Source organism: Oncorhynchus tshawytscha, linkage group LG07 (assembly GCF_018296145.1).
Source record: "Oncorhynchus tshawytscha isolate Ot180627B linkage group LG07, Otsh_v2.0, whole genome shotgun sequence".
In the NCBI taxonomy this organism is placed as follows: domain Eukaryota; kingdom Metazoa; phylum Chordata; class Actinopteri; order Salmoniformes; family Salmonidae; genus Oncorhynchus; species Oncorhynchus tshawytscha.
In genome coordinates this window covers 49,775,251-49,917,158 of record NC_056435.1, presented here as the reverse complement: position 1 = coordinate 49,917,158, position 141,908 = coordinate 49,775,251, and the positions used below count along the sequence as shown (strand labels likewise).

General features: G+C 42.6%; 9 protein-coding genes and 2 pseudogenes across 18 annotated transcripts in view; 8 read left to right on the top strand and 3 right to left on the bottom strand.

Annotated features, from left to right (window-relative positions):
- Positions 1–7,520, top strand: part of LOC112254742 (innate immunity activator protein) — a 10,110-nt gene extending 2,590 nt beyond the window's left edge. Inside the window, exons 3-9 of the mRNA XM_024427541.2 lie at positions 1,564–1,686; positions 1,969–2,197; positions 2,326–2,379; positions 2,491–2,770; positions 3,758–3,910; positions 4,165–4,891; positions 7,041–7,520. Coding sequence (XP_024283309.2) covers positions 1,564–1,686; positions 1,969–2,197; positions 2,326–2,379; positions 2,491–2,770; positions 3,758–3,910; positions 4,165–4,891; positions 7,041–7,133 — 1,659 coding nt within the window. The 3' untranslated portion in view covers positions 7,134–7,520. The remainder of the gene's footprint in view (positions 1–1,563; positions 1,687–1,968; positions 2,198–2,325; positions 2,380–2,490; positions 2,771–3,757; positions 3,911–4,164; positions 4,892–7,040) is intronic.
- Positions 7,521–16,887: 9,367 nt separating this feature from the next.
- On the top strand, positions 16,888–23,444 carry LOC112255293 (annotated as a pseudogene).
- Positions 23,445–24,857: 1,413 nt separating this feature from the next.
- On the top strand, positions 24,858–32,436 carry LOC112254741 (NADH-cytochrome b5 reductase 3). 2 transcript variants are annotated; one of them, XM_024427540.2, is made up of 9 exons: positions 24,858–25,017; positions 27,627–27,773; positions 27,979–28,051; positions 28,490–28,596; positions 28,834–28,963; positions 30,304–30,387; positions 30,516–30,601; positions 30,784–30,883; positions 31,368–32,436. In XM_024427540.2, exons 1-9 carry the CDS (start codon positions 25,003–25,005, stop codon positions 31,538–31,540), a joined length of 915 nt encoding a protein of 304 aa, XP_024283308.1. In that variant the 5' UTR covers positions 24,858–25,002; the 3' UTR covers positions 31,541–32,436. The 2 variants fall into 2 exon arrangements, with proteins under 2 accessions (XP_024283308.1, XP_024283307.2); XM_024427539.2 differs by lacking the exon at positions 24,858–25,017 and adding an exon at positions 26,128–26,276.
- Positions 32,437–33,033: 597 nt separating this feature from the next.
- On the top strand, positions 33,034–40,156 carry LOC112254739 (adiponectin receptor protein 1). Of its 2 annotated transcripts, XM_024427536.2 has the most exons (9): positions 33,036–33,166; positions 33,791–33,864; positions 33,959–34,181; positions 34,739–34,846; positions 35,194–35,365; positions 37,329–37,515; positions 37,671–37,858; positions 38,107–38,300; positions 38,854–40,156. In XM_024427536.2, exons 3-9 carry the CDS (start codon positions 34,038–34,040, stop codon positions 38,980–38,982), a joined length of 1,122 nt encoding a protein of 373 aa, XP_024283304.1. In that variant the 5' UTR covers positions 33,036–33,166; positions 33,791–33,864; positions 33,959–34,037; the 3' UTR covers positions 38,983–40,156. The 2 variants fall into 2 exon arrangements, with proteins under 2 accessions (XP_024283305.1, XP_024283304.1); XM_024427537.2 differs by lacking the exon at positions 33,791–33,864 and having other exon boundaries at positions 33,034–33,166.
- Positions 40,157–43,297: 3,141 nt separating this feature from the next.
- On the top strand, positions 43,298–45,197 carry LOC112254738 (guanine nucleotide exchange factor MSS4). Its single transcript, XM_024427535.2, has 2 exons — positions 43,298–43,764; positions 44,077–45,197. The coding sequence occupies exons 1-2, from the start codon at positions 43,612–43,614 to the stop codon at positions 44,323–44,325; spliced, it is 402 nt and encodes a 133-aa protein (XP_024283303.1). The 5' UTR covers positions 43,298–43,611; the 3' UTR covers positions 44,326–45,197.
- A 323-nt stretch (positions 45,198–45,520) lies between these two features.
- On the top strand, positions 45,521–71,454 carry LOC112254736 (lysine-specific demethylase 5B-B). 2 transcript variants are annotated; one of them, XM_024427534.2, is made up of 27 exons: positions 45,521–45,685; positions 46,100–46,267; positions 52,581–52,658; positions 54,363–54,485; positions 54,678–54,848; positions 56,917–57,042; positions 57,369–57,468; positions 57,659–57,759; positions 57,991–58,149; positions 58,412–58,531; positions 58,768–58,926; positions 59,233–59,414; positions 61,763–61,925; positions 62,009–62,128; positions 62,447–62,641; positions 62,951–63,132; positions 63,529–63,653; positions 63,981–64,131; positions 64,896–65,016; positions 65,254–65,609; positions 67,116–67,254; positions 67,532–67,711; positions 68,146–68,304; positions 68,711–69,233; positions 69,400–69,596; positions 69,979–70,236; positions 70,575–71,454. In XM_024427534.2, exons 2-27 carry the CDS (start codon positions 46,115–46,117, stop codon positions 70,707–70,709), a joined length of 4,476 nt encoding a protein of 1,491 aa, XP_024283302.1. In that variant the 5' UTR covers positions 45,521–45,685; positions 46,100–46,114; the 3' UTR covers positions 70,710–71,454. The 2 variants fall into 2 exon arrangements, with proteins under 2 accessions (XP_024283302.1, XP_024283301.1); XM_024427533.2 differs by lacking the exon at positions 45,521–45,685 and having other exon boundaries at positions 45,952–46,267.
- A 1,999-nt stretch (positions 71,455–73,453) lies between these two features.
- LOC112254735 lies at positions 73,454–78,786 on the top strand (annotated as a pseudogene).
- Positions 78,787–78,978: 192 nt separating this feature from the next.
- On the bottom strand, positions 78,979–93,062 carry LOC112254734 (cathepsin Z). Of its 2 annotated transcripts, none has more exons than XM_024427531.2 (6): positions 92,872–93,062; positions 88,331–88,494; positions 87,215–87,394; positions 86,904–87,054; positions 81,066–81,231; positions 78,979–80,566 (listed from the first exon to the last, which is right to left on the bottom strand). In XM_024427531.2, the coding sequence occupies exons 1-6, from the start codon at positions 92,985–92,987 to the stop codon at positions 80,441–80,443; spliced, it is 903 nt and encodes a 300-aa protein (XP_024283299.1). In that variant the 5' UTR covers positions 92,988–93,062; the 3' UTR covers positions 78,979–80,440. The 2 variants fall into 2 exon arrangements, with proteins under 2 accessions (XP_024283299.1, XP_024283300.1); XM_024427532.2 differs by lacking the exon at positions 92,872–93,062 and adding an exon at positions 89,107–89,153.
- Positions 93,063–96,061: 2,999 nt separating this feature from the next.
- Positions 96,062–105,685, bottom strand: npepl1 (aminopeptidase like 1). Its single transcript, XM_024427524.2, has 12 exons — positions 105,499–105,685; positions 104,372–104,557; positions 103,703–103,873; positions 101,310–101,399; positions 101,023–101,104; positions 99,323–99,465; positions 98,979–99,056; positions 98,729–98,829; positions 98,388–98,511; positions 97,564–97,740; positions 97,233–97,343; positions 96,062–96,791 (listed from the first exon to the last, which is right to left on the bottom strand). Exons 1-12 carry the CDS (start codon positions 105,646–105,648, stop codon positions 96,627–96,629), a joined length of 1,578 nt encoding a protein of 525 aa, XP_024283292.1. The 5' UTR covers positions 105,649–105,685; the 3' UTR covers positions 96,062–96,626.
- Positions 105,686–106,269: 584 nt separating this feature from the next.
- Positions 106,270–121,260, bottom strand: LOC112254733 (syntaxin-16). Of its 5 annotated transcripts, XM_024427525.2 has the most exons (10): positions 120,833–121,260; positions 120,039–120,068; positions 119,155–119,166; positions 118,906–119,013; positions 114,668–114,808; positions 110,191–110,353; positions 109,913–110,001; positions 107,952–108,095; positions 107,714–107,794; positions 106,270–107,563 (listed from the first exon to the last, which is right to left on the bottom strand). In XM_024427525.2, exons 1-10 carry the CDS (start codon positions 120,962–120,964, stop codon positions 107,462–107,464), a joined length of 1,002 nt encoding a protein of 333 aa, XP_024283293.1. In that variant the 5' UTR covers positions 120,965–121,260; the 3' UTR covers positions 106,270–107,461. The 5 variants fall into 5 exon arrangements, with proteins under 5 accessions (XP_024283293.1, XP_024283295.1, XP_024283297.1 ...); XM_024427527.2 differs by lacking the exon at positions 120,039–120,068; XM_024427529.2 differs by lacking the exon at positions 120,039–120,068 and having other exon boundaries at positions 120,884–121,260.
- Positions 121,261–121,441: 181 nt separating this feature from the next.
- LOC112255507 (EEF1A lysine methyltransferase 3) lies at positions 121,442–123,224 on the top strand. 2 transcript variants are annotated; one of them, XM_024428490.2, is made up of 4 exons: positions 121,442–121,496; positions 121,737–121,894; positions 122,062–122,173; positions 122,451–123,224. In XM_024428490.2, exons 2-4 carry the CDS (start codon positions 121,760–121,762, stop codon positions 122,846–122,848), a joined length of 645 nt encoding a protein of 214 aa, XP_024284258.1. In that variant the 5' UTR covers positions 121,442–121,496; positions 121,737–121,759; the 3' UTR covers positions 122,849–123,224. The 2 variants fall into 2 exon arrangements, with proteins under 2 accessions (XP_024284258.1, XP_024284257.1); XM_024428489.2 differs by lacking the exon at positions 121,442–121,496 and having other exon boundaries at positions 121,506–121,894.
- Positions 123,225–141,908: the final 18,684 nt, after the last annotated feature.

The window sequence follows — 141,908 nt, the reverse complement described above, 5'->3', positions numbered from 1 at the left end:
GGGACTTGTCCTGTCGAGGTGTGCTGCCTAGATGGAGGCTCTGAACTCCTTTTCCTGCTCTCAGGAACACGACAGCGGCTGAGATCATGAACAACACTATTGCCTGGGAGGGATATACACATTTTATGTAGATTAACTCAAAACAAACACAGTGGGTGTATTATGTCTGTTCCCAAATGAAATAAATAATATGCACTATCGCACATTCAGGTTGAATGTAGGTTTAGCTAGAGGGCAGGCCAGTTTGGTTGCATCCACTGGGCAGGTGAGGCCCTGAGAATGTGTTGTGAAAGAGTAGGATTCTATGGAAAGGCAGCATTCTGTAACTGACACTTGAGAATGATCTAAAGTGTCATTTTAGAAGCAAAGATTTTTGTACAATATTTCAAAATGAACTCAATGAGGGTTCATCAACCTGGTTGATTTGAGGGGAATGGGGACATATTACCTCTGAATTAATAGTGGTCCTCTCATAATTTTCTTATTTTCCAACTGAGTGGGCTCAAAGTATTGGGATTGTGACCATTTTTCTTGTTTTGGCTCTGTACTCCAGAACAAGGACTATGCGGTTAAATGCAGACTGTCGGCTATAATTTGAGTGTATTTTCATCCATATCTTGTGAGCCATTTAGAAATTACAGCACGGATTACATCAAGCTTGTTTGTTTTGGTTGTGTTTCAGATAATATTGTGCCCAATAGAAATGAATGGTAAATAATGTATTGTCATTTTGGAGTCACATTTATGTAAAGAAGAATAGAATATGATTCTAAACATCTACATTAATAAGGATGCTACCATGATTACGGATAGCCCTGAATAAATTGTGAATAATAATGAGTGAGAAAGTTACATACACTCTATCATACTCCCAAGACCTCTCACCATTACAATAACAGGGGAGGTTAGCATTTTCGGGTTATGATATTTGTGCGTCCAACCTTCTCACTCATCATTATTCATGATTAATTCAGGATGATCCATAATCATGGTAGCATCCACATGAATATAGAAGTCTTTAGAAACATTCTTATTTACAATAAAAGTGACTGCAAAATGACCCAATACATTATTTACCATTTAATTTATTTTGTGCACAAAATAATCTGAAACACAACCAAAACAAACATCAAATGCATCCAACAAGTTTGTGGACTCACAAGCTTGACATAATTATTTTGTGCTAGGAATATGTGACCAAATTCTAAACTTTTGACTACTTTAATAAACACAAGTGAATTTGTCCCAATACTCTTGGTCCCCTAAAATGGGGGGACTAGGTACAAAAAGTGCTGTAATTTCTAAACAGTTTACTTGATATGGATGACAATACCCTCAAATTTAAAGCTGACAATCTGCACTTTAATAACCTCACTGGATTTAAAATGATACAATGCCTAAGTGCTGGAATCCAGAGCCAAAACAACAAAACGTGTCACTGTCCCAATACCGTTGGAGTACACTGTATATTAACATACAGCACATGATTTGTTGTGTTGCATTAAAATAATATGATTCAACACATTTTACTGAAATCTGGTGCCTTCTTTCCATGTCATATAGGAGCTAACTGGTCGGCTGTCTGCAGATTACCCAGTGTTGCCTGGGGAGAAGCCGCCTCAAATTCGCCAACGCATCGGAGCTGCCTTCAAACTAGACGAGCAGAGCATCCCACAGGGAGTAGTGGTAAAGAGCCTGACAGGGGTTGGACATGGACACTATTGTCATTTACAATGACTCTCCCTTTAACAGTGGTTGTAAAGCCCCACACACAGGTGTACTTAATACTGAAGGCCAGTCCCGTGGTTCCCCTTAGGGAAAAATTACATTTCTCAATTCAACCCATCGCCCTACCTTCCTTGACACCAATCGTCATTAGTCAGGCTTCTGTCATTGTAAGAGCCAGGAAGAGATATTTGATGTTCAACCACTCACTTCTGCCCAACGTCCTTTTTTTGCTTCTTGTAGGACTCAGAGCTGATCTCTGTGGAAGCTGAGTTATCTCTTCAGCTGCAGATATACAAAGCGGCCCGAAGACTCTGCCATGAGGAACACCTCAGCAAGGCGCAGAAGACAAGCCGGTTACAGCAGTGCAAGCGTGAGGAGAAGAAAGTCAAACAACTACAGACAGCATTTCAGCTGCACCTACAGCACGGGCGGTCTTCACCACGGCCATGCTGCATCAGCACACAGAGAGGTGAGTGACGATCTACTGGCCGACTAATAAAACAACATTAACATCTCTCCTCTCTGATCTGAGAGGTATGTAATTCCAGTGCCATTCCCGTGGATTAATACGGTTGTTTGCTTTGCTTTTTTTTCCAGATCAGGGCACTTCTGATGATAGCTCTCTGTCCGATTCGGCGCTGCTCGATGAAGGTTAGAGCGTTACTAAGCAAAAATGACTCTTGTGAAAGTTGTATAGATAAACATGCTCTGACAATAGCACCAGAGTACTGTCTTAACTTCATTATTTATATTTTTCTCCAGAAAAGCTGATCAGTCAGTCATCACAACCATCCTTGGAGGCCCCTCACCCAGGAGGACCAGCAGACCCTCCCCAGCCTCCCCCAGACCCCTCACACCTCCCTGGGCCTAGCCCCCACAAGCCAACCCATACTACTCCAACTCTGGAGGAGTTACAGTCTAGCTTCAACACCAACCTGGAATTGGAGGCCCCTCCCATCGAGCACTCCCCTTGGACTGAGTCCAGTCTGGACCAGCCTTACCAGAAAACCAAGAACAAGTCACACTCTTGCAGCAAGTCAAGGTAAAGGCCAAGGGAGAACCCAGCGTGCCTCCTGTAATTTTATATCAACGCTACCCTTGAATTTATTGTACAGGAAAGCCCAAGAATAGCCATAATGGAAGCCTAATGGTGAAACCTCTTATACACAATCCATTATGTAGCCTCATGTAAGATTGCCTTGACTTTTTGAATTAATGCATTTGCAGTGCTCTAAGCTTCATAGTTGAACTCAAATACAGAGTATACCAAACATTAGGAACACCTCCCTAATATTGAGTTGCATTTCTTCGGGGCAGGGACTCTACAATGTGTCGAAAGTGTTCCACAGGGATGCTGGCCCATGTTGACGTCAATGCTTCCCATAGTTGTCGAGTTGGCTGCATGTCCTTTTGACAAACCGGTGCACCTGGCAGCTACTACCGTACCCCATTCAAATGCACTTAAATATTTTGTCTTGTCCATTCACCCTCTGAATGGCGCACATACACAATCCATGTCTAAATTGTCTTGAGGCTTAAAAATCATTCTCTAACCTGTCTCCTCCCCTTCAACTACACTGGTTGAAGTGGATTTAACCAGTGACATCAATAAGGGATCAGAGCTTTCATCTGGTCAGTCTGTCATGGAAAAGTTAGTGTTCTTAATATTTTGTATCCTCAGTGTATACAAAATATGCTTTGGCAGCACTTCTCTGCAACTTAAACTCCATTTGATATTTAAAAAATTAGTTCCTTTTGAAGTGGTTTTGCTAAAGTAGGCATTAAGGTGTACCTTGTTATTTCGGGGAGGATATTACTCTGGAACATTCTGATTCAGTCACAACTTGTCTTTGAGTGGCAGCGCAAATAGACTGAGATAAGGGCACATGGAACAGGTTTAAGCATGGAAAGCACATGCACTCATTTGGCCCCATCATGGCCTGTTTTCCATCTGAATGATAACATCTTCAGGGTTTAGTCATTAACCCACTTATCTCTCCTTCCTGTCCATGTTACCTTTCTGCAATAGTCCAGCCGTGACCCCTGTGTTGCCTCCAGTGGAAGCCTGTTATGAAGACACTGCTCTGCCCCTGCAGTTCTCCCATCTCAGACTGTGCCCAATCCAGTCAAACAGCGCCCCCTCCACCCCAGAGATGCACCTTCGCCATCAGTTTTCTCTCAGGTCAGCACATTTTTAAACATTTTTTAAAAACATTTTGGTATTTTAGCAGGCCCTCTTATAGAGCAACTTAGTCAGTTCATTCAAATAAGGTAGGTAAGACAACCCCATATCACAGTCACACAGCACCATTGTATATTTCATCCACACTGTCCCCACACTGCTTAAATCTTGAAACTGTCTCACTTTATCTTACAAATGATTTTCATTTTGTACGGTTTTGGCCTAGTTTGTAATGCTTCTTTGATATTTTACAGGCTTCCCAACAGTGAGCCTCCGTTGAACCTGGATAAGGACCGGGGTCGTACCCGTGTTCCCAGGAGGCTACTGACGGAATACGTGGTAACGTCTCCAGGCGAGTCCCCCGTCCAGAGGGGAGGCTACAGAAACCACATTTACCACTCCAGCTCTGAGACTGAGGACAGTAACTCTGAACACTCTGCCCCATCCTATACTAGCTCCCTGTGTCGTGAGATGCCCTGTGACCTGCCATGGCAGTGTCAGCCCACCTATAGGTACCAGTCCAGCCCCAACGACAATCATGGACCAATGGCCTACCCCCCAGGCCCCGGCTTCTACCAAAATCACCAGCATCAGTCCACCCCCAGCTTCCACAGGGGTTACTATGACCATGGGATGGTCTACCCTTCAGAGATGGACATGGCCAGGCTGTATCACGGCCCTCCGCCCCCCTGTCACTCCAGCCGATATGAGCACTGGTATGAGGAGGCCCCTATGCACCCCCAGCGGGCTCTCACATCCCTTTCCCCCCACGTCAGACTGTCCCGCGCCCCCTCACTCAGAGAGTACCCCCACCACCCCTCCAGAGGCTTCCCCCGGCAGGTGGTAAACGAGGAGCTCAAGTCATGGCACCAGCGCAACCAGTTCAGACCTCACTCCCTCGACCGGCAGACTGCGATCAGGGTGAGGAATGTACCTGGCCGCGAGTCACCTCTCTCCCACCACCACAAGTACCCTGAACAGGTAAACAGCCACGACAGCACTTCACTCACTACATGATTACAATGTAGTTGCCCAATCTTAAATGATTGCCTTTGTGGAGTTACTGTCAGCACCACCGTAATAATGAATATCACTGGAGTATAAAAATGTTTATTTATCCTTATTTTACCATGTAAGTAGACAGAGAACACATAATCATTTACAGCAACAACCTGGGGAATAGTAACAGGGAAGAATGAGCCAATTAGAAGCTGGGAATGATGGTCAGATTGGTAATTTAGCCAGGACACCAGGGTCCCTAATCTTTGATAAGTGCCATGGGCTCTTTACTGACAACAGAGAGTCAGGACACCCATTAAACATTCCATCCAAAAGATGGCACCCTACACAGGGCAATGTCCCCAATCATTGCCCTGGGGCATTGGGATATTTAGACCATAGGAAAGGGTGCCTCCTACTTGCCCTCCAACACCACTTCCAGCAGTATCTGGTCTCCCATCCAGGGACCAACCAGAACCAACCCTGCTTAGCTTCAGAAGCTTGTGCCATATCTAAATACAGTTACTTAAAAGCCAACTTACTTTGTGTTCTACTGAACTGTGTGAGTTTGGCAATCACACCTGACACACAAACAAGTATTACACAAACAAGTATTACCTCCATGAACTAGTAAGCACACTATGACAAAAGGAGTCATTGGACAAAACGCAACTGTTCAATGATCCTTGTTTCAGCTCGTTTTATGACTTCCAATGGTTGTTTTGAATTGTTCAGGAACCACTGTTCACACAATATCATTTTTTTCTGGTCCCATTGTCCAAGGGCAATATTCATGCTCACTAAATTGCATTGAGAGAGAGAAACCATGATAAATCAAATCAAAATCAAATTTATTTATATAGCCCTTCGTACATCAGCTGATATCTCAAAGTGCTGTACCGAAACCCAACCTAAAACCCCAAACAGCAAGCAATGCAGTTGTAGAAGCATGATACACTTTGTGTTCATCCCAAATGGCACCCTATTCCCTACAAAGTGCACTACTTTTGGCCAGAGCCCTATGGGCCCGGGTAAAAAAAAAAAAGTGCACTATATAGGGAATAGAGAGCCATTTGGGACATACACGGTTTTCCAGTCCCACCCCATGGCCTCCTTACTGCTGTTTTGTCAGCCTCACAGATAACTCGCACACTGTGCGTCATAAAACGCTGCGAATGACCCTGAGTTTCGCTTCAGGACAAAGCCTATTTCGTTACATACTTTATCAATCTAAAATTAACCTCAAAATGCCTGATAAAGAACTGCCACTTACATTAACTACAATTATTTGTCATCTTTTGAGCTGATACAGTTTAAGAAGATCTATGGAGGCAATGTGATCTTGAAACATTGAAATGGTTATAATATGAGAGGCAATTGGTAAACATCGTGGCTGGTGAGATTTTCTCTCCAGAGGGCAAGGCATGGGAAAGGTCTTGCGTAAGTGTAAAACCCAGGTGCCACATTCCTGTATCGTTTTACTGTCTTTACTCTTCAGCGACGATTTCTATCGCATGATAATACAGCTGTAGTACAGTAGTGGATCTAATATTTCTCAGTAGCTTTTGGGTTGAATATTTCTCAGTAGTAGTGGTGACTATTCTATATTCGAGGGGAGGTTCTGATCACAGAAAGTAAATCACACAATGTCACTGAGTCACAGTGTGGTTCACTGTAAAGAAAAACACCACACCCTTGTTGTGGATCAGCTGCTAAAAACATAATGGCTGAACTCAAATTAGGTTTGATTTGGTTTGAACGTTTATGCCCTTCTCATTATGGAGCTCTAAATGGTGAAGTTATACCACACCGTGCTATGTACTGTACTTCCTTTAACATCACATTTGTGTCTCCAACTTCCTTGTGTTGTGTGAACTGAGTAATATAGCAGCTGAGGGCATGGTCTCTGCTGTCACTCCTGTCCCAGAAGGGTTGTAGGGAACCACAAGCAGAAACATCATTGTGCTTGTAGGCACAGATCTACTTTGTTGCCTTCTTTCCATACTGTGACCTTCCAATAATGTTGTTGCTAGTGATATTTAAAAGTATAACTCTGTTAGTACTGACTTGGTAGACTTGACAAACAAGACATTTAAATAAATGTTCCCTGTTTTTGTTATTCTGCCTGCAGGCTCCCCAGAGACGGGTCCTCCAGAAGGCAGCGGATGGGACCCCGGAGCAGTGGTTTGTGGGTAACGAGTCAGAGCTCATCAGTCAGGTGTAGGACTAGGGAGAGGGCCCCAAGTGTGCCACACCCTCTCTGGAACACTAACCTCTGCCCCCAGTCCACAAAGCCCTATTTATTCATTAATGTATTACACTAATGGACCTGGTGCAGATATGAGATGAGGGAGACCGGGCATAATATGAAAGAGGGCCTGAGGCTTTATACCATTGACCTCAACATGTTACCTGGGCAACAACAAATGATCAACTGAAGGCAGGAAGTAACAGATCACAATGCTAAAATAGTGCCGCCCTTTTTACTGTAAAAGAGCTACTGTTTTGAACATTAATTCATAGTTAGCTTTATTACTATGAAAAATGTTTCTAAACTGTTTTTCTAAAAGAAAATGTTTCTCTGTAGAAGTTAATCAATAAAGATTTATACTGTTAATCCTGTCTGTCATGAATGTAATTTTCTTCAGAATTGGGAATTCAATTCCAACAGGAATGTGGACCAGTCTTTTGTTTCATATCAAATCAATCAAATCAAATTTATTTATATAGCCCTTCGTACATCAGCTGATATCTCAAAGTGCTGTACAGAAACCCAGCCTAAAACCCCAAACAGCAAGCAATGCAGGTGTAGAAGCACGGTGGCTAGGAAGAACTCCCTAGAAAGGCCAAAACCTAGGAAGAAACCTAGAGAGGAACCAGGCTATGTGGGGTGGCCAGTCCTCTTCTGGCTGTGCCGGGTGGAGATTATAACAGAACATGGCCAAGATGTTCAAATGTTCATAAATGACCAGCATGGTCCAATAATAATAAGGCAGAACAGTTGAAACTGGAGCAGCAGAACGGCCAGGTGGACTGGGGACAGCAAGGCGTCATCATGTCAGGTAGTCCTGAGGCATGGTCCTAGGGCTCAGGACCTCCGAGAGAGAGAATTAGAGAGAGCACACTTAAATTCACACAGGACACCGAATAGGACAGGAGAAGTACTCCAGATATAATAAACTACTGCAGCATAAATACTGGAGGCTGAGACAGGAGGGGTCAGGAGACACTGTGGCCCCATCCGAGGACACCACCGGACAGGGCCAAACAGGAAGGATATAACCCCACCCACTTTGCCAAAGCACAGCCCCCACACCACTAGAGGGATATCTTCAACTACCAACTTACCGTCCTGAGACAAGGCTGAGTATAGCCCACAAAGATCTCCGCCACGGCACAACCCAAGGGGGGGCGCCAACCCAGACAGGATGACCACATCAGTGACTCAACCCACTCAGGTGACGCACCCCTCCCAGGGACGGTATGAGAGAGCCCCAGTAAGCCAGTGACTCAGCCCCTGTAATAGGGTTAGAGGCAGAGAATCCCAGTGGAAAGAGGGGAACCAGCCAGGCAGAGACAGCAAGGGCGGTTCGTTGCTCCAGAGCCTTTCCGTTCACCTTCCCACTCCTGGGCCAGACTACACTCAATCATATGACCCACTGAAGAGATGAGTCTTCAGTAAAGACTTAAAGGTTGAGACGGAGTTTGCGTCTCTCACATGGGTAGGCAGACCATTCCATAAAAATGGAGCTCTATAGGAGAAAGCCTTGCCTCCAGCTGTTTGCTTAGAAATTCTAGGGACAATTAGGAGGCCTGCGTCTTGTGACCGTAGCGTACGTGTAGGTATGTACGGCAGGACCAAATCAGAGAGATAGGTAGGAGCAAGCCCATGTAATGCTTTGTAGGTTAGCAGTAAAACCTTGAAATCAGCCCTTGCTTTGACAGTAAGCCAGTGTAGGGAGGCTAGCACTGGAGTAATATGATCAAATTTTTTGGTTCTGGTCAGGATTCTAGCAGCCGTATTTAGCACTAACTGAAGTTTATTTAGTGCTTTATCCGGGTAGCCGGAAAGTAGAGCATTGCAGTAGTCTAACCTAGAAGTGACAAAAGCATGGATTAATTTTTCTGCATCATTTTTGGACAGAAACTTTCTGATTTTTGCAATGTTACGTAGATGGAAAAAAGCTGTCCTTGAAATGGTCTTGTTATGTTCTTCAAAAGAGAGATCAGGGTCCAGAGTAACGCCGAGGTCCTTCACAGTTTTATTTGAGATGACTGTACAACCATTAAGATTAATTGTCAGATTCAACAGAAGATCTCTTTGTTTCTTGGGACCTAGATCAAGCATCTCTGTTTTGTCCGAGTTTAAAAGTAGAAAGTTTGCAGCCATCCACTTCCTTATGTCTGAAACACATGCTTCTAGCGAGGGCAATTTTGGGGCTTCACCATGTTTCATTGAAATGTACAGCTGTGTGTCATCCGCATAGCAGGGAAACTTAACATTGTGTTTTCGAATGACATCCCCAAGAGGTAAAATATATAGTGAAAACAATAGTGGTCCTAAAACGGAACCTTGAGGAACACCGAAATTTACAGTTGATTTGTCAGAGGACAAACCATTCACAGAGACAAACTGATATCTTTCTGACAGATGAGATCTAAACCAGGCCAGAACTTGTCCGTGTAGACCAATTTGGGTTTCCAATCTCTCCAAAAGAATGTGGTGATCGATGGTATCAAAAGCAGCACTAAGGTCTAAGAGCACGAGGACAGATGCAGAGCCTCGGTCTGATGCCATTAAAAGGTCATTTACCACCTTCACAAGTACAGTCTCAGTGCTATGATGGGGTCTAAAACCAGACTGAAGCATTTCGTATACATTGTTTGTCTTCAGGAAGGCAGTGAGTTGCTGCGCAACAGCCTTTTCTAAAAATGTTGAGAGGAATGGAAGATTCGATTTAGGCCGATAGTTTTTTATATATTCTGGGTCAAGGTTTGGCTTTTTCAAGAGAGGCTTTATTACTGCCACTTTTAGTGAGTTTGGTACACATCCGGTGGATAGAGAGCCGTTTATTATGTTCAACATAGGAGGGCCAAGCACAGGAAGCAGCTCTTTCAGTAGTTTAGTTGGAAATAGGGTCCAGTATGCAGCTTGAAGGTTTAGAGGCCATGATTATTTTCATCATTGTGTCAAGAGATATAGTACTAAAACACTTGAGCGTCTCTCTTGATCCTAGGTCCTGGCAGAGTTGTGCAGACTCAGGACAACTGAGCTTTGAAGGAATACGCAGATTTGAAGAGGAGTCTGTAATTTGCTTTCTAATAATCATGAACTTTTCCTCAAAGAAGTTCATGAATTTATCACTGCTAAAGTTAAAGCCATCCTCTCTTGGGGAATGCTGCTTTTTAGTTAGCTTTGCGACAGTATCAAAAAGGAATTTCGGATTGTTCTTATTTTCCTCAATTAAGTTAGAAAAATAGGATGATCGAGCAGCAGTAAGGGCTCTTCGGTACTGCACGGTACTGTCTTTCCAAGCTAGTCGGAAGACTTCCAGTTTGGTGTGGCGCCATTTCCGTTCCAATTTTCTGGAAGCTTGCTTCAGAGCTCGGGTATTTTCTGTGTACCAGGGAGCTAGTTTATGAGAAATGTTTTTAGTTTTTAGGGGTGCAACTGCATCTAGGGTATTGCGCAAGGTTAAATTGAGTTCCTCAGTTAGGTGGTTAACTGATTTTTGTCCTTGGGTAGACAGAGGGAATCTGGAAGGACATCAATGAATCTTTGTGTTGTCTGTGAATTTATAGCACGACTTTTGATGTTCCTTGGTTGGGTTCTGAGCAGATTATTTGTTGCAATTGCAAACGGAATAAAATGGTGGTCCGATAGTCCAGGATTATAAGGAAAAACATTAAGATCCACAACATTTATTCTATGGGACAAAACTAGGTCCGGAGTATGACTGTGACAGTGAGTGGGTCCAGAGACAGGCTGAAGAAATTCGGCTTGTCACCAAAAGCACTCACAAACTTCTACAGATGCACAATCGAGAGCATCTTGGCGGGCTGTATCACCGCCTGGTACGGCAACTGCTCCGCCCACAACCGTAAGGCTCTCCAGAGGGTAGTGAGGTCTACACAACGCATCACCGGGGGCAAACTACCTGCCCTCCAGGACACCTACACCACCCGATGTTACAGGAAGGCCATAAAGATCATCAAGGACAACAACCACCCGAGCCACTGCCTGTTCACCCCGCTATCATCCAGAAGGCGAGGTCAGTACAGGTGCATCAAAGCTGGGACCGAGAGACTGAAAAACAGCTTCTATCTCAAGGCCATCAGACTGTTAAACAGCCACCACTAACATCGAGTGGCTGCTGCCAACACACTGACTCAACTCCAGCCACTTTAATAATGGGAATTGATGGGAAATTATGTAAAATATATCACTAGCCAATTTAAACAATGCTACCTAATATAATGTTTACATACCCTACATTATTCATCTCATATGTATACAGTGCCTTGCGAAAGTATTCGGCCCCCTTGAACTTTGCGACCTTTTGCCACATTTCAGGCTTCAAACATAAAGATATAAAACTGTATTTTTTTGTGAAGAATCAACAACAAGTGGGACACAATCATGAAGTGGAACGACATTTATTGGATATTTCAAACTTTTTTAACAAATGAAAAACTGAAAAATTGGGCGTGCAAAATTATTCAGCCCCTTTACTTTCAGTGCAGCAAACTCTCTCCAGAAGTTCAGTGAGGATCTCTGAATGATCCAATGTTGACCTAAATGACTAATGATGATAAATACAATCCACCTGTGTGTAATCAAGTCTGCGTAGAAAAGCACCTGCACTGTGATAGTCTCAGAGGTCCGTTAAAAGCGCAGAGAGCATCATGAAGAACAAGGAACACACCAGGCAGGTCCGAGATACTGTTGTGAAGAAGTTTAAAGCCGGATTTGGATACAAAAAGATTTCCCAAGCTTTAAACATCCCAAGGAGCACTGTGCAAGCGATAATATTGAAATGGAAGGAGTATCAGACCACTGCAAATCTACCAAGACCTGGCCCTCCCTCTAAACTTTCAGCTCATACAAGGAGAAGACTGATCAGAGATGCAGCCAAGAGGCCCATGATCACTCTGGATGAACTGCAGAGATCTACAGCTGAGGTGGGAGACTCTGTCCATAGGACAACAATCAGTCGTACATTGCACAAATCTGGCCTTTATGGAAGAGTGGCAAGAAGAAAGCCATTTCTTAAAGATATTCATAAAAAGTGCCGTTTAAAGTTTGCCACAAGCCACCTGGGAGACACACCAAACATGTGGAAGAAGGTGCTCTGGTCAGATGAAACCAAAATTGAACTTTTTGGCAACAATGCAAAACGTTATGTTTGGCGTAAAAGCAACACAGCTCATCACCCTGAACACACCATCCCCACTGTCAAACATGGTGGTGGCAGCATCATGGTTTGGGCCTGCTTTTCTTCAGCAGGGACAGGGAAGATGGTTAAAATTGATGGGAAGATGGATGGAGCCAAATACCGGACCATTCTGGAAGAAAACCTGATGGAGTCTGCAAAAGACCTGAGACTGGGACGGAGATTTGTCTTCCAACAAGACAATGATCCAAAACATAAAGCAAAATCTACAATGGAATGGTTCAAAAATAAACATATCCAGGTGTTAGAATGGCCAAGTCAAAGTCCAGACCTGAATCCAATCGAGAATCTGTGGAAAGAACTGAAAACTGCTGTTCACAAATGCTCTCCATCCAACCTCATTGAGCTCGAGCTGTTTTGCAAGGAGGAATGGGAAAAAATTTCAGTCTCTCGATGTGCAAAACTGATAGAGACATACCCCAAGCGACTTACAGCTGTAATCGGAGCAAAAGGTGGCGCTACAAAGTATTAACTTAAGGGGGCTGAATAATTTTGCACGCCCAATTTTTCAGTTTTTGATTTGTTAAAAAAGTTTGAAATATCCAATAAATGTCGTTCCACTTCATGATTGTGTCCCACTTGTTGTTGATTCTTCACAAAAAAAATACAGTTTTATATCTTTATGTTTGAAGCCTGAAATGTGGCAAAAGGTCGCAAAGTTCAAGGGGGCCGAATACTTTCGCAAGGCACTGTATGTATATACTGTACTCTTTATCATCTACTGCATCCTTATGTAATACATGTATCACTAGCCACTTTAACTATGCCACTTTGTTTACATAGTCATCTCATATGTATATACTGTACTCGATACCATCTACTGTATCTTGCCTAAGCTGCTCTGTACCATCACTCATTCATATATCTTTATGTACATATTCTTTATCCCCTTACACTGTGTATAAGACAGTAGTTTTTTAAAAATTGTTAGTTAGATTACTTGTTGGATTATTACTGCATTGTCGGAACTAGAAGCACAAGCATTTCGCTACACTCGCATTAACATCTGCTAACCATGTGTATGTGACAAATAAAATTTGATTTGAATTTGATTTGATTTGACAAAACCCACTGAATCGATGATGGCTCCGAAAGCCTTTCATAGGATCAGAATAAGTACCAGTATTCTTTTTGTCATCAATTGACCATTCAGCATTGAAGATGCACTATCCTTTATCAATTTACTATTTACCTGGCAAACATTTAGAGCAAAAAGCTAATTGTGGCACTTTTGCGCAGTAAATCCAAATCCAAAACAACCGTTTTTACAGCTGCAAGTTGTTTTTTTCACTACATCGGAAGTTAGACGCGGCGACAGCTAATAGTTTAAGAATCACATTTACCCATTCATTCAATATGGAACAATCTCTCAAGCTGCACTCTGATCTAGCAGAGGACTTGACCACGTCTTCGAGCTTTCCTCAATTCAAGATAAAATCACTTCCACTTGGATCTAACCAAGAACTTTGAAAGGAACTGAAATGCAAAAGCTGCACCTGTGCACCTGTGAAATTATCATGCTTATAATCAGCTTCTTGAAATGTCACATCTGTCAAGTGAATGGATTATTTTACCAAAGGAGAAATGCTCACTAACAGGGATGTAAGCTCATTTTTGCACAAAGCTTATTTCTCTTAAATTTTTTGTGCATCTGAAATTTCTGGGATCTTCTATTTCAGCTCATGAAACATGGGACCAACACTTTGTATATGTTGACGTTATATTTTAAGTATAGTTCTTTATGATAGCCACATTAGCAGCAAATGAGCATTTCATTTTTTTTTTGGGGTAAATACAGGTGAATATATTGATCAATATAGAGAGATTTACACGGTTATCAAAACGTCATGCCAGGTTAAGCCTACACGAAACACAGCCCTTATTTTCTGTGTTTCTGAAATTCCCTATGGGGAAAAATGAATGGTGGAAAAAACGATTGGAATCATATCCTTGTTTGACTGCTAAGTTTTATGGGTATTATGACTCATACTGTGGAACTCTATTAGAACCTTCTTATAGATCAGTGATTAGAACCTTCAACCCCTGGCATTCAACTAGGGGTACGCGGCCCTGAGGTACTGCAGGGGGTCCGCAATTATACTTATTTTTACCCCCAAAAATAAATATTATATACACTGCCTTCGGAAAGTATTCAGACCCCTTTACTTTTTCCAAATTGTGTTACTTAACAGACTTATTCTAAAATTGATTTAAAATCTTCAGCACTCTACACACAATACCCCATAATGACAAAGCGAAAACAGATCTCAATTTTTTTGCAAATGTATTAAAAATAAAAAACAGATACCTTTTATATACATACGAATTCAGACCTTTTGCTATGAAACTCGAAATTAAGCTCAGGTGCATTCTGTTTCCATTGATCATCATTGAGATGTTTCTACAACTTAATAGGAGTCCACTTGTAGTAAATTTAGTTGATTGGACATGATCTGGAAAGGCACACACCTGTCTATATAAGGTCCCACAGTTGACAGTGCATGTCAGAGCAAAACCCAAGCCATGAAGTTGAAGGAATTGTCTGTAGAGTGCCGAGAAAGGATTGTGTCGAGGCATAGATCTGGGGAAGGGTAGGTAAACATTTCTGCAGCATTGAAGGTCCCCAAAAACACAGTGGCCTCCATCAACACTCTTCCTAGAGTTTGGAACAACCAAGGCTCTTCCTAGAGCTGGCCGCACGGCCAAACTGAGCAATCGGGGAGAAGGGTCTTGGTCAGGGAGGTGACCAAGATACCCATGTTCACTCTGACAGAGCTCTAGAGTTCCCCTGTGGAGATGGGAGAAACTTTCAGAAGAACGATCATCTCTGCTGCACTACATCAATCAGGCCACTCCTCAGTAAAAGGCACATGACAGCCCGCTTGGAATTTACCAAAAGGCACCTAAAGACTCTCAGACCATGAGAAACAAGATTCTCTGATCTGATGAAACCAAGATTGAACTCTTTGTCCTGAATGCCAAGCGTCACGTCTGGAGGAAACCTGGCACCATCCCTATGGTGAAGCATGGTGGCGGCAGCATCATGCTGTGGGGATGTTTTTCAGCGGCAGGGACTGGGAGACTAGTAAAGATTGAGGCAAAGATGAACTGAGGAAAGTACAGAGAGATCCTTCATGAAAACCTGCTCCGGAGCGCTCAGAACCTCAGACTGGGGCGAAGGTTCAGCTTCCAACAGGACAACTACCCTAAGCACACAGCCAAGACAGTGCAGGAGTGCCTTCGGGACAAGTCTCTGAATGTCCTTGAATGGCCCAGCCAGAGCCCGGACTTGAATCCTGTCGAACATCTCTGGAGAGACCTGAAAATAGCTGTGCAGCATTCACTCTCCATCCTACCTTACAGAGCTTGAGAGGATCTTCAGAGAAGAATTGGAGAAACTCCCCAAATAAGGGTGTGCCAATCTTGTATCGTCATATACCCAAGAAGACTCGAGGCTGTAATCACTGCCAAAGGTGCTTCAACAAAGTACTGAATAGGGATCTGAATTCTTATGTAAATGTGAAATTTCAGTTTTTATATAATTTAGCACAAATTTCTCAACCTGTTTTTGCTTTGTCATTATGGGGTATTGTGTGTTGATTGATGAGGGAAAACAACTATTTAAGACATTTTAGAATATGGCTGTAACCGAACAAAATGTGGAAAAGGTAAAGGGGTCTGAAAACTTCTGAAGGCTGTGTATGTGTGTGTGTGTATATATATATTATTTTCAATGTTATGAATATCGCTAGCAACAACAGAATAAATTATGAATTACATACATACAGTAGAAAAGAGGAGAATATATTCTTTGAACTTTATTTCTCAACTCCTAATATTGATCAAATTACACTGAGTGGAATATCTGACATTGGCTTTGAAAAATACCCACAAAAGACTACCAGTGCAGCTAATGCCGCTGGCTGCTTTAAGCATTCTTGACTTGGACATTCATTTTTGCCAACACACGGCTAACCTTTGTTTAAACAGCTGCTCTTAGCGAAAATGTTTTTGGAGTTACCTTTTTGAAGCTAATCATTTGTGTTAGTTTACACTTCCTCCTCCAATTTATAATGTGGGAAGGTCAAAATAATGAAAACTATCTAACAAATATATTCATTGGGATGTTGATTACTTCTCCTTGCCATTATCATTCAGCTGATAAGATGTGATTTTTTTATTTTTATGGATTGGGGTCCCTGGGCCGCCAGTTTGCATGGCAGGGGGTCCCTGTGCCGCTGGTTTGCCTGGCAGGGGGTCCCTGGGGAAGAAAAGGTTTAACACCCCTGCTATAACCCATACATTTAAAAATTATTGAAAACCTTTTTCCTTTCAAATTAGATCAACTATGTTGTCTATGCATTATATATTTATAGCCAGCAGCATTACATAATTTTAGTTTCACTTCATATCTTGCAAGTATTTTTTACATATGTGCAACACTTTAGAGCCTATTCATGAATAAACAGTGATTCTCCCTTAAACCACTGCACCACCCTTATTAAACCCAGCATATATCTGTAGATGTCATGGCTGGAGCCTGTTCAGACTGGCGAGAAGAAAGAGCCCTTGATTAAGCGCCCCCTACTCGGCTGCTGTGAAGATAACGTGAGCCCCTACCATCACACTCAAGCCCTGGTCTCTCTGCTCCCCCTGACCCACTAGGTGTGCTGGCTGGAACCAGTGCAGACTGCTGAGAAAGCCAAGCCCTACATCTTCACCCAGGACCAGGCCGTGCTCAATCGCACCTTCTTCCCCTGCTTCTACACGCTGGCCATCAAGAGCACCTACTCAGCCTCCGTGAAGGTGAGCCCTTGGACTGGACTCTGACTGAGCCAAATGTCCAGGGGAGGATGACCACAGGAAAATATTGTATGCTGCTGTATGTCAATGCTGTATGTCAATCTTATTTTTCTCTTTGCTGTGTAAACAAGCTTTTTTCCCCTTTTCTGTCTATCGTCTTGTTGACTCAATTTTGTGCTGTTATTAAACCTCATACTCTGCTTGATATCCAATAGTACAGAACTCTGAATAATAGGTCTAATGCACCACTACAACTACTCCATGTCTGTATTAGTAATGGATTATACCATCATCAGTCATGTTTCTACATCTGCATTGCTTACTCATTGGGGTTTTAGGATGGGTTTCTGTATAAGCACTTTGTGACATCTGCGGATGTAAAAAGGGCTTTATAAATACATTTGATTGATAATTAATTGATCTTGGCACAAGACTGCCCTGTCTGCCTCTCACAGGTTCCTGACGACTTCAGGGCAGTTATGAGTGCCAGTAAGGGAGAACACACCGTCGTTCCCCCTCGGGAGCATGGAGAACCCCTGACACACCTTCATCACAACCTGCATCCTGGCCTGAGACTGCTCGCTTGCTGACGTCATTGTGCGCGAGATGGACAACACCGGAGAGGACCGCCCACTCAACAAACTGCGTGTGAAGATCAAACCAGGTCAGACTTGGCTTACATTTACCCTTTACTGCTAAGGCCAAGTCCAATTTAATTAGTTCAACTGACTGAGATTTTGCCTTAAGCTGCAGACTCAATAGAACTGATACACTCGATCATGACTGCTTAAGTTAAAGCAACAAATGTCATCTGTATTTTCTCCCCTCCCTCAGGTGTTGACCCTGATGATACCTATAATGATATGCCCTATGAGAAGGGCTTCTGTTTCGTCTCCTACCTGGCCCACCTGGCTGGAGATCAGAGTTGTTTCGATGCCTTCCTCAAGATTGCTGTTACTTCTCATTTTGTGTATATATTACTGTGCTACTCATCAGTAAATACCCTGAGTGTCTGCTTGATACTTTTTTTAAAGGTTAATACATAAGCACCATCCCTCTCTCGACTGTCCTACTTGACAGAAATGAAGGCTTCTTGCATGTAGTAGGCTCTTTTGCAGAGAGGGTATGAGGGTAGCAGTCTGACATGTAGGTGTTTCTTCTCACAGGCCTACATTGACAAGTTCAAGTTCTGCAGTGTTATGGCAGAGGATGCCCTGGAGTTCTTCCTGGAGTATTTCCCTGACCTGAAGAAGAAAGGAGTACACAAGATTGAGGTAAAGGGCAGTGTAGTTGACTTTAGACAGCTGTTACAAGCTCACTCTCATGCTTAAAGACACAATCTGACCTGTCACTCTCCCTGTGGTTCCTTTGCTAGGTCTGGAGTTTGATAGCTGGCTCAATGTGCCTGGTTGGCCTCTCTATCTCCCTGACTTGTCGGCTGGCCAGAGCCTGATGAAGCCTGCTGAGCAGCTGTCAGAGCTGTGGGCTGTCGAGGGCCTGGATATGGCCAGCATCATGAAGACCAACATCCAGGCTTGGAAGACTTACTTCCTGGAGAAGATCATAGAGAAGTCCCCACTTTCTAGAGGTAGGACATGATGGTAACAACACTTCTGCGCTGATACCCCTAGCACTATCATTGTACTGGATATACAGTACCAGTCAAAAGTTTGGGCAAATCTACTCATTCAAGGGTTTTTCTTTATTTTTGCTATGTTCTACATTGTAAAATAATAGTGAAGACATCAAAACTATGAAATAACACATATGGAATAAGCTACTAACCAAAAAAGAGTTAAACAAATCAAAATGTATTTTCTATTATAGATTCTTCAAAGTAGCAACCCTTTGCCTTGATTACAGCTTTGCACACTCTTGGCATTCTCTCAGCCAGCTTCATGAGGAATGCTTTTCCAACAGTCTTGAAGGAGTTCCCACATATACTGAGCACTTGTTGTGAAGTGCTTACTTACAAGTCCTTAACCAACAAAGCTTTATGGAGTTAAGAAGAAAAACGTTGTTGGTAATATGTACATGAAGGTAGAGTTAAAGTGACCATGCATAGATAATAAACGGAGAGCAGCAGCAGCGTAAAAGAGGGGTGTGGGTAGCCCTTTGATTAGCTGTTCAGGAGTCTTATGGCTTTGGGGTAGAAACTGTAAAGAAGCCTTTTGGACCTAGACTTGGTGCTCCGGTACCGCTTGCCGTGCGGTAGCAAAGAGAACAGTCTATGACTAGGGTGGCTGGGGTCTTAGACATTTTTTGAGGCCTTCCTCTGACACCGCCTAGTATAGAGGTCCTGGATGGCAGGAAGCTTGGCCCCAGTGATGTACTGGGCTGTAAGCACTACCCTCTGTAGTGCCTTGCGGTTGGAGGCCGAGCAGTTGCCATACCAGGCAGTGATGCAACCAGCCAGGATGCTCTCGATGGTGCAGCTGTTGAACTTTTTGAGGATTTGAGGACCCAAGCCAAGTCTTTTCAGCCTCCTGAGGGGGAATAGGCTTTGTCATGCCCTCTTCACAACTCTCTTGATGTGTTTGGACCATGATAGTTTGTTGGTGATGTGGACACCAAGGAACTTGAAGCTCTCAACCTGCTCCACTACAGCCCCGTCAATGAGAATGGGGGCATGCCCAGTCCTCCTTTTCCTGTAGTCCACAATCATCTCCTTTGTCTTGAGGTTGTTGTCCTGGCACCACACGGCCAGGTCTCTGACCTCCTCCCTATAGACTGTCTCGTCGTTGTCAGTGATCAGGCCTACCACTGTTGTGTCATTGGCAAACTTAATGATGGTGTTGGAGTCATGCCTGGCTATGCGGTCATGAGTGAACAGGGAGTACAAGAGGTGACTGAACATGCACCCCGTGTTGAGGATCACCTACCCTTACCACCTAGGGGCGGCCTGTCAGGAAGTCCAGGATCCTGTTGCAGAGGGAGGTGTTTAGTCCCAGAGTCCTTCGCTTAGTGATGACCTTTGAGGGTACTATGGTGTTGAACGCTGAGATGTAGTCAATGAATAGCATTCTCACATAGGTGTTCCTTTTGTCCAGATGGGAAAGGGCAGTGTTGAGTGCAATAGAGATTGCGCCATCTGTGGATCTGTTAGTACGGTATGCAAATTGGAGTGGGTCTAGGGTTTCTGGGATAATGGTTTTGATGTGAGCCATGACCAGCCTTTTAAAGCACTTCATGGCTACAGACGTGAGTGCTACGGGTCGGTTGTCATTTAGGTAGGTTATCTTAGTGTTCATGGGCACAAGGACCATGGTGGTCTGCTTGAAACATGTTGGTATTACAGACTCAGTCAGGGACAGGTTGAAAATGCCAGTTGGTCAGCGCATGCTCGGAGTACACGTCCTGGTAATCCGTCTGGCCCTGCGGCCTTGTGAATGTTGACTTGTTTAAAAGGTCTTACTCATATTGGCTATGGAGAGTGTGATCACACAGTCATCCGGAATAGCTGATGCTCTAATGCATGCTTCAGTGTTACTTGCCTCACCGCGAACATAGAAGTAATTTAGCTCATCTGGCAAGCTTGTATCACTGGACAGCTCGTGGGTAAAACGGATTTAATGAGGTAAAACAAATTTGAGTCCTTGGCCACTAAGAGCGCTGCCTCTGATGAGCGTTTTCCTGTTTGCTTATGGCCGTATAAAGCTCATTGAGTGTGGTCTTAGTGCCAGCATCGGTTTGTGGTGGTATGTAGACGGCTACGAAAAATACAGATGAAAACTCTCTTGGCAAATAGTGTGGTCTACAGCTTATCATGCAATACTCTACCTCAGGTGAGCAAAACCTTGAGACGTCCTTAGATTTCGTGCACCAGCTGTTGTTTACAAATATACATAGACTGCCACCCCATGGCCTACCAGAGCCTTTTTGTCTATCTGGCCGAAAAAGCTTAAAGCCCGCTAGCTATATGTTATGTCGTCGTTCAGTCAGGACTCGGTGATACATAAGATATTACAGTTTTTAATGTCATGTTGGTAAGATATACGTGATCGTAGTTAGTCTATTTTTATTATTGATTGATTGTATGTTGGCTAATAGGACCGATGGTAAAGGTAGATTACCCTCTCAGCGACGGATCCTAACAAGGCACCCAGATCTTCGTCCACAATACCTCCGTCTCTTTCTCCTGCAAATGATGGGGATGAGGGCCTTCTCTGGCGTCTGAAGTAAATCCTTCCTGTTTGACTTGTTGAAGGAAAAAGTATTCCTCCATTATGGGGTGAGTAATCGCTGTCCTGATATCTAGAAGCTCTTTTCGGGTCATAAGACAATGTGACAGAAACATTATGTACAAAATAACTTACAAATAACGCGAGAAAACATGCACAATTGGTTACAGGATCGTAAAATGGCTGCCATTCTTAAAACAGCCTGAAGGTGTGTTGGGTTATTGTCCTGTTGGAAAAACACTAAGCGCAAACCAGATGTGATGGCGTATCGCTGCAGAATGCTGTGGTAGCCATGCTGGTTAAGTGTGACTTGAATTCTAAATAAAGCACCCCCACACCATCACACCTCCTCCATGCTTCACGGTGGGAACCACACATGCGGAGATCACACCTACTCTGCGTCTCACAAAGACACAGTGGTTGGAACCAAAAATTTCCAATTTGGACTCATCAGACCAAAGGACAGATTTCCACCGGTCTAATGTCCATTGATTGTATTTTTTAGCCCAAGCAAGTCTCTTCTTATTATTGGTGTCCTTTAGTAGTGATTTCTTTGCAGCAATTTGACCATGAAGGCCTGATTCACGCAGTCTTCTCTGAACAGTTGATGTTGAGATGTCTGTTACTTGAACTCTGTGAAGCATTTATTTGGGCTGCAATTTCTGAGGCTGGTAACACTAATGAACTTATCCTCTGCAGCACAGGTAACTCTGCGTCTTCCTTTCTTGTGGCTGTTGTCATGAGAGCCAGTTTATCATAGCGCTTGATGGTTTTTGCGACCGCATTTAAAGAAAATTCAAAGTTCTTGACATTTTCCGCATTAACTAACCTTCATGTCTTTAAGTAATGATGGACTGTCATTTCTCTTTGCTTATTTGAGCTGTTCTTGCCATAATATGGACGTGGTCTTTTACCAAATAGGGTTATATTCTATATACCGCCCCTACCTTGTCACAACATAACTGATTGGCTCAAACGCATTAAGAAGGAAAGAAATTCTACAAATGAACTTTTATCAAGGCACACCGTTAATTGAAATGCATTCCAGGTGACTACCTCACAAAGCTGGTTGAGAGAATGCCAAGAGTGTGCAAAGCTGTCAAGGCAAAGGGTGGCTACTTTGAAGAATCTCAAATATAAAATATATTTTGATTAGTTTAACACTTTTTTGTTGGTTACAACATGATGCCATATGTTATTTCATAGTTTTGATGTCTTCACTATTATTATACAATGTAGAAAATAGTAAAAATAAAGAAAAACCCTTGAATGAGTTGGTGTGTCCAAACTTTTGACTGGTACTGTACATGTGATTTACCAGAATGTGATTCACCCCAATTCATCAGTGTGAGGATATCTATCTATTCTTTATTTCATTACTTTACGTTTTGTACCTTGCATCTGTAAGTCTGGATGTGCTTAAAGTACTTTTGAAATTAGTCACACCAATCATGTACCTTCACTCTGACTTTGATAAGGTAATATAGAGAAACAGGAGGAGCAGTACCCTCACATCGTGAAGTCAAACAACGCTGAGCTACGACTGTGCTGGGCCCAGATCATTGCCAAGAATCGGCACCAGCCAGGATATCAACATGTGCGCAGCTTCCTCAGCTGCCAGGTTAGAAAAACAAATGCATTTCGTCCTCAACCATCAATTACAGTATTTGTCAAGCAAGTGTTTTAGGCCAGTTTAATGTTTTATTATAGTAAATATAATGTATATATTTTTGATATAAGGTGTGTTTTTATAGTGTCAGTTTAAAGTTAGATTAGTGTCTTTAAACATCATGTAAATAGTAGTATCTTAGCCATAATATATGAATAAATAGATTGTTTCATTGTATCTTGCTCCCAGGGGAAACAGATGTACACTCTGCCTGTGTACCATGCACTGTGGAATGGATCGGAGGAGGCCAGGTCTCTGGCCACAGATCTTCAGTGCCACCTCACATCAGCTCCAGGTCAATGTCCGCAACTACATCAAGAAGATCATCGCCTGAGTGCCGTCATAAGAGCTGAACATGAGATCCAGAGTGTAGTCTAGCTGACCCTGGCCTTGAGATATTATAGAGAAGGAGGAGCAGTAGTGGTCTGTCCCAGTACTTTTAGCTGGCCTGTTCCTTAAATGTACTGTCAGGTTGAGATGCCAACATTATCTTTTTTTTTTACTCTAGCCTGGTCAGTGGTTACAGGAAAAGAGGCAATTTTACATATTTCACATGCAGCTTGAATGGTAAATTCTTTGCATTTACACAGCCCAGCATGAAAGGCTCTGCTCTGGGCATATCATGCCTAAAGCATAGATATGCCCATGCTAATTAAGCAGTACTTGTGACGAAAAAAAATCAAGTGGATTAAGGAAAAATAAAATGACTACTTTTGATGTATTGAGTATGTATAAAAACATTTTTATTGTTTTTTCATCCAAACTAAGCTGTATTTTAAAAACGGTTCCAAACAATAAAAATACATTATTTTGAAGTAAATCTGTAGTGGTTGGTGTTTTTCCTCCTGAAAGATTCAATGTATCTTATTGCTTTTATTTGCTGTTCACTGTATACTTTATTTTATTACAATGAACAAAAATATAAACGCAGCATGGAAAGTGTTGGTTTAATGAGCTGAAATAAAATATCCCAGAATTGTTTCATATGCACAAAAAGCTTATTTCTCTCAAATGTTGTGCACAAATTTGTTTACATCCCTGTGCGTGAGCATTTCTCCTTTGCCAAAATAATCCATCAACCTGACAGAGGGGGCATATCAAGAAGCTGATGAAACAGAATGATCATTACAGAGGTGCACCTTGTGCTGGGGACAATAAAAGGCCACTCTAAAATGTGCAGTTTTGTTAAAACACAAAGCAACAGATGTCTCAAGCTTTGAGGGGGTGTGCAATTGGCATGCTGACTGCAGGAATGTCCACCAGAGCTGCTGCCACATAATTTAATGTTCATTTATCTACCATAAAATGCCTCCAACTTCGTTTTAGACCACGTGTTTGGTGTTGTGTGGGCAAACGGTTTGCTGATGTCAACGTTATGAACAGAGTGCCCTGCCCCATGGTGGCGGTGGTTTTATTGTATGGGCAGGCATAAACTACGGACAACGAACACAATTGCACTTTATCCATCGCAATTTGAATGCACAGAAATACGGTGACGCGATCCCGAGTCCCATAGTAGGGTTCATTAAAAAAAAAAGTGTTTTGTATTCCCAGTCATATCCAGGTCGGCGCACCATTGGCCCAGCGTCGTCCGGGTTTGGCCAGGACGGGCCGTTATTGTTCTTAACTGACTTGCCATGAATGTATTTCAATTGACTGATTTCGCCATATGAGCTGTAACTCGGTAAAGTCTCTGAATGTGTTGCATATTGCGTTTATATTTTTTCAGTATACTTTCATGGTAGAATATATCATTTGACTTGAGAAGAGAACAAATCTGGTTTACTCCCTATTCTTGTATCATAATCGTGCTGCTGTATAAATTGGTAGCATTTCCGCTTCTCTCCAACGGATGTTGTACAAATTTGGTGTAACCGCTAAATACGCCCTCCCGTCAACACAATCTTTTTTGGGGGGTGTGCCCTCTCTGATGAGAAACTAACTAGATAGCCAAGTAGTTCTTTGCGCTGAGGATTCGGAATCGCCATGAAGTACGCATTGGTAAGAATATCCTGTCGAAATTATTTCCTGGGTTGCTTTGGTTTCCCCTTTTGTCTGTGGTGGTAGTAGAAAAGTAGCTTGTCAGCTAACGCGGTAACGTTACTTTGATAAGTTAAACAGAGAGTAGTAACAAGGCACCGCAGCTATCACTCCCTGTCAGATAATTTATCTGCCCTGAACTGGTCATATTATGTCAAATTAAATGCACAAAATTGGAAGTTTTGGCTCTGCGATTGACCTGATTTAAAAGATCACTAACTAGCCTAGTGCAGTTAGCTAAGTGACTCAAGTACAGTAAGCATTTCATTGGACAGTGTATACTATTTGTATCCTGTACATACGACGAATAAAAATAGAAACTCATGTTGTAAACTTGTGCATGCGACTCGTCTTGGCTAGCAGTCTGCCAAGCAACCAACTGTCCTGGTACATCTGACAACGTGTTAACAGCCATCTAAGCAAGTGAAGTTTATTTCACCTTAGAGAATCGCAAATACCATAATTTACTGAACAAAAATAAGTGAAACATGTATGTGTTGGTTTCATGAGCTGAAATTTAAAAAATCCTAGAAATGTTCCATGCACAAAAGCTTATTTCTCCCAAATGTTGTGCACAAATGTGTATACATCCCTTGCCAAGATAATCCATCCACCTAACAGGTGTGGCATATCAAGAAGCTGATAGCATTCTCATTACACAGATTCACATTCTGTTGGAGACGTTACAAAAAAATGCCACTAAAATATGCAGTTTTGTCACACAACACAATGCCACAGAAGTCTCAAGTTTTGAGGGAGCATGCAATTGGCATGCTGACTGCAGGACTGTCCAGCAGAGCTGTTGCCAGAGAATGTAATGTTAATTTCTGTAGCATCTAACGTTTTGGAGAATTCGGCAGTAGGTCCAAATGGCCTTATAACTGCAGACCATGTGTAGCCCTGGACCTCCACATCTGACGTCTTCACCTCCAGGATCGTCTGAGACCAGCTACCCGGACAGCTGATGAAACTTTGGGTTTGCACAACCGAATAATTTCTGCACAGACTGTCAGAAACCGTCTCTGGGAAGCTTATCTGCGTGCTTGTCGTCCTCACCAGGGTCTTGACCTGACTGCAGTTCACCATCCTAACTGACTTCAATGGGCAAATGCTCACCTTTCGATGGCCACTGGCACGCTGGAGAAGTGGGCTCTAAATGGATTAATCCCAGTTTCAACTCTACCGGGCAGATGACAGATAGCGTGTATGGGGTCATGTGGGTGAGTGATTTGCTGACGTCAATGTTGTGAAAAGAGTGCCCAATGGTGGGGTTATGGTATGGGCAGTCATAAGCTATGGGCAACGAACACTATTGCATTTTATTTATGGCAATTTGAATGCACAGAGATACCGTGACGAGATCCTGAGGCTCATTGTCATGCCAATTATCCATTACCTCATGTTTCAGCATGATAATGCACAGCCCTGTAACGCAAGGATCTGTACACAATTCATAGAAGTGGAAAATGTCCCACTTCTATGGCCTGTCAACCATTTGCGCATGTTCGGGATGCTCTGGATCGACGTGTACGATAATGTGTTCCAGTACCCGCCAATATCCAGAAAATTCACACAGCCATCGAAGAGGAGTGTGTTCCTTTCCACAGGCCACAATCAACAACCTGATCAGATCTATGCGACGGAGTAGTGTAGTGCTGCATGAGGCAAATGGTGGTCACACCAGATACTGACCTGTTTTCTGATCCACACCCCTACCTTTTAATGTGTCTTTGACAACAGATGCATATCTGTATTCCCAGTCATGTGAAATCTGTAGATTAGGACCCAATGAATTTATTTCAATTTACTTATATATATGAACTAACTCAGTAAAATCTTTGATATTGTATGTTGCGTTTTATTTTTTTCAGTGGCGCAGTGAACTTCTAATTGTCTGACATTGTTTGTATTTGAAGAACAACTACTCAAGTACTGTTAGTAGCCTACACAAGCTGATTCCCTTTTGTACTTTATCCTTAAACAGATTTATTGTTCTGCGACAATGTTATGCCTGACAATAACTGCCTTGATGTAATTTACTGTATAATAGCAGGGCATATGCAATATGAAATTCCCCTTATAAGTTTGGTTTCTGAGTTTATCACTTTTTTTTATTTAAAGGGTCAATCCTTAGTTGAAACGATAACAAAGCAAACACTGCCTGTGTTTTGGTAAAAAGCTGAGGGATGGGCCTGGAGAAGTGTAACCTCTTAAATTCAAAAACAGAGCTATATCAAAATGATAGTTTCAAGCATGTGTTGAGGCTATACAGTTTGTAAACATTGTAAATGTAAACGAATATTAGTGTAAAACATGATTATATTTTGGGTACTGAAGGGGTTTGACAGTTGAACTATGTTCATCAGGCATTTGTAAGTGATATTCTTCAAGAATCTATCTATATAACATTAATTTAAGTCCAAAAATGTATGTACGAACTGCAGATTGCCCATTTAAACAGTCCAATATCTGTTTACATCTGCTTCTCTTATTTTTGTTTTATTTTTTCAACAGTAGCCATGTTATACATTGTTTTGGCATAATCAATCTTCTTTCTATTTTGTATTTAGTTCTCGACTGTAGCTGTGACTGCTGGGGTGTTATTGCTGTCCACTGTGGGCATAATTATAGCCCTCTACCTAGGCAAGAAGAAAAAGCCTCCAGTCACCTTGCTTGACCCTACCCAGAAATACCAGCTAACGCTCATCGATAAAGAGGTACATGTGTGCTATTGAAATAAATGAGACATTTTGCTATGTGTGTCAGAGGCCTGTGCTTAATTCAATTATATACTCCATGGAAATTATTTTTGTCTAACATTTAACCAAATGTTTGTAGTAGATGTCTTTGCATTGACTTTACACACTAATTGACAAAACCAATGTATGAATAGTTTGATATGTCTTTGGCCTCTTTCCATAGGTGATCAGCCATGATACTCGCAGGTTCCGCTTTCGGCTTCCCTCAGCAGAACATATCCTGGGGCTGCCCGTAGGTAAGTCTTTTGTCAAGTGACAGTGTTTGATCATTTATTATTATTTGATACAGTGCCATACCCTTAATAGAAATTTAGCAGACCCTCTTATACAGAGACACTTACAGGGGCAATTAGGGTTATGTGTCTTGCTCAAGTTTACATCTATCTGTTATTCACCTAGTCGTCTTGGGGATTCAAATCAGCGTCCTTTTGGTTACTGGCCCAACTCTCAAATAGTCCTTTAGCTCACCAGCATTATAACTACCCTCAAAACGTACTACTTGATGCCGTTGTATTGCACTGATGGGAACTAGAACGCTTAGCTTCCCAGTCCTTGAATGCCCTCTAGTGTATGAGTCATTTAGCAGAACAATCGGAGGATAAAGCCACACCAAATGACCCTATCAATTTTCAATCAGTGTTTGTGTTTCTAATTCCCTTATTTGTTTCCTCTAGGGAAGCATTTATACCTCTCTGCCCGTATTGACGGCAGCCTGGTAGTCAGACCATACACACCTGTGTCCAGCGACGACGACAAAGGATATGTTGACTTGGTTGTGAAGGTATGTTTGGTTTGTCAAAGCAATCTTATATATTATACTGAACACTAGTACTACCGTATGTATTGAGTGTGTCGTAGTAGGAGGAGTGATGACATGCAGGACCTGTTTAGTAGTTCATCTTATTCTTTGGGATCTAAAAGAGAAAAACCTATCCTAAATAATCACTGCTACTGTGAGGCGCTTGATATAAGGACCCTGATCTGCAAACCATATTTAATGTAGAAAATTCCTCCCCAGATCTACTTCAGTAATGTGCACCTCAAGTTTCCTGATGGAGGCAAGATGTCCCAGTACCTGGAGAGTCTGCACCTGGGAGATGTTGTGGACTTCAGAGGACCAGGAGGACTGCTGGAGTACAGAGGGCATGGTACGACCAGTCCACTGCCCGGCACACCCTCCTGATATTTACTAATGATGTGTCGCAATGTTATTTTTGGATGATATAATATTGATATTTGACTAAGTATCAATTTGTTAAACAAAAATACAAGTTAAACTTGTTTTTTTTAAAGTGCTAATATAAATGGCATTAGCTAGCGCTAGTTGGCTGTACCTGTGGCAAAACTCTGCACTTTTATTTCTCTCATTGATCAACTCATTTTTTTTCATGCTCTCGTCTTTTTGCAGCAGACGTATAGCGAGCAATATGTTTGGAAATCGCAATAAAATTGCAGTATCAAACCACAATACAAAATCATGAGCATTTCAATACCTACTCTATTTTTTTCCCCCCCAATTTTGTGGTATCCAATTGGTAGTTACAGTCCTATCACTGCAACTCTCGTACGAACTCAGGAGAGGCGAAGGTCGAGAGCCGTGCGTCCTCTGAAACACAACCCAGCCATGCCGCACTGCTTCTTGACACAACGCCCGCTTAACCCGGAAGCGAGCTGCACCAATGTGTCGGAGGAAACACTGTACGCCTGGTGACCGTGTCAGTGTGCGTTGCGCCCGGCCCGCCACAGGAGTCTCTAGTGCATAATGGGTCATGAACATCCCTGCCGGCCAAACCCTCCCCTAACCCGGATAACACTGGGCCAATTGTGCATGGCCGGCTGCGACAGAGCCTGGACTCGAACCAGAATCTCTAGTGGCACAGCTAGCGATGCAGTGCCTTAGACCACTGCGCCACTCGGGAGGCTGCAATACATATCTTATTGACACCTATGTTTGTGAGGCCCCTGGCAATTCCCAGCCCTAATATTAGTGTGTTCTTTTTTACCATGGCCCATAAGGCTCTGGTCTTTAAAGAATCTGGTGCCATTTGGGATGCGCACACAGTCTAATGGAATGGGGGTTTTAGCTTTGTGTACTTGGGTGTGGCTGGCTGAGAGTGATTGTGTGCACACACTTATAGTCAACCTTAAGTCTACTGAATATGTCAACAGTAAATGTACAATATCTCTGAGCAATTTCCTGGCTTGCTGCATCGCATTTTGCAACTTTCATTCCCCAAAGGTTCCAGAAAAGCACTGCCGAAAGAATATACTTTTACTGTGTTGTCACTTAAAATGTTTACTAATGCGCACATTATTATTTGATACAATGTTCCACAACATAGTTGTTGGGTGTGTCCATCATCCTGTCTTCAATTTGGGACCAGATAACTGTTCATTTGCTCCCCAAGCACACTGGAAAATGAAAATAATCTCTGAATTGTTTTGGCATAATTTTTGTCTCATTGCTTTCTCCCATTCCATTCAACAGGGCAGTTTGCAGTTCAGACAGACAAGAAGTCTCCTGCGGAGATAAAAGTTGCCAGTACTGTGGGTCTGATAGCTGGAGGAACAGGTGAACTTTCCCTTTGCAACCCTGCACTCTGAACCTAAACACTTAAATGTTGTCTTGTTATAGCCCATGGGTAAATGTAGACTGAGTGCTTTTAGTTCCTGGTGCTGAACTCCCTTCCCTATTTGTAGGCATCACCCCTATGCTACAGCTGGTGCGTGCTATCATGAAAGACTCCAGTGACAGGACCACCTGCAGCCTGCTGTATGCCAACCAGGTGTGTGGCCGCTGCTCACACTGGCCTCTCTCCTAAAAGAGACTTTTAATATCAATAGGTTCATTTATATAAATAAAGAACAGATACTGTAAATCTACTAGCTTCACTGTGGATGTAGTTCATAGGTTTGCTTAGGTTTAGAGTTAACACTGAACTGTCTGTGTGTGGTGTGTTCATGGCAGACTGAGAAGGATATCCTGCTGAGGGATGAGCTGGAGGAGGTCCAGGCCAGACACCCAGACCGCTTCAAGCTGTGGTTTACAGTGGACAGGGCACCCGAGGGTATGTGCCTTACGGCTTTTGCTTGCATTGCTCAAATGTTGACATCAAGATTTCAGAAATCTGAACAAAATGTGTACATATTTTGAATATGTTTTAATTGTATTCATTTTAAAAATTTATGTCAAATTGGCAACCCATACCAAATGGAATTAATTGAAATGTAAACAAATATTACAATAATTCACTGTGGAATTCAATGATAATAATTCTTCCGGTGTTCTCTGCATTGCGCATCACATAAAGAGTGAAAATATAATAATGAAATCCCTATAGCAGTAAATAACGCATGCAAAAGGCGTTTGAACCCAGTCTGGCACCAAAGAGAAGTTAAATATGGGAGACAAGCTTATACACAATCTATATAAACATAGAAGCTAAATATTTTTGCAATTTGTGGTGTGTTTTATGGCAGAATCATTAAGCATATTGGTACTTGTTTACGACCCCATGAAAGACTGAATTATGATCAATTTGTGTCACTCAGGCTGGGAGTACAGTGAGGGCTTCATCAATGTGGATATGATCCAGGAGCACCTGCCCACCCCCAGTGAGGACACCTTGGTGCTCATATGCGGTCCACCCCCCATGATCCAGTTTGCTTGCAACCCCAACCTGGACAAGTTGGGCTACTGTCAGAGTCAGCGCTTCGCCTACTAGTCACCAGCCTAGGAACTATCCTCCCAGCCACCCACAGCATGGGCCTTCTCAATGCAACAATGACATCAATTCAGTGCTTGATTGGGCTGGAACTACTGCTTGAGTACCGGCATCTCTTATAGATTATTGGCAAAAATTTTGCAGAGTTCCAGCACCAAAATATATACAGTACTGGCACCCAAAATAAGTCTGTGCACCATTTTCAGTCTGCTTAAAGCACTGCAGCAATCTACTGCCAAAAGCCCCATATGGTAAGTGCAGACAGGTTGGGCATTAAATGCTCACTTGGAACCAAAGTCCTACCTTTGTATTATTAGCCTCCATCTCCTGATGATATCTACAATTGTATTTTTAGGTGAGGTTTTAAAGCTTTGATTTATTATTGATGTTCTTAGCCTTGAGCAGTCCTAAAAACAGGACAGAGCGAATATAACTTAAAGATAAAGCTGCATACTGAACTGAATTATGCCCGGGGATGCAGTGCTGAATATAAGGAGGCTGCCCAGGCAGCTTTGCTTTAAATGTGCACACAACAAATGATATGCACTTAAGTATTACAGCTTCTGTAGAAATGTGTTATACTGTATTTTGGCACATGTGGGGCTTTTTGACGTGGGTATGGGATCTGACTGCATTTCTTATTGTATTTGTGTGAGCATAATTATTCAAGGCTCTTTTGTTTTATATATATATATATAGTTTCAGAGTTTAATCTGCAATGCACTACAGTCTTTGAAAAAATGGATTGTGTTTATGAAGAGAAGACAATTTCTGCCACCACTTCAAATTGTCTCCACTCATATACGGGATCCATAATTCTGTTCTCTTTATGTATTGACTGGACTGTTCCGTAGCTATTATCCCTTGTTGTAAAATAAAGTATTGTGGAGGTTCAACGTTTGGACATTCAGTTTGCCGGAACAACGTGGCTCTGATTGCAACAGTTGAATGCTGTCACGATAAGGAGTAATCTGTGCTTGGTGCAGACAATGTAGTGTGGTCCAAATGCTGTGACGGGTTGGTAGTTGGAAAAATGTTATCTAATTCCACAGCCTACTACAGTACAGTTCCCCTTTGACAGGGATTATTGAGGATTGGAGTTGCTGATGATAGTTGGTTTACAGGTAGGAGTATCTCTATCCACAAGTAAAAGAGCTGGATGAGGGTATCTTTTTTTGTAATTGAGCCTTTCTTGCGCTGCTAAAATGTGGTTTAGACAGCTCAGTGCTGAAGACAACTTTTCACATACTGTACATCCACTGTTAAATTTGGGGGTTCATGCAGGCACCATTATGGAGGTAATGTGATTCCACTCAATCATTTATAGGAGAAGCACGTGCATGACCTGGGAATAAAACGGTGTACCACTTAAATCTATGTTGATTTGATATAATGGCTACATATACAGACAGTATTTTGGTGTTACGTCTAAAACATTTTACATTTGTAATTTTAACCACTAGATGGAGACGCTGTTACGTTTATGAGAACCAGTTGAAACTCTTTGCTTGGCATTGACTTGTCATTTTCGTTAACCGTGCTGCGTTGACTATTCGTTCGGGGGTTCGGCTTGTTTTTGTGAGAATCGGGAAGGGATCACATTTCCTTTGACGTCTGGAGTATCAGGTAGCTACGTCCGCTGAATGAAAATGCAAAAGTTAACAAGCCACAACAATGAACAGTATTGTAGCATTGTATTTGCAACTGTGTCAGTGTGTTTGGTATTTGATCGATACAGCCAGACGTGACCAGTTTTCTTCGTGTATGCGAAAGCTAACTAGCTAGCCTATCATGCTAGCTAATGGCATTAGTAATGCTAGCATTTGCGGTTAGCGTACGTTACCTTGGGGCTCTAGCTAGCTATAATTTGCTGGTGTACGTCAGGAATCATGTCAGCCAAATCATATTATTGAAGTCATTGTCCTGCTATTCCAGTCCCATGTTTATTCGGATGCTATTGTATGATTGCTTTGTTCTAAGGTAGCCAACCAGCTGACGAAGTCTTTCCCAGTTTTGTTTGTTAGCTGCCAGCTAACGTTACCGTTAGCTAACTACATTTTTCGGCCGTCTCGCAAGAGCAATTTTGGTCTTCCTGCCATGTTAGCTGAGTAGCTTATTCTTCATAACTGTTGTCAAATACTCATTTAACGAGTGAATATTTTCACGACATGGTATTATAAGACTTTGTTGATGGTGTAAAAATGTAACGTTATGTCAAAGTAATACTGGAAGCTGCAATTTTTACTTCAGTGCTGAGTGCAAGGACCATCTGTCGGTGGGAAATATAGAACTACCAAAGTCCACATCAGGTCCAATTGTCACAGGTGAAGTTAGTTACAATTTGGAATAAAGTTATTTCAGTGAAAAACTACATTAACTAATGTATTTATTTGTCATTATGATTTCTTGACTCTTCAGCGCTGGGCCAACTGCGGACTTGAGTGCCAGGTTTTAGTAGTACACACGGGCAGAGGACAGGTCATCAGGCAGTCTCCCTATGTCAGGCAGAAACGGGTCTGCGAGTGATGCAGACTGTCGGATCTCAGAGGACTGTCGGGTCCCGGATGTGGAGCTGATGGAGCTGGGACCCCTGCTGGAGGAGACAGGACGGCAGACAGCGGGGAAAGGCATGATGTCAGAAGTGAGAGTGGGGGAGACAGGTTACGTCCCATATGGCACCCTATTCCCTACACAGTGCTCAAATTTTGATCAGCGCCCTAGTCAAAAGTAGTGCACTATATAGGGTGCCATTTGGAATGCCACCTGACTCAACTCCTCGATTACCACAGGTATTAGGTATTTTCTAAAGTGGGCGCAGAATCTTCCAAATCAACATTTGGAAGATTCAGGTGTCTAGTGAACCATGGGGTGTATTCAGAGAGGTGAAAGTTCAGAACGTTGCAGATCTCCCCATTGGCCTATTCTACATCCAAACAAACTGGTTGTTCTACAAAATGAGTTTCTATCTAAATGTTCTATAGCGTTGCCCCCTCGTGAATATGCCCCAGTTGAAGACAAAACCAATCTAAGTGGTCATTGGGCAATAGAGCTAAGCTTGGGTGGGGTCGCACCTAAGTAATGGTCAGGGAAATGTAGACCAAACCAACTGGGATTCGTTCCCATGTTTTCACTTTTATCCTGCACTGCAAAAAGGCATATGCTCTACTTGCCTAACTAAATCATCTTCTCTCTCTGCAGGAGTCCTCAGTTCTGCCTGATGAGGATGATGAAGAGGTGGAAGAGGTCCTGACGCTGCCCCTCCAGGCTCACCACGCAATGGAGAAGATGGAGGAGTTTGTGCACAAAGTAGGCATCATTGGGCTGTTCCAGATGGCAGGATCAATAAGTTAGCCAGCTAAGTTTGATAAGCTAAAGTATCTCTTGATTTTCTGATTCATTTAGAAAGCTAAACTTGAATATGAGTTGTTGGTTGTCGAGTCATTTATACCATGCCCATTTCAAGTCTATATTTCTCGAAAAGATGACGTTATTTCAGAATTTCTGGGACAGTTAGCTGGCTAACTCATTGATCCTGCTTTCTGGAACAGCCCCCATGGCTGCTCTGTCTAACTTCATACGCAGAGATAATAAGAGAATAAGAGTGCGGCGATGAACAGGACATTCATGGTAGCCTTAAACCCTTGTGTTTTAAGGTGTGGAAGGGTAGCTGGAGGGTCATCCCATTTCATGTCCTGCCGGAGTGGCTGAAGGACAACGACTACCTCCTGCATGGACACCGTCCCCCCATGCCCTCCTTCCGTGCATGCTTTGGAAGCATCTTCAGGATCCACACAGAAACAGGCAACATCTGGACCCACCTTCTGGGTGAGTGAGATATCTGAGGAAACTGAATCCTCACATGTTGAACCTCACACCATTGCCTATAAAGTTACAGTGAAGCACAAGTCCACGTTCCCCACAACTAGGGCACATTCAGTGGGTCCTAAGTTCAGCATGCTGCCATTAAGCAATGTACAGTTGAAGTCGGAGGTTTACATACACCTTAGCCAAGTACATTTAAACTCAGTTTTTCACAATTCCTGACATTTAATCCTCGTAAAAAGTCCCTGTCTTAGGATCACCACTGTATTTTAAGAATGAATTGTCAGAATAATAGTAGAAAGAATGATTTATTTCAGCTTTTATTTCTTTCATCACATTCCCAGTGGGTCAGAGGTTTACATGCACTCAATTAGTATTTGGTAGCATTGCCTTTTAAATTGTTTAACTTGGGTCAAACGTTTCGGGTAGCCTTCCACAAACTTCCCACAATAAGTTGGGTGAATTTTGGCCCATTCCTCCAGACAGAGCTGGTGTAACTGAGTCAGATTTATTGGCCTCTTTGCTCGCACACGCTTTTTCAGTTCAGCCCACAAATTTTCTATAGGATTGAGGTCAGGGCTTTGTGATGGCCACTCCAATACCTTGACTTTGTTGTCCTTAAGCCATTTTGCCACAACTTTGGAAGTATGCTTGGGGTCATTGTCCATTTGGAAGACCCATTTGTGACCAAGCTTTAACTTTCTGACTGTTGTCTTGAGATGTTGCTTCAATATATCCACATAATTTTCCTGTCTTCATGATGCCATCTATTTTGTGAAGTGCACCAGACCCTCCTGCAGCAAAGCACCCCCACAACATGATGCTGCCACCCCTGTGCTTCACGGTTGGGATGGTGTTCTTCAGTTTGCAAGCCTCCCCTTTTTCATCCAAACATAACGATGGCCATTATGACCAAACAGTTCTATTTTTGTTTCATCAGACCAGAGAACATTTCTCCAAAAAGTACAATGTTTGTCCCCATGTGCAGTTTCAAACCATAGTCTGGCTTTTTTATGGCGGTTTTGGAGCAGTGGTGTCTTCCTTGCTGAGATGCCTTTCAGGTTATGTCAATATAGGACTCGTTTTACTGTGGATATAGATACTTTTGTACCTGTTTCCTCCAGCATCTTCACAAGGTCCTTTGCTGTTGTTCTGGGATTTATTTGCACTTTTTGCACCAAAGTACGTTCATCTCTAGGAGACAGAACGCGTCTCCTTCCTGAGCGGTATGATGGCTGCGTGGTCCCATGGTGTTTTTACTTGCGTAATATTGTTTGTACAGATGAACGTGGCACCTTCAGGCATTTGGAAATTGCTCCCAAGGATGAACCAGACTTGCGGAGGTCTACAATTTTTTGTCTGAGGTCTTGGCTGATTTCTTTTGATTTTCCCATGATGTCAAGCAGAGGCACTGAGTTTGAAGGTATGCCTTGAAATACATTCACAGGTACACCTCCAATTGACTCAAATGATGTCAATTAGCCTATCAGAAGCTTCTATTTCTGGAATTTTCCAAGCTGTTTAAAGGCACAGTCAACTTAGTGTATGTGAACTTCTGACCCCCTGGAATTGTAATACAGTGAACTGTAAGTGAAATAATCTGTCTGTAAACAATTGTTGTTAAAATTTGTAGATGTCCTAACCGACTTGCCAAAACTATAGTTTGTTAACAAGAAATTTGTGGAGTGGTTGAAAAATGAATTTTAATGACTCTGACCTAAGTGTATGTAAACTTCTGACTTCAACTGTATGTATTGTGCAGTTACTTGTCTATACTACATAGCAAAGAAATGTGCCTCTTTTACACAACACATTTCCATTTACAATGCTCCTGATTGTGTCCCCCATTGTGTTTATACAGTGTGCCCCATAGAGACCCCTTCCTATATGCTAATATTCATTTGTCATGATATGCCCTGTATGATTACTAGTTCACAAATGATGGCCTCACCTCTCCAACCCCCAGGGCTGATCCTGTTTATTGGTCTGGGCACGTACACCATTCTGCGGCCCAATATGTACTTCATGGCCCCGCTGCAGGAGAAAGTGGTGTTTGGGATGTTTTTTCTGGGTGCTGTGCTCTGCCTCAGCTTCTCCTGGCTCTTTCACACCGTCTACTGCCACTCTGAGAAAGTGTCCCGGACCTTCTCCAAGTAAGGCCGCATGCCCCCCTCCCTCTTGCTCATCTTGATTAGCTCTCCTGTATTTCTGAAAAGAAATGTGACGTTTCAGTTCAGGTTTTTATACTTTAAAGTGTCATTTAAATGGATGCTCCTCTTCTAACCTCAGTGTTTTTGTTTTCCCTCAGACTTGACTACTCGGGTATCGCCCTGCTGATCATGGGTTCATTTGTGCCCTGGCTCTACTACTCATTCTACTGTTCCCCACAGCCACGCCTCATCTACCTCACCATTGTCTGTGTGCTGGGCATTGCCGCCATCATAGTGGCCCAGTGGGAACGCTTCTCCACGCCCGCACATCGGCCCACACGAGCAGGTGCTGCACCACATATTAACCAGCCTGTCAGAGAGTGTACTGTGACATGGATACAGAGCAATGACATATATGTAAATGTGTTAATACAACAGCTAAAAACATGAGAAAATCATCAGGAAATGCATTTTTCTTCTACGTGTGTGTGAATAGCTGGTATAAGTTTGACCATCTTATTGTATCCTATACTATGACTGATCCAGCTGCTCCTGCTTCCACCAACCAACCTTTCCCCTCCATGTCTCTCACAGGAGTGTTCATGGGCCTGGGACTGAGTGGCATCGTCCCCACAGTGCACTTCACTATCGAGGAGGGCTTCGTCAAGGCCACCACTGTGGGACAGATGGGCTGGTTCTACCTGATGGGCGCCATGTACATCACTGGCGCCGGACTGTACGCCGCCAGGATCCCCGAACGCTACTTCCCTGGCAAATGTGACATCTGGGTAAGTGTGTAACAGAGGCAAAAAATGTAACCCTATTCCATTTATACTGCGCTACTTTTGGCCAGGGCCCATAGGGGGACCCAAGAAAGAGTGTGGCTAATTGGGGATCATAAGAAAATACTAAATAGGGCTCTGGTCAAGTGGTGCACTATATAGGATATAGGCTGCCATTTGGGATGTAGACGCAGGCTTGTAGCTAGCTCCTGAACTAACCCCATGTCCTCATTTATATGATTATTATAATGTTATCGTCATTTAATGCGATGTGAGTCACACATGTTCTGCACTGTGGTTATTCCCTATATAGTACACCACAGAGGACTCTGGTTATTCCCTATATAGTACTGAACTGTACTGTAGGAATATGTGGCCCATGTAGTAATCAAACTGCTAGAACTTGTGTTGCAAACACCATGCTCTAACCAGAGGAACCTTTGCACATACGTTCCCTATTTAGTGCACTACTTTTGACCAGAGCCATATGGGAATAGTGCACTAAGTAGAGAATAGGGTGCCATATGGTAAGCAGCCTCTGACCTCCCTCTCTCCTCAGTTCCACTCCCACCAGATCTTCCACGTCCTGGTGGTGGCGGCGGCCTTTATCCACTTCTACGGCGTCTCCAACCTGCAGGAGTTCCGCTACGGCCTGGAGGGAGGGTGCACTGACGACACCCTTCTCTGAGAGGCCCATCTGTGGCCCCCTCAGCCATTTCCTGGTCGTTCCCCGTCCCTATAAAGTGCTGCTGGAACACGCAATGGTCCTCTGTAGCTCCTTTTCTCCACCCTCCCCCACCCACCCGATTTGCTCATGTCATTTTTTGTTTTCTTGTGGTGTGTTTTTCTGCTTGTGCTACTTTTTCCCCATATAAAGTAGCTTTAGCCAGTGAACTATATAGAGGGGCATCCCGGTGATGCAGCAGCACTTTTTTTTTATCAAAAGGGAGCTCTAGGCTCCACTTTAGCTCATGAAGAACAACAGGGGATTTTGACCAGAATGATTACATGTTTCCTTCAAGGGTGGGAACCTCTGAGAGGCGTTGCCCTCCAGAGCTTCCAAAATCAAGCTGTAGGAGGCTTATGTGATAGAAAGGGTCCGGGTTGGGGTCAGTTCGTTCCATTTTTATTCTGTCATTATAAGGAATTAATCAAAATTAAATTCATTTTTTTTAAATGTAAAATTCATAACTTAAAACGGTGGGCAATTCCAACAATTGATTAAGAGTGTTTTGTTGATTTAAATTTAGTTGACATACAATCAACTCCAATTGAGGTATGGGTTATGGAACTTAAAGTCAAACAATTGAATGACTTACCTAAAAGACACTCTGCTTGGTACCCTTACCCCTCATGTCCCTTTTCAATTGAACAGGATCTTGTATGATTGATAGCTGGTATGAAGCTAACCGGGAAACGCACAATGGGCAAATCTGGGAATAGGTCAACTCTTTCCCTTCTCAGCTTGAGATTTGTTTAATTTTAAGGCTATATTTCAGAACTCTAAAGGTCAAATTATTGCACCTTAACAATATGTTATTACCATTAAACTTTGTCACTGCATGGGGTCCACCATGTAGTGAGTAGGAAATAGGAATAATATTTTAGTATTCCTGTGCCTTAGGCCAATGGAAATAGTTTTTAAATAGATGGGCCAATATTGCAGTCAAGTGAACTTCATTAGGATCTCCAGATATAATGATAACAAACTTTTTTGTTTTCTTGTCCTTATACCCAATGAAATCACTATTAAACTTTTGACCTCCAATAGTTTTCTCAAACTGCTGTTTATTTAAGATTTTTTTTTAAAGCTGACTTTCTGTGGCTTTATTACAAAGACTAAACAATCTGTGTATTCTTGACTTTGTGTTGTGTCCTGTGTAGACAAGTTGATGGATCATACATTTCCCTGAAATGTAAACACATAATAAATATTTATTAATGTTAAAATGGGAAACTAACCCAAGTCATGCATTTTCTGTCCCATATAGTGATATGACACTTCATCACACTTTACATTTCACACACATGAACATGGTTTGTCGAGTCAAATACAACCTTACAGTGAAATGCTTACTTACAAGTCCTTAACCAACAATGCAGTTTTAAGAAAAATAAGTGTTCAGTAAAAAATAGATATAACAAATAATTAAAAATAACAGTAGCGAGGCTATATACAGGGGTAACGGTACAGAGTCAATGTGTACAGGTAAGTTGACGTAATATGTACATGCAGGTAGAGTTAAAGTGACTATGCATAGATAACAGAGTAGCAGCATTTAAAGGGGGGGCAATGCAAATAGTCTGTAGCCATTTGATTACCTGTTCAGGAGTCTTATGGCTTGGGGGTAGAGGCTGTTTAGAAGCCTCTTGGACCTAGACTTGGTGCAAGCGGTAGCGGAGAGAACAGTTTGACTAAGGTGGCTGGAGTTGTTGACAATTTTTTGGGCCTTCCTCTGACACCGCCTGGTATAGAGGTCCTGGATGGCGGGAAGCTTGGCCCCAGTGGTGTACTGGGCCGTATGCACTACCCTCTGTAGTGCCTTGCGGTCGGAGGCCGAGCAGTTGCCATACCAGGCAGTGATGCAACCAGTATGCTCTCTATGGTGCAGCTGTAGAACTTTTTGAGGATCTGAGGACCCATGCCAAATCTTTTCAGTCTCCTGAGGGGGAATAGGCTTTGTCGTGCCCTCTAAATGACTGTCTTGGTATGTTTGGACCATGATAGTTCGTTGGTGATGTGGACACCAAGGAACTTGAAGCTCTCAACCTGCTCCACTACAGCCCCGTCGAAAATGTGGTAATGCTCGGTACTCCTTTTTCTGCAGTCCACAATCATCTCCTTTATCTTGATCATGTTGAGGGTGATGTTGTCCTGGCACCACACGGCCAGGTCTCTGACCTCAATATAAGGCTGTCTCATCGTTGTCTGTGATCAGGCCTACCACTGTTGTGTATGTTGTCAGCCAACTTAATGATGGTTTTGGAGTCATGCCTGGCCATGCAATCATGAGTGAACAGGGAGTACAGGAGGAGACTGAGCACGCACACTTGAGAGGCCCCTGTGCTGAGGATCAGCGTGGTGGATGTTGTTACCTACCCTTACCACCTGGGGGCGGTCCATCAGGAAGTCTAGGATCCAGTTGCAGAGGGAGGTGTTTAGTGCCAGGGTCTTTAGCTTAGTGATGAGCTTTGAGGGTACTATGGTGTTGAATGCTAAGCTGTAGTCAATGAATAGCATTCTCACAAAGGTGTTCCTTTTGTCCAGATGGGAAAGGGCAGTGTGGAGTGCAATAGAGACTGCATCATCTGTGGATCTGTAGGGGCTGTATGCAAATTGGAGTGGGTCTAGGGTTTCTGGGATAATGGTTTTGATGTGAGCCATGACGAGCCTTTCAAAGCACTTCATGGCTATAGACGCGAGTGCTACGCGTCGGTAGTCATTTAGGCAGGTTACCTTAGTGTTCTTGGGCACAGGGACTATGGTGGTCTGTTTAAAACGGGTTGGTATTACAGACAGGTTGAAAATGTCAGTGAAGACACTTGCCAGTTGGTCAACGCATGCTCGCAGTACACGTCCTGGTAATCCGTCTGGCCCTGCGGCCTTGTGAATGTTGACCTGTTTAAAGGTCTTATTCACATCGGCTACGGAGAGGGTGATCACACAGTCCTCCAGAACAGCTGATGCTCTCATGCATGCTTCAGTGTTGCTTGCCTCGAAGCGAGCATAGATGTAATTTAGCTCGTCTGGTAGGCTCGTGTCACAGTGCAGCTCGTGGCTGTGCTTCCCTTTGTAGTCTGTAATAGTTTGCAAGCCCTGCCACATCCAACAAGTCGGAGCCGGTGTAGTATGATTAATCTTAGTCCTGTATTGACGCTTGTCCTGTTTGATGGTTCGTCGGAGGGCATAGCGGGATTTCTTATAAGCTTCTGGGTTAGAGTCCCGCTCCTCGAAAGAGGCAGCTCTAACCTTTAGCTCAGTCACTGTATATTTTAGAGTTACCAATGCTACTTCAATGTAGTTAATTCCCTATTTGACCATATTTATGCCACATTTTGTCTATAGCTCCAGCTTTACAAATCATATTTTATCTGGGGTGTTGCGTAGCAGTTAATCACTCATTCTATATGTTATGGAATGTAATTGTTACTTTCATGCAGGGGGCTATTCATCTGGGCTAGTTATGTAGCTAGCTGCGTGCATGGTCACAAAAAGTTGGAACATTCTCTTTACCCAATGCAAACTATGTCTCTTGAGGCCACACACCTTGGGAGTTCTAAAATTCTACCTGAAGGTACCAGAGATGGGGAGACTGGTTGTTTGCAATAACTTCCACTGATTATAAATACAGTATCTTAGAACTTGCAGTGAGGTACAGTCTATGTATGATAACTCAAAAATCTGGTTCAATTGCATGTCAATGCGGGTAGGTTAGCGGTTAAGTAACTGAAAGGTCGCTGGTTCGAATCCCCGAGCTGGCATGGTGCAAAAATCGGCTGTTCTGTCCTTGATCAAGGCAGTAAAACCCCCAACAACAACTGCCCCATGTCGATTAAGGCAGCACCTGCACCTCTGATTCAGAGAGGTTAGGTTAAATGCAGAAGATATTTCAGTTGAATGCATTCAGTTGTGAAACTGACTCGTATCCCCTTTCCCTTCTATGGTGCCCTTTCACTACGAATAATGTGTGCGGTATCAGTCACATGATGACACCTATATTGTTGACCTTACTCTGTCGAATTGGTAAACTGGGTGGATATGGTTATCACTCAGATTAATCCGATTTTATCACAAGTGTATGTCTATTTTGATCTTATCCAAAGGTAAAAATGGTTTGGTTTTAAACATATGCGATAAAGTAGACTAACTATTTCCCAAAAATACAGATGAAATTACATTATTTGTTTAATTGTAGATAAAGAACAACCTAGCAGCAGTTATTTTAAAATCAAACCAATCAATCATCATATATGAAGAGGGAACGATATAATTGAGCGATGTGGACTCTGAACGGAAGTTTCAGCGGGTGCACACTCCAGCAACGCTTGTTCGGTCGTTTTTTTGGGACAAAATGTTGATATGGCCGTGTGCTTTTACTAGTTACATTACTTGCACTAGCCGCTTGGTAATAGTTTAGGTATACTCTTTCTGATCAGCTTAAACAGCAGAGGTGAGTTGACGCCTCAAAATTCACATTAATTTAGCTAGCTTGGTTACATTCGTTGAAAGAAATATATAGAGCAGTGGTTTGACTATAGCTAACCACCTTAGCATTCGCTTTATAAGTGTAGTATAGTCACATAAATTGCGTTCAACATGGACAACCAAGAACAGTGCGCTCCCTCTGAAGGATGCGTTGACCGGTCTACGCTGGTGTCGGGGGTTGGAAAGAATATCAAGTCAGTTTTGTGCCAACGTTGTGGATCGAAGGTCCTCTGCCCAGGGATGGCGGTGTTTACGGAGAAGGAGGTAAGGTTTACCTTAGACAGTAGTAACCCCTAAAGACAAATGACCCTTTAAATTACGAGTTATATTATTCACAATAGACCTATTTTCCTATCCGAATGGGCATTCATCAGTTTTATTTCAAGTCAGTGCACTGTCTAACCACAACCTAAACTATAGCTCAAAATTATATTTTGCATACAATGTGCTATTTGCTATGCCATGATGTGACTAAACAATGTCAGGGAGTGGAAAATCACTTCTGTATATCTGTTCATATTTGTGGCCATTGTCATGATGAATCTGGCCTTCTATTTCCTCCCCAATATCCACCAGCTGTTCCTGCCCTCAATGCGCAAGAAGACCACTATCACCCAATCAGAGGGATCCGTGGATGGGGACACACTGACTACCCACTGGTTAGTCGACGACATGTACACTTTTGAGAATGTGGGCTTCACAAAGGATGTGGGGAGGATCAAGTACCTCATTTGTGCAGACTGTGAGATTGGACCCATAGGCTGGCACTGCCTGGATGACAAAAAGAGCTTCTATGTTGCATTGGAAAGAGTCAATCATGCCTAGTGTGGCCCATTGTAAGAACCTGGGGGAAACTAAAGAGGGTGTACACATTTGGAACTGAAGGACAAGACGGACCAACACGAACGTCAGCCGTGTGCAGTAGATGACTTGTTGGGTGTCGACGGACAGTGCCTATTCAACATTTAGAGAAGTCCTTAGAAAATGGTGGCAAATGTTCTGTGGTCAGAGGCAATAGGACGGTCACCCACTGCGCATGGGCAACATGCATTGGTCTCTCTTGTCCTTTAATTCTTTCCGGCCTTCACTTTCCCTCTGGCCGCTTGCTGGATGACTCCTTAGTTCTTCAAAGCCAAGTGTTCTTCAATTCCTTTGTTTATTACTGATCAACAATGGTATTGATGTGGTTCTCTGAACAAATGTCTTATCAGTCTATAAAACTGTTATTCAATATAATACTGTAACTAACCCATATTCAGGTGTTATGCTTTGGTCTGAGGTTAACCCTACAGCCTTTGGAATTGTATAGGCCTACTTGATATTACTTTCTACTTCTGAAATATTATCAGACTATCTCTGATTCTACAAATGTGGCCCATTTGTACTTCTACTGTTTGAATGATTAGTGTGCTTATCAGCATAGCACACCCTTCACATTCTGAATAATGGGAGTGGTTGTATTTGTTGAGTGTGCTGTATGCATTTGTTGCTGATACACTTCAAGTGACAGTGTTCTGTCTGTTGATATACCACATTGGCTTTGACTGCTGCTCTACCGCTATGTTGGCCCTCAGCTATTGCCATCGAACTCCAGAGGACCCCATTAGGTCTCCACAGTCCATGCTCATCATGGACTCATCATTTTGATTATCTTTCAAACGGTTATTAACTCTGTAAAATAAAATGTATCCCTGTGATTTTTGACCTGTTTGTAAATTCTAGTTCTAGAATGGAGTTCACCCTCATTGACTTGACTGCATGGGAAATTGAAAGTCAATTTCAAGACCCCTTTTAGCTGATGGAATACTTTATCTAATTTACACACATTCTCTATTGGCTATGGCTTGTCATTTTTACATATCACTTGTAAAGTCGGTGGCCCCTCTCTGTGCACCCTCCCTCACACCAGAATCCAAGGAACTACACCCAATCATCGAGCCCATCGAGTCCATTTAAAAAAAACAAGTTCCGGTCACCACGAGGCTTTAGTATGAATGCGCTCATCTGTTTCACTTCCACTAGAACGCATAACTCAAATGTAGCCTATACTTGTGTGTACTGTAGGATGAATAAGAATCAATATATTGTTTGGTACATTTATTCGTTTTATTTTAAACTGTACAAGCCTAGAGGACAATTATTTTAACTTCAATATTTATCTTCGACCAATTGTGAATTACAAACGGTAGGTTGTGTACACCATATTTTGATTTCATGGGGTTTTGTTTACTGACCGTTTGTTATTTACAGTAATCAATTTAGTTTCGTTGCTAGTGCATTGAGGTATGTTTTTAGACAAGCCCCAATCCCCGAAAAAATGGCATGCCATGAATTTACCTTCCATGTGTAGTTATTTATTCAAACAAATATGTTATGTTTTGTAGCTAGTATGACATTGTCGTGTGTGTGTGAGGGTATCTACTTTCTGAAGCGGAAGCAGCCTAGGTGCTGTTGCCCGACCAGATAATGCGAGTGCGACTTCAATGAGTGTGTGGTGATGTTCTTAATTGACGGAGTTAAAGGGAGCAGTTCTTCAAAGGGGACAGCTTTCATTGAACTTTAATTAAAATACTTTGAATCGTAACTCTCCACTGTTTAGAACGAAGATGCGACGATGACCCAATCTCGGCCAAACGAGTTCATTGCTCCACCGGAGTGTCCTGTTTTTGAGCCCACTTGGGAGGAATTTGCCGACCCATTTGCGTATATCAACAAAATACGACCTATTGCAGAGAAAACTGGCATCTGCAAGGTCCGACCGCCGAAGGTGAGTGTCTTTAATTAGGGTAAAATTTCAAACTCCGAGTGAAAACATTTTCTAACTGTTGTTGATGACATTTGTGGTCGTTTAGTTATCTTTTTAGACATATTTTCAACATGGCGGATTGCGGCTTGAATTGAATTGCCAGCTTCTATGCGAGCGTAGGTTGTGTGTGCCTCTGTGTAGGTGTGCAAGTACACGCCCAGTGATCTCTGTGCAGACAGACTCGCGACAAAGTTATAAAGTATCGCTTATGTTCCATAGAACGTTCAACCCAAGTACAATGCATCTTTAGAGGCTTTTGGTTAAATTGATGGGTGACAAGGTTGGTTACCTTTTCTCTTCCCGGGACTTGTTCATTGTAAAATGATACGGAAATAAGACAAATCACGAAGTCACTTTAATGCCTTCCAGCTTGTTATCAATTCAATTGTAGAATGTGAAATTGTAAAATATGTGTAATATATCAGACCATATTGCATTTTATATTCACTTGTATTGACAACACAATGTTTTGATGCTGGATTTCCGTGTGACAGCTACGTGCACAATGACGATCTCTTTATGGAGTGTGATTCGTTGGAAAGGAAAACCGATTAGTTGGTGAGGGAACTGCATTGTTGACTACAGTGCTGCAATTTTCATACATGGGTTTACTTCTTTCTTGAACATGGGGGAGGAAGGTCCATGGTTCTGTATTGGTCTGAACTACTTGTGACATTTCAAGCTTTCAGCCCATTGCTTATTTGACCACATTAGGTAATGGTGAGCACCGAGCGCCCTTAAATCTCAAGGGTATTAGGGACAGCTTATTGTGCTGACTGAAATGTTGATGCCTCTTGCCTACACAACCTAGATTATTTGATCATAACTGAGAGTGGGGCTGATTTTAGAGGCCTGTATGTTGTAGGCCTGCTGAGAAGACTCTTCTAGCTTGTTAATGTCCTCCATGTTGTCTTTGTGGTTGGGTGTCGACTGGATTGTGTACCAAGTGGATTTTCATTGGAGTGTAGTAACATTTATATTAAAGAATATTACAATTTTCTTAAGGATAATTTATAATTCATCTGTGAAAATATGTACCGCTTTTCCAATGGTAACCAAATGGTTTACTTGAAGGGCTGGCCTCTGAACATTGGTTATCAAAACAAATGCCTCAAAGTAGCCTAGGTATTAAAGACTCAGTGCAGTCAGTGCATTTTCATGTTTTTTTTTACATACAATTCCACACTGAGGTTGGAATAATGTCGTGAAAATGATAATGCCCATTTGTGAAAGAGCTGTTTGAAAATACAGCCTAAAATTTCAGCCAATTTGGTGGGATGAAGTTTTGACCTGCCTGGTGGTAAATTAGTTAAATCCAATACAGCCATTTTTGTTTCAATATCAAATCATTTCTGGGTAACAAATAAGCAAATTACTGCCTGTTCAATTAAAATGGTCAAAAATGAACATTGCTTCTTAGTAAAGAACTGTATATCAATCAAGAATATTGCTTGGACTGTCTTAGCTGTTATTGGCAGAGATTTGCAACTCTTTATTGGTCTATCAACTAATGTACCACCTGGTGATGTCACCAGTCAGGTCAAAACTCCATCCCACCAAAACAGGCTGAAATGTCAGGCGGTCTTCTCAAACAGCTCTTACACTTAAAGGGCATTATCATTATTTTCACATTATCATTATTTTTGTTTCTTTTTGACCATTTTAATTAAAAACAATCATGGTAAGCTACCTAATTGTTACCCAGAAATTATTTGATATTGAGAAAGTTTGCATTGGACCTTTTTTGAAGATACACTAGGTAGAAACCAGTCTGCCATTTCCTGGGTGCTGAAATTCGAATAGTTTGCCTAATTTGTTTGAAACACAACAATCATAGTGTAAGGAATCATTGTACCATCTAAACCACTGTGAAATATATTTTCCATAACCATAAATATTGTATTTTCAGATGTTTTGAAGCTTGTACAAAACCGAAAGTAAAAGACTCAAACTCAAGACCCGGAAGCATAGAAATACTGCACATAGAACAGGTCTACTGCTTTATAGACTTGCTTTCAATGAGAGACAGATATATAACTCATTATTATATTTGAATTTGGTCGGTCGCCCAAAAAAGTTACATATACAGGGGTTGGTTGTTAAGCGACAAATGACGTATGCGCAACCATGGGGCATAACAGAAGAGGTTGGCTTAGATTGGATACAAAATATAGTTTACATGTTGTCAACAATGTATGTTGAAAACAGAAATGCATTTGCACAATGACCACTTGTTGTCAAATACATCATACAGTTGTTGGTTAGCTAGTTAGCACATTTTTGCCATATTAGCATTGCCATGAAATCAGTCCAAAGGCTTCAAAACAACAAGCTGAATTGAGACATTTACAATTGGCTATCTTGCACAGCCATTGTGTAATCTGAAATGTGTTCATACAACACTGGATTAACATAAAAATATGCACTCCAGATCACTCTGGAGCTGTGCCTACTGTAGGTAGTCTAATGATGGCTGAATTTGGCTAGCCGTTCAGAGGATGGAAGTTGTTTGTGCAGAATGGGAGTGGTTATGCAATGGGCCTGTCTGTTGTCGTTGCTCAAATACTCCACAAAGGGGCTGGTGGAAATACAGCCAGAGCTGTTGTTTCATAAGCCATGCTCCCATCTGGGCCGTGCACTGCAGACGAAGAGTGCAGAGTCAAAGGGTAATCTATGGAGGCCAAATTTATGGTGGTCTTATCAATTCCCTGGCCACAGGGATCCATTTTTTTTTTCCCCCCAGCATTTTTTGATAACTACACTTTGACTGACTCCTCCACATTCCCAGCTGGATCACTTCTCAGTCTGAGGTGTCAGTTAGGTCTTCTTCTTTAAGTATTTGGGTTTTAGGATGGAGTCTTCCACTTTTGATCAAAAAGGGTTTTGCCCTATTTGTCACTTGGGATGAATTTGCCAAATTGCTGTGAGATGGAGGCTAGTGCTTGTGTAGCCTATTTAAAATGTTACTTTTCTGTGTTCCTGAGTTATTATGCACATTCAAACAGGAATGCTGGCACTCCGATGCCATGCAAGGTCACAGAGACAGTGTAGTCTCCAAAGATAAGGAGGCTGTAGTGACCTTAATGTTCTATCTGCACCACAGTTTCTCCTGATGATTCCAGTCAAACAGTCTCTTTCTACATTGTAGAATAAGAGTGAAGACATAAACTATGAAATAAAACACGAAATCATGTAGTAACCAAATACGTGTTAAACAAATCAAAATATGAGTTTCTTCAAATAGCCAACCTTTGCCTTAATAGCTTTGCACACTCTTGGCATTCTCTCAACTAGCTTCACCTGGAATGCTTTTCCAACAGTCTTGAAGGAGTTCCCACATGCAGAGCACTTGTTGGCTGCTTTTCCTTCACTCTGCGGCCCAACTCAGGTCGGAAATTTGTGGCGGCAAGGTCATCTGATGCAACACTCCATCACTCTTCTTGGTAAAATAACCCTTACACAGCCTGGAGGTGTGTTTTGGGTCATTGTCCTGTTGGAAAACTGATAGTCCCACTATGCGCAAATGAGATGGGATGGTGTATCGCTGCAGAATGCTGTGGTAGCCATGCTGGTTAAGTGTTCCTTGAATTCAAAATAAATCCAACAGTGTCACCAGCAAAGCACCCCCACACCATAACACCACCATGTTTTACGGTGGGAAATGCACGTGCCGATCATCCGTTTATCCACACTGCGTCTCACAAAGGCACAGCGTTTGGAACCAAAAATCTCCAATTTGGACTACAGACGAAAGGACAAATTTCCACCGTTCTATTGTCCATTGCTCGTTTCTTGGCCCAAGCAAGTTTCTTCTTCCTATTGGTGTTCTTTAGTAGTGGTTTCTTTGCAGCAATTCGACCTTGGAAGGCCTGATTCATGCAGTCTCCTCTGAACAGTTGATGTGTCTGTTACTTGAGCACTGTGAAGCATTTATTTAGGCTGAAATTTCTGAAGCTGGTAACTAATGTATTTATCCTCTGCAGCAGAGGTAATTCTGGGTTTTATTTTCCTGTGAAGTTCCTCGTGAGAGCCTGTTTCATCATAGCACTTAATGGTTTTTGTGATTGTACAGCCATGGCCAAAAGTATTGAGAATGACATATTGTGTCTTTAGAAATTTGTCAGATGTTACTATGAAATACTGAAGTATAATTACAAGCATTTCATAAGTGTCAGTCTTTTATTGACAATTACATGAAGTTGATGCAAATAGTAAATATTTGCAGTGTTGACCCTTATGTTTCAAGACCCCTGCAATCTGCCCTGGCATGCTGTCTGTCAACTTCTGGGCCACATCCTGATTGATGGCAGCCCATTCTTGCATAATCAATGCTTGGAGTTTGTCAGAATTTGTGGGTTTTGTTTGCCTACCCACCTCTTGAGGATTGACCACAAGTTCTCAATGGGATTAAGGCCTGGGGAGTTTCCTGGCCATGGACCCAAAATATCTATGTTTTGTTCCCTGAGCAACTTATCATTTTTGGAGCAAGGTGCTCCATCATGCTGGAAAAGGCATTACTAGTCACCAAAAGGTTCCTGAATGGTTGGGAGAAGTTGCTCTTGGTACCATTCTTTATTCATGGCTGTGTTTTTAGGCAAAATTGTGAGTGAGCCCACTCCCTTGGCTGAGAAGCATCCCCACACATGAATGGTCTCAGGATGCTTTACTGTTGGCATGACACAGGACTGATGGTAGCGCTCACCTTGTCTTCTCCGGGAAAAGCTCTTTTAGGGATGCCCCAAACAATCGGAAAGGGGATTCATCAGAGAAAATGACTTTACCCCAGTCCTCAGCAGTCCAATCCCTGTACCTTTTGCAGAATATCAGTCTGTCCCTGATGTTTTTCCTTGAGAGAAGTGGCTTCTTTGCTGCCTTCACACCAGGTCATGCTCCGTCTTTGCCTCACTGTGCGTGCAGATGCACTCACACCTGCTTGCTGCCATTCCTGAGCAAACTCTGTACTGGTGGTGCCCCAATCCCGCAGCTGAATCAACTTTAGGAGACAGTCCTGGCGCTTGCTGGACTTTCTTGGGCGCCCTGAAGCCGCCTTCACAACAATTGAACCGCTCTCCTTGAAGTTCTTGATGATCCGATAATTGTTGATTTAGGTGCAATCTTACTGGCAGCAATATGCTTTTCTAAAGCCCTTTTTCGTGCAAAGCAATGATGACGGGCAGCAATATGCTTTTCTAAAGCCCTTTTTCGTGCAAAGCAATGATGACGGCACGTGTTTCCTTGCAGGTAACCATGGTTGACAGAGGAAGAACAATGATTCCAAGCACCACCCTCCTTTTGAAGCTTCCAGTCTGTTATTCGAACTCAATCCGCATAACAGAGTGATCTCTAGCCTTGGCCTCGTCAACATTCACACATGTGTTAACGAGGGAATCACTGACATGTCAGCTGGTCCTTTTGTGGCAGGGCTGAAATGCAGTGGCATTTTTTGGGGGGGATTCAGTTCATTTGCATGGCAAAGAGGGACTTTAATTGCAATTCATCTGATCACTCTTCATAACATTCTGGAGTATTTGCAAATTGCCATCATACAAACTGAGGCAGCAGACTTTGAAAATTAATTTTTGTGTGTTTCTTAACTTTTGGCCACGACTGTACTTGATGAAACTTTAGAAGTTCTTAATTTCCCAATTGATTGGCTCAAAAGCATTAAGAAGGAAAGAAATTCCACAAACTAACTTTTAAGAAGGCACACCTGTTATGAATTGAAATGCATTCCAGGTGACTACCTCATGAAGATGGTTGAGAGAATGCCAGGAGTGTGAAAGCTGTCATCAAGGCAAAGGGTGGCTATTTGAAGATTCTCAAATATATAAAATGATTTGTTTAACAATTATTTTTGTGTACTACATGATTCTGTGTTTTTTTCATAGTTTTGATTGTCTTCACAATTTTGTTTCAATGTAGAAAATAGTAAAAAAAGAACATCCTTGAATCAGTAGGCGTTCTAAGACTTTTGCTCTATTTTACTCAGGTTTGATTGGCATTTAGCCAAGTGTTTATTAGGAAGAGCGTAACAGAGGAGATCTCAAATATGGATTTAGACTAAAGATGAACAGTCTACATTTATGTATGGAACATGGCCTGCCATGTCACAATGTTTCTAAACGGTGCAGTATAGATGACTTAAATAAACATGTATTCAAATACAGCATAGACTGTGACTCAACTGATAATGATTCTTCAAAATGGAGGATGAGCTATGAAAAATGTGAGTGACTCCTCAGTCAGTTTGACAAGATGGTGTTTACTCCTGCAGGAATGGCAGCCACCGTTTGCGTGTGATGTGGACAGACTGCACTTCACTCCCCGGATCCAGAGACTTAATGAATTGGAGGTATGTTCATTTTACTAAACTGGTTTATCCATACAGTGCTGCTTTTTAATAATAGTATATCTAGTTACCGTTATTATGAGAGACTGAATATGTACGTAAGCAAGTTTTTATTTTGAATATGTGGATTACTTTTTTCAAAATGAAAGTTATTTTGGGGGTTTTGGCCTTTCTTGTACATCGTCTCAATCCACATTATTATCCTACTCTTAAGTGGTAAAGAAAATGGACAAATAAACACATTAATCGGATTAAGCCTAAAGAATTAGCTAAGGTGACTCAGAAGGCTACATTGATACATTTGTCTGTAGAACAGTGGCTTCAACAGGCTTATAACACCCAGCAGCAGGGTGTCTTTTGAAGCCAGAGTGCTCCCTGGCCCCTGAAGTGTGCCTTATAGAGAAAGTTGATGACCTCAAGTCAAAGGTCACTGGTACCTAGACCTTCTTTAACCCCTCCTTTTGATACAAGTTTGGGTGGTATCCATATTGCCATAACTTCATACTGTGCCTGTGCTAAACCGGTGCTGCATGCTATTACCGGTGCTGCACATAAGGGCCGCTATTGTTTTGTTTGTTGGTAAACCCCACCCCAAGAAATGCTAACCTACTAAGGAATTCCCATACTGAATTCTAATACTCACAGGCAAACATAAATTGCAAGGACAGACAACCTGGCTCATAAAGTGAAGTATCTCAAAAGGCTACTCAGTTTAAGCATACACAAAACAAATATTAGTCAGCAGGGATCTTAATCCAGGAGGGGATTGTCTCTGCTTTTACCAAGATTCAAGAAGCTTGTGAACATTAGTGAATTTCATGCAAGTGTATCTTCATCACCTCACTTCAGTTTCACTGCAGGAGTGACTCACCTCACCCCTTATACACTGATTTTTACAAGGCCATATTGGGTAAAATGCCATTTTCTCTTTTTTTAATCAGGTCGGTAAATAAATATCAATTACGGTCCCATTCTCATTTGCTTCTAACAGTACCAAAAATTACAACAGGTCATGGTAGAATTAGTTTTAGTTACTCAGCTCTGTGGTCCTGGAATTTTTAAATTTGATGATCTAGTTTCGTTGGTGGAGTTGAAACACTTGATCGACATATTTATCATGGAGTGTAATTGTCTTTAGGTCAGCTGTTTTTTTTGTCAAGACTTTTGTGTTTTTTAATGTAATATGTAATTGTTGTACTGTGTGTTTTATAGTTTTGCTTAATCCCGTGTTAGTCTGAAGTTGTTTTGTCTGAAATGTTGCTATTGGACCAGGTCTCTCTTGGACAAGAGATGTTCTCTCTCTGAGAGAAACTGTATAAATAAAGGTTAAGTAAAAAAATGAAAGCGGGCTCAATCAGCTGTTTTGGGGGAACTACCAGTAAATGTAATAATGAAAAGTAGCATGTGGAATGAACAGCACAATCTGCTTTATCCTTTAACCTAGTGCACAACTTGACTACGGGTATTTATTTAAAAGTACAAATATCGAAATCTAGTAAACGAGCATTCGTATCAACGGTATTTAAAATCATACCATGGGTATTTAAAAAAAATACCCCGCTATATCGCCTAACCTTAATGTCCTGTCATCTGCACTTAAGTAGCACAGCATGGGATGAATTATTGTAGAAACAATGGCTTTATGTTTTTTTTCTTTTATGTTGGTGATGTGTAAAATGTACCATGTCTTGTGTTGATGATGAGTAGGCTCAAACCAGAGTCAAGCTCAACTTCCTGGATCAAATCGCAAAGTTCTGGGAGCTACAAGGGTGCACCCTGAAAATCCCTCATGTGGAAAGAAAGAATCTGGACCTGTACCAACTCAACAAGGTATGTAGCTACAACTTCTGGCACACCCTGGATGCAGGAAACTGGCCAGCTTTTCTTGGAAATGAACCAGGGGGCGTTTGTGTTGTACACTTATACTCATGGGAGCTCTATATGCTTCTTATTGTGCTATGTTTACACATTTGTATACACTCTCACAGTAAAGGTCATTGATTGACATCCTTTCTTTCCCAGTTGGTGAACGATGATGGGGGATTTGACGCGGTTTGCAGAGAGAGACGCTGGTCTAAGATAGCCCTAAAGATGGGCTTTGCTCCAGGCAAGGCCATAGGCTCTCATCTGCGCTCTCACTATGAGAGGATCCTCTACCCCTACAACCTGTTCCAGACTGGAGCCAACCTTCTGGTGAGTTAGATGGTTCGCTCTCTCTCAGCAGATGGCACTCTGCTCTGGGCTGTTTACTAATGTGCTCTTATTTCGAGTTGAGGACTAACATGCTGAACACACCGGTCGTGTCGCGTGTGCTTCAAAATAAATGTACACGTTATTCAATTGTTGCACCCACTTTGCTCGCACGTGGCAACGAGCGTCTGTGTTGCCAGGCGCAAAAATAGATGATTCAATTTGTGATGCAGAACATGCTGCAGGTCCTGCCTCTCCCATCTTCTCATTGGTTTTTAGGAACATATATCCATGTGGGTGATTGAAAGATGAACTGAGGTCAGTTGTGGTAATGCACCTTATTATGAAAGTTAGTTGCCAATCACCATATAAAGTCCAAAGAAGAATAAGAAGCCTGGAAGGAGGAGAGATGTCTAGAAACGATGCGGTTGACTGTTTTATGTGTGGATTAATTGTCAGAGTAGAGGACCTTGTACATTTCAGGTCAAATAACTCAATGTGTATATCCCATGACAAATTAGCCAGCAACTGCAAGGTAGCTAGCTAAATTGCCATAAATGTTTAATGCTTTTTGACCTGTCCCCAAATGAATATAATTGGTTCAGAGTTTGTTTTGATATTTCAACCTGCTTGTCGTGATCTTGTTTGTTGTGGGGGGACAATGGCACATGCGGACGTCTGGTTTGGGCATGGTGTAGGAGGTTGTGCTGCGTCAAAGGTGTAGACATTGTCCATAGCGAAATGGCAGGTGTGTTTGTATATATATATATATATATATATATATATATATATATATGTATGTTTTAGCTGTTGAGAGAATTTATTTTCCATTAAATATCTGCTCCAAGATGGAAGCAGGGTCAACTTTATAAATGGGTCAACTGAACAAATATTTGGCAGTTATTATTTCCTGCATTAAGTGACTCGTCACTCCCTGCTCTGTCTGTATGTAGAGCATCACCCTAAATTAAGCTAATACCAGACAATCTCATTATTAACTGTCCTACTACTGCAGAGAAGGCACGTCAGAAGTGAACTGGCACTCACATGGCCTCTTTTCCACACTACTCTGTAAGTTTGATATTTGGCCAGCGATTATGTATTCAGTAGGTCTTAACTGCAGTAGATCTGCTTTGTTCCTTGGTATAACGAGGAGTTGAAGGAGCCTGGGTTTTGCACACAAATTTGAGTTATATGCCAGATGAAGCCTGGGACTTTTAAAAAGCATGACTTGAATCCTGACAACAAACTGGCAACAAGCCAACCATTTTTTTAGCAAGCTCTCCTCTCCATTGGGTTATTTTTGTAGAACTTAGTACCGTTTTCCTCTTTCCGTGTTTATTTTATTGAAGGCCTCAGTTGTCTCTTGCAGCTTCTCTGATTGTACCTTGGGGCCCTGGTTGGGCTTTGTGGTTAGCGGCAGCTCATCCTCTCTCAGCCTGCTGGCGTTGACCTCCCCTGATCCCCTCCCCTTTCACCCTCCTCCCTCTCCGCCCTCCCTGTGTAGACGCCTAGCTGTCTCTGGCCTGGCTGCTGCCCTTGCACTGTCCTCCTGATACACCAGAGACAGCAGAGCGTCAGTGTTCCCAACCCCCACCTCACCTCAGTGTTGCTGCCTGTCTTCCTCTTTGTCATGTGAGTGGTGTCAACAGAAAGACCAGAGACCCATGTGTTGATCTTGCAAGACAAAAACATGTATCAACAGTTGAAGTTTGAATTTGAAGGTTGAATTTATTATCAAGCCATGGTATTCAACAACTATTACAATTATTTTGTTCAAAGGCAACAATGAAAGATTGGAAATCAAACCCCCAAAGGAACTGTTAGACAACTAAGCACCTAAACAACCACATGGCCCTGCCTCTGTTTATAGATGCCTAGTTTGTTCTTGGCAAATGGAATTTGTCACAGCATAATAGTAGGAGTGACAAGGAGCAAGCAAAGCACTTTCTTTTGTCATTCAACAGAATGATTGTCATTTGCCTCATTATTTTCAAACAACATGTTTGATATCTGTGAAAATGTGTTAAAGTTCTACATGCCCACTCACTCCCCCATGTCTCCCCTACAGAAGCCTACCCTGACCAATGACACCAAGGATACGGACTACATCCCTCATGACCTGCCCCAGCGCCAGTCTGTCCAGCCCCTGGAGACTTGCAGCATCGCTCGCAGAGCCAAGCGCATGAGAGCTGAGGTGAACATCTTCCAGGGTCCACATAAGTAAATGTTCTACCTCCGTCAGTGGCTCTGGTTCTCCATAAGTCACAATTCTAACCCACAATAGTTCCCGGGAACCTAATAAGACATCTTTATCCGAGTCATTGTGTGACAAGTCCAGTAGCACAATTTACCAATGCAGACAAGCGGCGGTTCGCAGCGTTGAGTGTGTTTCTGTATATTGACCAAAAGAGCCTGTGTGTGTGCAGTGGTGACCTTGAGAAAAATATGTTGCTTTTCCTTCATCTCCTGTCGTAGTCCATGTGGCATGAACTCCTCTCTTTTCTCCCCTCTCTCTGACAGGGAGGCTGCATGAAGACTGAGACAGCGGAGGACTGTGAGAACCGGCCCAACCTGAGGAGGAGGATGGGTTCCTATGTGGCCAAGCCAGAGCCACAGCTTGGTAAACACAGTCCTTTGGCAAAGTCTTGTGAAATAATGTAATATTTTTCATGAACAAATGGAAAATGTTTCTCTGGTTTAATTTAAGTTTAGATAATTATTAGCTTTTAAATCTATATAAGAACAGGGTTGTGTTGATATGAATACATACTGTATGGACTGGCCTCCATTAACCATGTGATGTCTTTCAGTGCTAGTGAAACCTGTTGAGGTGAAACTGGAACTCACTGAGCACGAGGATCCAATAACAAGTGACAAAGAAAGCGTGTTTAGTAAAAAAAACGACCCCGCGGTGAGTAAAATACGTTTATATGCTGAGCTAATCAAGGCTAATTGTCTCTTCATTATGACTATGATAATAATCCTAATGGATAGCATTTATTCAGGTCTCTCACAAAAGTACAAATGATTGAGTTCTTAACTAACCATTAAAATGTAAACTCATCCCATCCACCCACCTGGGTGCCATTTTTACTGATTAGTGGATAAGAAGCCTCATTGTCTGTCTGTCTGTCTGTCTCAGGTGGATCAGTACATGTGTCTGGTGTGTGGCAGCGGTAGTGAAGAGGACCGCCTGCTGCTGTGTGATGGCTGTGATGACAGCTACCACACCTTCTGTCTGATCCCGCCCCTGCATGATGTCCCCAAAGGAGACTGGAGATGCCCCAAGTGCCTGGCTCAGGTGACAGACATGTTCCCGCTCTCCCCCAGCCCCAATTACCGTACTACACTGTCACACTGGAAACTCCACACACCATCCACTGGGGAAGCTGAATACAGAAGCAGCAGTCGACTCTTATTAAAGCTAAACAAAAGCATGCTAAACCTCTATTTTTGTGGTTCTTATATACCGGAGCTTCTCAGTAGAATCCTACTCCTGTTAGTGTTCGGCAAGTATAACTTCATGTTGATATTAGCTACATTAGTGCTTCTCATCCCTACAGGAGTGTGGCAAACCCCAGGTAGCCTTTGGCTTCGAGCAGGCTGGCAGGGACTATTCTCTACGCACTTTTGGGGACATGGCTGACTCCTTCAAGTCAGACTATTTCAACATGCCAGTTCATGTAAGTTTGACAGCAGATGTACTGTCATCAGTGTTATGTTCAGCAGGGACAAAACAGGAAAATGTTCCTATTAGACAAGTTTTAAGATGGAACCTCGGTTTCAAAGTATTTTCCCAGTGTCATTGTGCCTACTTAACCCCCACCTGATATAAGCTGTATTATACTTAACTCATCCAAACTCAGCCTGTAGTTGAAATGAGTTGAGGTAATGGTTTTTCTGTCTCTCTGTTTGTCAGATGGTTCCCACAGAGCTCGTGGAGAAGGAGTTTTGGCGACTGGTCAGCACCATTGAGGAGGACGTCACTGTGGAGTACGGAGCAGACATTGCCTCCAAGGAGTTTGGGAGCGGCTTCCCCATCAGGGGTGGACGATTCCATGTCTCCCCTGAGGATGAGGTACACAAAGGCTCTACTCTTACAAGTTAACATATGCTAGATATTGGGATGATTCTGAAGTTGACTGTACCACAACATCATGGCAACAGTACACAATTTCAGACCAAGAGAACTGTTGTGGAAAACTCTCGCAAATAGTTCTATAGCTCAAAACCCCCATACATCTATGCTCTTAGAGACAGCGGAAGCACTTGTTGCTTATATTTAAGGTGATATTGGAGTTCTACAGGAGATTAAGCCCTAGCCAATATCACCCGCAGTTTTTGTCGAGCCTTAACTTGTACTTAACTTGTCTCTGACCCATAGGATTACCTGAGCAGTGGCTGGAACCTGAACAACATGCCCGTGATAGACTCCTCGGTGCTGACTCATGTTACGGCTGACATCTGTGGGATGAAGTTACCCTGGCTGTATGTGGGCATGTGCTTCTCCTCCTTCTGCTGGCACATTGAGGACCACTGGAGCTACTCCATCAACTACCTGCACTGGTACATAAAGGCTGCCCCATAGGCCACTAGTATGGGACTGGAGTTTTATCTGACCTTGTAACTGGACCAGAAAAATCTCCTGGCCCGTGGTATAATGCACTGTATAGGTCAAAGCAAATGGCTTCTGCTTCTTTCATTTTGAGGAATCTTGTCAAACCCAATTGCTTGCTTAGTATTGGAGTTAGTTTATTATTTTATTGGTTGACATGGTATTAAACACAAGAATACTCTTCAATCTTCAAAGTGATCAAATCAAATTTATTTATGAAGTGCTTCTTACATTAGCTGATATCTCATAGTGCTCTACAGAAACCCAGCCTAAAACCCCAAACAACAAGCAATGCAGGTGTAGAAGCACGGTGGCTAGGAAGAACTCCCTAGAAAGGCCAGAACCTAGGAAGAAACCTAGAGGGGAACCAGGCTGAGGGGTGGCCATTCCTCTTCTGGCTGTGCCGGGTGGAGATTATAACAGAACATGGCCAAGATGTTCAAATGTTCATAAATGACCCGCAGGGTCAAATAATAATTATCACAGTGGTTGTCGAGGGTGCAACAGGTCAGCACCTCAGGAGTAAATCTTATTTGGCTTTTCATAGCCGATCATTGAGTATCTCTACCGCTCCTGCAGTCTCTAGAGAGTTGAAAACAGCAGGTCTGGGACAGGTAGCACGTCCGGTGAATAGGTCAGGGTTCCATAGCCGCAGGCAGAACAGTTGAAACTGGAGCAGCAGCACGGCCAGGTGAACTGGGGACAGCAAGGAGTCATCAGGCCAGGAAGTCCTGAGGCATGGTCCTAGGGCTCAGGTCCTCAGAGAGAATTAGAGAGAGCATACATAAATTCACACAGGACACCGGATAAGACAGGAGAAATACTCCAGATATAACAGACTGACCCTAGCCCCCTGACAAACTACTGCAGCATAAATACTGGAGGCTGAGATAGGAGGGGTCGGGAGACACTGTGGCCCCCGTCCGACAATACCCCCGGACAGGGTCAAACAGGCAGGATATAACCCCACCCACTTCGCCAAAGCACAGCCCCCACAACACTAGAGGGATATCAACAACCAACTATCCATCCTGAGACAAGGCCAAGTATAGCCCACAAAGATCTCTGCCACGGCACAACCCAAGGGGGCGGGGCGCCAACACAGACAAGAAGATCACGTCAGTGACTCAAGTGACGCACCCCTCCTAGGGACAGCATGGAAGAGCACTAGTAAGCCAGTGAAAGCCCTGCCTCCAGCTGTTTGCTTAGAAATTCTAGGGACAGTTAGGAGGCCTGTGTCTTGTGACCGTAGCGTACGTGTGGGTATGTACGGCAGGACCAAATCGGAAAGATGGGTAGGAGCAAGCCCATGATCACATTTTTTGGTACTAGTCAGGATTCTAGCAGCTGTGTTTAGCAGTAACTGAAGTTTATTTAGTGCTTTATCCGGAAAGTAAACCATTGCAGTAGTCTAACCTAGAAGTGACAAAAGCATGGAATTTTTATGCATCAATTTGGACAACGTTTCTGATTTTTGCAATGTTATGTAGATGAGGAAAAACTGTCCTTGAAACAGTCTTGATATGTTCGTCAAATGGGAGATCAGGGTCCAGAGAAACGCAGAGGTCCTTCAGTTTTATTTGAGATGACTGTACAACTATCAAGATGAATTTTCAGGTTCAACAGATCTCTTTGTTTCTTGGGACCTAGAACAAGCATCTCTGTTTGGTCCGAGTTTAAAAGTAGAACATTTGTAGCCATCCACTTCCTTATGTCTGAAACACAGGCTTCCAGCGAAGACAATTTTGGTGCATCTGCATAGCAGTGAAAGTGAACATTGTGTTTCCGAATGACATCACCAAGAGGTAGAATGTATATTGAAAACAATAGTGGTCCTAAAACAGAACCTTGAGGAACGCCGAAATTTAGTTGATTTGTCAGAGGACAACCATCTACAGAGACAAACGGATATCTTTCCGTCAGATAAGATCTAAACCAGGCCAGAACTTGTCCGTGTAGACCAATTTGGGTTTCCAATCTCTCCAAAAGAATATGGTGATCGATGGTATGAAAAGCAGCACTAAGGTCTAGGAGGACTGATGCAGAGCCTCGCCATTAAAAGGTAATTTACCACCTTCACAAGTGCAGTCTCAGTGCTATGATGGAGTCTAAAACCAGACTGAAGCGTTTCGTATACATTGTTTGTCTTCAGGAAGGCAGTGAGTTGATGTGCAACAGCTTTTTCTAACGTTTTTGAGAGGAATGGGAGATTCGATATAGGCCAATTCGTTTTTTTATATTTTCTGGGTCAATGAGTGACAACAGTCAGTGTTTATGACAAACTGGCATATGTCCTCAGGGGAGAGCCCAAGACGTGGTACGGCGCTCCGGGGTATGCTGCGGAGAAGCTGGAGGGGGTGATGAAGAAACTGGCCCCCGAGCTGTTCGAGTCTCAGCCTGACCTCCTGCACCAGCTGGTCACCATCATGAACCCCAACACACTCATGAACCACGGTGTTCCCGTAAGTACCAAACCCGCCCCCACACACACACGCTGTGAGTATAGTTATAGTTTTACCTTAACTTCATACCCGCTCTTCTCTAGATCTATCGCACCAATCAGTGTGCTGGCGAGTTTGTCATCACTTTCCCTAGAGCCTACCACAGTGGATTTAACCAGGGCTTCAACTTTGCTGAGGCTGTCAACTTCTGCACCATGGACTGGGTATGATGACTTGAAGTCCCTCAATAGCATACATAAGCTAATAATTGAATAACTGGAAGGTGTTTCTATTGAGCAGTGGTCATTACACCTGGTCCTGCAAAGCTACATGATGTACAGGTTTATCATGGTCTGGATGAACAATACATTTGCTCAGTCAGGTGTGTTAATGCTGGGCTTGAACAAGAGGCTGCATACCTTGTAGCTCTTTGGATCAAGTTAGTGTATTACTGATGTAACCAGCACTGTATACAGCTCAGCTCGATAGTGTTAAATGAATAGTACAGTTTCAACCCAAAGCCTTGTGCTCTGTCATTTCAGATGCCCATGGGCCGCATGTGTGTGGACCACTACCGACAGCTGGACAGGTACTGTGTCTTCTCCCACGACGAGATGGTCTGCAAGATGGCGTCCAAGGCAGACACCATGGACGTAGCCCTGGCCTCGGCCGTGCAGAAGGACATGGCCATCATGCTCCAGGAGGAGGACAAGCTGAGGGACAAAGTCAGCAAGATGGTGAGGGGCTTCTCATGTTGGCACACTTTCATTTGATTTTTGAATATCAATATGTTTTTTTCCTTCTGGTTTCAAATTGACCAATACTGTGCCCCTGTTCAAAGACATGCCATTCAAAGCATCTTAGTTGTAATTGGACAACATCATTAGCAAATGGCCACAGTTAACTTTGCTCCAATAGTGTCTGTCCCTGTGTCATGCATGTTTCTCCTAGTATGACACTACTGGGTGTGGGTGTCTGTGTGATCTCTGTGACACTACTAATCTGTGGGTGTGTTTATGACACTACTCCTCTGTCTGTGTCCCCAGGGTGTGCAGCAGTCCCAGCAGGTGGAGTACGACCTGCTGCCAGACGAGGAGCGCCAGTGTTCCAGGTGCAGGACCACCTGCTACCTGTCTGCCCTCACCTGTCCCTGTAACCCTGGCCATCTGGTGTGTCTGCACCACGCCCAAGACCTCTGCTCCTGCCCCCCCAACAACCTCACACTCAAGTAGGTCTATCAACAGCTAAGTTCGTGCTAAATGCCCACATTAAAATGTTTACTTTCATCCCTCATTACGTACATCCCACATTGTACAGAAACGGGCAATCAACAGAAGCTCATGTTAATATTGCCATTAGTTTTACAGATCCAATGCACGAATTATAACACTTGTTTTGCAGTTTAATTGAAATGCCACTTTAAGAACATCTATCAACTTAAAGTAAGGGTCAAATTCGGAGTGCGCAGCATTGAAATGTCTAAATTCCTTCTAGAACCTTCTGATGAAAAACAAACACCTGTCACCTGACCAGAAAATAAACAGTTGTGACAGCTGTTACTCAGCCAAGATTCCAGTCTTCAGAAACATTATAGACCTGTGTTTACCTGGTTGTGTGTCTACAGCTTCAGGTTTACCATGGCTGAGCTCTACCCCATGATGGAAGCAGTCACTCTGCGTGCCGAGTCCTACACAGGCTGGGTCTCGCATGTCACTAACATACTGGAGGTGAAACAAGACAAGAAAAGCAGTAAGTACTAATCCTAAGTAGGATAACTCTTTGGGTTCAGGCGTCAATGGAATTGAAATTGGTCATAACATAACACAAACTTATTGTTGCTTATTTGCATAACCCCAAGTGGACAGGATGTTCTCAAATGTGTTAAGGAATGTTTTTTTACTTCTCTTCACCCAGATATGTTGCCTTTGTCTAATTAAACACATAATACCAGAATAGAATAGAGTATTTTCTACCCTTTGCTAATAATACAGTTCACTTGATCATTGGACCATGATTCTTTGGATGCATTGACTGTGTCTAAAGCAGTGTTCTGAAGCACTGTTTGTTTGTGTTCAGGCTTGGAGGTGCTGAGGTCACTGGTGGAGGATGCGGAGGTGAAGCAGTTCCCTCAGAGTGACCTCCTACGGCAGCTCTGTGCTGTTACCCTGGATGCTGAGAAGTGTGCCGTGGTGGCCCAGCAACTGCTCAATGGGAAAAGGCAGACCAGGTGTGCTACACACACAATTTCTATTATTGTATTATTATTTATGTTTTTATTCACTTTTATTTAAACAGGCAGGCAAGTTGAGAACAAGTTTTAATTTACACCTGCGACCTGGCCAAGATAAAGCAAAGCAGTGCGACACAAACAGTTACACATGGAATAAACAAAAGTACCCTCAATAACACAATAGAACAATCTATATACAGTGTGTGCAAATGGAGTAAGGAGGCTAATAGGAGTAAGTGGAGTAAGGAGGCAATAAATAGGCCATAGTAGCGAAGTAATTACAATTTGTGCATATGATGATGTGCAAGTAGAAATACTGGTGTGTAAAGAGCAAAAACAAAGTAAATAAAAACAATATGGGGATGAGGTAGGTAGTTGTATGGGCTATTTACAGATGGGCTGTGTACAGCTGCAGTGATCGGTAAGCTGTTCTGACAGCTGATGCTTAGTCAGTGAGGGAGATCGAAGTCTCCCAACATCAGTGATTTTTGCAATTATTTCCAGTCATTGGCAGGAGAGAACTGGAAGGAAAGGCGGCCAAAGGAGGTGTTGGCTTTGGGGATGACCAGTGAGATATAACTGCTGGATACTTTCTAAAGTTGAAATCCTTTACCACTTCTAATTTTCGTATTGCTAGCCACATGGTTAGCCAAATAGTCCTAACTAATGCTCAAAGCAATAATGTGCCCTAGTGAAAATAATTTCAGCTTTTGTGCTCTGTAGGCTAGCTGTGTCTCTGATCTTTAGTGTGTTGTTGTCAGGTATCGTTCAGGTGGAGGGAAGTCCCAGAGCCAGAACCTGTTGACGGTGGAGGAGCTCAGGTCGTTTGTCAGGCAGCTGCACAAGCTGCCCTGCAGCATCCGCCAGGCCCCCTTACTCAAGGTACAACTATAGGGCCAGAATATATCCACTACCATCAGTGACAATTCCTGTGTTCCTCTCTTCGCTATCACACCTTACTCCGCTCAGCACATTCTTGATTAGTTGAAGATGCACTAGGCTGGGAGTCTGTGGCAAAAGCCTACGTACAGCCACAGTGATCTTTCAGGACCAGGATAACACTGAACAAAACAACAGCGTTCATTGATTGACCCTTTTACTTGTTTGTATTTCCCCCAGGACCTGCTTACCCGCGTGGATGACTTCCAGCAGCGCAGCGAGAGGCTCCTCTGTGACGAGGCCCCCAGCCCAGCGGAGCTGCAGAGCCTGCTGGACGTGAGCCTGAGCCTGGATGTGGAGCTGCCCCAGTTAAGCCTGCTCAGGGAGAGGCTGGAGCAGGCGCGCTGGCTGGAGGTGGTTCAGGGGGCCAGCAGCCAGCCCCACAGCCTCTGTCTGGACACCATGCGGAGGCTGATAGACCAGGGGGTGGGTCTGGCCTCGCATGCCTTGGTGGAGAGAGCCATGGCGCGCCTGCAGGAGCTGCTTACAATGTCTGAGCACTGGGAGGAGCGGGCTCTCAGCCTGATGGAGACCAGGTGAGAGAAGGGAGGAGGAGAGCGCCTTAGACAGTACTGTAGTTGAATATGCAAGTTGACCGGTTCTGTCCTACATGAAACGATGTACAGGAAAAACTCTTGGTTCAGTAGTTGTCACCTTTCATCCTAGCTGTAGTAATGGTCTACAGCCATGTCTCAGGTCAACTCCTTTCCTAACTTGAGTAAAACAAAAACTTTAATAGTACAGCCATAGACATAATATTTTCATTAGGAAGTGGTTACGAGATGCACAAAACAAGATGTTTAAAATAGAATGAGATGTAAAACAAAATAAAGCACACTGACATAGTTCATAGTAATTATGTAGCACTGACACCTACCTTGCGAAAAGCTGCTTATAAGTTCAGCCAGCAGAGAGTGAAAAGTGCAAGGTTTGCATTTGGAGTTGAAAGCTGCTCACTGATGGATTAACTATATCAGTGGGTTGGGACAATGCTCTGCTCAGCTGGCTCACACAACAGTTTATACACAGGCTCTAGTTGCAGAGCTGGCTCCCATTGCTATTAGGGTAAACTGTGGCGGTCGCCTGTATAGAGACATCTTAGACTATAAGGTCTTATTTGAGAACTCTGAACTTTTTTGAAATAGAGAAGTTCTGTACAGAACACTAATTCCACTGTCCATAAGCAACATTGCGTCAGAGGTGGTTTATTCTATTGTTTCGGTTCGTTCTCTTCAGACAGGCTGAAATGTAACTCCTCATAGTGCTAAAGTGAGATTGAAAAACGTCTTCTCGCTCAAGGCATCCAGATTGTTAAACAGCCACCACTAGCACAGAGGAGGCCTACCTACAGACTTGATATCATAGGACACTTTAATAAGTGCAAGTTGGGGCGGCAGGGTAGCCTAGTGGTTAGCGCGTTAGACTAGTAACCGAAAGGTTGCAAGTTCAAATCCCCAAGCTGACAAGGTACAAATCTGGCGTTCTGCCCCTGAACAGGCAGTTAACCCACTGTTCCTATGCCGTCATTGAAAAAAAGAATTTGTTTTTAACTGACTTGCCTAGTTAAATAAAGGTAAAAGGTAATATATATTTTTTAAATGGAACACTCGTCACTTTAATAAGAATGTTTACATATCTCGCATTACGGATTTCATATGTATATACTATATCCTTCATTATCCATTCTTACTATATATTGGATCTTAGCTGCTCTGTCACTGTGCATCCATATATTTTATATTTATATATTCTCATTCCTTTACTAGATTGTGTGTATTAGGTTTTGTTGTGGAATTGTTAATGTTACCTGTTAGATACTGCTGCACTGTCAGAACTAGAAGCACAAGCACTTCACTACACTCGCAATAACATCTGCTAACCATGTGTATGTGACCAATAACATTTGATTTGAAGTAACAAGTGACCACTAGAGCCATATGAACTGTGGGATGTTGTGAAAGGTGTTGACAGAACTTGACACTAAAGATAAAAGCAGTACTGAGTCCACTTGTGTTTTTAAGCCTAGCTTGTATTTTGTCCAGGCCCTGTCACTGTGTGGAAACTCTTGAGGCAGCTCTGCAGGAGGTGGCTAGTATCCCTGCTTATCTGCCCAACTGTCTGCTGCTGAAGGACACGGTGGACCAGGCTAAAGACTGGCTTCAGGAAGCAGACACCCTGCAGGTAGGAGGCTCTTATGGTGTGTCCCAAGTGGCACCCTACTCCCTATGTAGTGCACTACTTTTGAACAGAGCCCTGGTCAAATGTAGTGCACCAGGAAGGGAATATAGCCTAACATTCTAATTTATTAACCCAAGTAATTGGGACATCTCTGAATATAGACCTGTCCTATATTGGTATCTTTTTTAAATAACTGCTTCTGGTATGCCAGACTGAATATAAAAGTTGGGAAAGGGGGAAAAAAGCCAGACTGCTTATATGTGTGTGTGTTTGTGTGTAGCTGGGAGGCCGTATCCCTGTGCTGGATACCCTGACTGACCTGGTGTCCCGGGCCAAGACCATCCCTGTCTGGCTGGACCCTCTGGCTCGACTGGAGGCCCTGGTCTCTGACGTGCAGGCCTGGAAGGAGAGCGCCGCCAAAACCTTTCTAATGAAGAATTCCCCTTACTCCCTGTTGGAGGTAAACTACCTACAACAATCTAATGCCGAAACGCATAATCAGACGCCTTAGGGGTTGTTTCACTAAATAGTCAGTCTGTACCCCAAATGGCACCCTAGTACCCCAAATGGCACCCTATTCCCTTTATAGTGCACCACTTTTGACCAGACTCTTATGGGTGCTGTGATGATACTGTAATCTGTGCAGGATTCAACTCAAATCTCCTGACTGAATCTTTGGTTAAAATGTCTCTACGGGTGAGATGTTTTGCACTACGTTGCCAAATAGTTGTTTGAGAGGCAAGCCTAGTATTTGGTAGATTAATTTAAAATTAAACCTGCCATACCTCTTGCTGAATGTATTATTTCATGGATTTTTTTTATTTCAGTGCCGATAATGTTGTTCATTTTATCCTGAGTTTTTTGGGATTTGGCTTATTGTCTCTGTCTGTTTAGGTGCTGTGCCCCCAGTGTGAGGCTGGGACGGGGTCTCAGAAGTCAAAGTCTAAAAGGGCAAAGGATGTGGCCCAGTGCAACAAGAGAAATGGAACTTGGCTGGACTGCCTGAGTGACGTGGAGAAGGCCCTCTCAGAGAGCAAGGACTCCGCCTCTGCTGTACGTGCTGCTCTTACTCATGTTTTTATTTACCAAAAGCAGACCATTGAACTTATTTAACTTCCAACATATTCTAAAGACACCCAACTATCGCAATCAGTGAAGCCTTCACATTGAAATGAGCACCCATGATATGAAGGTGCATATCATTAAATGTATGGTTTGATACAGTATTATAATTCCATATAAATCAAATCAAATCAAATCAAATTTATTTATATAGCCCTTCGTACATCAGCTGATATCTCAAAGTGCTGTACAGAAACCCAGCCTAAAACCCCAAACAGCAAGCAATGCAGGTGTAGAAGCACTATGACTGTGTAGGTTACTGTTTGGTTAGATGTATGTTGCGGTAGTAAGTATTGTGTTTTGTCATGCGAACCTGTGCTGGTTCCCCTTTCTGTAGATGGCCACTCTAGCCGAGGTACGTCAGAAGGAGATGGAGAATCTCCTGGCTCTCAGGGCCTCCAATGAGTCCAAGCTCCTCCAAGCGGGCGACTGCGGGGCGTTGAGGGTGTGCGTGTGCCACAATGCCCCGTTGGGCGCCATGCTGCAGTGCGAGCTCTGCAGTGACACCTTTCACCGCAGCTGTGTCTCAGGCTCCAACCAGGACCCCCGACCCAACCAGGCCTGGCTGTGTCCCCATTGCCGGCGCTCTGAAAAGCCACCTCTGGACCGGGTGCTTCCCCTGCTCGCCTCCCTGCAGCGCATCAGGGTGCGGCTGCCTGAGGGAGATGCCCTACGCTTCCTCATCGAGAGGACAGTCCGCTGGCAGCACCGCATGCAGCAGGCCTCCGCAGAGGGGGTGCTGGGGGTGTCTCTGATGACATCACATCAGCGCTGGGACTCATCCAATCCCACCTCGGCTCCATCTCAGGAACTATACAGCGCATCATTTTACACGGATCACCAGTGCATTCCTCTGCAGGGTCCGTGTCAGGCTAGCAACATCTAATATCTCAACCTCTCATCACAATTCACATTTTTATGAAATTTCTATCAATGTCTAACACATAAAATGTATGTTCACAGAAGAAAAAAATTAACTATTCCTTTAAGGGCTGTGTTGAACTGTGTTATTGGTGTGTGTTTCAGGACTGAGCCCTGAGCTGGAGGAGCTGATGGTGGAGGGCTTCCTGCTGCAGGTGACTCTGCCTGAGACCCAGCAGTTGTACATGTCCCTCAGCAGACTGGACTCCCACAACCTCACAGACAGCCCCTCTCCCAAGCACAGCACAGAGCAGGACCAACACCAGCACAACCCTCAGGGAGGGAGCCCCCCTCACAACCAGGTAACATACTAGTCTACTACTGTGAGGCTCAGATAGCAGGTCAACCACTTGATTAAAGGGTTGTTTTGATGTATTTGAGATGTTTCTGAACATTTGTTCATGTTGAACTTTTTTTAAATGATTTTGAATGAATTTATTTGGGTGAAAAATAATATAAGATCTGCGCTCGATCCCAGAAGATGCCACTTAAAAGCATGAATTAAAACACTTATTTTCAGTGGTCCACGATGGTAAAACATACATCTAATGATTTTAAAAGACAATGTTAAGAAACATGACATTTTAAACTAAATTACCTTCATACATACAAAAACATTTACATTCAAACAAAACCATTATATTCATGTGTGTGACTTAAATGCGTGTTTACTGTTTTCACCAGAACGGAGTAGCCTGTCTCAAGAAGGAGGCTGTGAACGGCAAGCGGACCAAGCGGTGCATGGAGAAGGAGGGCTCCGAGCGCAAGGACAAAGCCAAGAAGCCCCGCAAGAAGAAGCCCAAGATGAACAAGGAGAGGAGTCAGGAGACTAAGGGGACCTGTTCACCCACCGCCACTCACTCTGACCTCTCCCTTTCGGACTCTGATGAAGACTTCACCCTGTGCGCTGCACCGTGGTGCAGAGAGCCAGAGGGGAAACAGGTTAGCATTAAACCCCCCTCCACCTCATTATGTTGTGGGTCATTTCAGTGTGTTTTCCCAAACATCACATTGTTTTAACAATTAGACTATTTAACTTATTGTAGTATATTGAAAATGGTATGTATTATGATTTGTATTAAAGGAAGATTCCACCCAAAACTATATTTTGGTATTTGTTTCATCAGTCCATTGTTGATATAGTCCCAAACTGTTTTACATGTAAGCAATGACGTTTTCAAGATGTATAACTTTCAAAATACAGATATACAGCCGGTATGATGTATTTTGCATCTTATGATGCTGCGTTGTGCATTATATTTCCCCTCTGTTTTTCTCAGGTGAATTGGGTCCAGTGTGATGGCAGCTGCCAGCAGTGGTTCCACCAGATCTGTGTGGGAGTGTCTGCAGAGCAGGCAGAGAAAGAGGACTACATCTGTATCAGCTGCACACAGCCAGAACACACCAGGGAGTGAAGACTAGTTTTGAAGGATCATCAGTTTTAGTTTAGTCACAGCTCTGGGTGTATAACCACCCAGTTATTTCCCTTCCCCATTCTCAGCTATGCTCTGGCCCCACCACCTCTGACCTTCCTGATCTAGCTCTACTTGGTGACAACAGTGCCCCTTCCTCCTCCTCCCCAGCCCAAACTGCTTTTCAGAGCTATTGAGACTCTTCCATGCTGTTTTGTTATAGTGGCTGGCTTTATACAGCCAATCAACTTCATCTTTCCAATCATCAGCGACATGATGCAGATTGTACTGCGCGAGGTTCCAACTGTTTACGAAGCAGAATAAAGTGGAGGAAACAGGACATTTTCACTTGACTGACTTTACTTGCATGTGTATTAAGACAACGCAGGGATTTTTCAACCAGAAGAAGTCAATTGGACAACATTTTTGGAACCCAGTTTTTGTACATGCATCTGAACAACAATGTGAACCCTTTTTCTTCTCTTGTAGAGCTAATATTATTTATCTGAGCAATAACTGAATTGTTAATTTGAGTTCAGTTTGTCTGAGCTATGTTTGTGCTTAGAAATGGTTCTATACTATAGAACGCCTTTGTAGGTTGAAAGTGATATTTAACTTGCAACATGGCTAACATAAGGAACTGTGTGATTTAACTGCCACGGGTATCATTCGACTTTTTTCCTCCTTTGGGTAAATATGATTAATGCGTTGCAGTTTGCATAAGAAATAAAATAATTTGTTCCCACAAGTATGTTGTCTGTAATTTTCTCAGTGTAGACGCTATCCTCAAGTAGGCATTTAATATCTGTGAGTCCCATGGACAAGAATATTTAATTATCTGAAGAATAACGGGATTATAATGTCTGATAATAATAATCCACTGGTGTACTGAGTGGGCTAAACATGATATTTGCTACTTTCAATAAAATATGTAGGATTATATAATCCAAAAACAATTTAACTCCTACTGTACATGTCAAAAAGCCCTACTGTTAACATTCTAATCTTCCAATAAAATATTACAAATTGTGTTATTCAGCTCGCGCTGATGCTTGCCTATTTCTTTCCATATTTGTATCTAAATAAATGCAACAATTCATAAGGAAATCAGTCAAATTGAAATAAATTCATTAGGCCCTAATCCATGGATTTCACATGACTGGGAATACAGATATACATCTGTTGGTCATAGTTTTAAAAAAGGTAGAGGGGTGTGGATCAGAAAACCAGTCAGTATCTGGTGTGACCATTTTCTTCATGCAGCTCGACATCTTCTTCGCATAGAGTTGATCAGGTTATAGAATGTTGTCCCAGTCCTCTTCAATGGCTGTGCGAAGTTGATGGATATTGGCAGGAACTGGAACATGCTGTCGATGAAGAGCATCCCAAACATGCTCATTGGGTGACATGTCTGGTGAATATGCAGGCCATGGAAGAACTGGGACATTTTCAGCTTCCAGAAATTGTGTGCAGATCCTTGCGACATGGGGCTTTGCATTATCCTGAAACGTGTTGATGGCGGCGGCTGAATGGCACGACAATGGGCCTCAGGAGCTCATCACGGTATCTCTGTGCATTGAAATTGCCATCGACAAAATGCAGTTGTGTTCATTGTGTATAGTTTATCTGCCCATACCATAACCCCACCATGGGGCACTCTGTTCATAACGTTGACACCACCAAAATGTTCACCCACACGTGCCATACACGCTGTCTGCCATGTGCCCAGTACATATGAAACCAGGATTAATTTGTGAAGAGCACACATCGCCAGTGGCCATCGAAGGTGAGCATTTGCCCACTGAAGACGACACCGAACTGCAGTCAGGTCAAGTCCCTGGTGAGGACGACGAGCATGCAGATGCGCTTCCCTGAGACAGTTTGACAGGTTGTGCAGAATTTATTTGGTTGTTCAAACCCAGTTTCATCAGCTGTCTGGGTGGCTGGTCTCAGACAATCGTGCAGGTGAAGAAGCTGGATGTGAAGGTCCTGGGCTGGCTTGGTTACACGTGGTCTACGGTTGTGAGGCCGGTTGGACATATTGCCAAATTCTCTAAAACTACATTGGAGCTGGCTTGTGGTAAAGAAATTAACATTCAATTCACTGGCAACAGCTCTGGTGGACATTCCTGCAGTCAGTATGCCAATTGCACGCTCCCTCAACTTGAGACATCTGTGGCATTGTCTTGTGACAACTGTGAACTTTTATTGTCCCAAACAAGGTGTCCCTGTGTAATGATCATGCTGTTTAATGAGTTTCTTGATATGCCACACCTGTCTGGTGGATGGATTATTTTGGCAAAGAGATGCTCACTAACAGGGATGTAATAACATTTATAAGCTTTTTGTGCATATGGAAAATGTCTGGAATCTTATGTCAGCTCATGAAACATGGGATCAACACTACATGTTGCGTTTATATTTGTGTTCAGTGTAATTCCAAGTCCTAATCTTTTCTTTAACCACTGATGAGTGAAGATGGGAGATTTATTTCCCCAATGCTCTATTTTCCACCATTTTGTTTTCTTGTATCAAATCCTCACACCGGTTATCAAAACAGTTCCATATTCTTTTTACCCCACAGTCGTGCATCTTCAGTTAAAAAAGGCGCACCACAATATGTCCATTGTTTTCGAGAGCAAATCAACTGGAATTAATATATAATTGTTTGTATTTCTCGTTTGTCTGTCTAACACTACAGCAGGAAACACGCATTTATTCTGCCAAGCCACAAGGCGGCGCAATGGGCGCATGTAACTATTAACCTTCAGATATCTGATTGAGATTTATTTTACTAGCAAGTTAGTTTAGGCAAAGGCTATCTAATTGTTTTGAAAACACACTGTATTGTTTTCTAAAGTATTAGCTAGGCCTGGTTTATTATAACTCGCCGTGTGCTTCACATTATAAACCCTACTCACTCTCTCGTCATCATGGACTAGGAATATTACGATAGGAATATTGGAGACTGGGATGGTCCGGATGGCAATGTAAGCACAATCTTTAGCTACTGTATGTAGCCAGCTAGTGAATGTACAATGTCGCTAGTAATGGCAATGTAGCTAAAAATATATATTGTATCTACATTGTTGCAGGCTGTTGATTCATTGTTTGACAGAGCCAAAGCGCGAATTTATATGTCGATAGATTCAATGTTAAGATGTTCTTTCCTTGGCTAAAGTGATGTGACTTTCATATAGAAGGACGACTATGTTGAAGGGGAGAATGATGGGGAAATTCAGGAGGACTGCCTACAGAAGTTCTCCAGCAGAGATTACATCATGGAGCCTGCTGTATTCAACACCCTTAAAACGTAAACACACTATTGCGTGTGTCTGCCTAGTAACGTTAGTGTGTGAAGAGTCAAACCATTTCCTGCAGAGGCTTCTGTTTCCACAGTTATTTCAGGCTGGTGGCTCCCCTGAACACGTCATCCAGCTCCTGTCGGAGAACTACTCCGCTGTGGCCCAGACTGTCAACCTGCTGGCAGAGTGGCTCATCCAGATGGGTAAACAACAATGGACTGGGCTGCAAATGGCACCCTTTTCCCTATGCAGTGTACTACTTTTGACCAGTAATGCACTGCATGGGGAATAGTGTGCCATTTGGGACAAAGCCCTGGACTCCACATACACTGAAAATGTATTTTTTTGTTCCTCTCACACTGTTTGAGACACATATTGGAATGTATGTTTTTTCGGACTGTGTATTGCAGCGGTAGATCCAGCTCAGGTGCAGGAACGGGTAGAGAATCACTTGAAGAGTCTGCTGATCAAGCACTTTGACCCCCAGAAGGCTGACTCCATCTTTACCGTGGAGGGAGAGGTGAGATATCAGTCGCCAGTGAAAGACAAACCACCAATGCTTTACTGTGATCTGAATGTGACAGATAGCTCAAAACTGGTGCACTCCTGCTTGCTTGCTGTTTTTTTTTCACTCTTATTTCGTCTCCTAGAAAAATAACTTGATTAATCATATACATTTTTTAAATTCTCTGTTCTTGCATGTAATGTGTTTCCCTCAGAGTATAGTAGAAACCCTATAGTATGCAGTGTATATAAACGTCCATTTTTCAGGACCCTGTCTTTCAAAGATAATTAGTAAATAACTTCACGGATCTTCATTGTAAAGGGTTTAAACACTGTTTCCGATACTTGTCCAATGAACCATAAAAAAAGAATGAACATGCACCTGTGGAACGGTCGTTAAGACACGAACAGCTTACAGACGGTAGGCAATTAAGGTCACAGTTATGAAAACTTAGGACACTAAAGAGGCCATTCTACTGACTCTGAAAAACACCAAAAGATGCCCAGGGTCCCTGCTCATCTGCGTGAACGTGCCTGAAGCATGCTGCAAGGAGGCATGAGGACTGCAGAGGGAAATAAAGGGAAATAAATTGCAATGTCCATACTGTGAGACGCCTGAGACAGGACGGACAGTGGCAGACCACCTGCACAGGATCGGTACATCTGAACATCACACCTGTGGGACAGGTACAGGATGGCAACAACAACTGCCCGAGTTACACCAGGTCATCCTGACATGACCCTCCAGCATGACAATGTCACCAGCAATACTGCTCGTTCTGTGTGTGATTTCCTGCAAGACAGGAATGTCAGTGTTCTGCCATGGCCAACGAAGAGCCCGGATCTGAATCCCATTGAGCAAGTCTGGGATCGGAGGGTGAGGGCTAGGGCCAATCCCCCCCCCAGAAATGTCTGGGAATTTGCAGGTGCCTTGGTGGAAGAGTGGGGTAACATCTCAAAGCAAAAACTGGCAAATCTGGTGCAGTCCATGAGGAGGAGATGCACTGCAGTACTTAATGCAGCTGGTTGCCACACCAGATACTGACTGTTAATTTTGATTTTGACCCCTCCTTTGTTCAGGGACACATTATTCCATTTATGTTAGTCACATGTCTGTGGAACTTGTTCAGTTTATGTCTTATGTTCATGCAAATATTTACACGTTAAGTTTGCTGAAATAAACGCAGTTGACATTGAGAGGACGTTTTATTTTTTTTACTGAGTTTAGTAACCCTGTCCTCTTGTTGGTTCAGACTCCTGCCTGGCTGGAACAGATGATCGCCCACACCACCTGGAGAGACCTTTTCTACAAGCTGGCCGAGGCCAACCCTGACTGTCTGATGCTCAACTTCACTGTCAAGGTACTGATGATCACCCAGCAGTTTAATTAAAACCTCTTAGAGCTACCCCCCTACTTTTTTCAGTTTCCGCCTGAAGACATACCCAAATCTAACTGCCTGTAGCTCAGCCACAGAACCAATGATATGCATATTATTGGTACCATTTGAAAGAAAACACTCTGAAGTTTGTGTAAATGTGAATTGAATGTAGGAGAATATAACACAATAGATCTGGTTTAGATAATACAATATTATATTACAACAGACCAGCTGTATCTACTGTCTCCATTTCACTTTAGCCATTGTTGTGGGCCTGCCCTCCCCTCAACAGCCTCAAATAGGCTATTTCATTTCACAAATAATATTTTATATTATTAATTTCAAACAACAGCATTAGCATGAGAAGAACTTACCAGTCCAAAACGATGTCCTCTCCGTTCAAAAAATATTCCTCCATTTGGGAATCGCTAAACTAATCATCCTCGATCAATTTCTTCTAAAATTGTGTGTACATCTGTACATCTAGACTTAGATTTAGCTTTCCCTGACTTAGTCGCCATACTGATTGATATATAAACAGCTGAATATGCGCTTTACCAAAACAATGCTGTGCGCAACATGCGTGGCTCCTTCCGGTATGAATCGTCAATGGCGAATGAACCTCTTTACGCCGGAGTTTACTACATGGGTTGGTCTTCCAACACATAAACATTACATTTTGCCGTTTACCTCAGCTCATTGGCTATCTACCCAGCTAGATTTCAAGACGATCAGTGGTCATTGGGTTAAAATATAGTCAATCAACGAAACAGAGGTCATATCATTGGTGCAAAATGATGTCATTACTTGTTGTCTTCAAATCGGTTTCTTTCAGTCAATACGTCCAGCGAAATGACCCATCAGGTTTGGTTGTGTTACAAACAAACCAGTTGATTGTAATGAAACCAAACATGACTGGAAAAGTCACGTTTTGTGTGTATTTACCTCGAATGTGTCGTCGAAAATGGAATGAGACGGAATTCACGACACAAGCTGTTCACAAAATGTTTCGTGTTAGGCTATACAAATGGATTTATCACACAAAAGACCATTCATTGTGTAACAATGAGCATTGGGATTGCAAACAGAGGAAGCTCGTCAAAGGTAAGCGATTTATTTTATTGCAGTTTGTGATTTTGTTACGCCTGTGCTGGTTGAAATAGTTGTTTTTTATGGGGCTCTATCCTCAGATAATCACATCGTATTCTTTCGCAGCAAATCCTTTTTTAAATCTGACAACGCAGTTGGATTAGCAAGATTCTAGGCTTTCGAAACATGTGAGACACTTATATTTTCATTCATGTTTAATATGACTATTTATGTAGTGATCACCGTATGTTGTCGAATTTCATCCCACTACCCGGTTCTGTGCGCAGAGAGGTTAATAACTAACGTCGTTATGGGTCAAACGGTGTCATGTTCCTCCTCTCCTTGCTGATTTGTGTGTGTGTGTGTCTTCAGCTCATCTCAGACGCGGGCTACCAGGGGAGATCACCAGTGTGTCCATGGCGTGCCAGCAGCTGGAGGTGTTCGCCAGGGTCCTGAGAACCTCTCTGGCCACACTGCTGGATGGAGGAGAGGACAACCTGGAGAAGAACCTGCCAGAGTTCGCTGTGAGCCTCTAATCAGGTCCCCCCCTGTCCATATAATTATATTCATTAGGATCTAAAAGGCAATACTGATTCTAGAGATCAGCACTCCTACTCTGAGACGCTTTATGATTACCGGCCCTGGTGTTCCCAAGAATAAGATCTAGGCATATTTGTCATTCTCACTCAATACAAATCCTTGGTTTGATGATTTTGTAAATGTGATGTATTCAAGATTTTGAATCATTTGAAAGTGGTACTTCAATCAGTATTTCACATACCAATATGTAATTGCAGGACATTGGGACCACAACACAACATGTTGCAGGCTACCTGTCTTTTGGCATGAGTGTCTCTGTTTGTGTGGTTGGTTTGGAGCTGAACTGTTTTCTTCTCCTTTGTGTTCCACAGAAGATGGTGTGTCACGGTGAGCACACTTACCTGTTTGCCCAGGCCATGATGTCCATCATGTCTCAGGAGGAGCTGGGAGGGTCGGCCATGGGCAGGATCGGCCAGGAAGTACAGAAGTCTACACCATTTTGCCAGTATTGACTTACTTGACAAGCTTTTGGCTCCTATAAGGAGCATAGGCTGTTGATGCATGTCCTCCATCTTGGCAGCATTACATATGATTGAAGGAAATGCATTTAATTTATTTAAATTGATTCCTGCGTTTTGTGAAAGGATGGTTGTATTATCTGTAAAATCCAGGGTTACAATAAGTTTGAACATTGAGTGAGCAGCTTTGTGGAAAAGGCAGTCTAATGAAGTTATCCTCTCAACTGAATTGGTTGGATAGTAGTAAAATATTGATAGTGTTTGCCTTATCAGGTGTAGGATTTGATTGCCCCACCGTACACTTCGGACTTTGTCCAGCTGTTCCTGCCCATCCTGGAGAACGACAGCATCGCTGGAACCATTCGGACAGAAGGAGAACATGACCCTGTTGCGGAGTTCATAGGTCAATCTCTTATACCATCTTTTTCATGGCCCAAAAGTGTCTACATGGTTTAATATTTTCCTTTTGCTCAGTTATAGAATCTTAAAATATAATTATAATTTTGCTCTGTTTCAGCCCACTGCAAATCCAACTTCATCATAATGAACTGAGAATGACACTGGTTCGGTTTAACTTGACTGAGGATGTAGCGGGAAGACCAGGATCTTTTGGTTATGAGCCAATCCCTGGATGTGTTCTGCTGAACGAGGACTGGAACATTGCCGATTGAGGCTGACCACTTGGGTGTAGACTTTCACCTGCAACTTGTTATTTTCAAATGTGGTGTAAACACATGACTCAGAATTAGGATGTTGTGTATTATTGCTTGTCTGGAGGTATGTGGAGAACTTGTGCAGCTCCATTCATGTCACTGTAGTTTCCATTAGTGTGAGCTAAAGTTTAGGTCTGTTAATATGTATGTATGACTTGACTGCTCAAAAGGTTTGGCCTTTTTCATGGTTGCCTTTTTCAATTTGACAAGAATCATGACACATCTTGGTTTTATTAGTTCCAGACGTAGTGACTTCCACCATTCTGCAGCATTTATTTTGAGGTGGTTCAGAAAATGTATCAACTATTAAAACAAGTTTCTGTAACAGGCCTGGATTCAAACAAATTGAACTGTGGAAACCGTCATGAAGACAAGCATAAATGACCTTTAAGCTAAGTGCAGTGAGATGTCAGTGCATTTGTTTGAACCCTGGCCTTGCTTTCAGAATACTGAAATCATTCAGTTAAATTTGCATACAACAAAAGACAAGTGGCATCAGAATTGATCAAAGCTTCAACATTTACAGCCACAATTAATTCTTCCTAGCCTTTTGAGCTTAAGCTAAATTGTGCACCTAATATCAGCATTTGTACTTGTTCAAAAGAAAGTACATGACTTGTTCAGTAACATTTTGTATAAGAAAAAGATCCGAAAGCAGATCAAGGCAACATTTTTTAAATAACTTCCCTCTTCCTGATTTCACCATGGTACATTGTTACAATGTGGAAGTAGCCTGAGATTGTATATCTATAGTTTTCTATGACAATGCTGCCTATTAACAGCTTCAGGGGCCTCATTTATAAATGCTGCCTACATGCAAAAGTTGGCATTCATAAAAACTGAAAATGTGCTTACCTCCATGCAAACACACATTTTGTAGTGGTTGAAGTCTGGTATTCCAAGCAGGCAAGTTGGTATTTTGTGCAAATGGTGGATGACACGCTTACTTACAAAAAAATGCAACCATTTGCTGTTAGAAGAGCAAAAATGTATAGGTACACATTTAGTTTTTTGGGATCTTAAATTATTTTCATAACCATTGCAGAATAAATTCCTCACCTTTTCTGGATGCTAGCCATACAACAAATTACCATCTCATTTAAAATGGGCCTAGTAAATATATAGCACATGCAATCCCATAGGCAGCGCAGTTTATAAGATATAGTTCAATGTAAAAGACTGTGGAACTGTCAGTAGCTTACCATAAATTAAAATGTTTGAGAGTAGACTAGACAACATTTCAGATTTCACGGGAAGTTCAGCATATTTAGGTTGGGGGGGAAAGTCTATGCAAAACATTTAATTCAAACGTTCTACTGACAAGTCCACACAAATGTGCCACTTTTTTTCCCTTTCAGAAACTGTCCTCTGCAAAATATTAAGATTCTGTCAACACCTCAAAACATTTGATCATATTTGTGCTTTCTTTTAGAAACTGTGGCCTAATTCCAATAGTTCCAATTTATACAGCAAATTAAGGGCATTATTGTCACAATAAAAAGGTGAATGAGGGCATTTTCCAGGCAGAGTTTTAACGCTCGTTCACGCGTGCAGTTTTACGACAGGTCCGATTCATAAAATCTCAATATTTTGATGCGGACAGATATTTAGTGTGAAATTTACGCAACGGTTGATGGAGGCCCCAGGTCTTCAGAAGAAACATTGGTTGGTCCCACTGCCTGTTGTCTACATGTAGGTCTTGGGCACGATGGGATCTCCATACATGCAGTCTTCCTCCAATGCCAGGTTGTACTGACTGCCACTTCCTCCCTTGTAGGCGCTGGTCACAATTCTCAGCCAGCCCTTCTCACCCTGGCAAGAAAACACATTTACTCAATCTGGCGTTTCAGCTAGATAAAGATGCTAGAACATACATGAACAATATAAAGTGAAGTTTATGTAATAGTCAAGTTAATAAACTACAGGAACGGCTAAAGGCTGGGATTGGTAAATCTACAGTAGAGCATGAGGTTTTAAATTCTCTGCTGCAGCTAGTGTCATGAAATATCACAACAGACTACCAGCTCCAATATGGCATGCATAGTGTTCATTAAGTCAATGAGGATGGAACAAGCTTCCCCATAACGTCCATCTTCTGAAAAAAAAAACTACCTCTTCACCATGCATCTTGATTAAACACCCTAGACTTTCACCAACACTCACTTGTCTTAGCACTGACTTTGTGGATAGCTACTTGATCTGTGGTCATCTCACCTAGCTACCTTAAAATAAATGAATATATATTTATTTTAAAAAAAAAATCCCTCTAGATCACAGCGTCTGCTAAATGACTGAAATGTACAAATTTTACCCATGGCTCTCCCCATGAGTTGCGGACGATCCAGAATTCCACACCATTCTCATCCATGCCCCAGCCGGCAACAGATACAATGTGGTTGATGAAGGGCTCCTCAATGTACTCAGAGTACAGGCCTCCAGTGTAGGCGTCCAACTTGTCAGTGGCCATGATTCCACAGCTACCAAGGACAGAAAACAGAAACTTTAGTTAAAGCGAAACTAATTAGTCAGCATTTTTTTGTTTATGTTTTTGCAAGGACGTATAAGGAAACAGAATGGAGCAGATTGGAAGTCTATGGGTAATACTAGTTAGCAACTTCCTTCAAACTGCACACAGAGACAAAAACGGTATCCACGAGTTCAGCTGACTCGAAGTACAGAATCAAAGGTTTGGAAACATGTAAAAAGTTATTCATTCCATGGTTCTCTTTTCTTTGACTATATTCTACATTGTAGAATAATAGTGAAGACATCAAAACTATGAAATGGCACCATGTAGTAACCAAAAGTGTTCATCAAAAATAGAAAATATAAGTAGCCACCCTTTGCCTTGACAGCTTTGCACACTCTTGGCATTCTCTCACCCAGCTTCATGAGGCAGTCACCTGTAATGCATTTCAATTAACAAGTGTGCCTTGTTAAAAGTTAATTTGCGGAATTTCTTTCCTCCTTCATGCATTTGAGCCAATCAGTTGGGTTGTGACAAGGTAGGAGTAGTTTACAGAAGATAGGGCTATTTGGTAAAAGACGAAGTCCATATTATGTCAAGAACAGCTCAAATAAGCAAAGAGAAAATTACAGTCCATTACTTTAAAAAATTAAGATCAGTCAATCTGGAAAATTATGAACTTCGAGTTTCTTCTACAAGTGCAGTCGCAAAAACGATTAAACGCTATGAAGAAACTGGCTCTCATGAGGACCGCCACAGGAAAGGAAGACCCAGAGTTGCCTCTACTGCAGAGGATAAGTTCATTAGAGAGTTACCAGCCTCAGAAATTGCAGCCCAAATTCACAGCACTCAAGTAAGATACATCAACAGTTCAGAGGAGAATGCGTCAATCAGGCCTTCATGGTCAAATTGCTGCAAAGAAACCACTACTAAAAAGGACACCAATAAGAAGAAGACATTGGCTTGGGCCAAGAAACATGAGCAAAGGACATTAGACTGGTGGAAATCAATCCTTTGGTCTGAGTCCAAATTTGAGATTTTTGGTTCCAACCGACATGCCTTTGTAAGACTGCGTAACCAGATGATCTCCGCATGTGTGGTTCCCACCGTGAAGCATGGAAGTGGTGTGATGGTGCTTTGCTGGTGACAGTGTCAGTGATTTATTTAGAATTCAAGGCACACTTAACCAGCATGGTTACCACAGCATTCTGTAGCGATACGCCATCCCATCTCGTTTGAGCTTAGTTGGACTACCATATATTTTTCAACAGGACAATGACCCAACACACCTCCAGGCTGTGTAAGGGCTATTTGACCAAGGAGAGTGATGGAATACTGCATCAGATAACCTGGCCTCCACAATCACCCAACCTCAACCCAATTGAGATGAGTTGGACCGCCGAGTGAAGGAAAAGCAGCCAACAAGTGCTCAGCATATGGGAACTCCTTCAAGACTGTTGGAAAAGCATTCTAGGTGAAGCTGGTTGAGAGAATGCCAAGAATGTGCAAAGCTGTCAAGGCAATGGGTGGCTACTTTGAAGAATCTAAAATATAGTTAGATTTGTTTAACACTTTTTTGGTTACTACATGATTCCATGTGTTATTTCATAGTTTTGATGTCTACAAGGTAGAAATAGTACAAATAAAAACCCTTTGTTACATATCAGATATGTTCCTATTTGATTGTGACTTGGCTTTACATCTTGTGCGAATCCATACACAGTCACTGTTAGGTGGGAGCTCATGAGAAGAGAAGCAGTCACCATGTTAACCCAGTCCAGTTACAAATTTCACCTTTATTTAACCAGGTAGGCCAGTTGAGAACAAGTTCTCATTTACAACTGCGACCTGGCCAAGATAAAGCAAAGCAGTGCGACAAAAACAAGAGTTACAAACAAACGTACAGTCAATAACAAAAGAAAAATCTACGTACAGTGTGCAAATGTAGTAAGATTAGGGAGGTAAAGGGAATAAATAGGCCATAGAGGCAAAATAATTACAATTTAGCATTAACACTACAGTGATAGATGTGCAAGTAGAGATACTGGGGTGCAAAAGAGCAAAACAAATAATATGGGGATGAGGTAGTTGGGGTGCCATTTACAGATGGGCTGTGTACAGGTACAGTGATCGGTAAGCTGCTCTGACAGCTGATGCTTAAAGTTAGAGAGGGAGATATGTCTCCAGCTTCAGTGATTCTTGCAATTCGTTCCAGTCATTGGCAGCAGTGCTATGGGTGGGAGTTGCTATGGTGACCAGTAAGCGGAGAAGATGTGGCTTTACCTAGCAAAGACTTAGAGGACCTGGAGCCAGTGGGTTTGGCAACGAATATGTAGCGAGGGCCATCCAACGAGAGCATACAGGTCGCAGTGGTGGGTAGTATAAGGGGCTTTGGCGACAAAACGGATGGCACTGTGATAGAATGTATCCAATTTGCTGAGTGTTGGAGGCTATTTTGTAAATGACATAGCCGAAGTCAAGGATCGGTAGGATAGTCAGTCTTATGTGGGTATGTTTGGCAACATGTGTGAAGGAGGCTTTGTTGCGAAATAGGAAGCAGATTCTAGATTTCATTTTGGATTAGAGATGCTTAATGTGAGTCTGGAAGGAGAATTTACAGTCTAGCCAGACACCTAGGTTTGTAGTTGTCCCCATATTCTAAGTCAGAACCGTCCAGAGTAGTGATAATGGACAGGCGGGCAGAGAGATCGGTTGAAGAGTGTGCATTTAGTTTTGCTTGCATTTAAGAGCAGTTGGAGGCCACATAAGGAGAGTTGTATGGCATTGAAGCGTCTGGAGGTTAGTTAACACAGTGTCCAAAGAAGGGCTAGAATTATACAGAATGGTGTCATCTGTATCGAGGTGGCTCAGAGAATCACCAGCAGCAAGAGCGACATCATTGATGTATACAGAGAAGAGAGTCAGCCCGAGAATTGAACCCTGTGGCACCCCCATAGAGACTGTCAGAAGTCCGGACAACAGGCCCTCCGATTTGACACACTGAACTCATTAGTAGTTGTTGAACAAGGCGAGGCAGTCATTTGTGAAACCAAGGTCGAAAGTCTTCACCATGTCGATGAATACGCTGCACAGTATTGTCTCTTATCGATGGCGGTTATGATATTGTTTAGGACCTTGAGCATGGCTGAGGTGCACCCATGACCAGGTCAGAAACCAGATTGCATAGTGGAGAAGGTACGGTGAGATTCAATATGGTCGGTGATCTGTTTGTTAACTTGGCTTTCGAAGACTTTAGAAAGGAAGGGCAGGATGGATATAGGTCTGTAACAGTTTGGGTCTAGAGAGTCTCCCCCTTTGATAAGGGGGATGACCGCGGCAGCTTTCCAATCTTTGGGGATCTCAGACAATACGAAACAGAGGTTGAACAGGCTAGTAATAGGGGTTGCAACATTTGCGGCGGATAATTTAAGAAAGAGGAGAGATTTTCGAGAAGGGGGGGGGGGTGCAGAGCTGCAGAGCTGTTGGCCGGGGTAGGGGTAGCCAGGTGGAATGCATGGCCAGCCGTAGAAAAATGCTTATTGAAATTATCTGGTGTAGATTTATCGGTGGTGACAGTGTTTCCTAGCCTCAGTGCAGTGGGCAGCTGGGAGGAGGTGCTCTTATTCTCCATGGAGTTTACAGTGTCCCAAAACTTTTTGGAATTCGTGTTGCAGGATTCCTGGTTGAAAAAGCTAGCCTGAGCTTTCCTAGCTGAAAAGTTGCATATCGCAGGGGCTATTCAATGCTAGTGCAGTACGCCACAGGATGTTTTGTGCTGGTCAAGGGCAGTCAAGTCTGGTGTGTTTTAGGGAGCGTTTGACAGTGATGAGGGGTGGTCGTTTGACTGTAGACCCATTACGGACGCAGGCAATGAGGCAGTGATCGCTGAGATCCTGGTTGAAGACAGCAGAGGTGTATTTAGAGGACAAGTTGGTCAGGATGATATCCATGAGGGTGCCCATGGTTACGAATTTATGTGGCACCCCATTCCCTACATAGTGTAACTTTGGTTATAGAAGTGGGGGTGGGGGGGGATTTCTACTTGAGCAGTCCCTGACAAAAATAAAATCTTGGCCCACTAAGAGTACTCTTTTCTGTAAAGTTTATATTTTTCCATTGGCCTATATAGAGACACACCCTATATGTTTGAAACACGCTGTTTAAATAAATGACTCAAGAAGGAGCCAGAGAGCCTAACCAGAAAAAAAAATACCTGTTTCCGAACCCCCTCCTCCCGCTGCTGGCCTGAAGTTGCAGGTAATGAGCTACACCAGCGGTCAGCAACCTTTTCCATTTGGAGTGCCAATTTGACAATTTCTACCAATCATGATTTTCATATGCACATTTTCATTCATAATCTTTACATCACAAAATCCTTGTCTATGGTTAATCTACATTCAATCTAAATGAGAAATATACAAATCTAAAAGTAACTTATTGCCATTGCTAGCTATTTAATAACCTACATAAAGCATAAACATTGCAGCCTGAAAGTAGAAAATATCCTGATAAATATTCTATAAATCACATTGGCCATGCGTAGCCAATCCTGGGGCGGCAGGGTAGCCTAGTGGTTAGAGCGTTGGACAGAAGGTTGCAAGTTCAAAACCCCGAGCTGACAAGGTACACTGTTCCTAGGCCGTCATTGAAAATAAGAATGTTCTTAACTGACTTGCCTAGTTAAATAAAATAAAAATGTGTTGTGTACCATGACAGTTTAGTCTGCATAGCTGTTTATACAGTATCAGTGTGAAAAGTAGGGGATCTGACAAACTAAATCAAATTTATTTATTTAGCCCTTCGTACATCAGCTGATATCTCAAAGTGCTGTACAGAAACCCAGCCTAAAACCCCAAACAGCAAGCAATGCAGGTGTAGAAGCACGATCAATAACATTACATTGCTGTACTGACTAATAAAAACTCACATTGCGCTGTAAAAAAAAGAAAGTCAAAATATCGGTCTTCAATCATTTGGTTGCTGGTTTCATGATTTTATTCAGGTCTACTTTAAAAATAAAAAATATATATAAAGTGAGTGAACTAGCTTACGTTGGCTAGCTCTAATGGTGCGACAACTGACAAAAATTAGCCAAGTTAATTTACCTCTTGAAACGGGACACAAGGGACATTTCCATACACACAGCAGCTGTTAGATTCTGCTATCTTATAGATAGCTAGAGTTGAACTGGTTGTGGTCTACTAGCTAGCTACTTCGTTTCTCTTCAAACAGAATTTCAGTCGAGATGAAACATTAGCTGACGTTACATTTCAGTTACACTACTAGCTCAGAACTGGGAATAAATACTTTTTCTATTAAGTCAAACAGCAGTTACCGTGACAGCTACATCAGTCAAATAAAGAGCTGCCAGTTTCTGCTCTGACAACTGAGAAAAAGCACAACAAAGAGACCACTGTGCTGGTCCGAAGCGTTCTCTTCACACTGCCTGTCTGCACACTCTGTGGTGTCGGAGAGCAGCCCTAAAATCCAGACAGCTGAAACCTCCAAACAGCCTACCCGACCACTCTGAGGCATCTGTATGGTCCTAAAGCACACATGCCGATTTTTGTATCACAGTGCAATGATAAAACTGGGGAGGGGACAAAATTGCAATTTCAGAACGTGAAAGTTGCACCCCTGCATTTGAGACACAGCTCATGTTGACCAGGTCCAGTTCCTAACCTGATAGGTCCTCCAGCGTAGATCTCAGCCATCATCTTCTCCCTCCCACTGATGGCGCCGAAGTCTCCGACCTTCCACAGGGTATAGTTCTGGATGATGTTACAGACCCCGAACGTTGTGCAGGTTCCACACTGATTGAATGGTTTGCACTCTGCAAGACACAATATGGAGAACATTTTAAGCCTGAGAAATTGTAAATTAACAGAATCTTAATTTGATGTGACAGAAATTATTGTGATCAAATCATGGGAAAAAATTTAATGTACAACCAATAAAGAATTATGTTCAGCTAGGAGTTCTTGAGGCCTTACTCTGGTCCTTGGCCTGGTAGTTGTTGCAGGTCTCGTCAGGGATGCCGTGTTTGTTGGCGTACTCCCACACCCCAGAGTGATCCCCTCCATGACAGGAGCCGGCCTCACCACAGTCCACCACATTCTGGACTGACAGATAAGCAGAGGGCCAGGCTCCCTTTCGCTTGATGTTGATGCGATCTGACAAAGGAGAGCAAACCACCAACAACCAGTCCATTAATTTAGTACAGGTGACAGAATCTGCTCTTAGATGTTCACAAGTCAAACTTAGTAAGGACTACTCTAGAACTCTGAAGTCATGGTATTGTTATGATAAAAGGACAAAGGACTACTTGTATGAGCAAAGGAGGAACTGTACTTTGCATTCTACAACAAACATGCTTTACAGGAACAAGATTTACAGCATAACCTGAATTACAGGAAACCATGAAGCTTTAACTGCACGTCAGCACATTCAGAGGTTGGCATTGCCACACTGCTTCACTGCCTCACCACTTCCCTGTCATACCACCCTGAATGTGAGTCAGTGGAGTGGGTCATGTGTTAAATGCCTAACAGACATGCATGTTTGAACAATTATTACAATGTTTACTCCACCTTTGTTATAAAATTGTTTCCAAGTGACTTTAATTTGGTACAAATCATCTTTATGACCATCTTGATGATGAATTACCAAGATGTGCAATACTGTCCTTATAGTGAATCAGAGGTTTGAGACATCTGTGGCCAAATAATAGAATTTCACAATCTGATCATCCATTTGTCCCTTTGTACGGTCTCCCTCCTGATACAAGAGAGTCTGTAAAACGACCAAATGAATTGGATATGGTTTGTTCATTTCTATGAGCTGTACAGGTCGGACGACTAGGTCGGACGACTAGGTCGGACGACTAGGTCGGACGACTAGGTCGGACGACTAGGTCGGACGACTAGGTCGGACGACTAGGTCGGACGACTAGGTCGGACGACTAGGTCGGACGACTAGGTCGGACGACTAGGTCGGACGACTAGGTCGGACGACTAGGTCGGACGACTAGGTCGGACGACTAGGTCGGACGACTAGGTCGGACGACTAGGTCGGACGACTGCGGAAAGGTGAACTTGAGGTTAAGCTACCTGCCATGGCGCTGGTGCTGCCGTGTGCCCAGCAGGAGCCACAGTATTGGGGGATGTGCTGATTGCGAGTGGTGCTGACGTAGTTGGTGCCGTTGATGTTCCTCCAGTCCCACGTCTTGGGGAGCTCATTGAGTTTCAGGAACTTGTGGGGTCTAGGCAACGTCCTGATGAAAGACATGACATCAGGGTACAAGGTTCTCTAGACAGAATTCTAATGTAGAGCAGCTAAAAACAGTCTCTGCAAGCATGACGGATAACAAAAATGCAGTGCGCACTTAAGGTTCCATACCATGACGGGACAATTCAAAACCTGACCAGGGGTGTAATCATTAGTCCAAACAGTTGCAAAATGTGTTGCAAGTAAAACAAGTTTCAATTGGACAAATTCAGGTATATCCTTCCCAGTTTCGTGCAGTTTGCTTTCATTTTAAGAAACGTTTAGCAACAACAAAAAAAGAATAGGTGTAATGAATACACCCATGATCGAACTTGGCATATCTGCCTCTCCATTCAAAGGTCAAGCACTCAAAAGCATCCACAGCACAATCATACTTTCAAAACTCAGAAGCCAAATAGCTACTACCGTTGAAAGGGCCATGCATGTTTCTGGAGACATGCAGTTGTCAAATTATATATTTCGAGAGGGCAGAATTTTGATCGCCCAACAGCAAAATGGGATGAAAAGCTTTAAAAGTCAGGTCCCAAACTGTTTCTGCCCATGCTACTGGAGACCCAGTCATCTCCGTCCACTCACAGACATGTCAGAACTTTGCTACCTTGTTTCCACCCTCGGCTTTGATTGCTTCATTGATTTCAAACTTTGGATAGCCATGATATGCCTTTTCTGTAATAAACTGATTAACACTTGAGTCAAAATCACAGGGGGTAAAAATTCTGCACTTGAATATTGTTTAAAGAAGAAAGTTATGTAGGAGCCTACCAATCAGCTAATTTTCATTATGGGACAATCCTGAAACCTGCAGGAACTTGGCAACATTTGAACCATTATTAAAACGTATGAAAGAATTACATGCAATAAACTCATACTCAGTTACTGACCAATGATATCGAGTGCAGAATATGCAGGCAATTCACACCTGAACCAATAAAGAACACAAATCAACACTAGACAGTTGAAACCACTAGAGACATGTGCCATAGATTTAGACATCGCAGGTATCGCATCGCATATCTGTCCCATTATGGTGTATGTGGGCGCGGGGCAGCACCTTTGAGGCCATCTCCATTTTGAAGTAGTCAATTTTCTTCTACTACTTCTATGAGTTGGAAAATAAAGGTTGCATACTGCCACCTGTATTATGTTTGAACCACTGAGGTATAATAAGAAATGGAGTGTCTAACGTGTCCATTGTTTTCAAGGGAATCTACTCACTTTCGCATACATGGACCTTCTAGATCTGGTTTATAAGGAGCAACATCACATGCGCACTAGCACTCAGTGCGCACAGGGACCAGCCCGAGAAGCAAAGACGTCATCACTTCATCCATAAACATTGGATGAATATAAAAGGTTAATATCTTCAGCAGTGAGTGATAGGTCTCCGCGACAATTACTTATGTAATTTAATGGATGTTTTGTGCAAAGACCAGAACCCATGCTAGACCAGAACCCTGTCCCATTGGTTAACAGGTATAAATGCCAAGGTTGGTGATCAAAATCAAATTGTATTTGTCACATGCACCGAAACAATTCACAACAGTGAAATGCTTACTTATAAGCACTTAAAAAATGCAGATAAGAAAAATAAGTAAAATAAATAGTCTGGGTAGCCATTTGATTACCTGTTCAGGACTCTTATGGTTTGGGGGGGAAATAGAAGCTGTTAAGAAGCTTTTTGAACCTAGACGGTGCTCCGGTACTGCTTGCCTGTGCGTTAGCAGAGAGAACAGTCTATGACTAGGGTGGCTGGTGTGTTTGGCAATTTTTAGGGCCTTCCTCTGACACCGCCTGGTATAGAGGTCCTGGATGGCAGGAAGCTTTTCCCCAGTGATGTACTGGGCCGTTCGCACTATCCTCTGTAGTGCCTTGCGGTCGGAGGCCGAGCAGTTGCAATACCAGGCAGTGATGCAACCAGTCTAGATACTCTCGATGGTGCAGCTGTAGAACCTTTTGAGGATCTCAGGACCCATGTCAAATCTCCTGACGGGGAATAGGCTTTGTCATGCCCTCTTCACAACTGTCTTGGTGTGTTCGGACCATGATAGTTTGTTGGTGATGAGGACACCAAGGAACTTGAAGCTCTCAACCTTCTCCACTGCAGCCCCGTCGATGAGAATGGGGGCGTGCTCGGTCCTCCTCCTGTAGTTCACAATCATCTCCTTTGTCTTGATCATATTGATGGAGAGGTTGTTATGCTGGCACCACACGGCCAGGTTTCTGACCTTCACCCTATAGGCAGTCCAATCGTTGTCGGTGATCAGGCCTACCACAGTTGTGTCGTCAGCAAACTTAATGGTATTGGAGTCGTGCCTGGCCATACAGTCACGAGTGAATAGGGAGTACTGGAGGGGACTGAGCACACACCCCTGGGGGGCCCCTGTGTTGAGGATCAGCATGGCAGATGTGTTGTTACCTACCCTTACCACCTGGGGGTGGCCTGTCAGGAAGTCCAGGATCCAGTTGCAGAGGGAGGTGTTTAGTACCAGGGTCCTTACTTTAGTGATGAGCTTTGAGGGTACTATGGTGCTGAACGCTGAGCTGTAGTCAATGAATAGCATTCTCACTTAGGTGTTCCTTTTGTCCAGGTGGGAAAGGGCAGTCTGGTGTGAAATAGAGATTCCATCTGTGGATCTGTTGGGCAATATGCACTGTTTGCTTACAAATAATTAATTGACTGATCCCTCCTGATGACCCATATGGAATAATGTGATCCTTCCTTAACCCACAGGAAATCCCAGTTGACTACTTCAAAAATGGTTAAAGTCCTCAATGGGCTACCCATGCTGAAACAAGCTTTTGGCACTCAGTCATCTGACATGTGCTGGCTGGCCACCGTACTTCCCATATCAGAGAGATGACTGTGATTGTATGCTGTCAGAGTATATACACACACACACCACAAAAAATGACTAATTATGCAGTGTTGCGCATGTACAAAATAAATGACCATCTTTAGACAGAGGGTGTTTTCACACTTTATTTAACTAGGCAAGTCAGTTAAGAACAAATTCTTATTTACAATGAGCCTAGGAACAGTGGGTTAACTGCCTTGTTCAGTGGCAGAACGACAGTATTTTTTTTTTACCTTGTCAGCTCAGGGTTTCGGTTCAGTCTAACCACTAGACTACCTGCCGCCCCACTCGGTCTCTTTCACACAACTTTTGTGAACTCAGAACCCGGTTCGCTGATTTTTTTGTGCAGTGTGAACACTCCAAGGGAACCCATCAAAAGAGCCCCCGAAACGAACTCGAGAGATGGTCCGAGTTCGGTTCACTTACGGCAATGCGAATACAAAGTCCCCAGGTTCGCTTATCATTATTCCCGCACGAGACAGCAGCGTTTGCCACAGCAACGTTTCCCTGCCATAACGCCTCACATTGGTGCCACAAAGGGGAGATGATGTAAAGGTTCACGCAACAAACGTGTGTTGTTTTTGCATATTCATTTGCGATTGTCAATAATGCAGAGAAAAGCCTATAGATCACATATTGCAAAGAGAGCTTCATAAGCTGTTTATTCGATTGTGGGGTTTGATTAGTGTGAGGAGACAACATATTTAGGGAGTACCACAACATAGTGTACAAAATCAATTACAGCTCTTAAAAGGAGCAGTAACCTACATCGGGTGTACACTTCAATTACAGCATGATTTAATCGAGTTATTTTCTGCTATTTCTTCTGTTACCAATCATATTCACGTTAATAGTATCTCATAACATTCATAAGTTATTTAGCAGACGCTCTTTTCAAGAGCTCATCTTAAGATCGCTTCGTGAAACAACAAGCCATCACAATCGTATCAAGTACATTTTCCTCAAAGTATTCATCACTAAAGTCAGTGCAAGTGGGGAAAAATGTGTTCCTTTAGGTCTCATCTCTAAATTAAATGCAATCTATTAGCTTCCAAAATGTGAGCAGGTATCTCAAGGTACATCATTCCATCAAGGTCTGATGGAATGGCTTGTCCTGCACTTCGCAAAAACCCAGAGTGCATTGAGTGAATGTTGGACAAATATATTGGTTCCTTTCTAAACATAGCGATGTGAATGAAAAGATGACTCGCACCACTAAATATTTGAATTGAACTGGCAAAATAGTTGAGTCCTCATTCAAAGGCAAGGGCAGCGTGAATACAAAGACAACGGAGTAATTTTGCTCTTTTCTTTTTACCCCAGATTTCATTTTAAAAATGACTGAGATCTGTTATTTTAAAGAGGACTGTGTGAAAACACCCTGATACAACTGGAAACAAAATCACTAGAACCATGTTGCAACAACTCTAGCTACTATTTTTAGCTGGAGAGCAAGCACTTAGACAGCAAACGTATCAAATTAGCTGATAGAAGACAGCTAAAGTTACCTGACTCCATTGTGCTTGGTCAGCTTGGGTCGATAGCATGGCTGTTTCTCGTTAAAGTAGCGTCCAGCAAAGACACCAGACAACATAAACACAAACAACAACAGTGCTCGAACCATGTTGGAAAAGATCAGTCATATGACTCCCTAGGAACTTTATTTTTATGGTTTCACCCGAGGGTCAACCTGAACAGGGCGCAGGCGCAGCGCAGACTGTGTCAAAAGTATTATACTTCCCTGTCATTGATGACCTGTTTTACAGACAGGACGATATGATTCTCACTGCGCAGTTCGACCTATGTGCATAACCACATAGCAAATTTCATCCCATGATTAGTGACTCGCTACATACAGTATAACAGGAAAAGCTGAATTGATTTTGTTTTACAGACGTTGCACCTTCTAATTAATTAATAAACCAACCAACTGAACCCACTGCTGCCCTTTAAAGCAAGAATCTTTAGCTGCTACGTCCGTTTGTGGACTTAATGATATATACCCATTGATAAACCCAAACATAAAAGCTTGTTTTACTCCAATGTGTGTAAAAGATGTAAACAAACACTATTGATAGCCTCAAAACATAGTTAAAGCTACAATATGTTACTTTTTGGGTGACCAGACAAAATTCACATAGAAATGTGAGTTACAAATCTTTCATTCTCATTGAAAGCAAGTCTAAGAAGCAGTAGACCTGTTGTATGTGCGTTATTTTTATGCTTTCCAGTCTCTCTTACTTTCATTTTGTTCACCAGCTTCAAACAGTTGAAAATACAATGTTTTGGGATATGGAAAATATATTTCACAGTGGCTTAGATGGTATAATGATTCTCTACATCAGTGATCATCAACAAGATTCAGCCGGGGGGCCGGAACATAATTACAAATAACTTGTAGACTGCAAATTGACCGCAAGAAGCCCAAAACAGATGTTTGACTAAAACAACCATTTCAAAGCTAGCTTACGTTTGTATACGATCACGTCTCTATTATGCGTAGAAACACTTGTAACAGATTTCTTAAATTAATATCACTTGGAACTAATTTCCTGGTGTTATTACAGTCTTATGTCCAACAATGAAAATTCAAAAAGAAAAACATTATTTTTGGGGGCTCAAAAGGCTTGGGGGGGGGGCACATAAAACCACCGCAGGCCAAATTCGGCCCATGGGCCGCCAGTTGGGGAACCCTGCTATACACAATGACTGCTTGTCTTGTCACAAACTGAAATTAGGCTAACTTTTAGACTTTTTAGCAACCAGGAAATGGCGGAGCGATTTCTGCATAGTGCATCTTGAAAACTATAATTTTTATATCATGGATGCATGGTCAGTCCTTGCAACCATAGGTTTTATGAATTTGAGAGTGGTTGGAGAGGTTTACAGCCGCTGTTCCGCTATGGGGACAACAAGTCACATTGTTAGGGAGGAGACAAGCATCTTGACATTATATCCAGTATCTCTGGAGTTAATACATTTCTACAGGCCCCAACCCTCAGGTTATAACCAATCCATGGCTATTGTTTGCTAAAATAGCTTGAGCTATATTTGTTGTGAGAAGTGCTGCATCACTGCAGTCTATTCCATTTCTGTCATTGTTTACCTCAACCATGGGAACATTTGGGTCCTCCTCATCTTCAATTGTGAAGCACTGCTGTTGCAATTATGACAATGCAGAATGTTCTTGGTTAAAAGTGCAATGTGTTTGAGACACTGGAAACGGCTTCAACACACCAAACATGAGCTCCACAACACCTCTGGTGTGGATATGAGCTTGGTTGTACCAATGTTGCTCAGGTCTTATTGCATGAACAGAGGGGGTGAACAAGAAGTTGGTCTATGCATACCCACTGTCACCATGTATGATTTCACTATGTCCTCCTTCAAGCTGAGCGTACAAAGAGGAGTTTTTGAAAATTCTTGAGTCACGAATTGTACCTTTCCAGGGTGCAACAATGTTGGAAAACTGCAAATTGGGAGTGTACACACACTTTGCACATTTGAGAACCAGTTTTTACAATTCCTGTACTCCTCAGCATATGCTGTAGTAGAGGGATACTTAATGGGAATATGACATCCATCTATACAGCCAATAACTCCGGGCAAGTTCCCATATTCATACAACTCTACCTTGTAGTTGGCGTGGGCTGCAGGGAACTTGATGTAATTGTCTTTCAGTTCACATATAGCAGTGCAGACTGGACTAATCTGCATGCAGTCAGTTCACTTACACCACACAAATCTCCTCTTTCACGATGAAGGTTTCAGATGCCAAAAATCTCAGTATTTGTAGGGAAGGAGGAATGGGCCTTCCCTAAAGAGGCAGATGAAAGCCTTGCCTCAAGCAAACAAATGATCTCAGCTGCATTTACTTTGTACATACAGAAACGGTAATGGAAAATGTATTTAATCTAACTCATTCAGTGGGTTGCTCCTGTCGATAACCCCCCTTCTGTCCGTCCTTGGTGGTGCTCTTTGATCATTGAATGTCCAGGTAATCCATTTCCCTCCATTGCCAAGGTCAACCCAGGGGCCACTATCCATTCATCTGAAGTTGAACCTGCCACTAGCCTTCTGGAAAGTCTTCAGACTTTTCCAATCTAAACTAGGGCATATCTGAGAAATGCCATTTCAGTCAATTGAGTTTAAAAAGTGAAAATTGAATATAAGATTAGGTTTAATTGCCCGCAAAACTGCCCATTATGTTGGGGTTTTAGGCCTAACTACATGGTCTGTAACCTGATTTGATGTGTGCATAAATGTGAGAAGTAAGCCTATGCGACCAGGTGTTGAATGCAAATACCCAGGAGACAGCAACTTTACCTTAGCTCCAGGGATAGCTCAGTCATGAGTGCCATAGTTGGCCAATCCAAGCAGATTAGCGTTGGTTCAAAGTGGTAACCCAAATTAAATATATACAACAATAAAACGGTTAATAAAAGGTTAACAAAAACCCACAAACACTGGCAGGCCAAGATGCCTCTGGTCACAGAGTGCCAATCATCCAGATTACTCACACCTGTCAATTTATCAAGGCTTCCTGGCAGAGAAGAGCCCAAAGAGCCCTTTGGAGTATGGCAGAAGTGTATCTTGGTAATATGTTGCCTTGCTTACTATACATTTGTTACAGGCAAGTTTGTCAACATTTTATTTTATGCAGTCATCAGTTTACAAGGAATAAAATAAAACATAAGATTACTCCAAAAGATCTCTTTATTATTCACAAGTTATTCCCAATGTCCATAAAGACAAGTTTGGCAACAGTGGATAAGCTATGGCTGCAAACCAAAATATGTGTTTGCCTAGCGAATTTACTCAAGACACACATTGAAAGAAAAAGGAAACAATCACTTAGCTCACAGGATCACATACCTCATTCAGTTATTTTAACAGTCAATTTCAGACTATTTTGATTTCATTTTCAGAAATTGTGATAATGCTCTTGTAATTTATTCAAGGACAGCAAAACCTTTAAGTCTACAACATGCTATAAACATTTGCACATTCATAATTCCTCCCAATTCTTTGTGGGACAAACAATCAAGACAGTCAATTAAATACAACACAAAAAATCTGAGAGAAATTCTAGCCACCTGCTCTTTTACACCACATTTTATTCACTGCATCGTGAAGAAGTAGACTAAGAATTGACGATTGGAAATGCTTTCTAGGTGAACAGTGCATGTCAGTGTAAAGAGGGGAGGTGTGTGGGTCTGGAGTTCGTGAGGCAGAGGAGTCCCGAGGTGGCTGTTTAGAGGTTTTACACCAGTCTGCGCCTTTTGCTGTCGCGCACCATCGGGTCCCCGGACGCAGCATTCATTCTGGCCGCCCCCAGAGGAGACACCTGGTTGAGCATAGGGTCGTCGGAAGCCTGGCCGAACAGAGCCATGAGCAGAGCCACGCCGAAGCCAGTAGCACGCTCCCCCTGCAGAGAGGAAGGAAGAGAATGATAAAACAGGTTACACCATGACTAAAATATATTTTTGTTCCCAGCCCCCCTCCATTAGCTCTTACACATTTGTTTTTTCACCGATCTGCAAGCACTAGATGGATCATCCTCTGTATACATTATCTTTTTGTTCCCCATTTGTTTGAGCTAGGCTGAAGCAGGTTAGAGCACACTTGTTCTGAAGAGTGTTTGAGTCTGTCAAGATATGGGAGTGGCTGAAATGGATTTAATAGATTATGTCTATACTTCCAAAAGATTTAATTAGAAGGGGTTTCCTGGACACATTACGCCTAATCCTGAACTAAAAAGCATTTTCAGTGGGGATTCCTCCATTAAGTTAGCTTTTTAGTCCATGACTAGGCTTAAATCGGTGTCCAGGAAAACACCCCCACTAAACCAAAATATCCAGTCACTCACAGCATGGACGGGGGAAGCTATGTCCACATGGACCCAGACCCCAGGCCAGTCGAAGCCCAGGTGAGAGCCGATGAAGAGGCCGGCACAGGAGCTCGTAGCATTCTCCCGGTCCTTTCACACACACAGAAAAGGGATACCTTTACATTTCAGTCATTCAGCAGATGCTCTTATCCAGAAAATATATAATAGGGTGAAGGAAAATGAACAACAACCATGATAGGCTGTAGAAGCATCAACTCTTTGTACGGAGCTACTTGATCGTACTCCGATCTAAGATTAGGACCTGGTAGACTGGGCATACAGCAGAGAGAAGAGTAGTAGTGCCACTCACAGCCACAGAGTTCTTCATGTCTGCCACGGCTGAGGTGAACTCACTGAAGTGCAGCTCTGGGCAGTAGACCAGTGGGTGAGCCAGGTCTCCGCTGCTGCGGCCTGCACTCACACATGCCATCTCCCACTGCTCACTGTTGGTCATCACAGCACAATGGTACTTCCCTGTGGAGATCCCCTAGGAAAGAGACAAATTAAACCATTGTTTGAAACATATACTTATGTAGTAATTTGTTATACAGGAACTATGGTAATGAACTAAAGTGAAAGGTGGTAATAAGAAGTTCAATTATGTATGTATGGAGTACAAATTCACCTAACGCTTATGATGGGCAGCAACAAAAACCAACCTTGTTTTTGTGCATCAGACCTCACTAACATTTCACGAGCGAACTACTTCACTGGGTAGCCAAAATAATACTGTGTGGTGCATGTGACTTTCAGAATGAGCTCATCAGTGCATCATGAGGGTTACCACATGATGTGGCTTTATCAGTCAGCACAAGCTGTGTTTGAGTTAGAACAACGGTTATAAGGAAATATTTAGGCCTAATGATTTTGTTTGACACAAACACACCAGCCATTTGTGTGAGACATCCTTGATACGTTGTTTTGAGTTCCTCAGAGAATGTGGCGAGTTTTAGCTCTAGCCCACGAAAATTTCAGTTAGGGCAAAGATCAGCAAAATTTAAAAAACTTACTGGGTATAATTATCTGTCACAAGCCCTGTTGACCCTTGAAAATGTTCATTTCAGCCTATATATGGTGTGTGTTGTTGCCAAAGATGCAGTGCTGTGGCCATTGAAGAGCCTGCCAGTCACACACCTGTGCCCCTGTCAGGGTGGCCATATCCAGGATGATGTCAGCAGAGAGGTCCTTGCTGGCATACACCACACCATCAGACAGCACCAGCCTGCCCTCGGCATCAGTGTTGTTGATCTCCACGGTCCTTCATCAGAAAGACAGCAAAAAGAGAACAAAAAAAACGCTATTCATACCACAAACTAAGCCAGCATCGTAATAATGGATCAGCCAATTGTGTCTTTCCCACACAAAGCCCATCAGAAGGAAAAACCCTACTCCATCAGGTTGCCATTGTATTAGCCCGTTTCCCATTACTTTGCCTAACTGGTTTAAATTAATCCAACATTTAGGAGGGTACTCACTTTCCAGAGTAGAGAGTGTGGATGTCATCTGGCCGTGTTGCAGCGGGTCCGACTGCATTCTCTGCCAGGCAGAATACGGCATGGAGATTGTCTTTGAAGCCCTAAAAAAATACATTAATTTCAAAAAAGGTCTATACACAACTTTTCAAATGCTTAACACAATCCCATAGGGTGTCTCCAAACAGGACCGAATGTTGCAAAATAAGAGGTTGATTTGAAAGATTAACCAAGGGTAGTAGGTAGATCTCACCTGTTTGACAGTAGCTTTGAAAGCTCCTAAAATGGCTGCTGCCCCACCACAGTCTCTCTTCATCCCAGGCATGTTGGTCTTGATGTGGGGGGAAAAAAGAACATTCATCCTTTACAACATTGTAACTGAATACTTATTTCGCTGGCTACTGTTAACTATCCATTTAATTATACAAAAGACAGAATGATCACATCATGGATCTGTTCCAAATGGCACCCCATTCCCTTTATAGTACACCACTTTAGACAAGGGCCCATAGGGCTCTGTTCAAAAGTACTGCACTATAGAGAACATGGTGCTATTTGGGATGCAGCTAAACTGACAAGCCTCATGCTTGCCTTTACCTTTCCCTTGATGCTGAGGCCTCCAGTGTCATATACAATTCCCTTGCCCACCCATGCAATAGTCTGGGTGGCGCCATCTGGTTTGTGGCTCAGGACTGCCAGAGCAGGGGGGTTCACCGCTGCCTTGCCCACTCCATAGATGCCTGAGGGCCCAAACAGTCCAAAGTAATTGAGTTGATAACCACAAACTAATATTGAGTTATCTACATCACAAGACAACTCAAACTAAAATACAAGCTTTATTCCAATGTGGGAAAACTAATTTGACATTCCTTTTGGCCTAAATCTTTTGGGTCCCATTTATTAGCTAGTTTACTGAGAAAGTAATACATCAGAATAGAAACATTGCACATTCAAAGACAGAGAGGAGAACCAACCCCCAAAAAACAGCAAAAGGAAAGTGGAAGAAACATGTGGTCATCATACACATGATTAAAAAATATTTCTCTAACTGGCCCACACAGTTTGTGTGATGGGAAGCAAAGCACCAAACAGATTTGAGTCCCAATTAGAGTATGAGAGCAGAGTTGCTTTGGCGTACCAAATTCTTTCCAACAGTTCCTCTAAAATACAATCCTCACTCACAGGATAAACTGACAGTCCATATTCGCTCCATTCCTTAAAATCACCATTTAACCAACACCCATCTATTTTTGTGACTACTTGGTTTTGAAGTATTGAAAACAAACCATATGATATTATAAACCATATTTTTATATAAAGTATTTTAATAAACATGAAAAGGCGACTAAAAGCATTCACAATTTCAAATAGGCGAGGTGTCGCATTAAACTGCATATAAACACTTTAAATAGGTCAGGAACCAGATGGGTAGCCTAAATGCATTTAGGCTATATTATTAGCCTAATATTTCAAGGCTATAGACTACAAATAAATAAATAAATAGTGAAGCATTTGCGAGTGGACACACTAGGCTGGCAGGAACATTAAGCACTCAGCATTTAAACATTTTGTTGTATTAAGTCATTGTACTCTATAAATTGTGCATATAGGCTGTGACTTAATTATAATTCAAATCTAATTCATTATTAGTGCCTTTGAATTAACGTTTAGAAACAAGAGATTGGCCAGAGTGTGGCTTCAGGCTCGTGTGATGGTGCCTGCAGAGCAGGCCAGCAGCAGAGAATAACCTCTCTGCGCTTGCAGAGCGACTGGGGATGCTAAACACCCTTCGGCCCACTCTTGCCAGGGAGGCAGTATTGCAGTGTTGTTTTTGTATTTTTCTATAGGTAGGCCTGACATTTTGTATAACCCTATCAAAACAGAAAGCTCATTTAAAGAGGTAACATGTCAGGCCTATTGGGCCAAAATCAATGATAGCCTATTGTATAGACAGAATGAAAATTAAGAGATCAGATTTATTGTTTATAAATACTTTTCTACAATGCCAGTTAGCTACCCACCTCATTCCTTTCTTTTAGCATGTGCACGAAGTAGACCATCATGCTTTCGGGATACGGGTCTTTTCAGATTCCACGATGACTAGTTGTGGACACTACAACACACTCCCTCTCTTGCTCTTGGCCCTCCTCAGCTTTGTAAGTCACCTTGATTCTGCACCGGTGTGTTTACTCAGTTCATTAAAATATTTAGCAAACTCACATAATCTGGTCCAAAACATAGAAGCATAACAGACAAGCATAACTCATAGCCAAGACCCTCCTGTCCTGATACACTACCTCCAAATCCTTTCTGTTTCAGTTCCTCTCCTCGAATGATAACAGGAGAAATGCCCAGTTCAGTTCCCACTGCCTTAATCTCCTGAAGACAAAAAGGCATACCCAGTCAAAAAAAGTACATTTTGTTTAATTAAGTTGTTTTAAGAAGTCACTGTTGAGTGTGCTATTGCTTTATGGTAGCGTCCCAAATGGCACCCTAAGCCCACAGTGCTAAAAAGCAGTGCCCTATGTTGGGAATAGGGTGCCATTTGTGACGCAGCCGATAACTACATTACGATATCACTTGCCTCCAAGAAGTGATCAGTATTCATCTCATTGCACGGTGTGTCCACAATCCGTGCTGCCAGTCTCACTCCATCAGCAGCATTGGCAAGACACTGGCAAGAGCCAAAGCATAAATTAAGTTAATTTTTGTCATTTAGCAGATGCTCCTATCCAGAAAGAATTACAACCATGCAAACATGTACTCTGGATTTACATTTATGCATGTACAGTGCATTCAGAAATTATTCAGACCCCTTAACTTTTTCCACTGTTAGGTTACAGCCTCATTAGTAAATCCCCCCCAACCTCAATCTACACACAATACCCCATAATGACAAAACAAAAACAGGTTCAGAATTATTTGCAAATGTATTACAAATAAAACATCACATCTACATTAGTACTCAGACTCTTTACTTAGTACTTTATAATTGCTGCCAAAGTTGCTTCAACAGCCTCAAGTCTTCTTGGGTATGACGCTACAAGCTTAGCACACCTATATTTGAGGAGTTAACCCCATTCTTCTCTGCAGATCCTCTCAAGCCCGGTCAGGTTTGATGGGAGTGTTATTGCACAGCTATTTTCAGGTCTCTCCAGAGATGTTCAATCGGGTTCAAGTCCGGGCTCTGGCTGGGCCACTCAAGGACATTCAGAGACTTATCCCAAAGCCACTCTTGAATTGTCTTGGCTGTGTGTTTAGGGTTGTTATCCTGTTGGAAGGTGAACCTTCACCCAGTCTGAGGTCCTGAGTGCTCTGGAGAAGGTTGGCATCAAGGATCTCTGTTTACTTTGCTCCGTTCATCTTTCCCTCAAACCTGATGAATCTCCCAGTCCCTGCCACTGAAATGCTGCCACCACCATACTTTGGATGGTGCCAGGTTTCCCCCAGACGTGATGCTTGGCATTCAGGCCAAAGTGTTCAATCTTGATTATCAGACCAGAGAATCTTGTTTCTCATGGTCTGAGACTACTTTAGGTGCTTTTTGGAAAACTCCAAGCGGGCTGTCATGTGCCTTTTACTGAGGAGTGGCTGCTGTCTGGCCACTCTACCATAAAGGCCTGATTGGTGGTGTGCTGCAGAGATGGGAGAACTTTCCAGAAGGACAACCATCTCCAGAGGAACTCTGGTGCTCTGTCATAGTGATCATCGGGTTCTCGGTCACCTCCCTGACCAAGCCCTTTTCCCTCGATTGCTCAATTTGTCTGCGTGGCCAGCTCTAGGAAGAGTTTTAGTGGTTCCAAACTTGTTCCATTTAAGAAAGTAGGCCACTGTGTTCTTGGGGACCTTCAATGCTGCAGACATTTTTTGGTACCCTTCCCCAGATCTGTGCCACAACACAATCCTGTCTTGGAGCTCTACAGACAATTCCTTCGACCCCACGGCTTGTTTTTTTTCTCTGACTTGCACTGTCAAATGTGGGACCTTATATAGACAGGTATGTGCCTTTCCAAATCATGTCCAATCAATTGAATTTACCACAGGTGCACTCCAAGTTGATGATTAACGGAAAGAGGATGCACCGGAGCACAATTTCAAGTCTCATATCAAAAGGGTCTGCAAACTTAAATCAGGTATGTTTTTTATTTTTAAGAAATTTGCAAAAATGTCTGAAAACCTGTTTTTGCTTCGTCAATATGGGGTAACGTGTGTAGACTGATGGAAAAAAACATGTACAGTGGGGCAAAAAAGTATTTAGTCAGCCACCAATTGTGCAAATTCTCCCACTTAAAAAGATGAGAGGCCTGTAATGTTCATCATAGGTACACTTCAACTATGACAGACATTTTTTTTTTTTTTTTTTTTTTTATCCAGAAAATCACATTGTAGGATTTTTAATGAATTTATTTGCAAATTATGGTGCAAACACAGCTCAATTTGAACTCAAAAAACAATCTTGCGACTGCATGAGTGAAAGACCGCTCGTGCCTGTCAACGCTGGCCTACAATAATGAAACTCTGATGCGCTCTACAGAGATTGGGATGAGCAAAACATTGCATCCGGAGGACACCGATTCAATTCTGATCGGAGTAGCGTAATTGTTTGCTAGTTATTTTTTAAATCTATAATCTGCTTGGCCAAAAAATGTTTTACTTGCCACAGCACTGTAGTGGTTTTAACGGAAATAACCTACAATGTTTTTTCAGCTCAGATTTAATCAAGAGGCATAGCCTATAGGCAGGTGGTTTTTATATTTTTTAATGTATTCATTCAGGTTCACAGTGCGGACCGAACAGAGGTGCCCATACTAAACGGTTTGGTAGGAATACTTGCGCAGTACATCATAAAAGCACTCCATATAGATCTTGTAGTCAGTTTGATCAGTCATTTACAAAACCAGTGGTTGGCAGCAACAACAGTGGCTGATGTAGGTCCACAATGGCTCTGGCAATGACTAGTATAGAAGTTAGAGGTACCTGCAGTATAGTGGGGTCCAGTGGTCCGTTGTCTTGGCCCACAGTGATGAACTCCACAGTGACTTCTTTCTTCTCGGTCCTGCGGGAGGAGGCAGAACGACGGGAGAATATGGGGAAAGCCCGGGCGATGGCACAGGCTGAGGCAAACACATCAGACCGCTCACACACCACCTGGACAGACAGGAACAAACATACTTTCACTGTCTGATAACAAATCTGTAATAACAGTCAACCTAAAATGATCAATAAATGCAGTGTGTCAATCACAAAGCATGCAATTTGGCATATTGCCTTAAAAGTAAAATCAAAAGAATACCGCATAGGCCTACTTTAAATATGCAACCACATGTAGGCCTAACCTATACTTGTTTGAGACTTTGGACAGCTGTAGGGGCCCATCTATGGCTTAACGATCACATTATCACTAAGCATGAATAATAAATGTCTGGTGTCTGACGCGTAATGGCAGATAAGGTCAGCATCACCCTAAACTCCACAGGCATGTTTCCCACCACAGATTAAGCCTAGTCCTGGACTAAAAACTATTCTCAATGGACAACTTCCACTGAAAGTGCATTTAAATCCAGGACTAGGCTTAATGTGTTTGGGAAACCGGGCCCCGTGTAGCTTCGAATTAGTCTTTAATCCCAGTGCAGTTAACTGACTGACCAGGATGCAGCGGCTTGTCCCTCCAGGCAGGCAGGTACGGACCAGACGGGAAAGGAAGTGGGCAGAGGAAGGGCTGTTGTGTCTGCTAACCCGTGAGGGCAGGGCTGCCACAGCTGCATGGCTCAAGTACAGAGGGCAGCTATCAGTAGGGTTAGGGTTCAGAGCAGTGAGCGCAGCCTGCCAGACCTGGAAGAAAAAAAAAAAAATTCATTTTGTTAGCAAATTATTGTCACTGTCAGTGCTATATTATGATGATCACATAAGCGCTAGCATCGATTATGAATGGCACTGAATACAGTAAGACTTGTGAAAGCATATGACATAAGTTGTCTGACAATGTGGTAAATTGTTGAACAATTTACCTGCAAGTTGCACACACTGTGCTGTCAAACAGTGATCAGATATTAGCAAAGCAGAAGACCAAATAGTGATCAAAGGCTGCGTTTACACAGGCAGCCAAATTCGAATCCTTTTCCCCAATTAATGACAAAAGCTCTGATTGGTCTAAAGACTAATAGTGGAAAAGATCAGAATTGGTCTGACTCCACATGCAGCTGGCTGGACCAAACATCAAGTAGTCACGAGGAGCAATAGCTAGGTTATTCGGGCACATGCAACTTGAAACATAATTTAACTAGCTAATCCAGTCAAACTGACTTTCCTACAGGCTGGCTTCTTCAAGTAAAATGGGGGGGGGGCGTAAATGAGAATTTCTTTAAATTAAGGATAAAGGCCAATAAAATATTGTCAGGGATCAAGTATCGAGTCAATGTGGTTGGAGAATGGAGATGGCATGTTAAAAGCTAAGCTAGCATGACTTGATTTGTGAAAGCTAATTTAGCTAGCAAGCATTTAGCTAACTTTGTTAGCATTGTCAAATTCAAGCCAAGGAACTATGCATGGCCCATTGGAACTAGCCAAGGAACTATGCATGGCCCATTGGAACTATTTCCCAGAATACCAAGAGTAAAATTCAGCATTTTTCATATTATAATTACTAGTTAGCTAACTTACTAACTAGATTTTTTTGACTGACACTATCCAGCTTGCAATGTCAGCGCCAGTTGACAAGTGAGTGCTTGCCGGGGAGCTCTAGCACGAGCAGCCCCGACTTTTTATTTTCTCACCTTTTCGCTGACAGCTGGCTGCAATTTCCCCTTGACCTGGGTCCAGTTTGTTTGCGCCAAGTTATTCAGTTGACCGACAATTAGGACAGGGCGATTTTGAGGCTCCGAATCTCCAGCAGAAGCCTTGAACTCGAGCACCACGTTCGCCATCTTTGGACGAACCGATGGATTGATGCCCTTTGCACTTTATCGCACATCCTGCTTTTCAAAGAGCTGTGTCACTGCTGAGGTTGAATGGGAAGTCAGCACTAGCACGGATCTTGAATAGGATTGGATTTTTCTATACAGTAGTTGTACATAGTGTGTGAGAAATATATTTTTAAAACCAGTAAGTTTTGTTAATTTTCCCCGTAAAATCAAAGTGGAAAAGACCATCCAATCCTACTTATGCATAATGTTTTCCAATGCAATGCACGTGTATTATTTCTTTAAACCGTTAATATCTACAATCGTAAAACAAAACTAAAAACATAAGAATAACATGAGCCATAATATATCATTGGGACGAAGGTGTTTCCCCCACCCAAAGAAAACATCCAGACATAAGCAATTATGATTTATAATTGAAGTGTGTATAAATCTAATATATATAACTGGACTTGGGCAATGTTTTGGAAATAGCAAATTCTGTCCAAGACTTCCCAAATCCCAAATTGTACCCTATTCCCTGGCTATTGGTCCTGGTCAAAAGTTGTACACTATTTAGTAAATAGGGTGCCATTTGGGACTTCACAATGAATTCAGCTTCATCATCAGTAATAAAGACTTGAGCACACTTTGAAATCTATTCAGAATTTAACATGAAATGGGTCACATATCTTTCCAAAAAAACAGGACCATTCATAAGAAACTGTAGTGTTGATTTTGTAGCGGAATCGGCAAAGTAATTTCTGAGTGCAAAAGCTTGCAACACATCGTTCATTCCAACACAGGCCGCCACAGACACAATTTAGGCTATTCAAAACATCTTTGCCATATTAGACAAAATCCTTTGACCTTTCATAGAATTTAAATTAAAAAATAAATAATTTCATAATATACAGCAGACAGTAGTTTGACAGACATGAAACCAATCATCAGTCTTTCGATATGTGCAAACTGTGAGAGGTATAAGACTAAATAAACTCAACTGATGTATCAGTTAGTGATACCGAACAATAGAAAGGGTCGTAAAACAAGAGAAAGCAGTCATGTGAACTAAATGTGCACCATCATGAACGACACTGCTGTTGGTACAGAGACATTCATTTAGGATGGTCTGAATCCAAACGGAACTAATGGTATTCAATCAATCAGTTTCAGCCACTGAGTCACAAAAACCATTGTAATTTCTCCCTCTTTGAAAAAAGAAACATGAAAAAGCAGAAAACGAAACAAATGCTCAACAAATGAAGTGTATGCAATGACCAGGGTCCGTAAAAGCAGCACCACGAGACAAAATGTTCCTCGTTCATAGACATTCAGTATTCATCTGTGCAGTAGCTGAATTGTAGGAATTCTTCTCTTGGAATAACATACATGGAAGAGCAGAGCTTACAACTATAGCTTACACTAAAACTGGACAGATGATGCTAATTCTCACAAGAAAACCACTTATTTTCTCCAAAACCAAGCAAATTATATGGCCATGACAATTAATCAGTAGTCGACCACAATGGAATTGAATATGTTTTTTCTGTGTAGCAGTACCATGACACATGGATATGGTCATGTTCAAGAGGGTATTGGAGCAGACAGTGGGTGTGTGCAGGCATGTTCCAAAGTTGAATAGGAACTCTCCCTGACTGTCCTCACTTAGGAATCATGCATTCAACATCTCCATGAGTCATACAGCGCGAGATTCTGGAAGAATGATTCTTCAGATGTTGATTGAAAAGTTGGACAGGTAATCAACATCATTTGAAGTACAGTTAAGACCCTCATACAAGCACACACAACATACCAAAAGCAAAGGAATGCATCACTAGAACTTGGTCCCAAATAGAATAAGTATTAGAACGACAACTATAACAGTAAGGATTAAAATGACCAGCATCTTTCGGTTTTTCTTCTGATACTGTTCAGCCTGCAAGAAAACAGAGAAACTGTTATAATTAAGTTTGTGGGCATGATGACATCTTACCCTTTTTCATGGACATAATCATCAATTGGGTTTCGTTTGAACCATTGTGCAACGCACATCTGAAACATCAACAATCTAACATTGTGTCCTCACCTTTTGTAACTGTTTCAACCCCTCTTCTGTTTTGACACACGATTGCTCCACATTGAAGTCAATTCTGTCAAGTACTGTGCCCTGATATTGGATAAAGAATGAAACAAATCAGTTGGGAAAACATACAAAGCCATATCCATGGGCCATACTGACACAGTTTGTTATTGATGTTAATCATCACAAGATAAACATGGTGTTGTAATGTTTCCAAACACTGAATAGGGTTTCCCTCACAGACCTGTTCCACCACCAATCCAGCCAGGTCTCGGAAAATCTCATTCAGGTCAGAGATGGACTGGACAATCTGTCTGACCTCTCTCTCACGTTCCTCCACCATCACTGTGTTCTGCTCTACCAGGACCAGCTGGTCACCTGTAAACCCCTGGGAGAGATCAGAAATATGGACTCACTGAATAAAACTTTGTCTTTGTCCCAAATGGCACCCTATTCCCTTCTGCAGGGGAAAAAATTGGAACAAAACAATCTTAATGCTATGAAAATACTTCAGTCGAATAGTGCTGTTCACAGGTAATTTTCCCTGCGGTCCAGTAACCTCTTCATACACCACACAAAGAAAGTTGGAAGTTTACATACACCTTAGCCAAATACATTTGAACTCAGTTTCACAATTCCTGACATTTAATCAGAGTAAAAATTCCCTGTCTTGGGTCAGTTAGGATCACCACTTTATTGTAAGAATGTGAAATGTCAGAAAAATAGTAGAGAGAATGATTTCAGCTTTTATTTCTTTCATCACATTCCCAGTGGGTCAGACATGCACTCAATTAGTAGTTGGTAGCACTGCCTTTGAATTGTTCAACTTGGGTCAAACATTTCAGGTAGCCTTCCACAAGCTCCCCACAATAAGTTGGGTGAATTTTGGCCCATTCCTCCTGACAGAGCTGGTGTAACTGAGTCAGGTTTGTAGGCCTCCTTGCTCACACACGCTTTTTCAGTTCTGCCCACAAATTTTCTATGGGATTGAGGTCAAGGCTTTGTGATGGCCACTCCAATAACTTGACTTTGTTGTCCTTAAGCCATTTTGCCACAACTTTGGAAGTATGCTTGGGGTCATTGTCCATTTGGAGGACCCATTTGCGACCAAGCTTTAACTTCCTGACTGATGTTACTTCAATATATCCACATAATTTTCCCTCCACATGATGCCCTCTATTTTGTGAAGTGCACCAGTTCCTCCTGCAGCAAAGCACCCCCACAACATGATGCTGCCACCCCCGTGCTTTATGGTTGGGATGATGTGCTTCGGCTTGCAAGCCTCCCCCTTTTTCCTCCAAACATAACGATGGTCATTATGGCCAAACAGTTCTATTTTTGTTTCATCAGACCAGAGGACATTTCTCAAAAAGGTACGATCTTTGTCCCCATGTGCAGTTGGAAACTGTAGTCTGGCTTTCTATGGTGGTTTTGAGCGGACTTTCAGGTTATGTAGATATAGGACTAGTTTTACTGTGGATATAGATACTTTTGTACCGGTTTCCTCCAGCATCTTCACAAGGTCCTTTGCTGTTGTTCTGGGATTGATTTGCACTTTTCGTACCAAAGTACATTCATCTCTAGGAGACAGAACGCCTCTCCTTCCTGAGCGGTAAGACGGCTGCGTGGTCCCATGGTGTTTATACTTGCGTACTATTGTTTGTACAGATGAACTTGGTACCTTCAGGCTTTCGGACGTGGAGGTCTACAACTTTTTTCTGATGTCTTGGCTGATTTATTTTGATTGTCTCATGATGTCAAGCAAAGAGGCACCGAGTTTGAAGGTAGGCTTTGAAATACATCCACAGGTACACCTCCAATTGACTCAAATGATATCAATTAGCCTATCAGAAGCTTCTAAAGCCATGACATAATTTTCTGGAATTGTCCAAGCTGTTTAAAGGTACAGTCAACTTAGTGTATGTAAACTTCTGACCCACTGCAATTGTGATACAGTGAATTATAAGTTAAATAATCTGTAAACAATTGTTGGAAAAATTACTTGTGTCATGCACAAAGTAGATGTCTTAACTGACTTGCCAAAACTATAGTTTGTTAACAAGAAATTTGTGGAGTGGTTGAAAAATGAGTTTTAATGACTCCAACCTAAGTGTATGCAAACTTCTGACTTCAACTGTATGTATAAGCAATAATGCTGATCAGGGAAATGTCAAAATACACTGACCGTGTCAGTTCCAAGCTCACCCTGTCATATAGTGCTATGTCTTCATCCTCCTCCATTAGAGGACCGGAGTCAAAAAAGTGCTTTGATCTCTCCTCGCGATTCTTCATGCCTGTAACAGAAAGCATCAACATTATGACAATAAAAGAGACATATGATGAGGGTGCATGAGTGTGTGTGTGTGTGCACAAGTTCGTGCCAGGAGAGAGAGAAGTGAGGGTTGGAAGATCGCTGAAGAGGTGTAGGAGTAAATACAGTAAGGTGAAATACCACCATTCAGTTTGAGTGAGTGCTCGCTTACGTTTCAGGTAACTGGACTGTGTGTGTCTGAAGTTGGTGGACAGCTCCTGCAGGCTCCCTGCCAACGAGGACACCACGTTTCTCAGAAGCCTCTCCTCCTGCTCTGTGCAGTGGCCACAGCGAGACTGCAGACCTCTCACCGCACGCTGACACCGGTGGAACATCTACACACAGAGGCAAAAGAGCAAGCACTCAATATATCTTTGCTATATTAGAGAAAAACATTTGACCTTTGTACAATTTAAAGTCAAAATAAATGTACACTAGTGATGTGCAGGTTAACTCAACCCACAGTCCCGTGGTTATCTACGTAGGGCAGGCGCGTTTAGATTCATAAAGAGTCGGGTTGAATAAAGAGAAAACAAATGGTTTTTTTTTATCCATAAATGTATAATTATAGTGCAATTTATATCTATAGGCTACATTGAGGTTTTTCTTTCATTATTTTAAGCTATCTGGCATTAGTGTGTAAACCAAAGCTTTAGGGGCTAACTTTACGCACACCAACCACCAAATGCTATTGTGAACGGGCAGAAAAAAGTTAATGTCATCCACTGAGCCAAAAAGGACAATGTCAGAGAAATATGAGAAAAGCTGTGAAATGGAAAGTTGAAAATAAAGAGAAAGGAGGGCCAGAAAACTAATGTTTGGGAAAGATTTGGTGAAGTGGTAAAAGAAGACGATAGCAGTGCATATGCTATGTGTCAGGATTCTGAGGCGCTATAAAAATTTGACAGTCACTTGACGGGGACTTCAAATAGGCCTATGGCATGTCAATGCAACTGTAGCCTACTGTTCAAATGGATTAAATGGAAACTGAAATCTGGAAACTGACTGTAGGTCTATAACCCCCCCACATAGACTTAATATTAAATCCTGCAGAATTAAGAATTTCTTGCTGTAAAGTGATTCACCAAATGTACATTTTGACTTGGGAACAGGAGTGGATAAATATGATTTGTTTCAGCATCTTAAGAGAATGTGAATGAATGCGCAGTTAAGGACTGTCTGTAGAGGTAAAAAGTCGTTTCCACAGCTTTCCATTTCCTTACAACCTGTCAAACGGATGTAATTTGGAAATTTTGCACAGAAAGGGTTATTGCATTTTCTCCCCGGTCGCTAAACGTCTTTGCTCCACGAAAGTAGCAGAATTGACAGAAAACTTTACTGATGTCACCAATAATTTATTCTGGTGAGCAAGGGTTTATTTAGTCTTCTAGGGAAACATCTAATGACAGAAGAGAAGCTGCATGTATCTAATTATAAACAAGATGACTGACAAATAGCCTACCAAAATGTCCAAAATTATAAGCAGAAACACATTAAATTAAGCAAGAAAAATTCCTGTCAAAAATAATAATTATAACCGGTCCGCCATCTGACTGTAGCCTACAGAGCATTTTCTATATTTGCGGGTTGGGGTCAGGTGCGGGCCTCAGATTCTCCCTTTACCACATATAATCGTGTGGTTGTTGATAGGTTATTAGCAATTGCGGGCGGGTGAACAAACCGCACCACTAATCTACACAAACCCAAGCAACACATCTATCTACACAAACCGAAAGCACAGAGAAATACTTATTGAAAAAAAATAGGTTCTTATCCTACTACATAACAAGAATGGCCACAATGGTTAACATATTACATCAGCAGGCTGCATATACTGTTGGCCCTCATAAAAAGGCACAAATGTGAACACGTAAAAGTCTAAATATTATTAGATCATATTGTCAAACAAAGAGCTCCATTCATAACAACAATTATTAGGCACTCCTTAAAGGCGGTGGCTTTTCCAGAAGGCCACTTATGAGGTGTCACCAGCTGAGGAAAAAGGTATCTTAGGTGATAATAATAGTAGTGACTCTTCAAAGTTCGTTCAATGGGGTTTCTTGTCTAGATTCCCATCTCTGTCACTGTACATGTTCACAGATCCTTTGTTCGTACCCCCCAGGGCAATTGAACTGATTTCAGAGGCTGATCTAAAACACCACCGGAGGAGAAGAGGTATTCGGAGTGGAGTGGACTTCTAGTCCGACTCAGGAGGCACGCACACTACCCACCGCTATTACTCGCTAATGTTCGGTCTCCGGATAATAAAGTTGACGAGCTCAGGGCAAGGATCTCCTTCCAGAGAGACATCAGGGATTGTAACAGTTTGTTTCAGGGAAACATGGCTCTCTCAAGATATACTGTCCCCGTACGTACAGTCAGTTGGGTTCTCAGTTCATCGCGCAGAAATGAATAAATATCTCTCATGATTAACTACTCATAGTGTGATTGTGATTACGTACAGAAACGCAACTCCCTTTGTTCAACTGACCTAGAATACCTCACAATCAAATGCCAAACATATTACCTCAAGACAATCTTCGATTAGTCACAGCTATGTATAGTCCCCCTCTAGTCGATACCATGACAGCCCTCAAAGAACTTCACTGGACATTATGCAAAACACATAACCGGAGGCCGCATTTATTGTAGCTGGGGATTTTAACAAGACAAATTTGAGGAAAACGCAACCAAAGTTCTATCAACACATTGACTGTAGTACTCGCGCTGCTTAAAACACTCGACCACTGCTACTCCAACTTCCGGGATGGCTACAAGGCCCTCCCCCACCCTCCCCTAGGAAAATCTGATCACAACTCCATTTTGCTCCTCCATTCCTATAGGCAGAAACTCAAAACAGGAAGTACTCGTGCTAAGGACTACTCAACGCTGGTCTGACCAATCAGAATCTACGCTTCAAGATTGTTTTGATCACGTGGACTGGGATATGTTCCAGGTAGCCTCAGAATAAACATTGACGAATACGGTGACCGAGTTTATCAGGAAGTGTATAGGAGATTTTGTTCCCACTGTGACTATTAAAACCTACCCTAGCCAAAAACCGTGGATAGATGGCAGCATTCGCGCAAACCACCTTATTTAACCATGGTAAGGTGACTGGGAATATGGCAAAATACAAACAGTGTTGTTATTCCCTCCGTAAAGATGAGTCAAGGATCACATCACCTCTACCTTACCTAACATCCACTTAAATTTGCTTACCGCCCCAATAGATCCACAGACGATGCCATCGCACTGCCCTATCCCATCTGGAAAAAAGGAATACCTATGTAAGAATGCTGTTCATTAACTATAGCTCAGCATTCAACACCATAGTACCCTCCAAGCTTAACATTAAGCTCGGACCCATTAAGCTGGGTCTGAATCCCGCTGTGTGCAACTGATTCCTGGACTTCCTGACGGGCCTCCCCCAGGTGGTGAAGGTAGGAAACAACACCACTTCACTGATCCTCAACACAGGGCCCCACAAGGGTGCCTGCTCAGCCCCCTCCTGTACTCCCTGTTCACCCACGACTGCGTGCCCACGCATGCCTCCAACTCAATCATCAAGTTTGCAGACAACACAACAGTAGTAGGCCTGATTACCAACAATGACAACACAGCCTACAGGGGGAGGTGAGGGCCCTGGGAGTGTGGTGCCAGGAAAATAACCTCTCACTCAACATCAACAAAAAGCAGCTGATCGTGGACTTCAGGAAACAGCAGAGGGAGTACCCCCCCCATCCACGGGACCGCAGTGGAGAAGGTGGAAGGCTTCAGGTTCCTTGGCGTACACATCACTGACAAATTGAAATGGTCCACCAACACAGACAGTGTGGTGAAGAAGGCGCAACAGCGCCTCTTCAACCTCAGGAGGCTGAAGAAATTTGGCTTGTCACCTAAAACCCTCATTAACATTTACAAATTGAGAGCATCCTGTCGAGCTGTATCACCGCCTGGTACGGCAACTGCACCATCCGCAACCGCAGCTCTCCAGGGGGTGGTGCAGTCTGCACAACGCATCACCGGGGGCAAACGACCTGCCCTACAGTACACCTACAGCACCCGATGTTACAAGGCGGCCAAAAAGATCATCAAGGACCATAACCACCTGAGCCACTGCCTGTTCACCCCACGATCATCCAGAAGGAGAGGTCAGTACATGTGCATCAAAGCTGGGACTGAGAGACTGAAAAATAGCTTTTATCTCAAGGCCATCAGATGGTTAAATAGCCATCACTAGCAGATTAGAGACTCCAGCCCTATATACAGACTTGAAATCACTGGCCACTTTAATAATGGAACACTAGTCACTAATAATGTTTACATATTTTGCATTACTCATCTCGTATGTATATACTGTATTCTATTCTACTATACTACTCTACTACTCCGACATTGCTTGTCCAAATATTTATATATTCTTTATTTTAGATTTGTGTGCATTGTTTGGTTGTGAAATTGTTAGATATTACTGCACTATTGGAGCTAGAAACACAAGCATTTCACTACACCCGCAAAAACATCTGTTAAACACATGTATGTGACCAATAAAATTGGATTTGAATAATAAATATTAGTGAATTGAATAATAAATATGATACTCTTCAATTGGGTTTCTTGTATGGCCTCCTCTGTCACTGACCAACCTGTGTGATCTCCTGAGTAGTGATCTCTATGGCATGCTCTTCTTCACTGCTGTCATCCAGGGTGGGACGGTTCATGTGCTTATCATGGAGGGCGGCCAGCTCCTTCATTTTCTGCCGGACCCGTGTGATTTCATACTGAATCTGAAAGCCCACGCAACCACAAGATAAACACAGATGCACGGGAGAACAGGACATGCACTGAAAGCTCCAATAAAAATGACATTTTAAAGAAGGCTGACACAGAACCTTGGAATTTGGTATAGGCTAACACTAATAAGCTGACATTTTCTGAAGTATCTACAGCTCAATAGTTTCATTATGGTGGTGAAACTAGGCATATGTAATAGCCTAAACGTAAAGGATTAGCTCACTATTTTACAACTTGATGTTAGATTGTTCCTCACCCTGAAACTCCATATTTGGTTAGATGTTACTTAAAAAGGTGATTTGGCCATGAATATTTTTTTTTTTTAACATGCTCACATGTCCCCATCACTACCATTGATTGTGGTGGCTAAAGTAAGGTGCAGTTTGTTGTGGCGGTTTAAAGAAAACTAATCCATGGATTAGTTTCTCCTGACCCATAAACTACTTTCAGGATGAGGGACTATCTAACATCAAGTAGTAAAATTGTAAACTACACGTTTAAAAAGATAGTCCTCAAAAAGGAAAAGAAACTTGGTGGAGAGATCTCTGATGAAGTCTGAAATAGTGGCTTACTTAATAAAGTAAAGTAAATGGAAGCTCCTCTTGTGCCCGGCTCAGCCTTAGACAGTTTAAGGTACTTCACCGTATCCATTTCAGTAAGGTCATATTCTTAAAAGTCTGCCCAAATTGATGGTACATGTGACAGGTGTAAAAAGCTCCTTGGCAAACTTGACTCACATGTTCTGGTCCCGTCCACATCTGGTAGATTGTTCCACTATATGTAAGACCCTTTCTGAAGCATTGGATATAGAGTTGCAGCCTAGTGCAGAAAAGGCTATTTTTGGAGTACCAAACAATCCTTCCCTGACCAATAGACAGCTAGATGCCACTGCCTTTGTCTCCCTGTTGGCCCACAGATACATTTTATTGGATTGGAAATACATCAATCCTCCCTTAGCCTCAAAGATTGGTAGAGGAAAAATGTACAATGTCTTAACATCGTTATCCTTCATTCACTGTGAATAAAAATATTATATACAGTACCAGTCAATAGTTGACACACTGACTCATTCCAGGGTTTATCTTCACTATTTTGTCCATTGTAGAATAATAACGAAGACATCAAAACTATGAAACATATGGAATCATGTAGTAACCAAAAAAAAAGTTTTCAACTAATCAAAATATATTTTATATTCTTCAAAGTAGCCACCCTTTGCCTTGATGACAGCTTTGCACACTCCTGGCATTCTCTCAACCAGTTTCATGAGGTAGTCAGCTGGAATGCATTTCAATTAACAGATGTGCCTTGTTAAAAGTTAATTTGTGGAATTTTTATCCTTAATGCGTTTGAGCCAGTTGTGTTGTGACAAGGTGGGGGGTATACAGAGGATAACCCTATTTGGTAAAAGACCAAGTTCATATTATGGCAAGAACAGTTCAAATAAGCAAAGAGAAATGACAGTCCATCATTACTTTAAGACATGAAGGTCAGTCAATGCGGAAAAGTTTCTTCAAGTGCAGTTGAAAAAAACCAAGCGCTACGTTGAAACTAGTACTCATGAGGACCGCCACGGGAAAGGAAGACCCAGAGTTACCTCTGCTGCAGAGGATTAAGTTCATGAGAGTTACCAGCCTCAGAAACTGCATCCCAAATAAATGCTTGTGAGTTCAAGTAACAGACACATCTCAACATCAACTGTTCAGAGGAGACTGCTACACTACTACAGGACACCAATAAGAAGACAGTTGCTTGGGCCAAGAAACACAAGCAATGGACATTAGACTGGTGGAACTCTACCCTTTGGTCTGATGAATCCAAAGGGGAGATTTTTGGTTCAAACCGCCGTGTCTTCGTGAGACGCAGCGTAGGTGAACGGATGATCTCCGCATGTGTGGTTCCCACTGTGAAGCATGGAGGAGGTGTAATGGTGCTTTGCTCTTGACACCGTCAGTAATTTATTTAGAATTCAATACACACTTAACCAGCATGGCTATCACAGCATTCTGCAGCTATAAGCCATCCCATCTGGTTTGCGCTTAGTGGGACTATCATTTGTTTTTCAACAGGACAATGACCCAACACATCTCTAGGCTGTGTAAGGGCTATATGACCAAGGAGAGTGAGAGTGCTGCATCAGAGGACCTGGCCTCCACAATCACCCGAACTCAACCCAATTGAGGTGGTTTGGGAGGAGTTGGACCGCAGAGTGAAGGAAAAGCAGCCAACAAGTGCTCAGCATGTGTGAACTCCTTCAAGACTGTTGGAAAACTATTCCTCATGAAGCTGGTTGACAGAATGCCAAGAGCGTGCAAAGCTGTCATCAGGGCAAAGAGCGGCAACTTTGAAGAATCTCAAATATTTAGATTTGTTTAACAATTTGTTAAACTACATGATTCCATAGTTTTGATGTCTACACTATTATTCTATAATGTAGAAAATAGTAAAAATAAAGAAAAACATTTGAATGAGTAGATGTGTCCAAACTGTTGACTGGTACTGTATCCAGTGCATTTGTTTAAGTATTCAGACCTCTTGACTTTTTCCACATTTTGTTACATTACAGCCTTATTCTAAAATGGATTAAATGATTTTCCCCCTCAATCTACACATAATACCTCATAATAGACAAAGCAAATTTTTGCAAATGTATTAAAAAAATCTAAAACTGAAATATTATTCACATCAGTATTCAGACCTTTTACTCAGTACTTTGTTGAAGCCCCTTTGGCAGCAATTACAGCATTGAGTCTTCTTGGGTATGATACTACAAGCTTGGCACACCTGTATTTGGGGAGTTTCTCCCATTCTTATCTGCAGATCCTCTCAAGCTTTGTCAGGTTGGATGGGGATCGTCACTGTACAGCTATTCCTCTCCAGAGATGTTCGATCGGGATCAAGTATGGGCTATGGCTGGACCACTCAAGGACATTCAGAGACTTGTCCCGAAGCCACTCCAGCGTTGTCTTGGCTGTGTGCTTAAGTTCGTTGTCCTGTTGGAAGGTGAACCGTCGCCTCAGTCTGGGTTCCTGAGCGCTCTAGAGCAGGTTTTCATCAAGGACCTCTGCACTTTGTTTCGTTCATCTTTGCCTCATTCCTGACTAGTCTCCCAGTCCCTGCCACTAAAAAACATCCCCACAGTATGATGTTGCCACCATCATGCTTCACCGTAGGGATAATGTCAGGTTTCTTCCAGACGTGACACTTGGCATTCAGGCCAAAGAGTTTAATCTTGGTTTCATCAGACCAGAGAATCTTGTTTCTCATGGTCTGACTCCTTTAGGTGCCTTTTTGCAAACTTCAAGCGGGCTGTCATGTGCCTTTTACTGAAGAGTGGCTTCCGTCTGGCCCTCTACCATTAAGGCCTGATTGGTGGAGTGCTGCAGAAATGGTTGTCCTTCTGGAAGGTTTTCCCATCTCCAGAAAGGAACTCCAGAGCTCTGTCAGAGGGACCATCGGGTTCTGGGTCACCTCCCTGACCAAGGCCCTTCTCCCCCGATTGCTCTAGGAAGAGTGTCGGTGGTTCCAAACTTCATTTTTTTAAATGGAAGGAGGCCACTGTGTTCTTGGGGACCTTCAATGCTGCAGAAATGTTTTGGTACCCTTCCCCAGATCTGTGCCGACACCATTCTGACTCGGAGCTCTACGGAAAATTCCTTCTACCTCATGGCTTGGTTTTTGCTCTGACATACACTGTCAGCTGTGGGACCTTATATACAGGTGTGTGCCTTTCTAAATCATGTACAATCAATTGAATTGACCAATTAAGTTGTAGAAACATCAAGGATGATCAATTGAAACAAGATGCACCTGAACTCAATTTCGAGTCTCATAGCAAAGGCTCTGAATACTTATGTAAATAAAGTATGTTTTTTTGTTTTTAATACATTTGCTAACATTTCTAAAAAACATTCTCGCTTCGTCATTATGGGGTATTTTATTTACAATAAGGCTGTAATGCAACAAAATGTGTAAAAAGGTTGTGTGTGAAATGTGTGAAAGGTTCTGAATATTTTCCGAATGCACTGTAAAGACAAAATAAAAACTTACCATACTGAAGTACTGTAGAAAGCATGTGATTGGTTCTTACCTCATCGACCCCATCTACCCACTTGGGCGGCAGTCTCTTGGTGACTCCGATGGCAGCTTCTGGGTCCAAACGTATCCCAGAGACCAGGGCCATGCGGTCATCAGCCAACTGATAGGAACATCACAGATAATACACAGCATATAATTTCCCATTTCAAGCAGACTTTCTATACAAAGCATGGTTTATGTTTCCCCCAGAAAAATAGGTCCTTGTGACTGATAGTTTGGATACAAGGAGATTGGACAGTACCTCATCAAGCTCCTAATGTGATTGGCAGACCCCAGCGAAGTCCAATGAGGAGAGAGGGAGAGGTGAGAGAAGTAACAGTAAGTGAGCCCCAGACAAAAAGCAGTGATCAGCTTCATACAGACATTTTTCATGCAATGTCACAGATACTGTTTAAAGATCATACTAAATGTTCCAAAATTTCAAATTTTGACCAAAAAAACCGCAATTTTATATCAATCGAGGTTCTTCAAACATGTAAAAATCACCCTTTAAAAAGGTAGGCCTGTCTTTGATAAATCTACGCTAGGCCTAAATACATTGGGTCAGTGAAGTGTGACATGAGTGTGTGCGAAGGCAAAGAAATAGGGCTAGCCTATGTCCCTGATCTCCAAATGATTAGCCTAAGCACAGAAGCATTTCATATAGGCCTAGAGAAAGGAAAGATGCAGGACAAAGATTCACATTAGAAGAGGATTTTGATATGCATGCAGATCACTCAGCATGAGCACCCAGAACACCATGCAAGAGAAATAATGCCATAAAAACAAGGGAGGAGCACCTAAGCTACTTCAGAAACTCAAAGCCTAGTAAACACTGGATTTGCTCTTTGATCCAAACAAACATTACTATGGCCCAAAACACCAGACGACTGATTTGTCATGTAATGAATTGGGCCTAACGCTTCCTCGACTATCCACAATCAGGTGGATGAAAAGAAGGCATTTCAAAGTCTGGATTTGAGTACTACTATGAAGCTGCTGAACACAATAACGGTCCCATAGTCAAAACACTTTAGTGCCCAGAAGTAGGAGGGTGAATGAAAGAGGGACTGAAAGGGAAAACTATGAACTCTTTAGAGTTTTGAAACTAAGCAAAATAAATAGGCTAAGATATTATGGACTTACATAGACAGCATTTGTAAAAGGCCCTGCATTCTAGTCAATAATGAAAAATAGAAAATATATATCAGTGACCAACAGTGCAAACTAGGTATTCTAAATTAGCATATACAAATATCTTAGTAACAAGTAGGCCTAGGCTATATCAATGTAAAGTTTGTGTAAAATACCTTAAACAGTTTAACAACCCAACACCAAGCACAGGATCAATTAAATCTAAAACAGAGCAAAGCACCATCTAAAAAGGGTAGGTTTGAGAAACACATGCAAATCACTAAAAAGCAAAAGGGTACACACTACAAACACCTCATAAAATGCAACACGTCAATCGTTACATTTGACCATCTTTATAACAAAAGACTATCCAACTCATTCCAGTGTTCAAGTACTGAACATTGCCCCTAAAATGTATAGTATAGTTTCTTACTTTGACAAATGCATTGCTTCAATTGACTTTATCATGCCAAAGGAGAACGCATGCTCTAAGATGATTGGTAATGCAAGTTGAGGCTATCAGTACTCTAAATGCATGCCTCTGTGACATGACTCAGGCCAAGGCAAATGTGCGCATCTAGCTTGACAGCAAACTGTACCTAGTTGTTGCGTTCTAGCTTGACAGCTAAATGCAGCAAGTAGCCAACATCATATTAATGTTAATTAATATTCATTAATATTAATTGATGGCCACAAGCTAGTTAGCTAACGAGGAGACGTAATCAAGCTACGGCTAGTTTAGTAAATGTGTTAGCCATCACACAGACACACACACACCAAATCCTGACGATTAACGTTAGACTCACCGCAGCATTGCTACGTGTACTCAGAGTACGGCGGGTGCCGTATGTACTCACTTGCTCAGTCAATATATGACGATTTTGGATTGCATTGTTCCGCATTAATAAGAAGGCATCGGTCAAGCGCCTAGTTGCCATGATTAATTTACACACTTAGGATGTGTAGCTATCAAATAACAACCCGCTGCGCAGTGACTACAACTACTAGCTAGCTAACTATACAATGCAAGGAAAGTTAGCGAGCTAGCCTGTACCGGCTAATCGAAGGGTTATTCCCCTTTCTTTTCTCACAATAACATCTCGTTTGGTTTCTATCTTTCGCTTTTATGAAGTACATAAATAAAATATGAAGTTTGACTTCAATGAAAGATGTACTGAAGAGAAGGTCGGTGTTCTGTCCTCATCTACGTGGAAAACGTAAATACACAATAAGAGCTTCGAGACCAAACACTTCCCGGTTAACACATTTAATTTGAATTGGAGACCTCAAAGATAATATATTTTAAAACCTAAATCTAATCATCATTGATCATATTTTATGTATATTCATATTATGTACTTTTATATTAATAAAATAAACACATAAAAACGAGAAACATTTTATTTTCCGGGTCAATCCCACAAGGTTTCAGTCCACCGATATTTTTAAAGAACAGTTGAAATAATGAAGGTAATCAAGGATGCATGATATATAGTTCTGAATTGCATAGTATTATATTGCAATAAAAGCATTGGCATCTATACAACTGAGATATATATTCGGTTTTTAGCGCTACCCCCAACTGTAACTATCAGCGAACAGGAACGTACCCATTGGAATCTCTATTGCGCTTGCTTCCTTGAATGTGTAAAGCTAATGGCTAAGGGTAAACTACATTAACAGTCTAACCATTTTTATTTACAATGGCAGAATATGGAGAGGAAGAGGGATTCATGTTGCCTGTAGACGACGGTTTATTTGCTGATACATTTTCTGATGATAGCGTGTACAAATTCATCGGTCAAGAGTTAAAGATCAGCCAGGTGTTCAGCGCCAACCTCGGCGTGGCAGCGCCAGTGTGGGACGCCGTAAGTTCACTACTAACTCCATTAGTACACACTGGCTACATTTATTCGGCACATGATGAATACAGCTTTATTGGTTATGTAGTAGTGCATTTAATACAGTAGTGTTATGCAAGGAATTTAATGAGCTGCCTGTTGTGTTTACTGTTTGGTTACTGTTGGTTAAATAGGCGCTTCATCTATGTCGCTATTTCGAGGAAAACTCGCTCAACCTGAAAGGAAAGCGCATCATTGAGTTGGGCGCAGGAACTGGCATTGTTGGCATTTTGGCAGCACGTTTGGGTATGTTGGTTCATTCTTTGTCCGTCCAGTAGAGGTCGGCAATGTCGATTTTCAGTAGCAGCCACTGTTATTTCAATAGCCTAGTTATTATTATTTACTTTAATAGCGTTTATAGAATTTGAATTGCCTTTCCATCACACTGTGTTCTACCCTGTCACACGCACAATAGCCTGCAAATGCACTTTTCAAAGACTTTGAAACACTACAATAAAAATGTAAAACATCACAAAGATAATCATTTATAAAGGTGTATTTACCTAATTTCCCACTGTTACAGGAGCGGATGTGACCTTGACAGACCTCCCCCTTGCTGTCCCTCAACTGCAAAGCAACGTCTCGGCCAACATGCCGTCCTCTGGCTGGCCTTCTGTTGCCCCCTCCGTCCTCCCCCTCTCCTGGGGCCAAGACCAGCACATCTTCCCCATGGACTGGGATCTGGTACTGGGTGCAGACATTGTGTACCTGTCTGAGACTTACCCCCTCCTGCTGGACACACTGGTTCACCTGTGCAAGGACAGGGCAGTGGTGTACCTCTCATCCAAGATGCGAGAAGAGCACGGAACGCCTGGCTTCTATGGAGACACTCTGCCACAGAGGTTCCATGTAAAGCTGGAGCACCGTGACCCCACACAGAACATCAACATCTACAGCGCTACTCTGAGAGGGAAGCAGTGACAGAAATGAGACTGGATAGGACTGGGAGACTGATGAACCGGTAAATAGGTTGAGACTTGGAAGAGAACCACATAACAGTGCCTACTCTCTGAACCCTCTGGTGTTCCTTCCTCTCCGAAAAAACTTTGTGCAGGAGCTGGATAAGAAAGAATAGGCACCTGACACAAAAGAGCAAAGGCTCCTCACTCTGATTTTAGTGTTCCCAAAAGTGTTATTTTAAACAAAATATAGACCAATAGGTCATCATGTTGAATGAAAAGGTCTGTATTAGAGGTTGACCGATTAATCAGAATGGCCGATTAATTAGGGCCGATTTCAAGTTTTCATAATGTATTTTTGGATGCCGATTTCCGCAAAAAAAACATTTTTTTTTTTAACCTTTTATTTAACCAGGCAAGTCAGTTAAGAACACATTCTTATTTTCAATGACTGCCTAGGAACTGTGGGTTAACTGCCTTGTTCAGGGGCAGAACGACAGATTTTCACCTTGTCAGCTCAAGGGTTCCATTCTTGCAACCGCACAGTTAACTAGTCCAACGCTCTAACCATTGCACTCCATGAGTAATCTGCCTGTTACGCGAATGCAGTAGAAGCCAAGGTAAATTGCTAGCTAGCATTAAACTTATCTTATAAAAAACAATCAATCATAATCACTAGTTATAACTACTAATCCAGTTTAGCGCGCAATATTAACCAGGTGAAATTGTGTCATTTCTCTTGCGTTCATTGCACGCAGAGTCAGGGTATATGCAAGTTTGGGCTACCTGGCTCATTGCAAACTAATTTGCCAGAATTTTACGTAATTATGACATACATTGAAGGTTGTGCAATGTAACAAGAATATTTAGACTTAGGGATGCCACCCGTTAGATAAAATACAGAACGGTTTCGTATTTCACTGAAATAATAAACGTTTTGTTTTCGAAATGATAGTTTCCAGATTCGATCATATTAATGACCAAAGGCTCGTATTTCTGTGTGTTATTATGTTATAATTAAGTCTGATTTGATAGAGCAGTCTGACTGAGCAGCAGCAGGCCCGTAATCATTCATTCAAACAGCACTTTTGTGCGTTTTGCCAGCTGCCCTTTGCAAACACAGCGCTGTTTATGACTTCAAGCCTATCAGCCTAATGGCTGGTGTAACTGATGTGAAATGGCTAGCTAGTTAGCTGGGTGTGCGCAAATATTGTTTCAAACGTCACTCGCTTTTAGATTTGGAGTAGTTATTCCCCTTGCGCTGCAAGGGCCGCGGCTTTTGTGGAGCGATGGGTAACGATGCTTCGAGTGTGGCTGTTGTCGATGTGTTCCTGGTTCGAGCCCAGGTAGGGGCGAGGAGGGGGACGGAAGCTATACTGTTACACTGGCAATACTATAGTGCCTATAAGAACATCCAATAGTCAAAGGTATATGAAATACAAATGGTTTAGAGAGAAATAGTCCTATAAATACTATATTAACTACAACCTAAAACCTCTTACCTTGGAATATTGAAGTCTCATGTTAAAAGGAACCACCAATTTTCATATGTTTTCATGTTCTGAGCAAGGAACTTAAACGTTAGCTTTTTTACGTGGCACATATTTTACATGGCACACATTTTTACAACATGGCACATATTCCTTTCTTCTCCAACACTTTGTTTTTGCATTATTTAAACCAAATTGAACATGTTTCATTATTTATTTGAGGCTAAATTGATTTTATTGATGTTTTACATTAAGTTAAAATAAGTGTTAATTCAGTATTGTTGTAATTGTCATTATTACAAGTTTACTTTTTTTTTTTTATTCATTACAATTAATCGGTATCGACTTTTTTGGTCCTCCAATAATCGGTCGACCTCTAGTCTGTATAGTCTTGTAAGAAACAGAATAATAGTTTTGTGAGCAGGAAAAGCATAGCAAATATAATTTTCCTGTCTTTGGCAGGTTACTACAGTCAAATCAAGTTGTGTTTGATCTGGTTTGAGGAAGTGTTATATTGTTTAGGTTGACAGGGTTGATTACTGGGAAAATGTTGTTGATACCATCCGCTTGCAGAACTTTTTTGGCAAAATTGACCGTTTCTGCCCCCACTCCCTGCGCCTGGGCATACTTCATCCCCTCACTCTCCTGCTCTCTGCTGATGTGCAGAGTTTCTGTTTAGAAAAGAAAAGCCTGTTTGTTCCACTGGATAGTTTCAAAGAGAGGCCGGCCATCCTACCCCCCCCCCCTCCACCTCTCTCTGTGCTATAGCTCACCCGACAAAACAACAGATCCCTATCTATATCCACTAGTGGTCCACAAGGTCCCCATATGAGAAACTGTCATTCATCGTGTGTGTAATAATCCTTTGATCAATATTGTAATGATAATGCCCAAGCAAGTTGGACAAAAAGTAACCTGTGGTACAACAAAAAAAATACAATGTTATGCATTATTTTCCTATGCCTATAGTGCCTGTAAGAAATTATTAATTGTTCAATTATCAAATTATTGAGAACCAAAACTTCTGAGAATAAAGTTAATAAAATGTATACAACTTTCAGCAACAATCTCCTTGTCTGCATTGTCGTTGATTTAATAGATGACATGTTGTAATGCTTTTTTCCCCTTAGGTTTGCAATGTCATTCACTTTTAAGCAAATCAACCATGTACACACAATGTGAAGTGTGCCAACCCTCGGTGTCATTTCAGCATTGTACAAGCAAACATGAAAATCAAGGATGACATCTTTGGAAAGATATATTGCATAGTGTCATCCTTAAATCCTCCACCACTGCTGTCCCTAATCCTCAATCTGACCCCAAAACTATCAGGTTTTAAATCCTCCACCACTGCTGTCCCTAATCCTCAATCTGACCCCAAAACTATCAGATTTTAAATCCTCCACCACTGCTGTCCCTAATCCTCAATCTGACCCCAAAACTATCAGGTTTTAAATCCTCCACCACTGCTGTCCCTAATCCTCAATCTGACCCCAAAACTATCAGGTTTTAAATCCTCCACCACTGCTGGCCCTAATCCTCAATCTGACCCCAAAACTATCAGATTTTAAATCCCAATAAATTCAGATTATTGCTATTCGTGATCCTTAGGACGTCTCTACTCTAAACCCTACCCTTATCCTGAACCCAACACTTAACCATTTTTTATTTAAACTTCAAATCGGGTAGCGATGTCCCAAGGATACCGGATAGCAAGGACCGTAAATTCATGACAGACAGCCTTTGTTGCCCCAAACAATTAACTTCAGCCAAAAAACACTGAAGTAAGCATTTGGGAGCAGGCATAGTTTTTTTTTAACCTGCTGTGTCACATTGGTCCGTGTGTATGTACAGACACCGTTTATATTCCCACTTCTCTCATCCTGCTATCTGTCAGCACAGGGAATGTGACTGGGTGGGGAATGTTTGTTGCAACCAGGGTGTGCCTCTTAAAATAACTCCACTGTGATGTTTTGAATGGGAATGTTGGCTGTGGACAAGAGGATGGACTCTCTGGCGGTGACGGGGGAGTGAGGGTGTGTGACGAGGAATGGGGGACCAATAACATTCTCTTTCTAAAACAAGTTGCTCAGTTGGTGTGGTCAGCATCAGATTATACCCTAAAAGCAAGGACCTTCCTCCAGAAACACTGACCAGAGGTATGTGTGATATGACAGTCATTAGATTATTAAATGTGCTTTCAGTTTATCTTGTTTAAAATTCTTACAAATTCACACTTGTTGGTTTAATCTAAAGTTTGACTTTTGTATGCAAGTCTGGACTATAAAAGTTTAGTTTTCTACTTCAACAGTGAAACTGCATCTCATTTGATGAAATAGAGAAGAAAAAAAATCAAAATGCTAAAAGCAATTCTGTAGTTGAAAAGGCATATCTATATTAGGGAAACAACAATAAAATGTAAGTTTTTCCTCTACAATAATTTCAGAAGTCAATCTCTGGTTTCAAACCTCTTGTGATAAAGTTCTGGGCTGTGAGTGAGGGGCAACCACCTATATATGACACATTTGGGACTGTTCCCGGACAAAACTTTGCACATGTGTGAGTTCAGTTCACTTTAAGCTGTTTTAAAGGGATAGTGTGTTTGTCTCTGTGAAAGCTTGCCAGGTGAGAAGTGTAAACAAAAAGCTATGCTTAGTTTATATTCATGTCTCTTTGTTGGCAAACAGAAGCAGAGCAGAATGTTCTTAAACTGAGCAGAATAGTCATAACCCTAAGAAAAAGAAACCTAGTATCACATAAAAATGTGTAAATAAGGTTGTTTGTATTCATTCAAAAATATATTTAACTTACAAGCGAATTTACTATATGCAATATTTTCTTTGTTGTCTATATGGGTTATTACGTGTCCATGTAACATGCTACTACACTGTGTCCTGCAAAGCTAGGTATTGGGGTAATCTTCATGTTTTTTTCCCCACCCTATTATTTCCACAGATATCAGGACAAGCACCAGGCATTAGATTTTCCACTGTACCAGGGCAGGGAGCTCAGTTGTTGGACAGTACCAGGTTCTAGGACCGGAGGGGTCCTACAGGACTATACCAACTGGACTGATCAATATCTGTCGCCCTCTATCCCTCATTTCCCTTTTGCTCTAGACAACCAGCTCTGACAGCTCCAGGGCTTAAGGGACTATCTGGCTCAAGAGAAGAGAGAGAGGGAATGGCAGGTGGGAGAGGCTCATAGAGCAGCAGCTAGGGAGAGGGAAAGGGAGTGTGAGAGAAGGATGCAGAGGGAGGGGTGGCAGAGGAAGTGGGAGCCCTGTAGTCCTGTCCGCTACAGGAGGGAGCCAGCCAAGAGAAGTCTGAGTGACAGTAACTATCGGGAGCTGGAGGCCTGGGCGGCCCGCTGCCTCACTGAAGATTATTTTTCTGCTAAAGACACTGATGTCACTTTAGATGACCAGTCTGCACCAGATATAGTTGCAGAGCCCATGTGATGTCTCTGTGGAGAACTCCAGTGACTTAAAGGTGAAGTCTTTACGAGAGACAGGTAGTGCAAACAAGCCCCCATTCAATCCTTGCCAGGAATCAGGTCAATTTGGTGATGATACTTTTCCCCCACCCATCTCTCAGTGCCTCAACCCACCTCTAAGTAACCCAGATTCTCCCCCGCACTCACCTTTAAATGCTACCTCCCCCTCTAATTCAAGACCTTCCTCTTCCTCTCATCACTTGTTGACTTTACCCTCCCAGTTCATTTCATTATTTCCCTCCCTAAGTCTAACATAGACCCCCTGTCTCTCCCTGAAGATCCACCCTCTCCCTCAGATATAAGCTTACCCCTTCACCCTGATTACCCTCCTACTGAACACTCAGACTCCATTTCCCTGTCCCAATTCCCATCTCCCCTCCCTCAGTCCCGCTCTTCCCCTCCATCTCCCTCGGTCCCACACTCCCCCTCCAGAACCCTCCTCTAGAGCCTGGAGCCTAGAGATACTGGCCGAGGCCTTTACCCCTGTCCTGTCCGTATACACCACACTTACCACACATAGAGAGGAGCCACAATACCCTAAGTCCCTCTGGGATGCAGTGAAATGTATCCGGAAGGACAAAGCCCCTGGCTCAGAAAATGAGGAAGAGGGACGTGAGCTGTGGGATACAGAAAGTGCTGGTGAGGATGGTGCTGCACTATATGAATAATTTTATTTGGGCATTGGGGATATGTTGTTGCAGAGTCGTGATAGCCTGAGACAGGGGATGATTTTCAGCTCTGCCGGAAGCTCCCTTGAAGTAGCAAAGGACTGCGAGGTGCAAAGGGATCACGAAAAGGGACACATTTTGATTAACGTCAACACAGGATGATAAATGCAGTGAGAAAGAGCCCAGCAGGCCAGCTGAAGATGACAGCTCTCCTGCAGCAGCACAAACAGCCACGGCTCAGGGGACACAGTCATCATGGGGGCCGAGGGAGAGTTTGACTCTTAGACAGAGACTGAGGAGGAGACAGATTGTGAAGCTAAGATCATCAGTAAGGAGGAGCCTGACACCAACATGAAGCACTGTGTTGCTGAGGGAGCGGAATGGAGCGGTACTGTTGGGCTACAGAGATATGTTGTAGTGGAGGGGGAGGGAGATGATGAGAGAGACAGGGAGGTGAGTGACACAGCTGAGTCTTGTCAAAACGAGGGATATCTGTCTGAGACACAGGTGACAACACTGCAAATTGAGGAAAGGCATATAGTAGAGAGTCAGAAAGCTGGGGAAGTGAGAAATTCTGAGGGGGAGGAGAGCAGAGGTTTGGACAACTTAACCACTTCTGAAAAGATATCTGGTGGGGTTATGGGTGATGAGGGTCAGTGTGGATGCGTGGCTAGAGGAAAGTGATAATGGGCAACACCATAACAATGGTGAAACAGTTTACAGTGCACAATGCACTGAGGTGGTGGAAAGTTTTAAGGAGATGTGTAGCAGCAATGTGGCAACAGGAAATAATCTTTTGGACAAAAAAAATCCTGTGACTCATTCTTAATGGAGAAGTTCTCTCGGGAGGATATTCTCTGTCAGTCAATTCAATAGGTAGGACTGCAAAAGGAATTTCATGCTATCAGAGCATGAACTTGCATTACATTTTGAATTAGCTAATTGACATTTTAAATTCCTTCAGAGCCTTATATTGAGATTGAGGAAACGTCTATGTGTGTGGGCTCTGACTATTTATAGATATACAGAATTTCAAATCGTAGAATAAGGGTATTTCTTTTATTAAAGTGGCAATCAGCAGTTGAAACAATAACAAGGCGTCCCTTCACAGTATTGCTAAAAAGCTGAGAGATGGTCTGGAGAAATGTAACCCTCAAATTCATATACAGAGCCAGGGATGCAAGGACTGACCAGCCATGATATCACAAATATGGTTTTAAACATGTTTTGAGGCTATACAGTGTGTTTACATTTACTTTGTTTACAAATACTGGAGTAAAACAAGGTTATATTTTGGGTTCTGATGGGGTACAACAGTCAACCTATGCTTTTGAGGCATTCCTAAGTTATATTTTTCAAGAATGAATGGGGACATATAATTCATTTATAAGTCAAATCTGTAGCAAATACAGATTGCACCTTTAAAGGGCATTTTGCAAAACCTCTGAGATTTATTGTATTGCAGGGTGTAGTTATTGCCAAAGCATCTCTCAATGGTCACAATCTATTTGCTGTGTTTGGGAATAGAGATACTTTTCCATGAATATTTATGATGTGAGATTATTGTCTTCGAGATGTGCATTTAGTATGATGCATTTTGGCGTAATTATGTTTCAATAATTGTGCCGTTTTAATAAAAAAATAAAAAAATAAAATGAACCATGATATAGTCTGTGTAATATATCATTTTCAACAAGTCAAGAATTAGTTTATTGTATTGATCGCCATTTGAAGTATTGATACAGTATGTCCTCTTCATGATTGACATGACACAACAATAAACAACTCATTAGGCCTACTTTTAGCAAGGTATCTGAAATATTTCATAAACAATTCATTAATATATCACAGAGATTACATTTCCTTCATGTGGAAATGAGTATAACACATTGGAATTATTCTCATAGAATTTAATGTTGGCTATTTTTTATTGTATAACTATTGAATTTTGAAAAGTATCCTATACAAATCTTCTTTTGATCTGCCTAGGTCATGCAAATATTTTCTTACAATACATATTTTGCTGATTGGCCTGGACTCCTTTTACTGCCGGTCCGGATACCCGCAGATCCTTCACAAGTGGACTACCGACGTAATCCGCCCGAGGGGTTCTTCAACTGGCTACTACGTCGCGACGTCCCCTGAATGCCCATCTGCTAGCCGTCTGGAGCATATTGGACTGTTAGCTGAAGAGATCCATCGGCCAATTTCTTGGGCCACTATACCTATTTTGCCAATTGGACTGGACCCGTTTACTACACGGAACCCTACTAATCCATCACAACTGGACTACTGACGTAACAGCACGAGGAGGCTCCGCACGAGGAGGCTATAACAGACTTCTTCCGTCGCGATGTCCCTCTAAGGCCCTTCTGCTAGCTTGCTAGCCCTGGCCCGCTAGCTGTCTGAATCGCTGTGTCTCCAGCCAGCCTAACTACTCACTGGACTCCTATGATCACTTGGCTACGCATGCCTCTCCCTAATGTCAATATGCCTTGTCCATTGCTGTTCTAGTTAGTGATTATTGTCTTATTTCACTGTAGAGCCTTTAGCCCTGCTCAATATGCCTTAGCTAACCCTTTAATTCCAACTCCCACACATGCAGTGACCTCACCTGGTTTAAATTATGTTTCTAGAGACAATATATCTCTCATCATCACTCAATGCCTAGGTTTACCTCCACTGTATTCACATCCTACCATACCTTTGTCTGTACATTATGCCTTGGATCTATTCTATCGCGCCCAGAAACCTGCTCCTTTTAGACTCTGTTCTGAACATACTAGACGACCAGTTCTTATAGCCTTTAGCAGTACCCTTCTGCTACTCCTCCTCTGTTCCTCTGGTGATGTAGAGGTTAATCCAGGCCCTGCAGTGCCTAGCTCCACTCCCATTCCCCAGGCACTCTCATTTGACTTCTGTAACCGTAAAAGCCTTGGTTTCATGCATGTTAACATTAGAAACCTCCTCCCTAAGTTTGTTTTATTCACTGCTTTAGCACACTCGGCCAACCCAGATGTCCTAGCCGTGTCTGAATCCTGGCTTAGGAAGACCACCAAAAATCCTTAAATTTCCAACCCTAACTACAACATTTTCCGACAAGATAGAATTGCTAAATGGGGCGGAGTTGCAATCTACTGCAGAGATAGCCTGCAGAGTTCTGTCTTACTATCCAGGTCTGTGCCCAAACAATTTGAGCTTTTACTTTTAAAAATCCACCTTTCCAGAAACAAGTCTCTCACTGTTGCCGCTTGCTATAGACCTGCCTCTGCCCCCACCTCTGCCCCCAGAAACTGCCAAGTCCATGGAGAATAAGAGCACCTCCTCCCAGCTGCCCACTGCTCTGAGGCTAGGAAACATTGTCACCACCGATAAATCCACTATAATTGAGAATTTCAATAAGCATTTTTCTACAGCTGGCCGTGCTTTCCACCTGGTTACACCTACCCCGGTTAACAGCCCTGCACCCCCCACAGCAACTCGCCCAAGCCTCCCCCATTTCTCCTTCACCCAAATCCAGATAGCTGGTGTTCTGAAAGAGCTGCAAAATCTGGACCCCTACAAATCAGCCGGGCTAGACAATTTGGACACTCTCTTTTTAATGTTATCTGCTGAAATTGTTGCAACCCCTATTACTAGCCTGTTCAACCTCTTTTTCATATCGTCTGAGATTCCCAAAGAATGGAAAGCTGCCACGGTCATCCCCCTCTTCAAAGGGGGTGACACTCTAGACCCAAGCTGTTACAGACTATCTATCCTACCCTGTCTTTCTAAGGTCTTCGAAAGCCAAGTTAGCAAACAGATTACTGACCATTTCAAATCCCACTGTACCTTCTCCGATATGCAATCTGGTTTCAGAGCTGGTCATGGGTGCACCTCAGCCACGCTCAAGGTCCTAAACGATATCATAACTGCCATCGATAAGAGACAATACTGTGCAGCCGTATTCATCGACCTGGCCAAGGTTTTCAACTCTGTCAATCACCACATTCTTATCGGCAGACTCAACAGCCTTGATTTCTCAAATTACTGACTCGCCTGGTTCACCAACTACTTCTCTGAGAGTTCAGTGTGTCAAATCGGATGGCCTGTTGTCCAGACCTCTGGCAGTCTCTATGGGGGCGCCACAGGGTTCAATTCTCGGGCCGACTCTCTTCTCTGTATACATCAATGATGTCACTCTTGCTTCTGGTGATTCTCTGATCCATCTCTACACAGACGACACCATTATGTATACTTCTGTCCCTTCTTTGGACACTGTGATAACTAACCTCCAGATGAGCTTCAATGCCATACAACTCTCCTTACGTAGCCTCCAGCTGCTCTTAAAAATGCAAGTAAAACTAAATGCGTGCTCTTCAACCGATTTCTGCCCGCACCTGCCCGCGTGTCCAGCATCACTACTCTGGACGGTTCTGACTGCAAATACCTAGGTGTCTGGTTAGACTGTAAACTCTCCTTCCAGACTCACATTAAGCATCTCCAATCCAAAATTAAATCTAGAATCAGCTTGGAGTTACTATCACACAGTGTCTCTTATACTAGTTGAATCTAGTTTTGAATGTAAATAATAATCAGCCTCATTGTCATGTTTCTGTTGAAGTTACTTATCGCAACAAGCCTCCTTCACTCATGCTGCAAAACATACCCTCGTAAAACTGACGATCCTACCGATCCTCGGCTTTGGTGATATCATTTACAAAATAGCCTCCAAAACTCTACTCAGAAAATTGGATGCAGTCTATCACAGTGCCATCTGTTTTGTCACCCAAGCCCCATATACTACCCACCACTGCGACCTGTATGCTCTCGTTGGCTGGCCCTCACTTCATACTCGTCGCCAAACCCACCAGGTCATCTACAAGTCTTTGCTAGGTAAAGCCTTGCCTTATCTCAGCTCACTGGTAACCATAGCAGCACCCACCTGCAGCAATCGCTCCAGCAGGTATATTTCACTGGTCACCCCCAAAGCCAATTCCTCCTTTGGCCGCCTTTCCTTCCAGTTCTCTGCTGCCAATGACTGGAACCAACTGCAAAAATCACGGAAGCTGGAGACTCATATCTCCCTTACTAACTTTAAACACCAGCTGTCAGAGCAACTACCTCATCCCCATACTGAATTTATTTATTTATCTTGCTCCTTTGCACCCCAGTATCTCTACTTGCACATTCATCTTCTGCACATTTATCACTACAGTGTTTAATTGCTATATTGTAATTACTTCGCCAGCATGGCCTATCTATTGCCTTACCTCCCTTATCTTACCTCATTTGCACACAATGTATGTAGACTTTTTTCTACTGTATTATTGACTGTATGTTTGTTAATTCCATGTGTAACTCTGTGTTGTTGTATGTGTTGAACTGCTTTGCTTTATCTTGGCCAGGTTCCAGTTGTAAATGAGAACTTGTTCTCAACTAGCCTACATGGTTAAATAATGGTGAAATAAAAAAAAATTTAAAAATGTATAAACTGTGTCAAAAGACACACCCTCGTCATCTTGGTGGGCGGTCCAAATGATGAGCCACGCAAGGGAAGTTTGCAACTTAAACCCCTCAGCCTTTGTTTTTTGTCAGCTTTGCTAGATTGCGGTCCAAACACTTAAAAGACACCCTATCCCCTCAGCCATCAAATTAAGTGGACACTTCTGACGTTTGATGAGTATACACTTGCAGGTAAAGGAGCGAGGGAGGAAGGAATTATTATTATTATTATTATTACTATTATTATTTTTTATTTTATTTATTTTATTTATTAACAACAAATCAATACATAAAGCACATGAGGGAACACAAGCATACATAGATTACAAACAATGGACAATCGAGCTAGGAGGTACAATATCACATTACAATTACACAAGGACCTTAAGGGACATGCATATACTTACAATTCTAACAGATTTTTGTTAGTAGAGCATTTAACCGTCTTAAAATACAGTTCAATTTCTTTTTGTAGGGTACGAAAATGTGGTTTTCTGTTTGTAAATGTACATTTGTGCATATGAAATTTGGCCAAAAGAATAATGAAATTAATTACATAAAAAGGTTTCAGCTTATTTCTATTGTATGTAAACAATCCAAACAGTACATCTCTCCACAATAGTGTAAAATCTTCATAAATGTGTTCAATTATAAACCTACTGATGTCTTGCCACAGTTTTCTTACATGCATACAATGCCAAAAAAGATGCAACACTGTTTCTGGGTGGTCATTACAAAAGGAGCAATTTGAGTTTCCTTAAACTTCTTCATATAGTGGTTGGCAGGATAATATTTATGAATAATTTTAAAGGAAACTTCCTTAATTTTGTTAACAAGTAGGTATGTGTGTGGCAACATCCAAACTTTTTTTCTAACAGATAATATCAATAAATCTATTCCAATAAGGCATGACATAAGGTTTGCATACAACATCCTGCTGAAACAAGGTTCGAATCGCTCTGTTGTTGAATGGACCAAAAGAGAAAAAAATATTTCCTACTGATGAGTCAACAGGGTCAATAGAAGGTAGGCTCTGAGGGTCAGGTCTTGACACGTTCCTGAATAACATAGCAACACCTGAGGGAATGGCATCTAAAACAATTGCAAAATCTTTAGGTGTTACAGGGTTCACCTTGTAAAGTGATAAGAATTCCTTATAACTGAGTAAAATACCCTCTGCATTTACCAGTTGGCTCACCAATAGGATATTATTTCTGAACCAATATTCTAAAAACAAAGAAGTATTTTTATACAATATATCCCGATTATTCCATATACAGTGCCTTGCGAAAGTATTCGGCCCCCTTGAACTTTGCAACCTTTTGCCACATTTCAGGCTTCAAACATAAAGATATAAAACTGTATTTTTTTGTGAAGAATCAACAACAAGTGGGACACAATCATGAAGTGGAACGACATTTATTGGATATTTCAAACTTTTTTAACAAATCAAAAAGTGAAAAATTGGGCGTGCAAAATTATTCAGCCCTTTTACTTTCAGTGCAGCAAACTCTCTCCAGAAGTTCAGTGAGGATCTCTGAATGATCCAATGTTTACCTAAATGACTAATGATGATAAATACAATCCACCTGTGTGTAATCAAGTCTCCGTATAAATGCACCTGCACTGTGATAGTCTCAGAGGTCCGTTAAAAGCGCAGAGAGCATCATGAAGAACAAGGAACACACCAGGCAGGTCCGAGATACTGTTGTGCAGAAGTTTAAAGCCGGATTTGGATACAAAAAGATTTCCCAAGCTTTAAACATCCCAAGGAGCACTGTGCAAGCGATAATATTGAAATGGAAGGAGTATCAGACCACTGCAAATCTACCAAGACCTGGCCGTCCCTCTAAACTTTCAGCTCATACAAGGAGAAGACTGATCAGAGATGCAGCCAAGAGGCCCATGATCACTCTGGATAAACTGCAGAGATCTACAGCTGAGGTGGGAGACTCTGTCCATAGGACAACAATCAGTCGTATATTGCACAAATCTGGCCTTTATGGAAGAGTGGCAAGAAGAAAGCCATTTCTTAAAGTTATCCATAAAAAGTGTTGTTTAAAGTTTGCCACAAGCCACCTGGGAGACACACCAAACATGTGGAAGAAGGTGCTTTGGTCAGATGAAACCAAAACTGAACTTTTTGGCAACAATGCAAAACGTTATGTTTGGCGTAAAAGCAAATCAGCTCATCACCCTGAACACATCATCCCCACTGTCAAACATGGTGGTGGCAGCATCATGGTTTGGGCCTGCTTTTCTTCAGCAGGGACAGGGAAGATGGTTAAAATTGATGGGAAGATGGATGGAGCCAAATACAGGACCATTCTGGAAGAAAACCTGATGGAGTCTGCAAAAGACCTGAGACTGGGACGGAGATTTGTCTTCCAACAAGACAATGATCCAAAACATAAAGCAAAATCTACAATGGAATGGTTCAAAAATAAACATATCCAGGTGTTAGAATGGCCAAGTCAAAGTCCAGACCTGAATCCAATCGAGAATCTGTGGAAAGAACTGAAAACTGCTGTTCACAAATGCTCTCCATCCAACCTCACTGAGCTCGAGCTGTTTTGCAAGGAGGAATGGGAAAAAATTTCAGTCTCTCGATGTGCAAAACTGATAGAGACATACCCCAAGCGACTTACAGCTGTAATCGCAGCAAAAGGTGGCGCTACAAAGTATTAACTTAAGGGGGCTGAATAATTTTGCACGCCCAATTTTTCACTTTTGATTTGTTAAAAAAGTTTGAAATATCCAATAAATGTCGTTCCACTTCATGATTGTGTCCCACTTGTTGTTGATTCTTCACAAAAAAATACAGTTTTATATCTTTATGTTTGAAGCCTGAAATGTGGCAAAAGGTTGCAAAGTTCAAGGGGGCCGAATACTTTCGCAAGGCACTGTATAATATCTGTGTGGATAAAAATTGTGTTTATAAATTAAGGACCATGACAAGAAAACCTGCCGATGAAAAGCAGAAAGTTTCACTGGAACTTTGTCAATTATAATTGCAAAACAACATGAAGTTAAGGCCACCAAAAGTAGAGAAGACATGATGATGAATAAAATTCCAGATAGAAGTGGGTCTTAGGAATTGTTTTATCCAATTGATCTTAAAAGTATTTTTTAAAGTAGTAAAGTCCAGAAAATTCAGTCCACCATTCTCATAAGTGTTCATTACAACAGTTTTCCTTATGTAATGGGTACGGTTTCTCCAAAGAAAGTTGAAAAGCATCTGGTCTATCTCCTTGCTTATTTTACTGTCAAGATATAAAGATAGAGCACCATAGAGATACCTTCGGCCTTGGTTATTAGGACTCTACTTTTTAAAGATAAGTCCCTCTGTAGCCATTGATTTAGCTTCTTCTGGGTTTTTTAATAAGAGGGTTAAAATTTAGTAAGCCTCTAGACTTCTGATCCTTTGTAATGGTTATGCCTAAATATGTAAGTTCTTCTTTTTCTGGAATACCATAATATGAAGGTCTCACACAATCTTTGACAGCTATGAGTACACATTTATTAATGTTAAGATATAGACCAGATGCTTTGGAAAAGGATTGTATCACATTGATCGATATGGGAATTTGGTTAGCGTCTTTCAGAAAAAGTGTAGTATCGTCAGCCAGCTGGTTTATAATATTTTTTTTTACCAGCTATGGAAATACCCTGTACAGGACTATTATTTAAAGAATTTGCAAGAATTTGGGTGATTCATAAAAACAGGTGCGGTGTCACGTTCTGACCATAGTTCCTTTGTGTTTTCTTTGTTTTAATGTTGGTCAGGACGTGAGCTGAGTGGGCATTCTATGTTGTGTGTCTAGTTTTCCCGTTTCTATGTTTGGCCTGATATGGTTCTCAATCAGAGGCAGGTCTTAGTCATTGTCTCTGATTGGGAACCATATTTAGGTAGCCTGTTTTGTGTTGGGTTTGGTGGGTGGTTGTCTTCTGTCTTCGTGTGTCTGCACCAGACAGAACTGTTTCGGTTTTTCACATTTGTTGTTTTGTATTTTGTAGTGTTCACGTTTACCGTCTTTATTAAACATGATGAACACTAACCACGCTGCGCTTTGGTCCTCTCCTTCGTCCACAGAAGAAAGCCGTTACAGAACCATCCACCAACCAAGGACCAAGCGGCATGGTAAAAGGCAGCGGCAGAAGGAGCAGCGCAAGAAGGAGGAATGGACATGGGAGGAGGAGTTGGACGGAAAAGGACCCTGGGCAGAGCCAGGGGAATATCGCTGCCCCAAAGCAGAGTTGGAGGCAGCGAAAGCCGAGAGGCGGCACTACGAGGAACTGGCGCGTCAGCGCGGCTGGAAGCCCGAGAGGCAGCCCCAAATATTTATTGCAGGAGAGTGTGGCAGAGTCGGGAGTCAGACCTGAGCCAACTCCCCTTGTTTTCCGTAAGAAGCCAAGGAGGAAACCAGAGCCGGTCAGGGCGGTAAATGGAGCAGTCGGCGAAGTTGAGGGGTGAGTCTGAGATTGTCGAGGAGTTGTTAGACAGATTGGAGGAGAGTGAACGGAGGGGAGATTATGAGACATTCGAGGAGTTGTTGATGAAATTGGAGGAGAGTGAGGAGAGAGAGCTGTTGGTTTGGCGGAGTATGCATGGCACTCGTCCTGAGGTGCGTGCTAGCCGTCTGGTTAAGACTGTGCCAGCCTCATGCACCAGGCCTCCTGTGCACCTTCTTAGCCCTGCACGTCCTGTGCCAGCTCAGCTCTACAGTGCTCCTAGCAGTGCTAACCGTGGCGGGCGTTGTACTGGTCAGGCACCGTGTTATGTGGTGGAACGCACGGTGTCCCCAGTACGCGTGCTTAGCCCAGTGCGCTACATCCCAGCTCCCCACATCTGCCGGGCTAGGGTGAAGATCCAGCCAGGGCAGATGGTGCCAGCCCTGCTCTCAAGATCTCCAGTACGCCTTCACAGTCCGGTCCATCCAGTGCCACCTCCACGCACCAGCCCTCCGGTGGCAGCCCCCCGCACCAGGCTGTCTCTCCGTCCTTTGGCTACAGGTGCTCCCGTCTCTCCAGAACCGCTAGAGTCTCCCGTCAATCCAGAGCCGCTAGAGTCTCCCGTCTCTCCAGAGCCGCTAGAGTCTCCCGTCTCTCCAGAGCCGCTAGAGTCTCCCGTCTCTCCAGAGCCGCTAGAGTCTCCCGTCTCTCCAGAGCCGCTAGAGTCTCCCGTATCTCCAGAGCCGCAAGAGTCTCCCGCCTCTCCAGAGCCGCCGGAGTCTCCCGCCTGTCCAGAGCCGCCGGAGTCTCCCACCTGCCTAGAGCCGCCGGAGTCTCCCGCCTGTCCAGAGCCGCCGGAGTCTCCCGCCTGTCCAGGGCCGCCGGAGTCTCCCGCCTGTCCAGAGCCGCCCGAGTTTCCCGCCTGTCCAGAGCCGTCCGAGTCTCCCGCCTGTCCAGAGCCGCCAGAGTCTCCCGCCTGTCCAGAGCCGCCAGAGTCTCCCGCCTGTCCAGAGCCGCCAGTCTGTCCTGATCCATCAGAGCCACCAGTCTGTCCTGAGCCACCAGAGCCGCCAGTCTGTCCTGAGCCGCCAGAGCCGCCAGTCTGTCATGTGCCGCCAGTCAGCATGGAGCCGCCATTCAGCATGGAGCCACCAGAGCCGCCAGTCAGCTTGGAACCGCCAGGTCAGCCAGGAGCCGCCAGTCAGCCAGGAGCCACCAGTCAGCCTGGAGCCGCCAGAGCAGTCTGTCCTGAGCCGCCAGAGCCGCCAGTCTGTTCTGAGCCGCCAGAGCCGCCAGTCTGTCATGTGCCGCCAGAGCCGCCAGTCAGCATGGAGCCGCCAGTCAGCATGGAGCCGCCAGAGCCGCCAGTCAGCTTGGAGACGCCAGGTCAGCCAGGAACAGCCAAAGCCGCTAGTCAGCCAGGAGCTGCCAGAGCCGCCAGTCAGCCAGGAGCCGCCAGAGCCGTCAGTCAGCCAGGAGCCGCCAGAGCCGTCAACCAGCCTGAGCTAACCCTCAGTCCTGAGCTACCCCTCAGTCCTGAGCTGCCCCTCAGTCCGGAGCTGCCCCTCAGTCCGGAGCTGCCCCTCAGTCCGGAGGAATTTGTTAAGTCCAGAGGTGTCCCTCAGTCCTGTGGGTCTATTTATTAGGGTTCCCAGGTCAGGGTCGGTGGCAAGGGTCGCTGTTCCTAGGAGGACACTAAAGCAGACAAAGACTATGGTGGAGTGGGGTCCACGCCCTGCGCCAGAGCCGCAACCGCGGACAGATGCCCACCCAGACCCTCCCATATAGGTTCAGGTTTTGCGGCCGGAGTCCGAACCTTGGGGGGGGGGGTACTGTCACGTTCTGACCATAGTTCCTTTGTTTTAGTGTTGGTCAGGACGTGAGCTGAGTGGGCATTCTATGTTGTGTGTCTAGTTTTCCCGTTTCTATGTTTGGCCTGATATGGTTCTCAATCAGAGGCAGGTCTTAGTCATTGTCTCTGATTGGGAACCATATTTAGGTAGCCTGTTTTGTGTTGGGTTTGGTGGGTGGTTGTCTTCTGTCTTCGTGTGTCTGCATCAGACAGAACTGTTTCGGTTTTTCACATTTGTTGTTTTGTATTTTGCAGTGTTCACGTTTACCGTCTTTATTAAACATGAACACTAACCACGCTGTGCTTTGGTCCTCTCCTTCGTCCACAGAAGAAAGCCGTTACATACGGAGAGATAGGACAACCTTGCCTAATTCCTCTCTTTAACTCAAATCTAGGTGAGGTGCCATATTTCAATTTGATAGAGCTTTTACCATTTGCATAGAGAGTCTTAATAGCCTTACAGAAAAAATCCCCAAAGCCAAGTCTCTCAAGGGAGTGGAAGAGAAACTGATGCTCTACTGTGTAAAATGCTTCATAAAAATCTAAAGATAATATGAAGCTATCCTCAGTTATTAGGTCTGAGTAGTCAAGGACGTCTAATACTAGTCTGACATTGTTAGAAATATGTCTGTTCCTCATGAAGCCAGACTGTGTTTCATCAATGATTGCATCCAGGACTTCTTTAATTATTTTTGCATTATTAAGAAGACAAATTGGACGGCAGTTATCGATGAGCAGCACTTCTGACTCATTGTAGGGGGGAGAACATTGTTTTTAATACTTTCTAAAAAGACTCCAAATAGGAAGGGAGCTACTTGTTCAGAAAATAACTTTTTAAATTCTGATGTAATTCCATCAACACCGGGTGATTTATTGTTCTTTAGATGTTTGATAAACTCTATAATCTCTTCAACTTTGATGGGTTCATCACTGTCAAGGATTTCCTCCTCTTCTTCCGAAGAGGAGAGGCGAAAAGGATCAGAGGACCAATATGCGGCGTGGTAAGTGTCCATGGTTCTTTTAATATGTAAATGTACACACGAACACTACAAAACAATAAACATGGAACGTGTGAAACCCTAAACAGTCCTATCTGGTGCAAAGACAGAGACAGGAACAATCACCCATGACCACACAGTGAAACCCAGGCTACCTAAGTATGATTCTCAATCAGAGACAACTAATGACACCTGCCTCTGATTGAGAACCATACTAGGCCGAAACATAGAAATACCCAAATTATAGAAAAACAAACGTAGACTGCCCACCCAACTCACGCCCTGACCATACTAAATAAATACAAAACAAAGGAAATAAAGGTCAGAACGTGACAATCATACTGTTTATCACTGATAGAGTGAACATTATTCAGTGAGTTAAAAAACATATCTGTGGATTCCTGACAGTACGTAGAGCTATACAATTTTCTGTAAAAATTGCTACAGTATTTAGTGATTCATTTTTGGTCATATGTAATAACACCATCAATGTTTAACTTATGGATAGTGTTATTTTTTGAGTGAAATTTCTCAAGTCTAAAGAAATAGGAAGAATTCTGTTCTCCCTCCTCAATCCATTTTTTCCTAGATCTAATAAAGGCTACTTCTGCTTTTAATTTATATATCTTATCCAGTTTATTTT

Bases quoted from the DNA above. Each gene is read 5' to 3' on its own strand.
- LOC112254741 (XM_024427539.2), top strand. From the start codon at position 26,157: ATGGGCAAATGCTCACCTTTCGATGGCCACTGGCACGCTGGAGAAGTG. The intron at 26,277-27,626 runs GTGAGTGATTTG...TTTTGTATTTAG, and splicing joins GCGTGTATGGGGTCATGTGG to TTCTCGACTGTAGCTGTGAC. The intron at 28,964-30,303 runs GTACGACCAGTC...TCCATTCAACAG, and splicing joins GCTGGAGTACAGAGGGCATG to GGCAGTTTGCAGTTCAGACA.
- LOC112254739 (XM_024427537.2), top strand. From the start codon at position 34,038: ATGTCAGGCAGAAACGGGTCTGCGAGTGATGCAGACTGTCGGATCTCA. The intron at 34,182-34,738 runs GTGAGAGTGGGG...CTCTCTCTGCAG, and splicing joins GGAAAGGCATGATGTCAGAA to GAGTCCTCAGTTCTGCCTGA. The intron at 37,516-37,670 runs GTAAGGCCGCAT...GTTTTCCCTCAG, and splicing joins GTGTCCCGGACCTTCTCCAA to ACTTGACTACTCGGGTATCG.
- LOC112254738 (XM_024427535.2), top strand. From the start codon at position 43,612: ATGGACAACCAAGAACAGTGCGCTCCCTCTGAAGGATGCGTTGACCGG. The intron at 43,765-44,076 runs GTAAGGTTTACC...AATATCCACCAG, and splicing joins CGGTGTTTACGGAGAAGGAG to CTGTTCCTGCCCTCAATGCG.
- LOC112254736 (XM_024427534.2), top strand. From the start codon at position 46,115: ATGACCCAATCTCGGCCAAACGAGTTCATTGCTCCACCGGAGTGTCCT. The intron at 57,043-57,368 runs GTGAACATCTTC...TCTCTCTGACAG, and splicing joins CCAAGCGCATGAGAGCTGAG to GGAGGCTGCATGAAGACTGA. The intron at 62,642-62,950 runs GTGAGGGGCTTC...CTGTGTCCCCAG, and splicing joins GGGACAAAGTCAGCAAGATG to GGTGTGCAGCAGTCCCAGCA.
- LOC112254734 (XM_024427531.2), bottom strand. From the start codon at position 92,987: ATGGTTCGAGCACTGTTGTTGTTTGTGTTTATGTTGTCTGGTGTCTTT. The intron at 87,055-87,214 runs GTAAGGCCTCAA...TGTGTCTTGCAG, and splicing joins CTACCAGGCCAAGGACCAGA to AGTGCAAACCATTCAATCAG. The intron at 80,567-81,065 runs GTAAAATTTGTA...TTTTCTTGCCAG, and splicing joins ACTCATGGGGAGAGCCATGG to GGTGAGAAGGGCTGGCTGAG.
- npepl1 (XM_024427524.2), bottom strand. From the start codon at position 105,648: ATGGCGAACGTGGTGCTCGAGTTCAAGGCTTCTGCTGGAGATTCGGAG. The intron at 101,105-101,309 runs GCAAGTGATATC...TTTTGTCTTCAG, and splicing joins ATACTGATCACTTCTTGGAG to GAGATTAAGGCAGTGGGAAC. The intron at 98,830-98,978 runs GTGAGATCTACC...GTATTTTTTTAG, and splicing joins TCAAAGCTACTGTCAAACAG to GGCTTCAAAGACAATCTCCA.
- LOC112254733 (XM_024427525.2), bottom strand. From the start codon at position 120,964: ATGGCAACTAGGCGCTTGACCGATGCCTTCTTATTAATGCGGAACAAT. The intron at 110,002-110,190 runs GTAAGCGAGCAC...TTTCTGTTACAG, and splicing joins ACAGTCCAGTTACCTGAAAC to GCATGAAGAATCGCGAGGAG. The intron at 107,564-107,713 runs GTGAGGACACAA...GTTTTCTTGCAG, and splicing joins GGTTGAAACAGTTACAAAAG to GCTGAACAGTATCAGAAGAA.
- LOC112255507 (XM_024428489.2), top strand. From the start codon at position 121,730: ATGGCAGAATATGGAGAGGAAGAGGGATTCATGTTGCCTGTAGACGAC. The intron at 121,895-122,061 runs GTAAGTTCACTA...TTGGTTAAATAG, and splicing joins CAGCGCCAGTGTGGGACGCC to GCGCTTCATCTATGTCGCTA. The intron at 122,174-122,450 runs GTATGTTGGTTC...CCACTGTTACAG, and splicing joins CATTTTGGCAGCACGTTTGG to GAGCGGATGTGACCTTGACA.